This window comes from Diceros bicornis, chromosome 10 (genome assembly GCF_020826845.1).
Source record: "Diceros bicornis minor isolate mBicDic1 chromosome 10, mDicBic1.mat.cur, whole genome shotgun sequence".
Taxonomy (NCBI): Eukaryota; Metazoa; Chordata; class Mammalia; order Perissodactyla; family Rhinocerotidae; genus Diceros; species Diceros bicornis.
This window is the reverse complement of record NC_080749.1, coordinates 43,265,528-43,409,706: the sequence shown is the minus strand read 5'-3', so window position 1 is coordinate 43,409,706 and position 144,179 is coordinate 43,265,528. Positions and strand designations below refer to the sequence as shown.

The 144,179-nt window shown below is 37.5% G+C and overlaps 1 long non-coding RNA gene across 1 annotated transcript; it reads right to left on the bottom strand.

The window, feature by feature from the left end:
- Window positions 1–54,815: 54,815 nt before the first annotated feature.
- Window positions 54,816–126,388, bottom strand: LOC131410766 (uncharacterized). The gene is made up of 3 exons (XR_009221412.1): window positions 126,252–126,388; window positions 59,333–59,469; window positions 54,816–56,357 (listed from the first exon to the last, which is right to left on the bottom strand). It is a non-coding gene; the product is annotated as an uncharacterized LOC131410766 (long non-coding RNA).
- Between the last annotated feature and the right edge of the window lie 17,791 nt (window positions 126,389–144,179).

Below are 144,179 nucleotides of genomic sequence, written 5' to 3'. Positions count from 1 at the left end.
TTCAGAAATTTACCCCTTCCGCTTCTCTAACTGTCTCTTTGCTCGGCAACTTTTCAAATGAACCTGTATTATTGCTTTTTAAGCCTTTTTTAATCAATTATAACAAGTCATAATACTACTACTTTATATGAAATCTTTACTTAGAGACTCTTGAAGGCCTTTTAAGAGTATTAATAATTTCACACACACACACACACTATGCCCTCCTCCTACTGCCACTCTTGCCCACACAAAGATGAAGAAACTAAGATAGCAACTAAAAAAGGGTTCACATTTCTCTAATACTCTTTTATTGCCAATTTATCCGAGCTAGTTCTTTACTGTGCAGAATCTATTTTAGCTATCTACATTGTGTTTCTACATACAAACAATTTTTTTGCATGCCTTTTTCAGTCAGAAGATCATTTTTGTAAATAGTGTCTTTAACAGGGCACCCAGATAATACAGAACCCAAATTGGGATATTTAAGAATAACAAGGCACTATTTACAATTATTCTAGGACAGTAGCCATAAACAGGCACTGTCCTGGGCAAACCACTGTGTATGTGCTCCTTGTTCTTAAGTGATTTGTCTGAATTTGTGGAGCTGTGGTCAACAGGGTTCTCTGGATTGCAAAACTCTATTTTTCACATAGCCTCGCCTTCCCCTCCATCCTGCATCTGACATGGTTGTCCAGACCCCTTGCCCAAACCTGCAAGGTGACCATGATAAGGAGACGTCCTGGGAGTTGGGACCCGAGCCTCTGTATTTGTTTGGAGTACCCTCATGGTTTCCATGGTGCTCTGCAGAAGGTGTCCTGGACAGTCTAAAAAAAATACTGTGAGGATGACGGTAGGGAGCTTTCTTATTTTATCACCAGAAATGGGAACACTTACAACCTGAGGGGCAACAAAAGTCCTCTTTGTAATTCATCTTTTAGCCTTTCTGGAGCCTCCTCCAGGAGTCTATCGTGGATGGGAAAACTAAAGACTATGCTTCTTAGCTGTGGACTAATCTAGGCTGTCTGGTTTCCCAATTACTTACTCGAGGCCCTTAATTTCCGGTGACCTACTCTTTCTTAGGAAGTCGGTCCTGTGGAACACTCCTGACCTGCTAGCTGGCTGGCTCAGATGCCATGGCCTGGCTTCTCCCTGGACATTTGGTCCCCACCCTCCTTTTTCTTGACTTGTCAACACAAATCCTCCCTGCACCGCCAAACGTGTAATAATTTCTCTCTCAAAATCTGTTTTTTAAATACAAATAGTTATCTCTGAGACTAGTTTCATTCTCACACAAATTCAATATTTCACCAGTGTTGATTTTGCTGGAATTCAGGTTAAAATTTTTTCATGAAGTTATAATTCATATACCATGGGTTTAAAAATTGTCTTCTCCAGATATGGGATCACTTTGGATTAATCTCTGTCCCTCCTTCACACACACCAAAAATAACCTTCTATTTCAAGATTTTTTTCCCCTTTTCATGTTTGCTTAAATGAAATGGTCTTCAAGACCTTATGTCTTGATTTTCGCAGACACTTTTTACTGATGGAGTGAGAATTTCCAGTAGTCTAGCTAAAGGACAGGGGATTCATGTGCCCCTCTATATTTCTTGAGTGTTATTACAGCAATACCAGTGATAAATGAAGAATGCTGCCTCTAACTGCCTCTTGCTGACAATTTTCAGGGACTGATTAAATATTTGCATGATGTGGCTACAGTCCTGAATAATGCCTGAGAGGTCAATGAAGAGCAACCCAACTCGCTCCCTTCCTTTCTGTAGCTGATGAAATGACATTCAGCATTAAGCTCAGTAACTCTGTAATACAAAGATACAATATCTTTCCTCTAATGATTCATTGCTATCTATTTTAAAATGTGAGTACATTTATATAAAATGATAACTCCATTGTGTGCCTAGGCTTTTCACATTATTGTCGTTTCATTTTCCCTTACCCTGTAATCATGCATTCATTTCTAATGGCGATTCAAAAATCAAAATGTTATCAATTCAATTTCCACAGATAGCTCTGGATATTTGATCCAGCTCTTGCAGCAATGGTAAAGAAGGCAGACCAAGGAGATCTTCTGGAATGCTAGCAGAAGTGTGATGAAATGTGGTGGGTCCAAATCTCTTTGATGTTATGCATCATTGCTTCTTGTAACGACACATAGTTTGGTTAACATTGCTGGGGAATGAAGTTTTCCACATAAACACGTTTTCCAGATAAGTGGAGCTGACTCTTTTTCATGCCAACACTTTCACATTTTAAGCTAAGAGTGTGGATGAAAACCTATCTAAAATATACACCAGTTTCTTGCCTTCTTAAACAGAGTAGAAAAAGTACAAGGAATATTTTCTTTTTTATCCAGGGATATCTAATAGCGCTGTCAACTCTAGAGCAGGAGGGTTTATTTTTTAAGTTTGTGTTATTTGTAATTTATATCCTACTTACTCCTGAAAAGAACTTGAGACAAAATACAATAAAGTTGCACACATGAGGCAGTTAAACTCTCTGATACATGCCGAGAGTGTAGATACATTTTATATTGAAGCCAGATGCATATACTTTCAGTATCAGGCAGCAAAAGGGACATCTTGTTTTGAAAACCAAGAAGTTGGCTCCCTTGGTTGGAGTTCTATCTACATCAACATGGGAGTGGCCTAGGAGGGAAGTTTGCTAGAGCAGCTATGAGACGATCTACAGCTCATTCTCTTTGGAACACCAGTGTCAGCCAACCCCAGCACCCTCCCTAATAACAATAGGTCACATTCCCAGAATTCCCTGTCTCCTGTCACTGACTGTGCCTCCCATCTTGTTCTCCACCCTTGGCCTCCCTCATTCATCTTCCTCACAGTTTCGAAAGCCTTGTTTTCTATTAGCTCTTCCATAAGCACATCCTTTCCCCCACCTCCTCATAAAACAGACCTTAGATAAACAACTCTAATTCCTCAATCTTTTCTTCTACCCAGTAACTGTATAACTAAATCAATTCTTGCCTCTAATAAATAAGAGGACTCGAGAGAGTTATTTGAAGACGTGATTTAGTTAAGTAAATTAGTGGATTAGTTTACTAGATTTATTAAGTCAAGTTAATGGGTCAGAATACACAAGAAAAAGTGAAATATCAGTGCTGTTAATGAGTTTTAAGGTTTATTTAGTAGTCTCGTTTGGCAAGGGAAAATTAATTGCTGATTACTCTAATTACGTGAGACAGAATATGAGCGTCACAAGTATGCACAATGATAAAAGGACTTGACCATGACTATCTGCTATTAGAAACTATGTAACCCCCAAAACGACAATAATAACAACAACAAAATGGAAGATAGAGATTCATCCATGGGTAGTTGAAGCAAAAAAGGAGAATTGTTCATTTACAGTTGCTCAGCCCTCTCTCTGGATATTATAACCCATGTTTGTTCAGTTCCCTTCACGAGGGCACTCCTGTTTGTCTTAGAGTGACTCTAAAATTAAGTTTCCAGTTCGGTTATGACTATTCAATGTTTATCTCTAAGAACAACAACTTGCTTGAATTGGCCCATATGTAAAGCCACAAATACTTACAGGAAAAGTGTTTAGAAAGACTCAAATCTTGGGTCAGGAGTATTTTCAAGCTTGTGTGTATAACTTCAGGAAATTCCACGAGGATTGTGAAGGCTTTCAAAGGTCCAGCCATCTTGCTCCTGGCGCTCCCCTTCTTTTAGTGAGGGCAGAAGTAGGGAAGCAGCTCCCAGCTCTGTGCTTGGGTCCTGAATAAATGGAAACACTTTACAGAAAAAACAAAGTGTTATGCTTTAGGAGAAGACTAGAGAGTCCTGATATATGAGATATTTACATATTCAATACCTCATTATTTACTCCATCTCCACAATGGCTAGTTGAAAAGTGGGGCATTCTATAAACTAGAATAGTGTTGTGTGATAGGAGGGAATTTGGTAGTAGGGGGAAGAGTGGGAGAGGAGGTTACCCCTGACACTTCAGTACTTCTAATATTCATTAGACTACATCAATCAAACAACACGGCACTTTCCCCCAGATGATGATTTTGTATCTATTAATACAGCTGATGTAATTTCTCGAGTGATGTCTTTTTAAACCAGGTTATCATTTCATTACTGTTTTATTAGGTACTAGTGCCATTGACTGATGGATGCAAATGACATTAATTGAACATTGTGCTCTATGTTAGGCCAGGGTTTACAAAGATGAAAAGAAATAGGTCTTGCTGTCAAAGTTGGTTATAGTCTAGCAAGAAAGTATATGGCCAAGGAATAAAACATAGTAAGATAATTGCTGTGAAGGGCAGTCGGTATTTGCAAGACCCCAGATAACTTACCTCTTCTTCTTTCTGAATTTGAGGGAGATAAGTAGATAAAAGGGGTCAGATAAGAATTAAAAATATGCTTACTTGCTAGTAATGGGTTGGAGAATGTGGCTCAAACCTGAGGCCAATAGGCTTTCCTTCCCCCTGAATTGACCTCGTCTGGTAGTGGGTAGAGCAGCTGCTCTGGTTAGCGCAGACAAAGCAGCAGGAAGCAAAAAGGAGAATGTGGATTGTTTGCGAGCAGCCAGGTCCAGAGAGCATCAAAGAGGCTGAGTCTCTACTGAGGAGTATGGCCTTGTATCCAGTCTCACCAATCAGGTAAGTCGCTCCTCTTCCTGTGGAGTAGAGAGAAAGAATGGAAGCAATTCTCTAGTACTATTCCCTCCAGAGTTTTAAAATTTTCCTTTTGAAACGCTGGCCTTTTGGGTAGTATGCGTGTAGTGCTCTACTTATCGAGTGGGAAGGAAGGGCAAAGAAGCTGATGTGCAGGAAATGCAAATGCAGAGGAAGAGTTCTTGCAAGCATCTTCCTGCTGATGTTCACTGAGCCTTGGGAGAGAAGTTGTGGGATGAAGTGGGTACACAATGCATTTTCCAAATAGGAACCTATATGAATCCTAGGCCCCTACTCGTGTGGCAAATAGGAGGCATTTGTTTGTCTATACCCTCAATGGATGTTGCTCTGCATCTGTGCCCTCAAATAAAGATACCATGCATACTATTATTATAGCAATGACTCCAGTAACTGATCACACATTTGTGCACACACAGTGTGATGCCTAGCTTCTTTGTGGGGAACCCACATGATCCTTTTGTGATAACTGTGTAGAGAATTTTCTTCTAAAGAATGAAATCCTTTATATGTAATTTTAGATTGAAATGCAGTAATTTATCTGCAAAAGACTTTTGCATATGTGATAGCTGCTGCTCCAAAATAAGTAACAGATGTGTAGGGCTCCATTGAAACACAAATAAGTGCCAGGCATTCTTTAAATATGAAAATTTGCCGTTATAAGAGATGTGTCAGGAATTTAGCTTTTTATGTCTGTCTAGTTTTATTTAGTCATGAGCAAAATATGGTAGAGAAAGCCCCAATGAACGTTTCAGCTCAAGTTTGGAAGGCAGTGGTCCAGATTATCTTTTGGGAAATGCCAATGTGAACTCTGAAGCAAAGGTAGGCTAGAAATAAATGATAATGGCCAACTATTACGTGAAGTATTGCCCCAGATGCCCATGCCCCATTCTGATTCTCTATTCCTTGGCCACTGAAATTATTTAACAGTGTTAGGAACTTGGGATGCTTACATGCTGAAGTTTTCAAGTATATTCCCAACCTTAACTAACTAGTTCATTGGAACTAGTTATTAGAACAAGCATAACTGGTATTAGAATCAGACCTCAAAACACAGACTAACATTAAAAATAGGATTATTAGAGATGTTTAATGTATCAATATTCATTAATACATTATTCAATATCCTAACACATTAATATTCAATATCCAAGAAATAAAACTTAAGAACGCTGTGTCCTTATAAAACTAAGTTTCTTTAATTTGCCTATTCCAAATTGTATAATGTATTGGTAGATCCACTTTTGAACACAAGCATATTTAGGGAATATGAAAACTATACTATATTTTATTGAAGCAACTGTTCAACTTGCACAGATGTGCACTTGAATTAGTACTTTTCAAAATGAATTGAGAAAGCATAATTTTTGGAAGGAGTCAGCAAAACTTTATAGGCTCCAAATACCTGTAACAGGCACTTTACTTCCTCAATAAAATGTCTCTCCTCGGTTCTGTTTAGTGAAATGATGTGCTATACTGGCTGCCCTGAAAGACTGGATGATAAATAAGTAAATCGGATTTTTTTCCTTGTTTCTGTAGGAAAGAAACATCAATGTCATCTCCACTGAAAGTCACCCAGAAGAGTAAGAATAAGTTTGAGATGTCACAGTTGCAGAATTAATTGGGTAATGTCTTTTCACTAAATTTTCAGACTGTTCCAGCTTTCACTGCAGTTCAATTTAGCAGCAATGCTACTCAGATGATAAGGATTAATTTTCTGTGACCTATTTTCTTTAACCTTTATATGACCTTAAAGCTTTTTTTTTTCTGTCTATCTTTTTCCCTTATTCTGCCTGCCTTCTACCTTGCACAGCCATGGATAACTTCAAAGCAATCCTCTGTCTGATACTAGATTTTATTGCATGGCGATTCATTCCACTACATAAAACACCATTTGCTTATAAAGGTTCTCCCCAAACACATGGGCAAAAGGAGTCATTAAAATTTTTCCCATGTTTTTCTTAGCAAGGAAATGTTTGGAAGAGGAAAAATGTGGATTCTTTACATGCAGTGGGATATTTTCTGTTGGCTATTTATAATTCACACTTCTCCCCATGTTCTTGAGATAAAAGTCACTTTTAAAAATAGAGGCTATAACTTTTAAAACTGAAATCAATAGTCAGAAATCCCTGCAAATAAATTAGGGCAGACACTCGTTGCTTCTTGTTCGTATTCTCTCTCCATGATCCTTTTTATTTTTAATAAGTGCTCCAGGATACTTTTCACAAGTCTTTCCTTCTTTCAAAGCTTATTATTTTGAACACTATAAACACATTCACTCTAAATGCAATGATGACACACACATAATCTACACATGGATTATATGAGTAAGCCCTAAGAACATTTTTAAAGGTAACTTTAAATTAAATGCCTACATACATCCATATTTACTAAGTTGTAGGTTAGTATGTTGAAAAAAATGAAGCACTTATAAACACTGAAAATAACACAGAGCTGTAGCCAGACTGAGTTTTGGACATGGATAATCAGAACAATCTGTAGCCCGTCTGTGGCTAATGGGATGTTTCTCCCAGCTTTGTCACCATGGCAAATACTTTATAATACACAAACATTTGTAGCGCTAAAAATCCACCCACTCTTGTTGAAAGATGGCCAGGTTTTGTAAAATTACATTCCAGCTAGTGCTACCCTGCTGATTTTTAAGATAAGTTCTTTCTATTTGCCATTTATGTGCTTAACAAAGGACCAAAGGGGAAAAATATATATGGTTTGTAAACATATAGTGCACTTTCATAGTCCGAATACCTTGTAAATACATGTCAGTAGATTTTTGTGATGGCCAAATTTGGGGCAAGGGGAAGTCTATTTTGCAGCGGTGGTAGGGAAGGGAGAGCTCTAGGTCTTTAATTCTCCCCCACAAACCCCATCCTTCTCCCCGATAGACATACAATCAAAGTAAAAAACACATTTGCCAACAAATACAGATTCAAGGCAAGTCTCTTTGTCTCCTCAACAATCAGATGGATGCCCTTAAGCAGCTATGGAGAGTTTGGGGTATGTCTTTATAATGAATGCCACCCGGGCCAGTATTCCACTGAAGTGGTAGCCTATTCCAACTTTCTATTTAGCTTCTGGAAGCAGGGCCAAGAGCGCCACATGCGTGGGCAAAGAAAGTTCCTGGTTCCTTTCTGACCCTCTTCCTCTCTTGCCAGGATAACAAAGTCTAGCACATACTCCAATTCATTCCTTTACTTAAAGGGAGGGGAAAGAAAGCCTTGGTAACACTCCACTGCAGAGCCAAATTAGAGCGAACTGTCGTGCAGCAATGCCAAAAAAATTCAGAATACGTGTGACTGGGGAAAAAATGTAGGCAAAACAGTTTTTCCCACAAGTGGGTGGAAGAGGACAAGTCACAGTTTTAAAAGCATAACATAGGTGTATAGTGCCAGAAAGGGCCAGTCCAAATATTTACATGCAATAGTGATATATGAGGAAAAGCTTAACAGAATGCTTGGGGAAAAAAGAGAGAACGTGAGTGTTACTAGGAAGCTCTAGGCACAACACCGGGTTTGTTGGCGACCTGTTTGAGTTTTACAAGTTTGTTTATACTGTCTGTTACCCCAGCATCATCCTGCTATATCATATGGTCTTTCCCAGAATCTCACAGCATCAGGCAGGATGGCAGGAGAAGACAAGGGCATCAATACATCCCCATTATGAAGCCTCCTTAAGGAGAGAATCCCTCATAACAATTGTTGTTAATTTTAATGGTTATTAACCTAAATAAAACCCTGAACATTTATTTCTAAAAATCAGGCTTTGTAGAATCAAAAGAAGCCCTTAGATGTGGCAATTCAAAGTAACAACTATTTGCTTTAGTTTTACTTTGGAATGCATTTGGATGCTAATTCAGAATTTGTATTATTCAGTCATTGCTACTCTTAAGACAGTGGATGCATGAGAACATCAACCAACCTTGCAATCACGTTTCTCCTGTATAAAATGCTGCATGTAAAATATCAACCCCAAATGGTTTTGACTGGCAGCAGCTTTTTAACAAAAGAAGGAGATTACCTTATTTGATTTCACAATTATGGGTAAAGTTTTATACTAACAGTCGTTAGCATAATGAAGACTTCTTAGGAGAGATGATTCAGGAATTGTTTTTTTTCCTTTTAAGAAAAGATATTACAGTAAAACAGGAAGTAAGTGTTGGTAAATAGGAATAATTCTGCTGTGTGTTTAAACATTTATTTTATTGCCCAGTGCAAAACATCTATCTTCTTGATATTTCTAGTAAGTTAAATACATACCCAAACTGGATTCTATGCAAGCAACACCTGGCGATTTAAGTTGCCTTTTTAAATAGCAATTTTAACAACTCTCAAACACAGATACAAATACTACCTTCTATTTTGTTTAAAGTTCATTTCCTGTCTCTGGGATATTCACTGACCTTTCAATGTTGGCCATTTTGCTTTTTACTTTTTCCCGTCAGTCTTATTCCAGTTTTCATTGACTTCATTCCTTTCCTGACCTCTTTTCCCCTCAAGAAAATTAAATGCAGCCCAAAACATAGTGAACCCCAATTAGTTTTACAGCTCTTCATACTCTACTGTTTCATTCTTTAGTTTGTTGCAAGTCTACTGGCCATACACATTCAATCCCCATGAACACGTACACTCACGTATAAAACAAACCCTGTCTTATATTGGTTTTTCTACATTTGTTATTTACAAAATTTGAAACCCCTTTAAGCTTATATCAGAAATTTCTTGATAACCCTTAATTATATCAGTTTTATTCAATATCATTCAGTTCCTGGAAGCAATATCTGTTCTTATGATTATTTTTCTATCTATCATATTTTTATTAAAATGCACAATAGACTCTAATTTATCTTTTTCTTACATAAGTGCATTAAAGAAGAATAAAGCAAATAAAAGGGACATTTTTATGGAACATGTCCCGGGATCATATGCTAAGTGACTATAAATAAGCCACATATGAGTCTGTTTCACCTAAAGTGTTGAAGAGGACAGAGCATTCTTATCTGTGTGATGAAATAATTCATAATCTTCTCTTTTTCCTTAGGGCAACTAAGTGCATGTGTAAGCTTGTTTGTGCTTCTGGAAATGTCTTTAATATTTCCCTGAACTCCACCATAACATTTTCAGTGAAAAATGGCTCTGCAGTTTGTTTCATTGTGCTAATTGAAATGAATTATATCATGCAGCAAAAGCCTTCTTCTCTTCTAAATTAGACTTTGCGGATATCTCTGATTCACCCGCAATTTGATTACGAGAGCAAAATAACGCTTCAGAACTATCTAGTTAGAAAAGGAATACGCATCTTAGCAAAAACGAAATGAATGACAGAAAGGAAACCTTACAAAAATGGTATAAGTTCATTCTTACATTTAGACAAATCACTTAGGTATTAATTTGAAACAATTGTATGATTCATATTTTCAGCACTTTGTGACATTAAAGTAGTGGCTGATTAGATTAAGACACACCCCTCATCCATTCAACATTCATGAGCCTCTGGCCAAGGAATGTGCTTTTCCTTCCTCTATATTTTTCTTGTGATTTATATTACTCTGAGTAAGATGAGGCCGTAAGCTCTGTGGTTTGCATGGTACTGTTGCTCTATTATAATGCCTAACAAGTTAAATACATAAAATTGCCTCCTGGATTCCTTAGTCTGAATTTGGGGCTAAAAATCATGGCCGTTCCCCAAGTCCTGACCTCTTTATCCAAGTATTTCCCACTCGTCATGCTCCAAAGCTCCTCCACATTCCTTCCTTCCCAAACATTTCCTTCAAGTCCTCTTGGGCCCTGTGTTTAGACTGCATTACCACAAACTTTAAAAAACACATGCAAACAAAAACAAAAGCAACACTCTGGATGAGCTCCACTCTGAAAGGTTGGAAGTCTCAAGAGACAAATTTTGACAGCCATTTGATATTAGTGAGTGTTTCGTGTTTTCCCTTCACTGGCGGGCTAACCCCTAACTCTCTGTGATAAGGTCTCTGTGCCACCCTCCACACAGCAGGCCCTCAGAAAGCCTCTTCCCAGGCTCCTCCCTTCCTCTTCACATTCCACTCATACCACCGCCACCTTCGCGTCCCAGTCGAAGAGTCATCTTAGCCTCACTCACTTACAGCAGCTGCTCTGGTAAAACAACCCATCAAGGTTCATAATATCCGGGAGGAGAGTTTTCCAGACTCTAAGTCTCCATGCCTTAGTGGTCTTGAAACCAATTTTGTAGGTCCCAACCCACTTATTATCTTTTAACTTTTTGTTCTGAAATTATTATAGATTCACAGGAAGTTGCAAAGAAATGTGCTGAGAGGCCCCATGCACCCTTTCCTGCGCCCAGTGTTGATGTCTTGCATAACTGTAGTACAATATCAAGACCAGGAACTTGACTTTGGTACAATCCTCAGAGTTACGAGGATTACATTACATTACAGGTAATCACATTACAGATTTAGCAATACATGCACTTATTTGCAATTTTATCTATTGTGTAGATAATATGCAATTTTATCACATTGTGTAGATTCTCGTAAGCACCAACACAATCAAGATAATTACAGAAATAAAATTAGTCTAGAAAATATCACTGCTAGTAAAGGTGATAATTGTTTCATGAAGCTGTTGTTTCAGTTTTACATTTATTTATTTCCATATTCACACATATATTACATGTATGTATATAAAATTATGGCATAAAATGTGTAAATATAATGTATAACATAAATTGTATTTCTTACTATGGGTCACGATCAACAAATTTTAGAAGCCACTGTTCCAGACCCTTGCTTCCCAAAAGATGATCTATGCACCAACAGCATCAGCTTTTAGGGATCTTGTTAGAGATGCAGAATTTCAGGTCCACCCCAAACCTACTGAACCAGAACCTGTATTTTAAAACACGATCCCCAATTGATTTATGCATACATTGAAGTCTGAGAAGCGCCATCCTGGCAGACAGCTTCACTGAGTCTGCAAGAGGGTAAAATACAATCTCTGCATTTCATTGAGAGCTGGAATGAGGGCAATGACCTTTGCAAAGTTTGAATAGAGACCTGGCATCATGGTTGTTTTTCCTTGCCTGCTTTAATAGGAGGTGACCCTTGGGAGGGTCCATAAGGCATGGCTGCCGCGGAAACCACGACCGAGTTTACATCGGCAAGTTCTTTATTCTTTCAGGATTTTGTTTTCCATCAGTAGCCAGGGTACCAAAAAAATTTGTGGTCCTTTTTACTTTCCACAAAATAGTGATGTCTGGGGAGGGAGTTTAGCCCACAGAATTTTCTGCTTCAATAGAAGTGGTTGAAAGCTCACTGTCTCCTGCTTGCTCACTGCTACTACCACAAAGAATGTTATTTTTTCTTCTCCTTTCCAGGTAGGTGACCCAAAGAATACATACAGAGAAAAAATAAGAGAACAACATGGCCTTGCTCATTAAGATTAGAATACTGTATTACGTGTCCATAATTCCTGAGGAGCTGTTATTCTGAGCCTCATTATTCTTCATGAGGTTAATAAAATTACTGAATATTATTTTTGTGGCATCTACACTTTCATCTCAAAAATGACACACGTGATATCAATTCCAAGTGAGTAGGGCTTTCCAATATCCGGGTATTTTTGTAGTGTGAAAGCTGGGAAGGGATGAGGGGAGGGGGAAGCGAAGGGAAGGGAGGTTTTCAAATGACAGTGATCTCGCTCAGTTTCATTTCACCAGCTCCTAGCTACTGTTCTTGAAGTAAGGCTAATTAATGTAATTAACACATTTCAGGGAAAATAACCCACCCAAATATTAACAGAATGTCTTTCATAAGAAAAAACACAAAATGTGGTTCCGTCGTTTTGTTTCTGCTTGAGGAGGCAATATTATGAAGGAATGTGAAATCCTTTAATTAGACACAATTTAAAAGCCAGACAGAAAATTGAGATGCTGAGAATTCTACCTAGAGAAGCAATATTCATACTCAAGAGCATCAGACAATGCACCACACACAGATGTTTTACAGTGAGTTAAGATGATCTCATCACACCAGAATATTACTCTGTTATAACCACATTAAGATACACTTGGATCACAACAAGTCGTAGCATCATAGTGAGATTAAAAGGCTACCCAAGTAGATGCCTCACGTTAGATTTAAAGAAAAAATTCTGAATTTTTTTTCCATTCTAGGTGCTTCTTATATGCACATACATTTTACACTCAGGAGACAAAGCAGGTGTTAAGAGGAGGATGAAGCTAAAGTTGGACACTGAGTGAGTGCCATGAACATGGAATTGAGACTGCACGTGCCGCCATACCTATTATGGGTTACTGGAAAGAACACTGGCCTGGGAAACACCAATTTTGGTTTCTAGGCCTGACTTGGCAGTAATTACCAGAGTTATCCTGGGTGAGTTCGTTCCCATTCTTGGCCCTGGTCTGTTTATATTCAAAACGAAAAGGTTGGGTCCTACAGTCCTCAGATTTCTTTCTGCTTCTGATATTTTGTTATTTTAGGATTCTGCATTGTTCCAAATAATGCAAAGAATACAGAATTTTAAGATTTCAAGATCCTCCAGGGCTCCAATATCCTCTTGGGCTTGAAGACCCTCAGGCCATGTGACCCTCCAATCTTGCTTGAGGACATCCAGCACTCACCCTGATTACAGTTCCATCAATGAACTGAATCTCCTGTCCTGCAAAACCCTACCCCGCTGAGTCCAATGTTTAATGCCTGAACCCCCGGATAGTGATTCAAAAGACTTCCCATAACATTGTTAATTATAAAATAAACATCTTGGGTGTCTACCTATCCCCCCACACCCACCCACCAGCGCACAAGCTACCTGGGAGGTATTTAAACCCTAGTCCTTTCTCCCATCCCCCATCTTAAATAGATGTGTTAAATAAAATGCTTTAGGCTTTAAATCTTTAACTGCTGGCAGAATTAACTAATTTCTAACTAGTCTCAAATGAGGGTTTAATGACCTTTTAAAAGTAAATGTGAGACTTAATTCTATTCTCACCTGTGCTGATTGAGTTTTTCTTTTTCAGCAGATTTTTTTCATGTTTTCCTCACCTACATCTTTCCCTCCAAACACACATACTACATCTACAAATTAAGGTGGAATTTGTGAGATCCCACTTGACTTAAAAGTGGCATCATCATAAATTAATGATATAATTATGATACTTGGGACAATTGCTGTGGACTTATTTGGAAAGAAAAATATTTTAGGATTCTGCCTTTTCCTAAGAGATTGCAGCCTGTAAGTTGCTCTTTAAAAGCTGTCAGGATTTATTGTCTTTTGCTCAAGACCCTGTGCTAGGCTCTCTTGTACAATATTATGAACTCTGGGTGTTCAATAAATAGCTGACAACGATGAATGAGAATGAGTCCATGAAATACTTGGTGGCATCTTCAAATGCCAAATATGACTCTCTCATAATGCTGAAACCTTAACTCAAATTCAAGGACAACCTGACTGTACTGGAGGTTGGGGAAAAAAAATTAAAATGCTTCCCACCTCCCCATCCTAAACACATCCACCAAGATTTTGGGCAAGACAAGAGAAAGGGGTATCGAGAAGGAAGAAGAAAGAGAGAGGAGCAAAACAGAATAAGAAAGCAGAAGGCTGATGGCGAGAAGGTGGGAGGAGGTTTTTAATCTTAAAAAGCAGAACCACGTGTGTGTGTAAAAGAGAGAGAAAGAATGCAGTCCTCCCTCTCTCCCACTGTACCCCAATGCAGTTGTCTTAGTCTGCTCGTGCTGCTATAATAAAATACCATAGACTTGGTGGCTTACACAACACACATTTATTTCTCATAGTTCTGGAGACTGGGAAGTCTAAGAACAAGGTGCCAGCAGATTCTTTTCTTGATGAGGACCTGCTTCCTGGCTTGCAGATGGCTGCCTCCTACCTGTGTATGCACATGACCTCTTCTTTGTGCTAACATGGAAAGACAGAGAGATCCTCTTTGTACCAACATGGAAACAGAGATTCCTTTTCTTATAAGGACCCTAATCCCACTATCGGGGCCCCCACCATAATGACCTCATCTAAACCTACTTACCTCTCAAAGGTCCCACCTCTAAATACCATTACATTGGGGTTTAGGGTTTCAACATATGTATTTGGGAGGGCCACAAACATTTGGCCTATAACAAGCCTTTCCCATCCCAGGTGTACAGCTATACCCCAGGGAGCATGGAACATCTGTGGGGAAAGAGGTGCCAGTTGTATGAAACTCAAGATTAGAAACAACTATTCAGATTTTCTGATACAAGCTTTAAAAAAAGTTAAAATTGGGAAGAATATTTATTCCTTAAAAATAGCTGTGATATTGATTATAAGGGTGAATCATTTTGCTTACTCACCAATAGTTTCTACTTAGAAATGTGATCAAAACATATTTGACTGAACACTAAAATATCTATAATTATAAAATGCTCCAAGTACACAAATATATTGAAAAGTAGAGAAAATAATATAATGGACACCAATAAATCAATCAGTAAACCTAAAAGGTGTTAGCAGTTTGCCACACTTACATGCTTCAGATCACCTTCTAGTCTTTTTTTTGAAAAAAAGATCCAACTAATGTTCCACACTCTTCCATCCCTTTTTCCCATAGCTGATGGTAAACACTATCTTGAAGTTGATGTGTGTGGCGGACACTGCGATACCCAACCTGGATGTGGTACCCCACCCTGATTGCCCTTTAGGAAAGGATTGTTCACCCAGCTGTTGAGAGCACTGTGGAAGAAGGCTCTCAGTCGACCACCTTCCTTGGGGAGAGATGCAATTGCGGAGGTAGGCAGATCACATAGGGTCTTGTAGGCTATGTCAAGATGTTTGGATTTTTTTTTCTAATTGCATTAACCATATCCTGTTGTTTTTGCTAAAGGAGTTGGTTTAGTCGTGGAAGTCACCTGAAAATTTCATATTCTAGCTCTCAAAATAAAGTCTCACCTTTTAGCTTGAAATTTGGAGCCCTTTTTGAGCTGCACACTCTTAACCTTTTCTACCCTATCACCCACTGTCTCTCCCTTCCTTGCCCTACATCTACATCTTCTGTCAGACTGGCTGCTCATTGCCCTCAGAAGACAAAATTCCTCATCCTGCCTTTGCCTCCACCATTCCCATGGCTTGTAATGCCCTCCCCCTCCCTATCAACACCCTTTCCGCCTGCAAGACTCAGTTGAGGCTCCCTCTTCCATGAAGCCTTCCCTGACCTCACAAACTGTCAGCAATTTTTCTTCTTTTGGATCACCACTCTTATTTGCTATCTGTCCTATTGGTTCTTAATAATTTCTAGTCACAGTGGAATGGGGCAGGGTCCAGTTTCTCCAAAACAATCCGTGTGGAGGCAACCTGGGCTGACATGCTCCTGTAGTAGGAGACTTCTATCACTGCCGGAGAAACTGTTGGTGTAAATGCTGTAAGAATGAAGTGGCTTGAGAAAGGCAAAGGTAAGGACAGCAAGGTAAGGACAGAGGCAGATAAGTTTTACATCCCTAGAATGCAGGAGCAGTAGTCAGTGTCCCTTCTTTGAGAAGATGATCTGTTAAGAGAGGGTTTAAAGGTGGAAAACCTGGACACAAAACTCTGGTAGGAGCCGTTCAAGTTCAGGAATAACTGGATGTCGTGCTGTAGCTGGGGGCTGCCCCTCCTACAGAGGATGCCTTGTTCACAATATGTGGATGCCCTGGCTGGAGACTGAAATCACTGACGCTGCTAGGACCAAATGTCAGTGCTGGGGCCATGTTGTCAGGAACACTAAGCAAATAGAAAGAGGGAAGTCCCTTCTCCCCTCCTTCACCCCTCCTCCTGCTTTCCAATCTCCCTCTGGTGCCGTGGCTTTGACACCTGTTGGCATGTTTGAATGACCTGTGGGAGATGTTAATTGCTGATATCTAGGCTCCCTGGGATCACTTAAAAGCAGATCTCTGGGTATGATCTCAGTCATCTGTAGTTTGCAAAATGCCCCCAGGGTATTCTGATGCAGAGCAATGGCCACAATCCACTGCTTAGTGCCTCCTGTTGGCAGAACCAGGTCCCAAGTTGTCTGGAGAAAGTGCTCTTCAAAATCTTAGTCCCAGCTTCAGCTTCACGGAGCAGAATACAGAAAAATGGATTTGAATCTGAAGGAATGGAGTTAAATAGATGGTATAATATCCTTCTAGACACAGATAAGGTTGTGTTTTAGGGAAAAACTCTACTTCCAAGACATGATTCAGAAGATCTGGATTTAGGGGAATTGGGTACCCCACCAAAAGAGAAAACCCAGGTTCCTATGGGAGAAGTGGAGTGTCTAAGGAACCTTTGCCCCAGGCTTCATCGATGAGAGAATTGTGTAGCAGTTAGGAGAACACGCTCTGGAATCAGCTACATGGCTTTGAACGTCAGCCTCATCCACTTATTATTCTGAGCTCATGACATTGCTTAATCTTTTTGTCCCCTGCTTTCTTTGTCTGTAAAGGGAATCAACAAAAGAAACAACTTCATTGGGTTGTGAGACTCCAATGAGATACGGAATGTAAAGCATTTGGCGTAGCTCATGGAACCCAGGAAGCCCAGGAAAGTGCCAGCCTCTCTCTGTATGTTTCCAGAAGGATCAGGATCTGAGAAGAAAGCAACTGTCCAATGGGCATACCTTTGTGCCCCCAGTGTGGGGCAACTCTTCTACTTCCTGATAGAAGTGGGCGGACTTCTCAGCTGGGATTCTGGGATGAGGAGGATGGGTATCATGGATGGGGAAAGGTATCCTGGAAGCAGGTGGAGCATTAATAAGTTTTGGTTGGAGACAGTGCTGGGTGCGTGTAGAGGGGAAGGGCAGCATAGCCAGAGGTGCTTCAGAAGGCTGCTCCTGTCTCAGGGCCTGTGCACTAGCTGCTCCCTCTGTCTGAAATGCTCTCTCTGGCTGCCTCCTTGTCATTATTCAGGTCTCAGTCCTAATGTCACCAGCTTAAGAAGGTTTCCCTAAACACCATATTTAATGTTATTTCTTATATCTACCTTGTTATCCTCTATCCCTTTTTCATTTTCTTCATGGAATTTATCATTAAATGATATTATCTTATATTTTTTGCACACTACACTAGATTGTATACTCCTTGGAAACAGCCTAGAACAGTGGCTGGCACATAGTTGACACTCAATAAAAAACTTAAACTCGGAGAAACCAATGCCTTCAGGAAGATGAGGGAGAATATCAGAGTGGTATGCTTGCAACTCAGTGGGAATGATAGTGAGTGATAACAACAATTATGCCCCAACTACATACTCACATAGCTCTAGTGTTGGTAGTAGAAGGCAGAACTGGCTCTCCAGGGTGGTTGTGATGTCACGTTAGTCAGGTACTCATTATCCAGTGGGTCCCATTCTATCACCAAGCAGGTAAAACTACCCCTTCTGGTAGGGTGCTGTACTTACTGCTGCCAAGGCCACCGTTTTAATCTCAGAATAGACTGAATACAGCAGTAGAGGCTTAGCCAGGGTCCAGACTGTTCCTCCAGGCTTACTCCTGAGTCACTTAGTTGTGCTAACTCACCCCAACCACTTAGTCCTCCAGGACTCTCTGCAGCCTTCCTAGAACAACGCAGGATCTTTCTACCCTTGGTCTTGGGCTAGTATTGAGAAACCAATGATGGATTATTTCCTCCTGGAAAAGTAGGTGAATGGTGAAGTTTACCACATCGCTTGGAATGAGGCCTAAGAGAGGTAAGGAGTCTGGAATAATCTCTCTTGAAGAGTCAATACAAAGACTTGGGCTACCCTTGGGCCATTTGTTCAGGTTTAGTCATTCATTCATTTATTTATTCAGCTGGCATTTTTTAAGTATCTACCATATCCCAGCCACTGTACTAGGTGCTAGGGACTCAGGAGGAATGTTATTCAATGCACTTCTCCAAGCTGAAGTTTATCGCTAAAAGGGCTATGCTTTCCTCAAAGATACTGTAAATATGTCTGCACTATGCTCCTGGGACCTCTCTGTTTGAGAGACTTTGTCTTTGGCGATATCTTTTCTGCTGCTCTGAGCTTTCAGTGGTCCTGGGCAAGTTGCCTTGGTGCTCTAAACCTAAGTTAGTCCCTTTTCTCTGGCTGCCACTGTGGAAAAATCATATAAACCCTCTCCTTTTCACAGAAAAAGTAGCTTCCAATTTGGGATATAAGATGAAAAATGGACCTTCCTCTTTTCTACTGGGCAGACATGATTATCATGATACTTCTTTGTAATGCTATCAAACACCACCTGCTTGGTGAGCACATTAGCATTTTAAGTATATTTTCTGTTGTAGAAGAATATTAACTCTGAGATATGATACAGGCATTTGTGTTTCAGTTATGTGTAGCCCCTTTAGATAGCCAATAATTGTAATCATGAAGAAGAAAAACTTTCTACTTAAAAAAACCATATCCCATAAAATGAGACAATCAAAAGGATGAAATCTCACTTACAGAATTTTCTAGAAACTGATGAAAGCTAAATGAAAAAGTATTTCAATGAGAATATCAGAGAGAACAGTAATTTCATTACTTCCATTTAGGATAAGTGGAATGAGGCAGTTTCAGCCTGAAGAGAATGAATATGGGCTGTCTGATCACAAGGAAACTGCCTCCTGGGAAAAACGATTAAAGAAAAAATTTATCTTTGGCTTTCAAAATATACAGATCTGCACTGTTTAGTGTCTTGCAGAGTGGTCAAGGTTGTATACTAGTAGCAATCCACAGTGCAGATATAAGATTGTGTTGATGGGGAGAAAAAACTTAAAAACAGAGAAGTAGCAAAGTACATGCAATCCCCTGACCTCTCGATTATTCCGCAGCACATTCCTGGTATAAATATTCTGTATCCACCATACACAAGGTCTCAGCAGAAAGGCCTGACTTGGCTGGCAGTCAGAGAACACTCCAAGAACAAAGATGAGTCCCACCCCGATACCATAGTACCTATTTGTAGGTTAGCCTAGAAGGAGTTGGGAAGATCTAATTTTCCTAAATTGCAAGAAATAAGTCAAGGGACCTCTAGGTACAAGAAAAGCCTTAGGGAGTATGTATATTGGACCATGGGAACAGGCTTGCCTACCAAGGATGTTGACATTATCAACATTTTACTGTCCCTCTGCAGAATGGCTCAGTCCAGCTAAGCCAGCTCTCAGCTAAGCTATTGAAAGAAAGAAGGAGTGAACTCTAAGGCCATCTACAATTGTTGCTCATTAATGGAGAAGAGGATTACAAAAACCAACAAAAGAAAAAAATTATCTTTGTTTATGATTTTTATAAAGATCTCTGGCATCTTACAGTCGATTATTTTGACAACTGAACTGAAATCTTAATAATTAATAATCACTCTGAGGAAATCAAGAAAGATCATTGCATTTAAAGTTTGAAAGACAAATGTGCCTTGGAAGTTAGAGACAGTGTATTGCCATGGAAAAATCATAGACTTACCTCCTTTGGCATTATTTGTTTACACTCCAGGATAGTGAATAAAAGGTAGAGACCTTTCCCTCTTCTATCCAGAGAAGATTTGTTTATACTCCAGAGTAAAGGTCTCTCTCCCTCTCTTTATGGGAGGATGAGAAGATGTGTGAGCAACCTATGAAAGCTCTGAGTTTCATCATTTGAGTGTTCCTCTCCTGTGGTGCAATTTCACTGCATGTGCGAGGTGACATTGGGCCCTCACTGAATTGCTCCATGGGACTGAAGCTCATGGCTAAGATGCTCAGTGAATAATAAATGGTTTGTTCTCTGACCCAAGATCTTGTGTTTCCTGTAAAAAAAAAAAAAGTGTATTATTTATGTGTGCATATATATTATGTATCACACACACACAAGCATGTGCACATATACATGCACATATTACCTGAATAGGACATCATCATCAGCTCTTAGATTTGAAAGAATAAGAATCCTCAAAGATAAAGGGCCTCACAAATTGAAATAAAAAGATGGCCTATTCTCTGCTGTGATGGGTAATTTTATGTGTTAACTTGGCTAGTCTATAGGATACCCAGATATTTGGTCAAACATTATTCTGGGTGTTTCTGTGAGAATGTTTTTGGATGAGATTAATGTTTAAATTGGTAGACTGAGTAAAGCAGATTGCCCTTTCTAGTATGGGTGAGCTTCATCCAATCAGTGGTAGGCCCGAATAGAATATGAAGGCTGACCCCCAAGCAAGAGAGAATTCTTCCTGCCTGACTGTCTTCAAACTGGAACATCAGCTTTTTTCCTATATTTGGACTTGAACTTAAACATTTGCTCTTCCTGGGTCTCAAGTCTGCCAGCTTTTGGACTGGAACTATATTATTGGTTCTCCTGGTTCTCAGGCCTTTGGACTCAGACGGAAACCGTCAGTTCTCCTGGGTCTCCAGCTTGCAACTCACCCTGCAGATCTTGGGATTTGCCAGCCTCCATAATTATGTGACCCAATTCCTTATAATAAATCTCTTTATATATGTACATGTCCTATTGGTTCTGTTTCTCTAGAGAACCCTGCCTAATACAACTGCCTTGAAAAAAAAAAAATCCAATCAACAGCAGGCTCACTGGCTTCATGCTTATGATGACCCTGTTTCCACATACATTTAGGGATTAAGAAACACAAATACTAGAATCCTCGAGGAAGTTGCTTGTTCCCCTAAACCTGTCCACACCTCTGTGACTAGTTCTTCTTTAAAGTCTCTTTATTTGAACCATTTGGGATAAATTCTTTTGGGCCATGATACATCTCACTCTAGAATCCAATGCCACAGTTTAAAAGAATAATACATACATGAATGTTCTACCAAATTCACAGAGACAAGAGTGTTGCTTCCTTTTAGAATGTAAAAGTCACATGAAAATTTCGCTTCCATCCTAGCAATGAATAAAAGCCTAAAATGGTCAAATAATCTACACAATCGTAACTTTTCTTGAAGCTATCAGAGGGCTGAGGTCTCAGAAGCAGTGAACATGAATAACATGAATTATTGCACCTTTAGCAGAGCATATGAGGAAGAGGTAGCCACCATAGAAGTGAATAAGAAGAAATTGGCCATAATTGTTATGAATTCCTAAAGGCAAGTGTAAGCCAAGAATATCTATTTAAAATACCTGAAAGCCCCAGACACAAGGGAAGCTTACACTCAGTTTCAAGCTCTTCTCCACAGGCCTCCCCTATGAGCTCATGAGAAAGACTGGGGGTAGGGAAGACGACTGAAGAGAGCCATCCTCAGCAGCATTAGTTTGCAGAGTGTGCTTGGCTGCCACTGGGTAAAGAAGCCATGAAGCACTGCCCATTTTCCTGTACCCTTCTTTCAAGTGAACCAAAAGCCTTAAGTCACTGGGTTTAGGCAGCAATAACTCTCACCTCCAAGGCCTCTGGGGGACAGATAGAAATAAAAGCCATCTACTTCTAAGAGCAGAGAAGGATGCTCTTCTTTCCAACCTGAGTAACCAGGCAAAGATCCATTACTTCTGGGGAAAGGGTAAAAGAAAAATTCTCTTGCCTTTGACATAGTGAAGAAAAAACCCCAACCTCTTGGACCTAGGATTCCAAACCAATACAAAGCAGAAGTCTTCTACTGCTGGGGAAGGGACAGGAAACTCTCTGCTTCCCAAGACACACTACATATTCAAGGCAGAGTTTGGCTGCCATGGGGTGAGGTGGGGGAGTAGCAGGAATATTAAGAAGGTCCAACTCCCCATACCCAAAGCTGACTGGCCTTAATTCAGACCAGCAGCACCTAAAATTTCCCCACTGACCCCAATGTGAGCCTAGTATTGTGTAACAAGCAGCAGCAGCCTCTTGGGGAGAGGCAAGAACATGGGGAGGGACCCTCTTCTGTGGTGTAGGCTTGCAAAGACTGCTGAAAGCTAAGGGTAGAGCAGGAACACTGAGAGAAACCCTCCAGTACTCAAAGCCTCACGCTAAACCCAACATATCAGCAGCCCATTGTGGGAGGAATGTGGTGAACTGTGAGTAGCAATGGTCACAATAAACCCCAAACAAGCTCAACTGTTTGCTTGAATAACTCAACTCTCATATTAAAAGTCTGACAGAGGATGAGACAAAGACTTTTTCAGACACAAATACTATTTACCTTGGTCTTTACTGTCCTTTTACATACAATATCCAGCATTCAATCAACAATTACAAGACCCAGAAAAAAAGCAACAAAAAACCAGGACTCATCATTAAGAGATATAGCATCAACAGAATCATATTCAGAGATAACCCATATGTTGGAACTATTTATTAGACTGGAACTTTAAAATAGCTATAATTAATATTAAAGGTTCTAGTGGAAAAGGTGGACAATGTACATACATAGATGGGGAATTTCAGTAGACAGATGAAGCTATAAGAATTATTGAATGGAAATGCTAGAAATAAAAAACATGATATTAGAGATGAAGAATTCCTTTAACAAGCTTAGAATCAGATTGATACTGCTGTGGAAAGTATCATTGAACTTGAAGATAAGCCAATAGAAATTATCTAAAATGAAAAACACAGAGATAAAAGGTGAAAAAAAGAGATGAGATCATCCAAAAGCTCAAGTACAATATCGGCTAGTCTAACTTACATGTAATTTGAGTTCCAGAAGAAGAGAGAACTGTGCAACAGAAACATTTGAAGAGATAATAATCAAGAAATTTCCAAATTAATAAAAAGACAACAAATCACAGACCTAAGAACCCAAAGCAGGATAAATTACACACACACACACACACACACAAACACACACACGCCACTAGAAACATCACAGTCAAACTGCTGAAAATCAAAGATAAAGAAAAATCTTGTAGGCAACCAAAACAAAACAAAAAAAAAGCAAAACACAGAGGAACAAAGAATTACATCAGACTTCTTGTCCAAGACTTTGCAAGCCAGAAGACAATGGGGGAACACTTTTTAAATGCTGAGGAAAAAAATTTCCAATCCAAAATTGTATAGCCAGCAAAAATATCTTTCAAAAATGAAAGTATGATAAATATTTTTTTCAGATAAACAAAAACTAAGAAAATTCATTGTCAGCAGTCCTACACTACAAGAAATGTTACAGAAAGATCTTCAAGTAGAACTAAAATTACACCAGATAGAAAGGTGGACCTATATAAAGATGTAAAGTGTAAAAAATTTTTAGATCTACATAAAGAAGTAAAGTGTTTAAAAACAGCAAAGGATTTAAAAAAGGGTAAAAATAGGAGCAAGTATAAAAGATATTTCTTAATTTTCATCAACTTAAAAGATAATTGTGTCAAACAGGGGTTAGCAAACTTTTTCTTAAAGGACCAGATAGTAAATATTTTAGACTTGAAGGCCATAAGGTCTCTGTTGTAATTACTCAACTCTGCTGCTGTAGCATGAAAACAGATTGAGACAATATGTAAATGAATGAGTGGGCGGTGATCCAATAAAATTTAATTTACAAAAACGGGTGACAAAACTCTATATTTCTTTCTGTCCATCTATATGTATATAATATCTGCACAAACTGAACTGATAATAATAGTTAACTTTATGGAGGGATGTGGAATTTGTAGTGAAGGGGAACTTGAGTTTTACCAGTGAAATTCAAATAAAGTCTATAGTTTAGTAAATAGTATTTTACCAATGTCAATTTCTTATTTTTGACAAATGGACCATGGTTATGTAAGATGTCAACATTAAGGAAAACTGGGTGAAGGGTATATGAGAAATTTCTGTACTATTTTCGCAACTATCCTGCAAATCAAAAATTATTCCAAGCTAAAAACTCTATTTTTAAAAAAAGCTGAGCAAGTACAGTCATGAGATATTTAAAGGAATTTTTAAAAAATGAGTTTGATATGAAAGGATCATTACAATCAGGAATTATGTTCCTAGTAATTGTAAAACCTTTATCTACCAAAATGAGAAAATAACTTTTTGGAAAGCTTATAAATCAAGGCATTAAAATTATAATAATAATCAATGAAATATTAACTGTTTTTCTTAAAAGTATTATAAAAACATACTAAAATGAGAAAAATTGAGGCTGTGAGACTCAGCCCCATAGACAATATCTTTAATATTAAGAAAAATTCTCTTCTTTCTGAGACTTAATGACAATCTACTTAATGGAGAGGCCATTGGAGGAGTCTGATGAAGTTTTTTATGTCAAATCATGGCTCAGACGAGGTTGTTATTTAGCTAGTGACAGCCATGTCAAATAAATAAGCAAAACAAAAAAACTAAATGAGAAAAAAGATAACAACACTAATTTTCGAAAATCAGTAAATGATTTGGAAATCATCAAAATGACTTGGTGAATAATTTGTGCAACATCTCATGTTACTTGATTAGTAATAGTTTTACAGGGGCCAGCCCAGTGGCATAAGCGGTTAAGTGCGTGTGCTCCGCTGTGGTGGCACGAGATTTGCTGGTTCAGATCCTGGATGCGCACCGACGCACCGCTTGTCAGGCCACGCTGTGGCGTCCCATATAAAGTGGAGGAAGATGGGCATGGATGTTAGCTCAGGGCCAGTCTTCCTCAGCAAAAAGAGGAGGATTGGCAGATGTTAGCTCAGGGCCAATCTTCCTCAAAAAAAGAAAAAAAATAATAGTTTTACAATAAATATGGTTACATTTAAAAAAGGGATTATATTTTTAATTGTATTATTTGTATTATAATTTATATTATAGTACTGGTTTTTAAGTATCTTGATCAACTCCGTTTACAACCATTACATCCATTTATCTCTAAGACAGTTGGAAATAGGATTTCTAACTCTAATTATGTGACACTTTTGTTTTGTCACCAGAATCTCAAGGGCTGTGAGGAGAATTGCAAAAATATTTTTGATAACAAAATTGATGAAAAGTTAAAAAACAAACCTATATTAGACAGCAGTGTTAGCAAGGGAGATTACCAGGAAGTAAAATAGTAAGTATGAGAATCAACCTTCAAACTTTGGAAATTTGTGAGAAATTTGGGATTAAGAGAAGAAAGTGGAAGCTCTTCGGTAAGCATGGCACAGCAGGAGAAATTCTTCTGCTGTAAAACCAAAGGCAAGAAGCGTAGTGAAATAATAAAAATAGTGTGGCAAAACCAATTTAAATTTCTTTTAATAAAATTTTGTTAACAGAATCTTCAGGTCTTCAGGTTCAGGCTTCAGAAATGGCTCTGGAAGTGCCAAAATAACAAAGCAAAGCAAAAAACATATATATACATATAAAATACAATTAAGATTTTTTACAAGAACCAAATTCCAAGCATGCAATAAAAAGTAAAAGTCAAGAAATACAAATACTGAAAGAAATTATAACTATTATGCTGTGATTTGCCAGTCTTTTTGCATGGAAAGAAAGAAATGCTCTGGTTGGCTGGAGATGTCTAAACAAGACTATCTTCTTTTACATAAACCCTAGAATACTAACTTCCATTTTTGTAGTAACTCTTGGATCCTTTAGGAGATTAAGTATTTCTGTTTTTTCTATTAAAGGAAACTGATGCTGTGAGAAATCAGTAAATTGCATAAGGCAACACAGCTAACAAATACAGAGACCTGGGATTGAACCCAACTTGGTGTGACTCAAAAGCTCTTCTTTCTTCTACCCAACATTTTCAAACTGGCTTCTTGTTACAATCAGTTAGGAAGCTTTTAAAACATTTTAGGCTGATGTTCATGACTTACCTCAAGATTCTAATTAAATTGGTCTGGGAGGGGAGCCCTTTCTTGGGTTTTTGTTTTTTTTGAAGCCCTCCAGATGATGCTTCTGTGCAGCCAGGGTGAGAACCACTGCTCTATGTGTGCTGACTCAGAACCCCAAAAGTGTCGAAAAAGCAACAGTAGTATCGTGGGCAGGCAGTATTCACATTTGGACATATGTTCTTGAAGAATCAGTGAAATAGCTCATTTTGATCAATACAAATACCTTTAGTGAGTTGAAGGATTTTCTTCATTTGGAGCTCATACATTCAGTTAAACAGAGAAGCTTTGCCTTGTCAGTAATTATGAGGTTATAGCTTAAGTAATAGAAATTTTAATCATCGGACTCTAATGGCTTCTTTGACCTAATAGGTGGATAATGATTTAGGGCCAGTCTAACACTTGCTATGGACTTTTCATCAGAAATTCTCAATGAATACTATTAGGCCCACAATGGTAGGGCTTCTTGTGTAATATTCAGTTCAGATTAAGGATTTGACCTTTATAAAAGTTTATAATAACATGTTGATACTATTTACTGAGACGTCACTCCATGGCAGCCACTGTATAAATAATTTTAGAAATTACCTATTTAATCCTCCCAGCATCCGTGTGAAGTAGTAGTATTTATTACTTTTATTTTACACATGAGGAACTTGAGTTCAGGAAGTTCTCACAACTTGCTCAAAGTCTCTCAGCTAGAAGGTGGAGCCAGGATTCAAACCTAGGTCAGTTTGATTTGAAAGCCAGTGCTTTTAATCTTGATTTTATGCTGGTGAAATATCAAACATGATATGAGAATAATAATAATCCCTCGCTGAAGTTTAAAATGTGAGAACAGTTGTTATCATCCACTAGGCCTGCCTTACCTGTGTCTAGCTGCAAGACTGAAGTTTCCACCTCTATGAGAATCAGCCTGGAACGTAAGGTCTAGAATCGCTCCACGGTCCAAGGCCAGAATTCCCAGGTGAGTCCCTGCTCCTTGCTGGGCCCCGGCATCAACCCTACACAGGTCCTTGGAATGCTGTGTGAGGTCACCTACGCGAGTGTGAGCACAGAGATGGAGAAGCAGCTCCATCTTTTCTACTTTTCCTCCCTGCTTCTGCCGCCCCACCCACGCCAGTTCTACTCTCTTATGTATTGGTATCAAGTCAGATCTCACCATGGTAACTATAGCCCTTAGGTACTGTGATTCATGTTTCTCAGAGGGGCATCCAGCCCTAGTCCCCTTAACTCTGACAAACCCAGCTAACCCCTCTCTCTATTAGAAAAGGTCTATTAGAAAATCCTGGCGTGCTTAGAGTTGGCAGATAAAACACAAGATGCCCAATTAAATTTGAATTTCATATAAACAGGAATGACTTTTTAGCTTAGGTAAGTCCCAAACATTGCATACTGATGCTAAAAATTATTTGTTGTTTACCTGACATTCTAATTTAACTGAGAGTCCTGTATTTTTATTTGATAAATCTAGCAACCGTACCATGCTTAGTCATCAAGATTAGGCAGGTCTGAGCATCAATGTGGGAAAAAGGAGATGAAAAATCCAAACTCTTGTCATAGCAGAATATATAAAATAAAGGTTCTAGTAGAAAACTGTATTTTAAAAGAATTTTTTTGTTTCAGTGTCAAACTTTTATAAGCATCAGTGAAAATCAGCTTAATTATCCTAAAGTGATAAAGTATGCCAGAATTTGTCTCTCTTCTTTATACCTTGATGACATGCATAGTAAAATTGCCTTACTATATCAAAAATACGTTTCTTGTGCTTTTCTCTCTGACTGCAACCTCACATGAGTTTGTCTTTTCTTTTTTAAAAAAAACCTTATGATACCTAGAATTAGAGGGTAAAGAAGAAAAGTCCTTGACAGTGCCATTATCAAAATAAAACATAATATTTATGATAGTGTAAAATAATAGTAGTGGAATTTGTTGTCTAGAAATGCCAAGAGATTTTAGAACACTTTACTAATTCTTGTAACATTCCTTCAAAGGGATTATCATTGCCTGTATTTTCCAGATAGAAAAATGTAAGTGCATATAATTATCTTCTTTGTCCAAACAAGAAATTTGGGACACCGTGTGTTAGCCACAAGCTCACTACAACCTCCGCTGTCCCAGTCACTTAACTCATGGCTCCCCAGCATCATAATTCCTGGTCCAATTGCCTAGAGTTACTAAACAGTTAAAGGAACCAAAAATTAAAAACTAGAGAAAATGCTGGTAAATTATTTTAGAAAAGTGTCAAGGAATATCACGACTATTTAGTAACTCATCAAGTTCCCAAGGGGAGGAGGGAAAGAATGAGAAGAGCAAATTCAGCACTTCCTCAAAGCTCAGATAGAAAATGTGCCTTGCCCTCAAGTGACTCGTGAAAAATAAAATTAAATCTGATATATGTAAACTAGCTCCAGTTATTCAGGCTGGATAAATTGTGACTTGTTTTTCCTGACACTGTATTTCTCCAATTATTCCGGTGCTGCTAAGGTACACATATTCAATGAATGAGATGGTTCCTAAATGTCATTCAGATGGGCCTATTTGCTTTCGTGGGTTACGTGACTTTAATTAGTCTATATACCATCAATCTCCGAGATCGTCAAAGAATTGCTTAAACTCTGTGTGTGTGGCTTTTGCCAAGCATGAAACAGCGTCACAGCCAGAGCACCGCATGTGTGTCTGGGGTAGCAGGTTACCTCAGGAGAGGCGGCAGCTTTCATTCTGCGTGGCTAGGTGCCAAGTGGTTTGAGCATCCACACTGTGTTTGATAATGTGGTCATGTGACTATTTCTACTGTTCTAAAGTGCAAATGTCCCCAAGTCCGTAAGTGGCACATAGTGTTTCACAGTGAATTGGGGCTTTTATCAGGGAGCAAATGACCCAAATTGGCATGTTTGTGAACATATTCCATCTATAAGAGCCCTTTAATAAAGGAGGCCTTTAGAGGGCTGGGGGAGGAGGGCTGATGATGGAGGAGTATACCTCAGACAATTTACCGTGTAAGCAGGAGTCTTTGCAGCAGGATCCCTGCACGAAAATTACCCTTAGACTGAGTAAATCTAGAGATTAGTCTAGAATCTCTTTTGTGCACTAAAATGCAGCACATTTTTTCCATGCCTAAGCCCTTTCCTGAAAATGGGTTTCTAATATTATGTCTAAATTCCTTGTTCACTGAACCTACAAGAACTTATGGAGCAATGGAATTAAAGGATTAAACCTCAAGCCACTTGTGCTAAGTCTTTAAATGCCTTATGGAACACAGTTTACATAGCAACCCGGTCTACAATTGGAGTTGCACGACTCAATTGCTTTTAGAGAGTCTTAGAGACTTAGGTGTTAGGAGAATTTTTTCCTAACTGCTTTCCTACCGTAGCATAGGCCCAGAGGCGTTATAATTGCTCCTGCTGCATGCCCTTGAGTTTTCACATATGGCTATATATGTTTAAGTTGTGTATAGATTTCGTTTCAAATATCTCCAGGTGACCTTGGGTGATCTCAGCTTGGAGATTAGGCTTCTTTAGACATCATGTGCAGCTCCTTGAGTAACCTCATCTCACAGCTTGTTAGAACTGGACAGCAATTTAGAAATATATGCCAGTTCCTCTTTATAGATGAGAAAGATGAGGCTTAGAAAAGTTAATAATAATAACTATAATAAGTAGTAGCAGTAATGGCTAACATGCATTAAGTACTTTCTACATGCTGGCAACACCAGCTCTTCATGCATTATTCCTTTCACTCCTCACAGCAGGCCTGTGAGTTCTGTACTAATATTTTCTTTAATATGTACTTTTGTACCATATCCCTTCCCCTCTCTCCTGTGGGAGGACATTGATCCAGCATCTCTTCCGTCTTTCTCCTATGTCATCAATTATTAGCTGTCCATTAGATCATGCCCATTAGATGGCAAACATGGCGTTAGTTCTTCCCTTTGAAAAGACAAAACAACAAAACAAAACAGCGACAACAAAGCCTTCTCCTGACTCCACTTCTCTTACTGACTACCATCCTATTTCTTATTCCTTTTGGCAGAAAAATGCCTTGAAATAGCACTGAGCTCAGCCAATGCCTCTCATCCCATTTCTTCTTAAATTGACTCCAGCCACGTGTTTGCCGCCACTACTCTGCACAAACTGCTCCAGTGCAGGTCACCAGTAAGCTCCGTGCTACTAAATCCACTGGCCAGTTTTCAGTCCTCATCTTACCTGACACTACCAGCAGCTTTCAACAAAATTATTTCTTTCTCCCTGAATCACTTTTTCCCTGACACCGCTCTTGACTTTCCTCCTACTTCCCTGCTCACCACTGTCCCTCAGCTCCTCTTCATGTTGGAATGTCCAGGACTCAGTCTTTAGTCTTCCTGGTTCTTTATCCACATATACTTCTTTGCTGATCTCATCCAGACTCATAGCTTTAAATAATATTTTTGCTTCATATTTCTGTTGGCCTCTCTAGATTCACTCTCCACTCTTTTCCACCCTGCTTTCCTGCAGGCACAGAAACATGCTCCCTTGACCTTTAATCTTCATTTGGGTTTGGCCCGTGGGAGGCACTGGCAGGAGAGAGGAGGGTAGAAGGAAAGCCAGGTTGGAGTATTTATTCCCTGCCAGGTTGCCACAATGGCTGAATTCCTCTATTGAAAGTCATATCTCTTGTCGAGGTGCCCTTTCTGCACAGCCACCCTCTTGAGGACTGATGTGTGCTCCCTCCACTTGTCTTTTCACAGTAGGGTTGTTAACACCTTCAGGATAAGTATTCTACCATTCCTTGTTGTGTTCCCTAAATCCTGCCCACGCTTTTGTAAATACTTCTCCTCTCAATTATTCAATTTGAATATGCCTTCTATTTTTTGCCAGAACCTTGTTCATATATGGTCTATATGCTGACACTTCCAAGCCCAGACCTCTCTTGAGCGCCAGACTGCTATATCCAACTGCCTCCTCCCCACCTTTATTGTGTTCAAAACTAGACTCTGTATTTCACTTTCAAACCTGTTCTGTCTGCAGCCTTCACCATCTAATTGATGACAACTCCATCTTTTCAATTGCTCAGATTAAACACCTTGAGTCATCCTTTCCTACAACACCACATCTAATACATTAGGAAATTTTGTAGGCTCTTTCTTCTAAATATATCCATAATCCGGTCAATTCTCACCATCTTTGCTCTTATCACCCTGTCCCAAGCCACCAGCATTTCTTCCCCTCATTTATTGCAATAACCGCTTGCATTGCTGCTGGAGCTTTCTTATTGGTCTTGCTTCTTTTACCCTTATAACCTATAGTTTATTCTGGAACACAGCATGCCACTCCTCTGCTCAAAACCCTGCAATGGATCCTGTATCACTCAGAGTAAAAGCAAAAGTTCTTCCAATCGTCTGCAAGGCCATACATGAGGGGGCTACTTGATATCCCTCTGACCTTCCCTCCTCTTATTCCCCTGTCTCCCTCTGTTCCAGCCACACTGACTTGTTTGCTGTTCCTAAAACATGCCAGGCATGCTTCCACTTTAGGGCCTTTGATCTAGCTGTTCTTGCTCTTAGAATGCTCTTCCCTCTTATAACTATTTGGCTAACTCCTTCAACTCTTTGAAGTCTTTGCTCAAAAGTCTCCTTCAGAATGGAGCCTACTCTGATCATCCAATTTAAGCTGCAAGTTCTCTCCCTGCCAGCTCTCCTAATTCCCCTTACCCCGCTCCATTTTCCCCTTGTACAAAGCATGCAAAATGCACTAACACTCTATACTATTTACTTAATATGTTTATTGTTTGCAGTCTTACCCGCCCGCACTAGATTATAAACACCTAAGTGTAAGGATCTTTGAGTTTCCACTAGTATATTGCCAGTACCTGAAACAGTGCTTGGCTCATAGCATTAACTCAAAAAATGCTTGTTATATCAGCCTCCCACAAATTGTGATACGTTTTGGTTTCATTTTCATTCAGTTCAAAATAGTTTCCAATTTGCTTTGTGTCTTCTTCTTTGACCCATGAGTTATGCAGAGTGTGTAGTTTAATTTCCAAATATTTAGGAATTTCCAGATAGCTTTCTGTTATTCATCTCTAGTTAAATTCTGTTGCGGTCAGAGAACATACTTGGTATTATTTTAATTCTTTTAATTTTTTTGAGATTTGTTTTATGGCCTAGAGTATGGTCTATCTTGGTAAATGTTCCAGGTGTACTTGAAATGAATGTTCATTCTGCTGTTATTAGCTGGAGGGCCCTATAAACGGCAATTATGTTGAGCTAATTGACACTGTTGTTCTATGTCCTTACTGATTTTTCCATCTCTTTGTTCTATTGATTACTAAGAGAGGAGTGTTCAAATCTACAATTATAATTGTGGATTTATTTTTTCGTTTCTCCTTTCAAATTTATCAGTTATTGCTTCATGTATTTTGACTATCTGTTGATAATACATGAACACTTAGTAGTGTTATGGCTTCTTGATGATAGACCTCTTTATCATAATGTAATGTGTCTCTTTACCCTTGATAGAATTACTTGTTCTAAAATTGACTTTGTCTGATGTTAATATAGCCACTTCAGTTTTGTTAAAAATTGGATTTGCATAGTATATCTTTTTTCATCATTATACTTTTAACCTACCTATGTCTTCATATGTAAAGTGGGTTTCTTGTATAGCATACAGCATATAGTTAGATATTGTTTTTTAATTCAGTCTAACAATCTCTGCTTTTTAATAGGGGCATTTACACAATTTATATTTAACGTAATTATTGATATGGTTGGATTTAAATCTACCTTCTTTTCATTTATTTGTCTTATCTGTTCTCTGTTTCCTCTTTTCTTATCTTTTTTATTATTTGAATATTTTTCATAATTCCATTTTATATCTACTTTTTAATTTTTTTAGTGATTGCTTTAGGGTTTACAGTATATATCTTTAACTTATTACAGTCTGCCTTCAAACATACAACTTCTCCTGTAGTGTAAGAACCTTGACATTGTATATCCTTTTCTCACTCTTGTCTATTTCCTCCTCACATGTTATTGTTGCCACACATTTTACTCCTATGTATAACCCACTATACAAAGTTATTATTTTGCTTTATATTAGGGGGCAGCAAAGCATGATTTGCAGCCCAAATCCTGCCCACGGGCCTGTTTTTATACAGTCTGTGAACTAAGAATGATTTTTATATTTGTAATGGGTTGTGTAAACAATAACAACAGGAATGAAGAATGTGCAACAGAGAAATTACATGCCCCACAAAGCCTAAAATTCTATCTGGCCCTTTACAGAAAATGTTTTTCCACCTTTGGCTTAATCAATTACCTTTTAAAAATACTAAAATTAAGAAAACTGTCTTTTACATATACCCTTATTTTTACCATTGAAGATTCTCTTTATGTTTTTATGTAGATCTAAATTTCCATCTGGTATCATTTTCCTTCCATGTGAAGAGCTTCCTGTAACATTTCTTGTTGTGCAGATATGCTGGCAGTGAATTCTCTCAGCCTTTGTTTATCTGATAAAATGTCTTTAGCTCACTTTCATTGTCAAAAGGTATTTTCAGTGTGTGTAAAATTCTGGGTCAGCAATTTTTTTCTTTCAGCACTTGGTTCATTGTCCTTTGACTTGCAAAGTTTCTGATGAGTAGTCTCCTGTAATTCTTTGTTCTTCCGTATGTAATATTTCTCTTTGCTTTTGCTGCCTGCAAAATTTTCTCTGTTGGAATTCCCATGTGTTCATGACACTTGTTCATATTTTCCAACAAATCATTTAACATACTATTTCAAAGGCCCTGGCTAATGGTTTCAATATCTGGGTCATCTCTGAATCTGGTTCAACTGCCTGTTCTCTCTCTCTTTTTTTTTTGACTTGTTTGTATATCTTAGTGGAGACAGAAGGGCTTCTCTTTTCCTGGCCTGAATCTTGAGCAGGCTTTTATACCTTGTCTTTCGGAGTGGTGCTTTTTCAGCATTCCTGGCCCCCTTTTCTCTTGCTGACAAACTCTGCCTTGTATCTGTGGTTGGTCTTGGGTGGGATAGAGTTTTCTTCTCCACCATACTAGTAGCCAACTTCTGATTATTGTTGCAGGATCCTGCACCCAAGATGTTTTTCTGCCCCTCCCTCAGGAGCAGAGGGTTTTTGCTGCATATGTTCACTAGCAGCAATGGATCTGTGCTTGTGTTACACACCGCAGAGGGACACAGGTTTTGTTTCTACTTCTCCCCTAGAAGCAATGGTGTTTTATTTGAGCCCTGAGGATGAGAGGGTTTGCTGTCCTCCCCCAGAGGCTTAAGGCATTTTCTTCATTGGAGAAAAGAGTTCTGAGGAGCAAAGGATAAGGGTATTTATCTACCAACTCTTGTAATTTGTTGAGACCTATTCCAGAAAGCATTAATTCCCTGGTACATTTGGCCTACCCCAAATGTTAGTCAAGCATCTTCCTGTGGTTAAAGAGAAACTTCTGGAAAAGAGTTTCAGGTGCTTTCAGTAGGAGTCATCAGAGTGTAAGGAACAATGAGTTCTCAAAGGATGTGGTCACGGCACAGACACTGACTACTACACATGGCTTACCAGGTGACAAAAATGCCCATTCTGCTTGCCTCTCCCAAACACCAACTCTTGGTCTGGGCATCTGTGAATTATGTATGATCATGTTTTGCTCAAGTGGCTCAAATGAGCTGAAGTCAAAAATTCTGGGCAGAAGAAACACTTTAAGCTGAAAAGCCATCAAACACCAAAGCCTTCTTGACACACACAATGTGAAACTATGACTTTTTTTTCTTTGATCAAGTTTTAGACAGATAATAAGATTGAGAAATAGTTCAAGTTTTTCTAGAGAAGGGTTGGCGCCACTAATAGAAAATAGCAGTTTCTATGCTCATAGGAGGGAACATGTTGTTGGTTCATTGTAGGGCTATGAAACAACATCTACATGGCTATCACTGCTTTTAGCACCAGCTTCAAATACTACAAATAAATTGAAGAGCAGACAAGAGAAGGGAAAAAACGTGGCTGGAGTCAAGGAAGGTTTAACTACACTACACGAGCATTGACCCTCCTGGGACAGGTAAACCCATGGTGTATCCTGATACTCTGGTGAGTGAGTTACAGGTGGCCATGAGAAGGGCATAGAAGAAGTGGAGCTGCCTCCCTTTCTATGGAAAAGCATTGGTTATGAGCCTGGGATGGAAGCCTGGAGGAGTGGCCTAGTTCAGGGGAATACACTGTGGAGAGAGTAAATATCTGTTCATTTTGCTATCCTACATCCATTTACTCAGCTCCTTGTAACAATGCTTGCCTTTCCCTATAAGAAACAACTGTCAGCTCATGAGCTTCCAGTGGGGTTGACTCCACCCTCAACTCAGGGACAAGCCTGACAATCAAAGCATTGCATTCTCTAGTCATACTGATTTGTTTGTGGTTGGGCACATGATCTAACCAGAATCAATGACAAGGAATTAAATTTTGCTGTGATTATTGGGAACAGGTGCATACTCCCTTTTCTGGTGAACTTGAACCCAGAAGATATGAGCCTGGAATTTCAGAGGGTCGTGTTAAAGGTCTTTAAGATGAAGCCACAGAGCAGAAGACAGGGTCAAGAGATTAGGAAGAATTAGTGACATCATTCCCCTTAGGGGAATGCACAGGGAACACAGGGAGCCAGTGCAACCCTGGACTTTCAGTTATGTGAAGCAACAAATTCCCATTTTTGTTTGTTATTTTGAGTTGAAATTTTGTCACTTGCAACCAAAAGATTCCTTCCTGACTGACATATTGACTCAGGACAGACCCACTAGGGGCCACAAAGTAATGGAAAAGAAAAGTATTTACCTGGAGCTTTGTGTTGATGTCCAAAGCCTGTTACTAAGTTGCTTGACTAAAGAGCCAGGTTAGACAGGGTACCCAGGAAGCTAACTTTAGGGCAATTAAAATTTTTTTTGCTTTAAATAAATTTTTTATTTTGGAGTAATTATATACTTACCAAAAATTGCAAAGACATTACATAGACTTTCCATAAACTCCTTGCCTGGTTTCCTCTACTGTTAACATCTCACATAACCATGACACACTTGTCAAAACAGTGGTACATTAAACTACAGATTTTATTTGGATATTGCAAGTTTTTCCACTAATACCCTTTCTCTGTTCCAGGATTCCATCTAGGATACCACATTGCATTGAGTTGTCATATCTTCTAAATCTCGTTTGGTCTTTGGCAGTTTCTCCATTTTCCCTTGTTTTTCATGACCTTGACAGTTTTGAAAAGTACTGGTTTTATATTTTGTAGAATGTTCTTCAATTTGAGTTTGTCTGATATTTTTCTCATGATTAGAATGAGATGATGGGCTTTGGGGAAGAATACTTGGTGAAGTAGGGTAAAATGCTAAGAGAGTTGATTAGATGATGAGGAAATGAATGCACTGTGCATATCATTGAGTTAAGGAGGCCTCTGAGTGTGAAATATGGTGTTACTCCTAGGATTGGCTGTCATTCAGAATCATTTTGCATTGAATACTAAGCATGGAGCTCTTTGTATTTCAAGGAGATGAAGGTGCATGGTGATTTGCTGTCTTTTTATAATCATGGTAAATTTGAATGAGTTTTTACTTCCTGAAAATTCGAGACACAGACATACTTATTCATTTCACTAAGTGAAAAGCCAGACCTTCCCAAACTGAAACTGGAAGGAAGGACCCCGTTACTCCTTACTTCCATGAGACAGGCACCTTCATTTTGCAGGGATTTCTCTGCTATATGAGTCCTATGATTGGATTTATGCCTGTGCCTCCAAATGATTTTCATAAAATTCTTCAATAGTGCTATAGACTGAATGTTTGTGCCCCTTTCCCTAATTCATATGTTGAAATCCTAACCCCCAATGTGATAGGATTAGGAGGTAGGTCCTTTGGATGATTAGGTCATAAGAGTGGAGTGGAGCCCCCATGAATGGGATTATCGCCCTTCTTATAAAAGAAGCCACAGAGAAGAAGCCACAGAGAGCTCCCTCACTCCCTTCCACCACATGATGACACAAAGAGAAGACAGCCGTCTATGAATTGGAAAGCAAGTTCTCACCGGACACCAAAATCTGCCAGCACCTTGACCTTGGACTTCCCAGCCTCCAAAACCGTGAGAAATAAATTTTAGTTGTTTATAATCCACCCAGTCTATGGTAATTTGTTATAGAGCCTGAACGGACTAAGACAAATAGTCATGACCAAATTTTTTCATACACACATACATATACACACATATACACTCACACACCATTGCCAAACGGTTATACGGCTTCAAACAGAAATGCAGAACTAACTCATTCTGCCATATTACCAGGAAATAGGAACTGGATCATCCACTTCCTCTTCTCTACTAATTCATCAATTATTGGGATAGTTATCGAACTCACTGGGCAAAGCACTGGAAAAAGTCAATAGAAGAGAAACCAAGGATTTGGCCTAATCCAAATATCTTATGTCCTAACACAGATATTTATCATTTACATGTCCAAATTAGGTCCTGTATGTGAAGCATTGTAAGACATATCTAACAAGGTTGAAAATTTAACTTTTGAATGAATTCTTCTCCTGACGACTCCTTAGAAAAAAAGGAAACATTTTCTTTATCCCCTCGCCTACTACTTAGCCTTTGTTCCTAAGGTATGGTGAATTTTCCTTAACTCTAGTTAGGAGTACTTATCTTTTTTTTTTGATTCTAGGATTGGAAAGTGGAATTTTCCAGAAAGAATTTGTTTTTCCTTAACATACATTTGCATTTGGAAGATCTAGGAAAAAGGTTTAAAAACAGTGGCCCATTGATTATAGACATTTTTAGTTTGGTCTGAAGGACATTTTAAATATTTTGAAATAGTCCTCAACTTTTGACATGTGGGAGAATTCCCCTAAAAGAATGTACTCTTGGCTTCTCTTGTTGAACCAAAAGACGTTGTACTGTTGGGTAATGCTGTATCCTGTAGACAGGGCATGTAGTCTCTAACTTGTCGCTCTTACACTTAGTCAGCTTTACTCATTTCCTTTCAAGGTTCTTTCCGGTCAAAAGAAATGACAATTTGTAGTCTATGCCTATGCAGATAATTAAGGTGGATTGTCTGGAAGGGCAAAGGGAATGGAGGTTTGTGCTTTGAGGGTAATAAGGGAGGTTTAACCCCAATTGAGTTGCATCCTCCAGGAATAGAATAGGGACAAGGGAAGGGTGGTAAAGAGCCTCTGGAAGACACTTGTCTGAGACGGCCACATGCAGAAGGGACAAGAGCTTATGAGCCCTGCAAACTAATTGTTCTGTCTTGGTAAGAGTCTCCAGTAACTGAGCTTGCCACAAAAGACTAGAGCCACTACAGAGCTGTCATCTTTCTCCGGCCCTCAGCATCCTTTGCAAAGCAGAGCAACCTCCAAAACCTGAGGCCTAGGCCTGCTGCCATTTTCTAGGACCTCATATGCCCAAGAGAGAGAGGGAGTCCCAAAAAATCATTGACACTGGAACTGGACTTCTTGCCAAGTTTAATGGGCAGAGAATTGAAGTTAGATTTGATTAGACTTTGAAAAATAAAGAAAAGCTACATTACCTTCATCCTAGGGTTTGGAACAACTTATTCCTGTGAGTCACAGTATAAATGTTGCTTTTTCTGTAAGAAAACCTAGATACTTGATTTAATAAAAATCAAGGAGGCATAGTAAGATGATAGCATTTAAATCGATTAGGTTCAATTGCATACACAATTAACTTCATAGTCAAGAATAAGTGGTTGAACTAGAAGGTCTCCAAGCTCTTTCTTGGTTCTAAAATACAAAATACTGGTAACCTAAGAGAATATTCAGAATAGAGTTGGTGAATAGAGGTTGAATTATACAGGCTGGCAGGTAGAATAATTTAGCAACCAGACATACAAGGATGGAGATGCAGATATCTATCTTCATTTTGAAACCACTGTCACCTAACAGACAAATACATTGCATGGGAAAGATTTAAATTTAATGGAAATGGTCGTTCTTAAACTAAAATTGACGGTTTACTGAGTTAGAATTTACTACAGGCCTCCCTTTACAACGGTGAGTAATTTTATTTCTTTCTATCCTAATAAACAGGTTTTACTTCTGAGCTCAGGACTCATGTATACAACTGCCTCCTAGACATTTCGCCTTGCAAGTCCCATAGGCACTTTGGATTCATGTGATGAATGAAAATGTTCCCAAAGCCCCCACTCCTTCCAAAGTGCCCCTCTTCTCTATTCCTATTTGCTAAGTTACCTGAACTAGACACCGGGGAGCCACCACACATCATCATAATCCATATCTAGTTAGTGGCCAGATCCTGTGGACTCTATATCCTTAACTCTTCATGGCCATGAAACTACCCTCTATCCTCCTAGCTGCTCTTCTTTCCAGACATTAATTAACTCTGGCCAGAACCATTGCAGCAGTCTCTTAACTAAATTTAACCTCTAGCTTTTAATCCTATTGACATCTGTACACTGCCACCAGAATTACCTCTTCATGATTCATTAAAGAATGCATTGAAGTACAGACACTTTGGAAGACAGTTTAGCAGTTTCTTACAAAGCTAAACGTAGTCTTACCATACAGTCTAACAATTATGCTCTGAGGTATTTGCCCAGCTGATTTGAAAACTTCCGTCAACATAAAAACCTGTACAAGAATGTTTATAGTAGCTTTATTCACAATTACCCAAAACTGAAAGCAACCAAGATATCCCTCGACAGGTGAATGGATAAACAAACTGTGGTACATCCATACAATGGAATACCATTCAGAGATAAAAAGGAATGAGCTTTCAAACCTTGCAAAGACATGGATGAATCTTAAATGTGTTTTGCTAAGTGACAAAAGCCACTCTGAAAAGGTTTTGTATTATTTGATTTCATTTATATGACATTCTGGAAAAGGTAAAACAATAGAGATGGTAAACAAATAATGCTTGTCTGGGTTCAAGGGTTGGGAAGAAGAAAGAATTGAATAGACAAAGCATAAGAGATATTTCATGATGGGGAAACCATTGTGTTTGATAATGTAATGGTGGACACATGACACTATTCATTTGTCAAAACCCATAGAACTTTACAGTGACAGAATATTAATATACGCAAATTTTAAAATCATTTAGGAGGTCGGGGAAGTCCCAGGATGGAATGCAGACTGTGGCAAATGAATCTAATTGTATTACAAATATATGAAACAACCTCAATGAAGCAGGTGAAGGAAAAAGATGCTAACTTAAGTAATTTTGAAAATGATTGGAATCTGCAAGATTAAAGGTGAAGGGAACTGTACTTAAGCACTGTAATCTAGTTAATGAAGTTGTTTCCCATGGGTGTATGGGTTAAAAATTCTGAAACTACTATACATAATGGAATTGAACAACTTAGTAAATGGATGGCAGATGGTGGGAGCCAGGTTTCTCACTGTTGCAGTGGGAAGTTACAGATAAGCAAGGGGGAGAAGGCTAGAATGATTTTGTGGTAATGGATTAGAGTTGGAGACATGAGTATGAACTCATGTTTAGCTCTGTATAGGTACAGATAGTCACATACAGAAATATTTATGGAAATGTTTATATACAGGGGGTATTATACAAATGTATTTCCTTGCTCTGTCAGCTGATAGGACCTAGAAGGAATGAACCTCTGGCAGCAATAAGCATACCTAGTGCCCAGATCTTTTTTCTAATCTGATTCTCCAATTAAAGGAACCAGAGCTCCTTGGAAAATAGCCAGTTCTAGAACTGGGACAGGAAATAACGTGTGATGAGCTTCGAGCATCTTCTCATGCCAGAAAGTAAGGAAGTGAGGAGGAACACACACAACCACACAATGATGTGGGTGTGTCAAAGAAACACAAGAGCAAACTAAAAGAGCTCCCAATGGAACAATTTGAGCAAAAAGACAAATAAGTAAATAAAATAGTATTGGATTATAACACAAACTGTAAAATAAATAACCATGAGTTAATACTGATATAATAAATGATTGAATAAATAAATGTACAAGAAAAGACAAATGTCTCATGCAGAATAAAATCTATATAATTGATGTAGATACTCTAATCTCAAAGAAGTAGAGCATAAATCCCTACTCCTTCTGTGTGGGCGGTGCATAGTGACTTCTTTCCAAAAATATAGTACACGAAAGGTGAAAAAAAGAATAACTTCACAGTGAGGAAACCTTACAAACACTACCTTAGCAAGATGATCAAGGTTAGCATCAACACTGATAAGTCATGTTGATAGTACACTTCCTTAATATGATGTGATAAAAATGACGCTTGACTTTTATGGTCTTCCTCCCCCAGACCCAAAATCACAGTTTAATTATGAGAAAAACATCAGATAAATCCCAGTTAGAGACATTGTACAAAATACCTGACCAGTACTCCTCAAAATTCTCGAGGTTATCAAATACAAGGACAGTCTGAGAAATAGTCACAGCCAAGAGGAGCCGAAGGAGACATGATGCCTAAAGGTAATGTGATAACCTGGATGGGATCCTGGAACAGAAAAATAGCACTAGATAAAAATGGAAAATCTGAATAAAGTATAGGCTTAAGTTAATAATTATGTATTAATATTTATTCATTTATTGTGACAAATGAACTATTCTAATGTAAGATATTAATAACACGAGAAACTGGCTATGGGTATATGGTAACTCACCATTCTATCTTTGTAATTTTTCTGTGATTCTAAAGCTGTTTTAAAATGAAAAATTTATTTTAAAAAATGCAGTGTCAGGGCTGGCCCCACGGCATAGCAGTTAAGTTTGTGCACTCCACTTTGGCAGCCTGGGGTTCGCCGGATCGGATCCTAGGTGAGGACCTACACACAGCTCATCAAGCCATACTGAGGCCGCATCCTACATAGAGCAACTAGAAGGATGTACAACCATCACATACAACTATCTACTGGGGATTTGGGGAGAAAAAAGGAGGAAGACTGGCAACAGGTGTTAGCTCAGGACTAATCTTCCTCAAAAAAAAAAAATGCAGTGTCTACTATGTGCCAGGCACTGAGCTAGGCATTGGGAATACAGACAATAGCCCCTGCACTCATGGAAATTATTTTCTGGTCAGTGAGACGAGCATTAGCAAATAGTTATATAAATAACTATATAAATATTATTAATTTTGTAAAAGAAAATTACTGAATGATATGATATTCTAATGGAAGACTTACCCTAGTCTGAGAGTTATCTGAATTTTCCCAATAAAGTGACATTCAAATCAAGTCGGAGTTATCCAAGTGTGGGTGGGGAAGGGACTAAGGAGAAGGAAAACACTGAAAACAAAAGGAATGAGGCATAGACTCAAGGCAGGAGGAACTTCACATTTTGATGGAGCAGAGAAAAGGCCATTGTTCTTGGAGTTTTGAGCTCAAGATGGGAGAGGAAAGAGAGAAAGAGAGAGAGAGAACAGAATCCGGCATCCTTGAGTGGTTCGTAACCTGGGATCCATAGACTGCCAATGGGCTGATGGGTAGAACTTTTTATTTCAATAAAATTGGCTTTCTTTGTAACCCTCTGTACCTAATTCTATGTATTTAAAAATATTATTCTGAGAAGGGTTTCATAGGCTTGAATAGACTCCCAAAGGGGACCAAGATGGCACCATGTTAAAGATATTAAACTTTAACCAAAGTACCATGAGAAACCATTGAAACATTTTAAGCTGCTTAAAATCCTTCATTGGTTAAACTTGCCTATAGGATAAAGTCCAAATGCCTTAGTACATCCTACAGGACCCTCCATGTAATAGTCACCGCAGACTTTCTCAGCTTTTTTGTTGTTGTTTAGCACTTGTTCCCCAATTATCCATCCTGTTCTACACTCAAATCCTACCAAACCTCTTGAGGTCATCAGGCAAGACCTGCTGTTTCCTGTCTTCTTACTTGTGCTTATGCTGTTTCCTGTACTATAAAATTCTTTCTTTCTTATCTGTTCATGTTCCTAGACTTGGGTCAACAATAACCTTCTCTATAAACCTTTTCCTGTCTCCCCAGATTGAAATGAAGCTCCCTTCATCCATGGCCCATTGTACCCTAGGTGTGGTAGACAGAATAAATGGCCCCCTAGATGTCCACACTCTAATCCTGGGACCTTTGAAATACATTACCTTACATGGTGACAGGGACTTTGCAGATGTGATTAAGTTAAAATTCATGAGATAAAAAGATTATTATGAATTATCTAGTATGTTCAATATAAACACAAGAGGTCGTTATAAGAGGGAAGCAGGAGTGTCAGACTGAGAGAAGATGTGACAATGCAATCAGAGGAAAGTGGTGGTTGGGGAGAGAGAGAAAGAGAAGAGATTTGAAGATGCTACACTGCTAGCTTTGAAGATGGAGGAACGAGCCCCAAGCAAGGAACGTGGATGGCTTGTAGAAGCTGAAAAAGGCAAGGAAACAGATTGTCCCCTAGAGCCTCTGGAAGGAATTCCTACCAACACCTTGATTTTAGGACTTCTAAGCTCCAGAACTATAAGATAATAAATTTGTGTTTTTTAAACCACTAAATTTGTGGTAATTTGTTAATAGCAGCAATAATAAGGTAATATACTAGATATACCTTTATCTGGTTTCTCTTATAGGTACTACCTTTATTTATGCCCTCCAATTATCTATTACCTATTCATTTACCTATTAAACAACAACAATTATGTATTGAAGGCCTTCTCTGGGCTTGATACTGTTCACAGTGCTGGAAATACAATGGTGGACAAAACAGTTGAAGTCTTTGATCTCATGGAGATTACAACCCAGTGTTGGGCACATAACGGATTTTTAAAAACGTTTGTTGGAATCAATCAAGGTGGTTTTATAATTATGGACATGATTTGGAACACTTTTATTCAAGTAAAAATTCTACAGTAAATGATGTTATTGTAGTTCATCAGAGATGGTAAGACCACGCCCAAATTTCACACCAAAGTAAGTTTTGTACCACTGTTTCTGAACAAAGAGGAATTCATAGAGAGTTGGAATTCTTATCATCAGTTTTTTCAGCTCCTGTAAAACCAGACGTACACATCAGAGTGAATTCTATACATATTACACATGCAGTTGATCCAAGGTGATGATAATTTGGCTGATGAGATGAAACTTTGTGTTATTTGGTTTATCAAATTTTGTGCTATTTTGTTTACCCTGTAGACTACCCTGAGAACAAATTCCAAACAAGTAAATAATTGGGTGGGCTCTCACAGACTTTTAGAAGCATATTTAGGGGCTGACACTTTTCATAGTGACCAAGAAATACAACCAATATATCAACACTGTACAGTAAACACAAAGAATAAATATTGCTTCTTTTTACTTTTCAGTGATAAATCTAAGAATCTTCCAGAGACATTCAGAATAGGTTCTGACCTTCTAAATGACCTTCCTCTTTCTTCTCAGTGTTGTACCTACCACAAGCTAAAAATCTAACTACTGACTAATTGCTTAGTAGACATTAATCTTCTGGTTTTCCACAAGGCTCAGGCTCACAATTCTGAGACTTAAAGTTCTCTCAGATTCCATTTTAAGGTTAAGAGCAGTTCATCTGAGCTGTAGGCAGTTTATAGAAAAGCAGATTAGTAAGAGGACAAGATACCATGGAAAGAGAGGAGTGGAATAACATAGACCTGGCCGGGGAGGATATATCTGATTACTGAATGAGAACCTCTTAAAAGAGTTGGGAACCAACCCCTATCCCATGAGGACTTCTTAGATTCTCAAGCAGAAATTTCTATTGAGTAAGACTGACTCCAAACAGCATTTTGCACAAATTCTTCTGTAACCAGAACGAAGAAGAAATCATGGCTTTGGAGACAGAAAACTTTATTTGGACTCACAGGAGAGATGATTCCACTAAAGATTTTTAGGGATCAGATAAAGATATTTATTTTTCCTTCCAGCACCTCTCTAAAATGATAAGAAGGAATAAGAAAAGCACGAATCTTTTAGAACAAGAGAAAGGAAGACGTTAGTGAATATGAGTTTTTTAAAATTTACTTTGCAATATGAATGGGCTTCGTATTTGGGAGACTACATACACATCACTCTCTTTTTCTTCAAGTTCACATACACTAACTTAATCCATTATGTCTATTCATAATAGAACAAAAAAGCTGACTCCAAAGACTAAGCTATAAATAATTCTTCTTGGTCAGCCTAGGATCATAAGTCCTATTAGAGCAGCCTGTCACCTGCTGAGGCATCCAAGGCGCATGTGAGATGTAAAGCAGTCAAGGAGCAGATGGTAACTGACTGAGCAGGCTGAGGAGCCATGATTTATAGTGCTTACAGAGAGGAAGGCTGGATAAAGAGAATGGATTGGCACAGCAGAACTGGCGGGAAGCTCAGCATCTGGAGGGACCAGAGGTGGAGGTGAGGCCTCAGATGGAGCAAACGGGAGCTGAGTTAAAGACTATACAAGAAGACTCATCCCCAACACCAGCCCCTCTGCACAGAGCGCGAGATTGATGCTCATCTCCTACGCGCCCCCACTCTATGCAGGAAGAGACCAGAGCTTTATTCTCTAGAGCAGAGGCAGATTTACTGGGAAGGTTATAAAGCTTTAACTTCAAAGTCCCTCATTTTATGGGGCCCTCTAAGAGAGAGGCCTGGAAGGGGCCCTCCAATATGTTCTTATTGCTGTATATATTTTAACCACAATTATTTAAGACTGCTATCTCTTTCTAACTCAATTTCCTCTCCATCATACTCTCTCTCATTTCAGACAGCTTTGGAGTAGCTATGCGCATTTTGGGGACATATCTATGGGAAATTTGAGTTGGAGGTGCATTTAATTTGGATTTACTGGGACGTGTTTATATGTTTTGCAGTCACTTCTGTGTATAGTTAAAGTGTCATTAGCCCTCCTAAGGTACAAGGGGCTACCCATTGTATCAACTACCATCCAATGTACCAACTAAATCTGCATTATGGCCCAAAGGTGCGGAGACAAAGGTTACACAATGGTACAAATGTGTCCTATGGTGCCCAGCACAAGGAATAAGTAAATAATGGAGAATAAACAAGCTAGTCTATGGAAAATTCTTCCAATCATCAGACTTATAAATAGTAAGCAGAGGATTTGGTTCTCATCAATGTCCGGTCAAAATGGAAATTCTCTCCTGTCAGAAACATACCTGATAATGCAGTGTGTACAATTACAAAGGCACCATACATATTTTTATGAGAATTGCACAAAACAGAATAAGTCCAAATTCCTGTGTGTAGGGACATAAACACACACACACAGCAAGGGTGTATGTGTGAAGTCACATGATTTAGGTATCCTAACGGATCAGATTGCCTTCAAGGCAAAATGGCCTAAAACAACAAGTGGCTCTGATGCCAAAACTCTTATATATATTGGAGAATAAGACAAAATATTTAGTATGGGTATTTACTTAGAAACTGATCGAAAATTTAGACATTTAAAGGAATATGAAACAAAAGTGAAAACAATGACTACTAAAATTGGTAGAAATTATTCTGAGATAAAGAAGCAACTTGAAACAAGCAATTTTCAGGTTATACTAAGGCAGTAATTCATTAAGAGGGAGAGAAAAATTTTAAATAGAAATAATGGTTTTTGGATAATTTGCTAATCCAATTAATGAAGAAGTGAGAATCGTGAATGCATTGGAAAAAAATTTAATTTCTGGCTATTTTACATGAAATATAGACATTGTAAAGATAACATGAAACTCATAATATGCCACCATGATGAAGACACTGATGACAAGCTGGTTAATGAATGTCATCAATTTAAAGATTTTTTAAGACTAGTCATTACACAGGACACCTTGAAATGCCCTGAAATCTCTCAGCTTATAATGAAAGAAATGTAATAGAAAGCTCCCCAAATTTGGCAGCAATCTCAATTTACATGACATTACCAATGAATTGTGAAGCTGAAAGAAATGTCTCTAAACTAACAATATTTTTTTAAAAATTCAATCAAGCTAGAGGATTTATTTTCCCAGTCTCTGTACAGAGATTATGTTATATGATTGTTATACAAAGAGGCAGAGTCTATAGCAAAAAAAAAAAAAAAAAAAATTAAGAGAAAAAGTACTAAATAGAAAAAGTGAATTAATAAAAATTGCCATTTTCCTGGATTTTGTGACAATTGTGGAATTTGTCAGCTTCTTCAAATGTGCTATTTGTTGTAACTTTTTTTCTCATTATAAATAGTCACTTTCATACTACATTTGGATTCATGGTTTGGTACCCTTGTCATTGAAGACAGGGCCATATTGTAAAAGCTTCAGACTCCACAAATCTTGTGTCTGTCCCTACTCAAGACGTCCTGAAAGGGACAGGCTTGGGGCTCACAAAGATGTGCAGGGCTGAACAGAGGACCAGCTGACCTGTCTGCACTGACCTCTGCTCAGTAACCCAAAATGGAAGCTGCAAGTCTGCAGGCCTTATTCCACAAATGTGGAGCTCTAGCCAACACTTTAATACCATGATTTTTTTTTTTAAAGTGAAATATGTCACAGATAATTACAGAGAATACTATTAATACATGCAACCCAGACTTATCAACTATGTTAACATTTCCCCCTATTCTCTTTGAATATATTTTTTAAAGAACTAAAATATCACATATATAGTTGAAGACTCCTTTGAAATCCTCCTCTTTCCCTCAGATCCCACATGCTAATTTTAGGCGTTCTTGTTGGATTTGCTTCTTAAATATATCCCAGATCTGGTCACTGCCCAAACCTCTACTGCTATCGCCACACCCCTGGCCACTGTCACCTCTCACAAAGACTAGAGCAATAAGTAATCTCCTAACTGGTCTTTTTGCTCCTACTCTTAGAGTTGGTTTTCCACACAGCACAATGATCTTTTAAAAATTTAAATCAGATTGCTTCATTACCTTATTTTAGAACCTTCCAATGGCTTTCTGTTGTAATGTAGAAAAAAATCCACCTTCTACAAGAATCTTCATGAAGTGAGACCTGAAGGTCTCAGGCCTCCTCAGGCCTCCTCAGAGAGCTCATCACTCACCACTTCTTCACCAGGCTCCAATCACTGAGGCCACCTCAAACAAGCCAATCGGGTTCCACCTCTGACCTTCACACCTTGTGCTTCCTCTTCCTCAAAATCCACCCTGAGACCCTTCGGGCATTGTTCAGGTTTCAGCCCAAATGGAGCCTCCCTAGTACAAACTCCCCTGACCACTGTCATAAAGCAGTATTTCCCTTCCCACCACTTTATGCTGTCTTATTTTCTTCATAGGCTTTTAGTAATCTGCAATTATCTCATTAATTTATTACTTGGTGTTTTTTGTCAATTTTCAACACTGGAATGTAAGCTCCATGAAGGTGAGAGATTTGTTTCTTTTCATATCGCTGTATTTCAAGCAGTGCCTGTTACATTGCCAGCAAGCAATATATTTGTGGAATAAATTCAAATTAGACTTCTCCACAACACCACTGGATGTTGGCCAATAATGGAGCAATGACTTCAAAAATCCAAGAAGAACATGATCTTCAACTTGGAATGCAATATCCAGCCAAGTTATTAATCAAATGTGAGGGCAGAAAAGGACATTTCCTGACAAGGTAAGACTCAGAAAATTTACTTCCCATGTCCATTTCTTGAGAAGCTGGGTAGGTCCCAATTAAAATAAGTACTAAACTAAGCAAGAGGGAGACATGGTCTCCAGAAAGCAGTGTATCAAACCCATCAGCACAGGAAAGAGATGTCTCAGGATGACAGCTGAACAACTGGCCTGGGGAGCAACTGGTCCAGGATGCGCCAGAAGACAGAAGGTGCCAGGAGGAGGCCACCAGGAAGAGAACCATCTGATAAGAGAGGTCACTTGAAAAAACAAAGAAAACAAAACAAAAACAAGATAAATAGTTGGGAGGTATTATGGCGCTTTTAGAAAAAAAATTAAGAAATAATTGCATAGTCATAAAATGTAAACCAAAAATAGCTCTATAATTCTACTTAGAAAATGGGTTAAGAGAGCTAAATCCTGTATATAATAAAAAGAAGTTAATGTCTAAAATCAACAAATTGAGGAACAGCAGTATACAATTATTTTGAAATAAGAAGATAACTCTCTGATGAAATAACTGAGAGAACAAAAAGTGGCTGCCTCTGGTAAGTTGAACTGGGAACTTAGGAAGTGTGGGGACTGGAGGAGGGGATTGTTGTTTTTCTTGTCAGTCTTTTAGTATTATCTGATATATGACTTTTGTGAAAATAAAAATATCTAAAATTTTTTAAACTCTAATTTCTTCTGATAAGAATAATGGTGAGTATGGCAAAAACAAATAAACAATTCAGGCTTATACTGGCTCCATTGTCTACGAATTTGAAAAAGATATATGACTATCCTGGAGATCTTTTTATCACATTTGTGAATTACATCCATTCATTCCTTTGGGGCACAATGGTTTAGATAACCTTAAAGATTTAAAAGCCAAATTGTGCAATGTAGTTTTGAATGCTGCATGGTTTAGAAATTATATAGCTGTGCCAGGAGTGTGTGTGTGTGTGTGTGTGTGTGTGTGTATGCGTGTGATGTTTTCAAAAAATGTTGGTAGATATGGTCCAGAGAAACTTGAATTCTTCCAATAGAATTCCCAACTGGCCTGCAGTGGTAATGCTTATGGGAAGATAAAAATTGTGTGTGTGGTAATGTCTAAGACTTTGGAAAAAACCTTTTAAATATTAGCCAGACTCTTTGAAGTGAATTCAAAATACTGAAAAAATAATTTATAAAGAATGTCCTTTTGGAAGTGGGGGGTTGAACAAGGGCAGAAATGGCTTTCATTTTCATGACTGTTTTTGGAGGTAAATAAGCATACTTTAAAATAAAACATGAAAAGATTATGGCTGGATTTTTTGTGCTTCTAATGTTAATGGGGAACACAATAAAAATTTTTTAAAAGCCGCAACTTTCAACTTGAGTTTTGTCCAAACCAAACAGAATTTGAAATGTAAAAGCTTTGACATTTTAAAAATGAAAAATCTTTGTACTTTTGCATAATCCTAAATAGTCCCCCATTCCTAACTTGACAGTTGTTAGTAACACAATACTAGGTTGCATCATTTTCACTGTTATTGGGCAATGCAGCCTGAGCACATTCAACTATTTGTCGACTAGTTCTTTACCCACAGGAGTAGATTGAGCTGTCTTTCTTCTCTATGGGGGAGGGAACTTGTACCTGGGATAAAAAAGCTAGCAGCCTTCTGCCAAGACTCACTTCCTTCCTGAGTCATTTTGCATGCAAACATCCTTGGCTTCATCTGATGGGGAGAGTATGAGAAATCTATTTGGAAGATGAAAAATCACAACCACCATTTTGTAGCAAGCTGGGAAGGATGAGCATTACCTTAGTTTTCTGATTTTTGAATGAGAGAAAGAGAATGAGAAAAGACAATTCTACATAGGCAGGGAGGTGATCTCAAGGGATCTGTCAGCAGTGTTACCTACTTGATAAGGCACTTCTGGAAGAGGAAGCCATGCCTGGTGCCACAGCCAGTAAAAACAAAAGAAAGCAAAACAAGCAAACAACAGGTTTTGTATCTTACCAGAATTTGGGATCAAGGCTGGTGCTAGGCAATCTCATGAAGTAGAAAATTCGTTGTATATGGCTCTTCACTTTAACTCACTTTCCTCTTACTTTCACTTCCTCGGCTACCATTACTTCTACTTCCTCGAGTATACAGTATAGAATTTTCAAACGCTACTCTCCCAATCACAGTGAGACTGCCCACTCATCAGAACAACCCTTGGATCCAAGTTTTGTGGGAGTTTTTGAGCTGAAGCTGTCGAGAGAGCCCTCTTTCTTCTTTGGTTGTGAAGCTTTAAGAAGGTAAGCAAAAAGTGAGTAGGGTCATACTTCTGGCCTCTTGGGGACAGCCAGTTTGAGAGAATAAAGCCAAACAAGAACATTCCAGAAATTCAGAGGAAGGTCAGAAAGAGAGACTGTGAGAGTGAGAGCAATTGAGAGAGTTAGAGGAGAATGAGACAGTCAACAACTGCAAACTAGTGCAGGATGTGCTCTTGAGGCCATTTCCAAGTCTGTTCTGTCTTTGGTCTCATCAATATAATCCGTTTTTTAAGATAGTTTAAGTTAAGTTTCAAATTGGGATTGAAAGATGCAGCCAAGAATCCTGCCTTGAGAGATAGTAATGATCTCAAAGGGAATGAAAAGTCAATGGAGTTTTAGATATTGTAACTCTTGGGCAGAGGACATTTTGAGCAGGGATGCTTCAGCTTTCCCTATGACATGCTGACACTGCTACTGAAGGGAAAGGTAGTGGTGGCTGAGCACCACTCATAATAAATTTATTGAGGTATAATTGATATAAAATAAACTCCATATATTTAAATGTACAATTTGATGAGTTTTGATATAGTAATACACCCGTGAAACCATCACCAAAATCAAAGTAATGAACTTATCCATCACTCTCAGAAGTTTCCATGTGATTCTTTGTAATCTCTCCAGTCACGTCCTAACAACCCACACCCATCCAAGGAAAACAGTGATCTGCTTTTATGTAAATGGAGTTATCCTGTGTGTACTCTTTTGTTATTAATTTATTGTGAGTCTGGATTCTTTCACTCATCATAATTATTTTGTGATTTATCTATATCGTTGTGTGAATCCATAGGTCTTTTTTTTTCATTGCTGAGACTATTCCATTGTATAGATATACCACAATTTGTTTATCCTTTTACCTGTTGAAGGCTATTTGCATTGTTTCCACTTGTGGGTATTAAAAATAAAACTGCTTTGAACATTCATGTACAAGTTTTTATGTGGATGTATGTTTTCATTTCTCTTGGGTGTATACAAAGGAATGGGATAGCTAAGTTGTATAATAGATGTTATGTTTAACTTTTAAAGAAATTACTGAAATGTTGTCCGAAATGATTGAACCATTAATTCCCACTAGCAGTGTATAAAAGTGCTAGTTGCTGATCATTCTCACCAGCATTTGGCATTGTCTGTCTTTTAATTAAGACATTCAAATAGGTATGTGTGATTTTAATTTGCATTTCCCTAACAACTAAGGATGTTGAGCATTTTTCATATACTTAAATGCCATCCTTGCATCTTTTTTGATGAATTGTCTGTTCAAACCTTTTACCCATTAAAAAAATTCTAAAAAAATTTTAAAATAGCATTACTTAGGTATAATTTACATGTCATAAAATTCACCTGTTGTAAGTATACAGATAAATGATCTCTAATAACCTTATACGGTTGTGCAACCATCACCACAATCCACTTTTAGAACATTTCCATCACATTAAAAAGCTCCCTTCCACACATTTGCAGTCAATCCTCATTCTCACTCCCACTCCCAGGCAGCTATAGATCTGCTCTTTATCCCTATAGATTTGCCTTTTCTAGAAATTTCATATAAGTAAAACAATAAAATATGCAGTCTTTTGTATCTGGTTTCTTTCACTTATTATCATGTTTTTGAGGTTCATCCATGTTGCTGCATGTACCAGTAGTTTGTTCCTTTTTATTGGTGAGTAGTATTCCATTATATGGATAGACCACATTTTGTTTATCTATTCACCAGATGATGGACATATAGATTGTTTCCAGTTTTTGACTACTATGAATAATGCTACTGTGAACACTCATGTACAAGTCTTCGTGTAAACATATATTTTCATTTCTCTTGGGTAGGTACCTAGAAATAGAATTATTGGGCTGCATGATAAGTAAATATTTAACTTTTTAAGAAAATACCAAAATGTTTTTTCAAAGTGGCTCTTCCATCTTATACTCCCATCAACAAAATATGAGGGTTCCAGTTTCTCAGTTTCTTTCTATGGGATTCAAGTTAAAGAACTCCCCATGCAAGTGCAAGTGATTTTCCACTCTGGAGGGCTGAACCAGGGATGGGTCCCTGGCCAATGGGTGCTTTAACATGAAAGCTCTGCCCATGAAAACTAGGGAGACCAATTGGGGGCTCCCCTCTCTGATCAAATTTGACATAAAGAAAGGGTGAAGTGATTGCTACAAATATGCAGAGAAGGAAGCAGAGATACAGAGAGGCTGAGTCCAGTGCCAGCCAAGCACTAAAGTAGGGCTTAATGAACTGCTTCAAGTAGGCAGCCATGAGAAAACCTGGTTTGCACTGGACCTTGATGGGTCTCCTTTCTGACCCAGCTTCTCCTCCCCTCTGTCTGGAACCTTCCACTGTACCCTCTAAAGTAGACCTTCATGATCAAAAAATTCTCTCATATCCTCACAGTCTCCTTGACCTATTTCTGTCTTCTCTAAAACCTGACTGTCCCTTTGAGATTCCTCTCAGATTGAGGTGGCTTGTCCTCTCACAAACCACATCCATCAGGGTTAGGAGGCAAAGTCAGTGCTCTCTTCTCTCCTTCATTGCCTTTACTAGTTCAATGACTTTCTACCCCAGACTAGATCTTCACTCCTTGGTTAAACAAACAAACAAGCAATGCCTGTTCCCAGGAGACTCAGATCATTTGACCATAACACTCTTTCCCACACCCTTCATTCTGTCATTCTCCTATATCCTTACTCACTGAACACTCACAGTTCAGTTTTCCTCTCCCCAAAGACTCCTTTCATATAGGCAACCCACTCAACCTCCTTGTTTCTGAATCCTTTGAACTCCTCGTCTACAATGCCTGTCTCCTCCATTCCGTTCCAGCCACTTCTTCCTAAGTCACACTTTGAAACTTGTCATCACTGCTGCTCCACCTCTGAAATTACTGAACATTCTCCTTTCTGACAACAACTTCCTAAACTTCCAACTAGCTTGGTAAAGGACCCCCTCTGCAAGTATTCTCTCACCTCATCAGGACTTCCCAAGTGTTGATAACTATACTCTCTCTTAATCTATCAAACTCCTCTTGTCTTTACTTCCCTCTCTCTACAGCTCAGATTCCATGTTCTATTTAAAAACACATTTATATGTACTATAATTTCTTACACCTTGTCCCTCCATCCCACTCACCTTTAAAAAAAAAAAAAAAGCAATTTGAGGAACTCTACCATACATTCTCTTCATGTGTATGCCCAGGCAATTGAGGGTACAGATGTCACTATATATTCACGGTCTCTGACTTAAACTGGGCTCCCACGCAGCCTGATGACACATTACTACTCTCTTCAACAACCACCTCAAAGCTTTTCTACTCCTTTCAAACCTTTGACCACTCCCCAACAACACGTGCCTCCCTACTCTCAGCATATGACATTGTCTCCTGTGTCAAAGGAACAGTAGAAGACTTTAGACAATGAGTTGCTGAATTTACCATCTACCAGATCTGTTGTCCCATCTGTGAGGTTTTTGCATCCCCTTTCTTCCCTCTTATTACAATGCAGGAGGCATCCATCCCTCTGTACTTCCTTGTGTTCTCTGGACCTTACACGTGGCCACTTTCTCAGGAACTCTTAGTTTATTCTGTCTCACATGTATCTCCAATCTTTAAATTTTCCTCTTTACTGGATTCCTTCCAGTAGCATTTAAAAATACTGTAGGCTCTTCAATCTTAAAGGAAACCTTCCCTCTTTCATCCTCTTAAAAAAAAATTCTCATAGAAACCTCCCTGGACTCCATATCCTCCTCCAACTGCCGCCCTCTCTCTTCCTTTATCTTCAGAGGCAATGTTTTTAAAAAATTGTCTTTAATTATCTATTCTGATTTCTGTTCTCTACCCTGTCACTAAAACTGTGTTTTCGAAGGTCACTAGGGAAAACTGCATGGCTAAATGTAATGGATCCTTGAGGTCTTTTCTTACTTGACCATTTAACCCATCTGATATGTTGTCCATTCCCTCATTCTTGAAACAAATTAGGCTGACAAAGAGACGGAGTGCATAGCAAAGAAATGCATTACAACTGGGGAACTGAAGACCTGGGTTCTAGACATCTTTTCTCTGACCCTGGCATTTTGCTATCAGGTCACTTACATCTCTAAGCTTCAGGTGCCACATTTTTAAACTGAGGAGAAGACTTCAAGTATGAGAAAGTAAGAGCAGACCAGATGGCTTCTTGAGGTCCTTTTTAGCCCCTGGAATCCATGGTTGCTGATTTTGAGTCACACACGAGTTAGCAATCACATTTGTATGCATGGCTCGGCATTTCCATCTTCGAAGTGAGACATTTTCTCTTGCTGCGTGAATTACTTCTAGGTTATAAATTCACCTTTGGAAGCAATATTAACTCTTTCAGGTCTCCAGTCTGCTCTTTACTAATGACTGGATTTTCCAGAGAGGAATAGCTAGTCTATCGAAATATTGAGTTGGCTCCTTCAGCACGCTAAGAATCCTAAGCTATTTAAATTCATCAAAATAAAAGTTTTCTCACTGGTCAAAGTACTAAGAGGATATCATTTTCCTGCCCCACAGGCTAGAGCTATCGAGAAGACATTTACAATGTCTATACTGGCCTCAGGACTGTGACTGCTATTTCTTTAGTCTCGGGACAGAGAAACAGTCTTTTAAAAAGCCTTGACAGGAGAAAAACAGCACAAATAACAAAAAAGAAGAAACTTGTTTTTTGTATTTCTAGACCACCCAGTGTGATGTGGTAGAAAGAGAATGGACCTAGAGCTACAACTGCATTTAGACTTGGTCCAATCACCAGTTTGCTCTGTGAAACTGGGCCAGTCATCCTAAGTTGCTCATCTGTGAAATAGGGAAGTAAGATACTTATTAGGCCTCCCAGCGTGACTGTGAGAATAAAATGAGCCAAAGAATACAAAGTACTCTAAAAAGTAGATATTCACTAACCAAGAAATAACAATGTCCTAGAAGAAAAGTCTGTTGGAGCAAGGAATCTCCAAATCCGTTTGTAGCAGATATGGCATTAGATTAATATTTCAGTATACCTAGGTATCAGAATATTGGTTTGTTGGGAGGAGTTTTAGGAAGGAAGAAGCAGATGAGAATTGTTGGTTCCAATCTTTTCTCTGAATGTTGATCTTTTAGCTTGTAGAAGTTGAGCTATACACTTGAAGGAGATGGCTTATGACTTTTTAACCATAGAGATTCCATTTTGCAGAAGTTTTCCAAAAGGATTATTGCTTAAAAAAGAAAATTCAGAAGGAAATACAAGTCTTAATCGAACAAAAAAGAGATAATTTAGATTTGTTAATTCCTTTAAAATTTTAATGATTTGGAAGAATATGGGCCTGTATCTCACTGGTATGTGTCAGAGAAAAGATCTTTTTTCCTTTCTTTAAGTTTCTGTCCCTAAAAGACACTATATATAAGAGAGGTAGAAGATCCCTCAGTCTATCTGACTTAAACTCATCTGAAAGATATTAATGTGAAAGTCCACTCACATACATTAGAGTGTATGAATTTAGCTACTTCATTTTCACGTTATTGTCCCTTCTCACATAGTCCTACACATGGTATAGTTGTAATCTTATTTTTTTCCTTATAAATCTATCAAGGAACACTTAATAGTTAGACACATTATTTTAGACATAGAAATTTACCTTTCTCCCACTATTCATGATTTGAATTAGGGCCACCTAAAGAAATATTTTTTTACATATCTTTCTCCCCTCCCCCATTTTATTCCATCAACTTGCTGCTCCACAGATGGTTAAAGGTCTGCTGTTCACAAGTGGTCCTGTGAAAAATTATTAAATGATTTCATGAGTCATCCCCATCCCATCCAATAGAGGAAATAAAATTTTAGTCTCATAGATTAGTATGCTTTTTTGGCATTCTAGAGTAAGAGGAAGAAGATAAAGCTCTCTATAAATACATGGGATATTCTATTCTACTTACTTATGTCTGCAAGATTCTTTCTTGCAAATAACAGAATCCATGAGAGCTGGTTTAAGCAGAAAGGGATCTATTAAGGATTATCAGATCACTCACAGAAATCTCTGAGACAGCCAAAGAGGGATCTATTTTAGCAAAAACACCACAGAAGTCAATGTATGACATTTGGCACTATCCACACTAGAGGATAGCATGAGGGAACCCAGGTCCCATTCAAATCAATACTTTTTTTTGTCTCATGTTCTTCTTAAATTTTGGTGGAGGAGGAACACAAAATGGCTTTAAGTTTTTGAGTAGACATGGGAAATACAGTGGTTGAAATTGATAGATATGGAAACATTTGAAACTATCCTGGATGTTTTTCTCCCTGCTTTGTTTACAGCAATGTTTTTCAATATGAGACACTTTCCTCTGCCAACACCCAAGATGATTTAGGTGGTACAGGATCGTGGCATTATACAACACTGAACCCATATTGAGAAATGCATTCCTTTTAACTTCTTTAAATTCTGATTATATTAGGATAAAGTCAGATTTATATCAGTGTTTTTAACAGTTTTCTAACCCTTGCTGATATCCCCTTTTTTTTTTTTTTTTTGGTGAGGAAGATCAGCCCTGAGCTAACATCCCTTGCCAGTCTTCCTCTTTTTGCTGAGGGAGATTAGCCCTGAGCTAACATCTGTGCTGATCTTCCTCTATTCTGTATATGGGACGCCCCCACAGCATGGCTTGACGAGTGGTGCCTACATCTGCACCCAGGATCTGAACCTGTGAACCTCAGGCCACTGAAGCAGAGCACGCGAACTTAACCATTATGCCACGGGCAGGCCCCCAGATATCCCTTTTTAACAACAAAAAAAGCAGACCTTACTGAGGCTTAGAACCTTCAGCAGGCAGGCAATGGCATTTAGTTAAATTTTAATAATATTGTTTTTGTCTTATTCTATTTATTTTTACAATTTTTTTTTTTTAGAAAGATTGGCGCTGTGCTAACATCTGTTGCCAATCTTCCTCTTTTTCTTTTCTTTTCTCCCCAAAGCCCCAGTGCATAGTTGTATATCATAGTTGCAGAGTTGTAGCTCTTCTGTGTGAGACACCACCTCAGCATGGCTTGATGAGTGGTGACTAGGTGGGTGCCCAGGATCGGAACCAGCACACCCTGGGCCGCTGAAGCAGAATGCACAAACTTAACCATTAAGCCACTGGGCCGGCTCCTACAATTTATTTTTATTCATGGCACTAATGCTGGGTTTTTTGTTTCCAGGTCATAACGTTTCCTTTCAAAATAAAAAAAAATTGGTGGCAGGCCCGGTGGTGGTGCAGCGGTTAAGTTTGCATGTTCTGCTTCAGGCCCAGGGTTTGCCAGTTCAGATCCTGGGCGCCCATCTACTCACTGCTCATCAAACCGTGCTGAAGTGGCATCCCATATAGAAGAACCAGAAGGACCTACAACTAGGATATGCAACTACGTACTGGGGCTTTGGGGAGAAAAAAGAGAAAAAAAAAAAGAGGAAGATTGGCAACAGATGTTAGATCAGGGCCACTCTTCCTCAAAAAAAAAAAAAGAAGAGAAAACAAATTAGAAAAATTTCAAGTACAAAAGTGAGTGAATTTAAGGAAAATATTAGATACGTAATACATATGTAGCAAGTAGATCTAGCAAAAGTCATGAAAGGTGGAGGGGAAAAGACTGAAATCTCAGAAACACTGCCTTATAGAATGTTTCTGACACTTTATACATGCCATATTAATTTTCCTTCAATATGTCCTCAAATTTTAATAATCCCATAGGATAGCATGATGGTTTGGCATCAGATAGACCTTGTTTCAAATCCCAGTCCTTCTACTGTCTAACTTTGTACGTTGGGGAAATTTATTAAACTTCCACCTGAGTTTTCTCATATGTAAAATGGAGATAGCATTAGCTTACAGAATGGAGTGGATTGTGGAGATGATAAATGTCGACTGTCTGTGTCCAGCACAAGGCAGAAGCTCAAAAAGTGACAGCTAATATTATCAGAGAGGGTAGATATTAGGCTTCTCATTTTACAGATGAGAAAATTCAGACTCAGAGAAGTTATGTGACTAGGATAACGTTAAGTATAACCTACTTTGGGTGCAATCATTTCTTCAGCATTGATTTAAATTTCTAAAGCCACCTTTCATCACTTTCTTGATGAAAGAGTAGCTAGGAAGATATATGCAAGGACTTTGACTCCATTGCTGAATCAGTGCAGTATTTTAATAAATTGCTACTTACCTTAAGTAGACAAACATCACCACTGATGATGCTATGTGTGTAAACTTGACTCTTGAGAGATCCTTTTCAATTTGCTCTCTTCCATGACTACAAAGTATGGTTATCACTCAACTAAGTGCTGTTGGTGACAGGAGGGGCTGAATGAGAGGGCACAACAATGAAAGTTAATCTTCACTATTGGAAAGCAAAACTGAAAATAGGAGTAATTTCATTTTTTCTTCTTCTTTAGTAGTGGAGCTAGAGAAACATTGGTTTATGAGCAGTCGTGCATACAGGTATGAAGAGACTAGACATCAGGACCAGGGACCATAGCGAGAATAACCTTACCCAGAATTATTATTATCTCGTGAGTCTACCATGTCATACAGCCTCTCTGACCAGGCCAGGTTTCTGCATGAAACTGAGCTCATTTTCTCTTAACAAAGGCAGGCTGGCAATCTCTAAGTGTGAAATTATGTCATATATTTCTGGCATTTCTAGATTAAGAAATAATCTGTTTTAATTAAAAAAAGAAAGCTCAAAACAGATTTAAGATCAGACTAAGAATCAGTGGGAAAAAAATAAAATTAGGAGCTTGAAAATCCTGACAGTGCATATGCAATCTTAGGCACTGCCATCCCCTCCTTCCTGACCCACTCGTCAATGTGGTTTGGACTACGCTTACTCAATAATTACATTCACTTGCTTCCCTAAGTGACTGTGGTACCTTATTGCAGTATTTATCAGCATGTATTTAAAGTGCACTTTTCAGTTGATGAGGTTTTTTTAACCCTTAAAATGAAGTTGTGATTGTGTTTGTATCACATTTTTCTTGAGCAATTCAATAGCAGTTCACAGCATTCTTGTCACAGAGGTTTATGCAGTTGCATAAAAGTATCGACCATGACAGTTCCACACGAAAGTTCATGAGGATGAAAGTTTGAAAGTCAAAAAATGTCATCAGTATGAGTAGCTGCAATTACCTCTGAAGGTAAAAGATTAAATCTATTTTTACATGAATTTTTGACCAACATAGCTGTACTTTCTGGATTGCCTTTTATATAATTTCTTATCTGATTTCTTGACAAATTAGACATGTAAACAGGAAATGATCCTAATGAAAAACTGTGGTGATGGATTTGTTCAAAACTGCCTGAGATAGCTTAAAAAGTAAGATGTCTCTATGAAAAACACATGATTCTGGTAGAGGGCTAGAATTCCCATGAAATGGTTAATCTACTAAAGAAGCCAAGACGTTTAGCAAATGTAAGGGTTTCAATGCTAAGAGTGAGGCAAAGTGGAGAGTTGCCAAGGAGAGATGAAACAGGTTCATAGAGATGTTTGTTGCAAGCATCTTGATTTGTGGCAAACTCATTTGCCTCAGGAAGTCACTACAGTGGGGGAGGCGAGGGAGTAGATGTTGTCGTTGTGTCTAGCACTGATCCAGACAAAACAGCAATCAAAACCCAGGAGCTGACATTCAATCATTAAAGATCCCAGCCGTTTGTACAGCGCACCACCTCCCTGACACACAAACCATCTCAAAGAAAGCAGAATCTCAATTTCCCAAGCAAGGAAATAGAAAACTGCAGTGTCTGAATGGTTTTATCTAAGCTCAGATTGGAGCAGTAATAGCATTAAAATAGAATGAGTTTAATAATAAATCTTGGCAATATAATTGCGATCTACAGCGTAGTAAATTTTTCAAGTTCATTTTCTCTGCCTCCTTTTAAACAGTATACAAGTGTACTATGTATGCATATACAGTGATGCCATTATATTGTGGCAGTAATGGAAGAAATGGCTATGGCGTGATTAATTGTAGAACAGAATTACTTGACAGCAGAGCTGTCAAGTATCAAAACACTTGCCAGATTTTTAAATTGAACAAGTTGAGGAATGTATATTGTTGCTATAACAGAAATCAACCCACAATTTGAAGAAAAATTAACTCTTTATAGTGCCTTCCTCCTTATCTACACAACGTCAAAAACAAAAAAAAATTACAAAAAAACGCTCCATGGGGCCAGCCCCGTGCTGCAAGCGGTTAAGTGCGTGCTCTCTGCTGCGGTGGCCCGGGGTTCAACGGTTCGGATCCCCGGTGTGCACTGACGCACAGCTTATCAAGCCGTGCTGTGGTGGCGTCCCATATAAAGTGGAGGAAGATGGGCACGGGCGTTAGCCCAGGGCCAGTCTTCCTCAGCAAAAATGGAGGAGGATTGGCAGATGTTAGCATAGGACTGATCTTCCTCACACAAAAAAAACAAACAGAAAACCTTTCCACAAACAGGCTTACATGTAGACAGGCATTCAAGATTGATGAGTGATAAATAAATAAAGGAGTAGCATTTGTAAGGCTCTTTGAAGTTTGGTAAGAGCTTTCATGTACATTATTTTGCTTAATCCTTGTAACAACACTACGAGATTGATTGGCCAGGCATTTCAATTCAATTTTCAGTGAGCCTACTCTGGGCCAGGTTTTCTGCTAGACACTTAAGATACAAAGATAAATTAGACAAAGTCCCTGTAGCCAAGAAATTTTACAAAGAAGGAAACTGAGTCTCAGAGAAATAGAGATTGTCTAGTAAATTTTTACTCTAGAGCCCCAAAATCTATACCTTTGGGCTCAAAATCTGATGCTTTTATCCTTTTACCATGTACCTCTAAACAGAATGAGGTCAAATTAGTCAAGAGAGAAACACATTTTTGTTGAAAGCTGGTTTCCAAGGCACTCTAAATTTCATAAAGTGAAACCAGCTTAGCTGATAACTCAATTCAAAGGTTACCTGCCTATTAAAGCAAGGGTTTTAGACCACAAATTTTATTTCCTTTAAAAAGCAATGCTGCCTAAACTTGCATTAAAACAGAGTGAACTGTTCAGCTTCGACGTTTAAAGAGCTTGCAAGGAATCACTCCTAGCCTTACAACAAGAAAAAGCTGGATAAACTGAAAATCAATGACTTTTCTTGAACCCATCAGAGAACTAAGGTTGCAAGGCAAAAAGCCACCCCAAAATTTGTAGAGACAGGTGTATCCAGAAAGACACAGCCCTAATCTGCTTACCTGGAGCAGAAGCCGTGTTGGAGCCACACACTGATAGGAACACTTAATGGTAGCTTTCTGGAATTGCTGACAGCTGAATGTGGACCAGCTAGACTTAAAAACTCCTGGAGGCCCAGTTTTAGGGGGTGAGGGGAGCCACACTTTCATGGGTTTTACCTCCAGGAACCCACTAGGTTCTGCCCATGATGACTGGAGAAAGATCCTTTTGTGTTTTGGGGAGGGGGAGGGTAAATGTAACCATTTTGAAATATACCCAGGGGAAAAGTAACTATAAAAGTTATTCTGATAGTAAGTATACTTGATATGATATTATGAGAGTGGTACTTTCCCTCTGTGCTCTTCCTCTCCAAAATCCATAATCTCAGTCAAATCATGAGAAAAACATTACACAGACCCCATTTGAGAGTTATCTACAAAATACCCGACAAGTACTCCTCAAAACTGTCCGAGTCATCAAAATACAAGAGAAGTCTGAAAAACTGTCCGAGTCAAGAAAAGCCTATGGAGACATGATGACAAAATGTAATGTGGTATCCTGGATGAGATCCTGGAACAGAAAAATATATTATGCAAAAACTAAGAAAATCTGAATAAAGTATGAACTTTAATAATAATAATAATAACAATGTGTCAATATTGGTTCATTTATTGTAATAAATGTACCTTATTTATGATAGGAGAAATCAGATGTGAAGTATATGGGAACGCTCAGTACCTCTTGGTGACTTTTCGGATCATCTAAAACTATTTTAAAAACAATGAGGGAAAAAATTAAACAGAATGAACTGGGTTTTGAAACAACGTCTTAAGCTCCTTGGGAAATACCTATGTTGGAAAGTAGAATTGGTTATGACCATAGTACAGTTCTCTGTCTTGGGAGGCCTCCTCTTTGACTTCTATTTTGGGTGAGACATCTGAGGAGTTGTGAGGGAAAGAGTGGTCCTTCATTTAGTTATCCAGATGGATGAATCACCCCATGATCTTAGAGTGACAGATTTCAAAGTAGAAAACTGTTATTGGAAATACAGTCTGTCATAAAGGAAGCCAACTTCTCTCGACTTATGGAATGTGAACACTAGAAGGGACCAAAGATGTACTCAAGTCCAATTCTCTTGCTTTACAGATGAGGAAATTGAGGTCCAGGATGGCACGCACCCCTTGGTTCTGGATCCATGTTGGATCCAGAATTAGAACTCAGTTTCCTTTCGTTGCCAACATTTTAATTTAAAAAATTTCAACATACAGTTAAAATAATGATACAACGAACACTGTATACCCATCACTGGATTCAGTGATTAAAGCTTTGTCATATTTGCTTCATTTATTTGCACACCATTTAAAAGTAAAGTAATTTTTATACCTTGTGACACTTCTTCTCTAAATATTTCAGCATATATTTCCTAAGAATAAGGATATTTTCTACATATCCACGATAGCATTATAACAATAATTAAAAATAATTCCTTAATATACCTAATATCTATTCCATTTTCTAAATTTTCCATGTGTCTCCAAAATGTTTTTTATAGATTTTTTTTTTCCAAATCAAGATTGAATCAAGACAGCTCATTGCATTTGGTTTTATCTTTATAATCTCTTTTCATCTGTAACTTTCCCCAAACATTTCTTTTCATGATATTGACTTTTTGTAACATGCCTCATGTTCTGGAATTGCCTGATTATTTTCTCTTTATGTCATTTAATTTGTTTGTCTCTCCACTGCATTTTCTGTACAGGAATTTGGTTCAAAGTCTTGAATAGATTCAGATAAAACCTTTTTGGTAAAAATAGTTCACATTTGATACTGTGTCCTTCATATTGTATCATCAGGAGGCTCTTAATGTCAGGCTGCCTCCCATGCAAGTTTTGATGACTGGGTTGAGGTGGTGACCTCCAGCCCTCTCTAGTGTAAAGATGCAATGTATTCCTATGTCACTAGCAAGTAAACTGTGGTTATATAATGCTTTGAAACTAAGCACATATCCTGTTTCTCAACAACCTGACACCTAATGGTTTTAACATCCATTGATGTTCCTAGCCTGAATCAATTATTCTGTTGCAGTTTACAAAAAGGTGATTTTTCTAGTTCTCTCATTCCTTCTACATATGTTTGCTGAGATTCTTCTGTAAAGAAGAGCTTTTCCTTATCAACTGGGCATGAATGACTGTTACTCCTAAAAAAAAAGGCACGGCAAATGTTTAATTCATTTTCATTAGTTACTAATTTTCAGTGTAATGCATTAACCTAAGGCTTGATCCAAAAATGACAAAGCAGGTTATTAAAATTTTTCTTTCTTTTATTTTTTCTTTTTTTCTTCCTTTCTCCCTCCCTCCCTCCCTTCCTTCCTTTCTCTCTCTTTCTCTTTCTTTCTTTCTTTTTGAATTTTCACTGGACAGTCATAAGTTATTATTTACATTCATTATTCTTTCTGATGTAAGTAATAACCTATGACTCCCCAGTAAACAAAATTTGGCCAGTGGAATTTTATTCAAATGTCCTTATTGTCACGTTCCCATTAGTCTGTTAGGACCTCCTTATTTTCTAGCAAAAGATATCCCAGGATCACCTTTTATCCTGACTCTGACCTCTCTTTCCTGGTCCTTGGTTACTTTTCATGGGAAATGATATTTAGAAACTGAAGTCTGAACCCTGGGGTGTGCTCGTTGCTTCTGGGGTCCTTCCAGTGAATGAACAGGAAACATATTTTACAGAAGGGTTTATTTGAAGTTGAGCTGAGAATAGCTATGCAGGCTCAGAGCACAGTAGACAATGCATTGTGGTGTAGTAGGTATCATTTTCATCTTCCAGATGAGAAAATGAGGCTCAGAAAAGACTACTCGCCTCAGCTTATATAGTACATAGGTGACTAAGCTGGGTTTTAAACTTGTCTTTAACTCCAAATCCAAGGTTCTTCTGCTATATTGTCTATAGAAGAGATTTCTATCGTGTTTATGCCCAACCAGAGTCCTTATGTTTGGGAATTTTCCATATTACGATTCCCAATTCCACAAGTTAGAAGCCAGATTTGCTTTTTCATTTTCCCTTCCAGCGAGGGTGCGGGTACTGCCAATTAGATGCATGCACTAAGACTTCAATTTGACGAAGAGTATGAATCTGCAGGTACTACACAGAATCCATTTTTGGTAAAGGTGGTGGTGGAAACATCTGGTTTGGGTGGCTTCATGGGAAGAGTTTCTGGCTTCCAGTGCCCAGAATCCAGGGTACAAGCAATGTAATCCCACAGCAGCAGAAGCAGTGGGGTCTTTGCTAGAGCAATCCTCAGTGTAGTAGCTTGGCCATGGTCCCTGGTTGTATTCTCCAAGCCTGAGTGTTGTCCTCCTGGAGTTTAATGAGTTTTAATAAATTCCTTTTTTGCTTAAACCAGCTAGAGTGAGTTCTGCTGTTTACAAAAAAAAACCTTGACGGATGCACTATACCACTTTCCCAAACAGTGTACCATGGCAGACTGGTGAGCTGCAAATGAGCGACAGGTGTGTCATGAGTTTAGCTTGTTTCTGAGCCAGTTTACATCTCATGACCCAACCGCCCCCATCCTAAGTGGGCTGCTCACCGTGTTCTGAGCCTTGGAGTCTTACCTTCATACTCAAACTTACATCTGACTCTTGACCTTCCTTTAATAATAAGTGAAGGAAGAGGGATGAAGATACAGCTACAACAAGGGAGAATATGCTAGACACCATCAGGAAGTCAGCGTTGCCCTCAGCGGTGGAGACAAAGATGGCGTTGAGCCCAGATGAAGATGAGCATTGTTTACCACTTATTCCTACACATGTTGTTTCTTAATATTCCGAATAATTTTGTGAGGTAGTTTTTTAAATTACCATTTTATGGTTAGACAACCTAGGCTTCAGAGAGAATAAGTGACATTTAATCATTTAATTTTAAATATAGAAATTACATGATTTGATTTGTTGTTGAGCAAACACTGGCAGCAATGAAGATAATGTGGAGGCATCCAGTTAGAAGGCTATCGTAAGGCTCCAGGAAAGAAGTAACTAACTGTAATAAGCTCCCAGCCTGTAATTCCTCTCTTCTGGATTCAAATGCACCTTTTATAGAACCGACGATTTCTGCTACACTGCTCTCCAACTTCAGATCATTAGTTACCATGTGTTTTGGGCATGTCCCTATCTTACTGTGCTGTAGTGATCTCCAACTAGTGTTGCAATGGTTGACTTCACCACCTTCTCTTGTGTTGGTGATAGGATCACATGCACCTCTCAACCAGTGGTTGAATGGCAGGGCCCATTTTTATTCATTCAACAAATACATATTAATGCCTACACTGTTCCACGTGCTAGGAAAAGGGCAGTAAACAAAACAAGAACAGCCCCTGCCCTCAGAGAGAGAGAGAGAGAAAGAGAGAGAGAGACACACACATAGAGGGGGAGAGAGAGAGTGTTAGACGAGTAATTATAATGCAGTGCAATTGTTTCCCTGGTGATACAAATCACATGTTAGACATCAATTCCCAAGTCCCATCCTAGACTCACTGAATCTGAATCTCTAGAGGAGGTTTTTGGGAGCCTGAGTGTTTAATAGATGCCCCAGGTGAGTCTCATCATCAGGGAAGTTTCTGTGCATTAGGTGAAGTGTGAGGTGCTGTGGGAGCTCCTAGAAGGGGCATTGGACACAGTTTAGATCTGAGAAGGTTTTCTGAATAAAGTGGCAGCTAGTCTGAGACCTAAAGGTGAACAAGTATGTGTCAGTCAGGTGAAGAGGAAGGAGAAAAGGGAAAAATTTTTTGAGCCCCTGTTTCTCTCTTCTGGCCACACCCCAGAGGTCAGAGACCCAACCTGGGGAGACCATTTGGGGATCCCTCCATGAAACCAGTGGACACTAAACTACAGTGGAAAGGGACAGTATTCCTATTATCTGTTCCTATTATCCAAAGTACACTTGCGGTTAAAAATAATAAATTTCTTTTAAATGGCCGTAGTTGCAAATGAAAATCCATGAAGATCCACATGGATTGGGAGGCAGGAAATAGTCCCTTAGTCATGCTGGAATTAGGAGAGGAGACCCCTGCTTTTGTACGGAGACACAGACACTTTGCAAAGGATACTCTCTCCTCTTGGACTGTGGACTTTTTGAGAATTGGGACTGCGTCTTGTACACTGTTTTATTCTTGGTGACTTGTAGCTCAATAAATATTAGTGGAATGCACACGTGTGTTATAACGTCAATTGAATAATGTTCGCATTTCTGTATGAAATACTTTGTTGGGCATAGCTTCAATCTGTTTTCCTGAACTTTTCCCCACCAGATGTGTTCCCTGTATGCTCCATCACCAAAGATTCTCTCTGATGGGATCTCTGTAAGCTGAGAAAACAGTATACAAAGCATCCTGACACTGGTGTGGCACTGTTCTCAAACTATCAAAGCTTGTGAGAAACCTCCAAGGATATCTAGACACTGCCCTCACTTACTTGAGTCTTGAAGTGAAAAGGACATGAGTTCCCATGCAACCCAGGGCGAGTGATTCTGGACAACCTGTTAGCATTCCTGTGTACACCCAGAAAACTGTGATTTATTCAGGTCCAAATTAAATCTTTGGAGTTCTAAGTCCAGAAAATATTTGGTACCCCACCAACCCATATTTAAATCAAAATGAAATAATACCACACTGTACAATAAGTGCAAGGAAGTCCAACAAATTTCTGATTTTTCCCGCATGATAACTATTTTAACTCCTTTCTTCTTTTTTTTATTGTGGTAAAATATACATCACATAAAATTCACCATTTTAACCACTTTTAGGTGCACAGTTCTGTGACATTAAGGTCACACACATTGTTGTGCAACAGTCAACACCATTTATCTCTAGAACTTTTTCATCTTCCCCAACTGAAACTCTATACCCATTAAACACTAACTCCCTGTTCTCCCTTCCCCCCAGGCCTTAATACCCACCATTCTACTTTCTATCTGCATGATTTCACTGCTGTAGGTATCTCATATAAGTGGAATCATACAATATTTGTCATTTTGTGACTGGCTTATTTCACTTAGCATAATGTCTTCAAGGTTCATCCATATCGTAGCATGTGTCAGAATTTCCTTCCTTTTTAAGGCTGAATAATATTTTATATGTATTGGACAATTGGGTTTTTTGCAGCTTTGGGATATTAGGAATAATAAATACTACTATGAACATTGGTGTATGAATATCTGTTCAAGTTTCTGCTTTCAATACTTTTAGGTATAAACCTGGAGGTAGAATTGCTGGATAATATGGTAGTTCTATGTTCAATCTTTTGAGGAACCACCATACCGTTTTCCACAATGGCTGCACCATTTTACATTCCCACAAACAGTGTACAAGAGTTCAAATTTCTCCACATCCTCACTAACACTTGTTATTTTCTGTTTTTTCATAATAGCCATGCTAATGGGTATGAAGTAGTATCTCATTGTGTGTGTGTGTGTGTGTGTGTGTGTGCGTGTTTAATAGACTTTATTTTTAGAGCAGTTTTAGAGTCACAGTAAAATTGAGCAGAAAGCCCAGAGAGTCTCATATAACCCCTGCTCCCACACATGCATAGCCTCCCCCAATATTAACATCCCTCCCTAGGTGGTACATCTGTTACAACTGATAAACATACATTGACACATCAGTATCACCTGAAGTTTACCTTAGGTTTCACTCTTGGAATTGTACATTCTGTGGGTTTTGACAAATGTGTAATGACATGTATCCACCATTACTGTATCAAACAGAATAGTTTCACTGTCCTAAAAATTCTCTGTACTCTGCCTGTTCATCCGTCCTTCCACACTAATCCCTGGCAACCATTGATCATTTTACTTTCTCCATAGTTTTGCCTTTTTCAGAATGTCAAATAGTTGGAGTTATACAATGTGTAGCCTTTTCAGATTGGATTCTTTTGCCTAGTAATATGAATTTAAAGTTCCATGTCTTTTTATGGCTTGATAGCTCTTTCCTTTTTAGTGCTGAATAATATTCCATAATCCGGATGTACTACAGTTTATTTATCCATTCACCTACTGAAGGACATTGTGATTGCTTCCAAGTTTTGGCAATTATGAATAAAGCTGCTATAAACATTCTTGTGTAGGATTTGTGTGGACATAAGTTTTCAACTCCTTTGGGTAAATACAAAGGAGCACAATTGCTAGATTGTATGACATAAGTATGTTTAGTTTTGTAAGAAACTGCCAAACTGTCTTCCAAAGTGAATGTACCATTTTGTATTCCCACCAGCAATGAATGAGAGTTCCTGTTTTACCACATTCTCATCAGCATTTTGTGTTGTCAGTGTTTTGGATTTTGGCTTTTTTAATGAGCATGTAATGGTATCTCATTGTTTTAATTTGCAGTCCCCTAACGATATATGAGTTGAGCATCTTTTCATATGCTTATTTGCCATCTGTGTATCTTCTTTGGTGACGTTTTTGTTGAGGTATTTTTCCCTTTTTGAAAGTGAGTTGTTAGTTTTCTTATTGTTGAGTTTTAAGAGTTCTTCATATATTTTGGATAACAGTGCTTGATCAGATATATCATTTGCAAATATATTCTCCCAATCTGTGGTTTGTCTTCTCATACTCCTGACAGTGTCTTTCACAGAGCAGATGTTTTTGATTTTAATGAAGTCTAGCTTATCAATTTTTTTTCATGGATAATGCCTTCTGTGTTGTATCTAACAAGTCACCACCATACCTAAATCATCTAGATTTTCTCCTATGTTATCTTCTAGGAATTTTATTGTTTTGCATTTTACATTTAGATCTCTGATCCATTTTGAGTTACTTTTTGGGAAAGGTTTAAGGTCTGTGTTTAGATTCACTTTTGGAAGTGGATGTCTAGTTGTTTCAGCACTATTTGTCAAAAAGACTACATTTGCTCCATTGTGATGCCTTTGCTCCTTTGTCAAAGATCAGTTGACTATACTTATATGGGTCTATTTCTGGGCTCTCTATTCTGTTCCATTGATCTATTTTTCCATTCTTTTGCCAATACCACACTATATTGATTACTGTAGCTTTATAGTAAGTCTTAAAGTTAGGTACTGTCAGTCTTCCAACACTGTTCTTTCCTTCAATATTGCCTTGCATATTCTAGGTTATTTGCCTCTCCATATAAACTTTAGATTCAGTTTGTCAAAATCAACAAAACAACTTGTTGGGATTTTGATTGAGATTGCATTGAATCCATAGATCAAGTAAGGAAGAACTGACAATTTGATAACATTGAATCTTTCAATCCATGAACATGAACTATCTCTCCATTATTTAGTTGTTTTATTTCATTTATCAGATTTTTATAGTTTTCCTCACATGTATCTTGTACATATTTTGTTAGATTTATACCTAAGTATTTCATTTTTAGGTGCTAATGTAAATGATACATTTAAATGATACATGTAAATATTTTTAATTTCAAATTCCACTTGTTCATTGCTGGTTGTAGGAAAGTAATTGAATTGTGTATATTAACTTTGCAATCTGCAACCTTGCTATAATAACTTATTAGTTCCAGGAGTTTTTTGATTGATTCTTTCAGATTTTCTGCATAAACAATCATGTTATCTGTGAACAAAGACAGTTTTATTTCTTCCTTCCAAATCTGTACATTTTTTTATTTCAGTTTCTTGTCTTATTACATTAACAAGAACTTCCAGTACAATGTTGAAAAGGAATGGTGAGAGGGGACACCCTTGCTTCATACCTGATCTTAATGGTAAAGCTCAAGTTTCTCATCATTAAGAATGATGTTTGCTGTAGGTTTTTGTAGACATTCTTTATCAATTTGATGAAGTTCCATTTTATTCCTAGTTTATTGAGAGTTTTTATCATGAAAGGGTGTTGGATTTTGTCAAATGCTTTTTCTGCATCTATTGATATGATCATATGATTTTTCTTCTTTAGCCTGTTGATGTGATGGATTGATTTTTAATTGATTTTTGAATGTTAAGCCAGTCTTACATACCTAGGATAAATCCTACTTGATTGTGGTATATGATTTTTTTATACATTTTTATATTTGATTTACTAATCTTTTTCTGAGGATTTTTGCACATATGTTCATGAGAGATATAGGTCCATAGTTTTCTTGTAATGTCTTTGCCTGATTTTGGTATTAAGGTAATGTCGGCCTCATAGAATAATTTAGGAAGTATTCTTTCTGCTTCTGTCCTCTGAAAGAGATTGTACAGAATTGGTATAATTTATTCATTAAATGTTTGGTAGAATTCACTAATGAATCCATCTATGTCTGGGGATTTCCGTTTTGGAAGGCTATCAATTATTGATTCAATTTCTTTAATAGATACAGGCCTATTCATATTGTTTATTTCTTCTTGTGTGAGTTTTGGCAGATTGTGTCTTTCAAGGTATTTGTCCATTTCATTTAAGTTGTCAAATTTGAGGGCATAGAGTAGTTCATAGTATTCCTTATTATATTTTTATGTTCGTGGGATCTGTAGTGTCTCGTTGTGAATTTGATATTTGTTTCTCTAGTAATTAGTGATGTTAAGCATCTTTTTGCGTGCCTATTGGCATTTAATGCTTTTAAAAACATATCAAACACCTGAGTCTGGCTGAGAATTTTGCTCCTGCTATTGATTGCCCTTAGCACATGTTTAGTGTTCTGTTGAGGCCATCCAACACTGGCTTTACTTGTAGGGAAGGGAGAGAAACTGACACATTACCATATGGCAGGTGCTATACTTCCATAATCCAGGTACTTACCATTTCACTAGGATGACCATTCTATTGAGTTCAAATGCCTCCTTGAGAATAAATGCTTAATAATTTAAAAACAAAGCAAACATTATATTCATAATCCTGCTCTCACACTGAACAAAGACTTGGATAATGCATGAGCTCAGTCCATCACCATCTTCATTGGAACTGACCATAAATATATTCTGAGTCCATAGGATGGTTAAGAACAGTTCTTCCCTGCTAGCCTCAAGCAATCTTTTCATCACACAAATACCAGAAAACCCCCCTGCTTCTTCCTTTCAACTCCTCTCTCAGGGGATATTCAAATTTAATTTGCTCCTGTGACTTGTGGTCAAGTCAGTAAATCCCCCTTTGCCCTAATCCTTCCTCTCCTCACTTCTCTCTCTCCCTTAGTGCCCCCCTCCCCATCCCACCTGTTCCTAACGCTGTGAGCTCTTACTCTTAAAGCTAAAAGAGAATAGACAGGAAGCCCCACCCTGCCACATTTAACTTACCTTAAAATAAATGTTCTTAGAAGAGAATAATGAAGACAAATTTCTTGCCATGTTGATTCTGGGACTCAAAGAATTATTTTTCCCCCATAGAACTATATTTAAAATAAGTGGAATTATGCAATAAAAGAAAGGTACTTCCCATCCTGAATATATGCAAAGTTCAAGGAACATCATCTATGAAGTGACTGCTTTTGCAAAAATTTCATTTAAAAGATGAGATTTAGGGAGACAGCTGAATTCGTTCTCCTCCCACATCATCCACATATAGAAGAGCTTCAAGTGTTCCTAGATTCAAGTGCAAAAGAGGACAATTTCTTTCCTGTTTATTCACAAGGCAGAGAACCTGGGCTCTGTTAAGGGCTGCACCTCCTGTCACTAGTGTGTCTTTCACTTCCTTTGGAAGTCTCACAACCAAGGAGATGACTGTTTTTCTAGCACGGTCTCATATTTGAAGTACGACTTTACCTAGGGCAATTCTAACTCAGCTCTGAATCAACAAATATTTATTTTCTTTGAAACCATAATTTTCTTCACCTATTAAAGATCCTCCAACACTCTGTAATGATCTGTAAACTTCTGAAAAAATATAAGATAAAAACAAGAAGGATGGGAAGAAGCTTACCCAAGAGCTGCACATACGGTTCAGCACAGAGGTTTCTGGAAACTGCTGACATTAGCTGAGATGACAACAGAATTTTCTGTATTATGTGAAGGGTAAACCTGGTTTCAGAAGCAGCAAAGTCCCATGGAAGAAAATCTGGACAAGGGTCATAACACCTGTCTGAGTTCATACTCCATTGCTTGGCAGCTATGTGGACTAAGTCATGTTACCTCACTTCTCTGAATCGTACTTTCCTCCACTTTGAATTGGAGATAGCATGGGTTAAATGAAATGATTTACATGACAGTGATTAAGTTTTAAGTTCTATAGTGCTGCATAAGTGTAAAACAATAGCTGGGTTAATATATGTTGTCATTTTCCCCACTTTCTCCTCACTTCCTGCTCCAGTATAACTTATTAATTTATGGAGCTGGTAAGACAATTCTGCAACAACCTGTAAGAATATGCTCACTCCATACCCTCATTAGTTTGCTCATTGGCTTGCTTTTCTATTTGATAATTATGAGGTTTGTATTAGTACATATGTACCTAGTTTGTCTTCACAACACTGTCTCACATGTGTTAAATAAATAGCTAATGTTTATATGTTAGATACAGGACTCATCAAGGGAGAGAGGCCTCAGGCTTGTCTTCATTAGCGCTCTGAGTTAGCCAAGCCACATTCCTGCTAGTATACCCATCAAATCAGCTGTTATTAAGATGCTGAGGCTCACAAAAACATTGTTTTTCTTTTTGATTGCACTTTCCTTGTACTATGTAGACAATGACAATGAGAACAAGGAGTCATAATACTCAACATGTTTCTCCAACAGAAGCAGCCAAACAAAGCAGGCTTGTCCTGTAGTACCTTGGTGCTTAGACAAGACCACAATTTTAGCACAAAATAGCAAGGCATAATATTGCTCAATTCTAGGCTGCTCTGGGTCTAAGCCTTTGGGAATGTACACAATATTCTCAATTTTGTGTGAGCTCTTGAAAAGCCTACACAAAAAGATGGATCTTGTATACCCTCATGAATGGCTTGGTGTATACACCTTTCCTGGAAAGAAAAGGAAATTCTCAGCCTCTGATTCCTGGCTAAGAAAACCCTCCCTCCAGTCTGAAACTATCTGTTTGTTAAATATGACTAGAATAAAGATCCTGAATCACTTCATCAAGCATTTGGAAATCATGTATGAAAGAACCTGACCAAGTATTTCAGTACCTACAGTGGGTAATGTGTATGTGTGTGTGTGTGTGTGTGTGTGTGAGAGAGAGAGAGAATCATGACCTCTGGGAACTTACTTTGCACAAAAAGAGAGAAATTTTTTTCTCTTTTACATACTGGTAGGGAAGGAGTCCTGCCTAAGAATTTAGTTCTATTAGAATAGACTCTGGAATTTCAATGTTTCTGCTGATTCTTTGTGTTGCTGAAGGCTAGAGATAATCACTCTTTGTTTATTAGAGTTTCCCAATAGTTTTTGGAGATGCAAAAGCAGACTGAAAACATATTGGAGGTTGAGTGAGTATAGAGACAGTTAAATATGTCTGTATAAATATAAGCATATCAGAAAATTGTGAGCCAGTACCTGGAGTATCTTGATGGGAGAAATGGAGACCAGAAAAGGTGGCAAGCTCTGGCCTAAGGAATTCTGGCTAGTGAGGAATTACCCTGGAAGGGAAAGGATGCTGTTATTTTAGAACAGTGATGTCTAATATTAATTTTGAAGTTGTTTCTTGGAATATGCTACGCTATTTTCTTCAAACTTTAGTAAAACCTGATTCACACAAAAGTCTATGCTAGTGGTTCACTAGGGAAGTGAAGAACTCCAGGTCATACCAACAAGAGGAAGATTGTGTAGGGGTGGAGGAGAGAAGACAAGGGATATAGAAGGTTAGTTTCAGATCAGAGATCAAAACGCAACATAAGAAATTGGAATCAGAGGTAATCAGGAAAAATATCAGGCACTCAAGAATCCTTAGAGATATGGGGAAGAAAGAGGGGGAGTTTGAGCCACTTTATTTGAACATTAAAGACAAAAATGACTGCTGAAGTTGAAGGACTTGGGGATACCCAGTTGGTTACAGTTAGGAGATACTAGAAATACATACCTGCACAAACATTTTTCCCCTATAGGATTTTGCATCTGAAACAAAATATACGAGGTAGGAATCTGGTCATATCCAACCCTATCGGAGCTTCGTGATTTCTGATGTTAGACCCTAAGGAGAGCCAACAATCATCTGAGAGAGTATTTCCAGATCCTCTGGCCTATTCTTCAAATACTTTCTGCCCAGAATCAGATCGTTTAAGGAATGCAATGTTAAATAACGTGGTTGCTGTTGTATGTTTCTGTCAATGGGTCGTGTTTCACGTTCTGTAGCAATGGAGCCCACAGAGATAATCTCCGAAAGCCTAACGGGCATTGGAATAGGACCATTTCAGCTTCCAAGGAATTCACAGTTTAGTGGAAGAGAAAGCCAAATACACACTTCATAACAATAAAATGTGATAAGTGCTGTAATAGAGATATATACAAGACGTTGTGGGCACACAGAGAAGGTAGTTTTTTCCTCTGCCTGGGAAGAACATGCGAAGGGAAACAGAAAGAAGCATTAGTCCACAAGGTGATGTTTGAGCTGTGATTTGAGGGCATCTACCCAGAAGAAAAGGAGGAAGGGGGCATTCAAGGGTGAGGGAACAATATGCACAAGGATCCAATTTATGAAAGAGCTTGGTATATTCGGAGGACACATAGCCTGCTTGGGGTTACCCAGATGGAAAATGGAAAAATCGGCAGTAATCATATCATAAAGGACTAGGTAGGACAGGTTGAGAATTTGGACTTTAAGGGGAGTCATTTTTAGTATTCCAAAACGTCTATATGGATTGGTAGATGGGGACAATCACCACAGTCCTGTTTTGAAAGAGATGGGGAGAGGGGCCAGATCTGCAATAGCTAGAAGAGCTAGACTAAAACTCAGCTGCTGCTACCAGCCTATATATTCCTTCCAACCCTCACCTTGATTTTATCTCCTCTGACAGCTTGTTGCCCTTGACTATAACTCTTCCCTACGTCACTAATACCTACTAATTGATGTTTTATCTTGATACATAAGTTTTAACCAGATACCATATGGGTAAAAATGTTACTGCAGGTAGAGATACCCAAACAGCATGGCTTGTGCTAGAATCATCTGCTCACTCCAAACTACTTTCATTCTTACCATCATTGTTTTTAGAGCAGTCTTAGATTCACAGCAAAATTGAGCAGAAGATACAGACATTTCCCACATACCTCCTGCCTCAACACATGCATAGCCTCCCCTATTATTAACATCCTTCACCAAAAGGTACATTTGTTATAACTGATGAGCCTATATTGACACATTACAATCACCCAAAGTCCATAGTTTACATAGAGCTCATTCTTTGTGATGTACATTCCGTGTTTAGACAAATATGCAATGACATGTATTCATCTTTACGGTATCATACAGAGTATTTCACTTCCCTAAAAATCCTCTATGTTCTGCCTAATCATTCCTGCCCACTGTCTCCAATCCAGGCAACCACTGATCTTTTTATCATCTCTATAGTTTTGCCTTCTCCAGAATGTCACATAGTTAGAATCATACAGTATGTGGCCTTCTCAGATTGACTTCTTTCACTTAGTAATACGTATTTAAAGTTTCTAAATGTCTTTTTATGGAGTGGTAACTATGTCTTTTTAGTGCTAAATAATATTCCATCATCTGATGGTTCAACACATGCAAATCAATCAATGTGATATATCACATTGACAGAATGAAAGATAAAAATCCTATGACCATCTCAATAGATGCAGAGGAAGAATTTGACAAAATTCAACATAGTTTCATGATAAAAACTCTGTCCAAATTGAAGGAACTACTTCAATATAAAAAGGCCATATATGACACATCCACAGCTAACATCATACTCAATGGTGAAAAACTGAGATCTTTTCCTCTAAGATTAGGAACAAGACAAGAATTTCCACTCTCACCACTTTTGTTCAACATAGCAATGGAAGTTCTAGCCAGAGAAACTAGGCAAGAAAAAGAAATAAAAGGTACCCAAATCAGAAAGGAAAAAGTAAAACTGTCACTATTTGTAGATGACATGATATTATATATAAAAAATCCTAAAGACTCCACCAAAACCTGTTAGAACTAATCGATGAATTCAGTAAAGTTGCATGATACAAAATTAATATACAAAAATCAGTTGCCTTTCTATATATTAACAGCAAACTATTGTGAAGAGAAAGTAAGAACATGATCACATTTAAAATAGCAATTCTAAATAAATTTAAAATTTATTAGGAATAAATGTAACTAAGGAGGTAAAAGATCTTTACACTGAAAACTATAAAACATTGATGAAAGAAAATGAAGAAGACACAGATAAAAGGAAAGATATTCTGTGTTCATGGATTGGAAGAATTAACATTATTAAAATATCTGTACTACCCAAAGCAATCTACAGATTCAATGCAATCCTTATCAAAATTTCTATGTCATTTTTCACAGAAATAGACCAAACAATCCTGAAATGTGTATGGAGCCACAAAAGACTTCAAATAACCAAAGGAATCTTGAAAAGGAGGAACAAAGCTGGAGGCATCATCCTCCCTGGTTTCCAAATATGTTACAAAGCTATAGTAATCAAAACAGTATGATATTGGCACAAAAATAGACACATAGATCAATAGAATAGAATAGAGAGCCCAGAAATAAACAAGCATATGTAGTTAATTAATTCTTGAGAAAGGAGGCAGGAATATACAATGGGGAAAGGGTAATCTCTTCAATAAATGATATTGGGAAAACTGGACAGCCACATGCAAACAAATGAAACTGGACCCCTGTCTTATACCACACCCCCCAAAATCAACTCAAAATGGATTAAAGACTTGAACATTAGACCTGAAACCTTAAAACTCCTAGGAGAAGACAAGGGAATAAAGTCCCCGACGCTGGTATTGGCAATGGTTTTTTGGATTTGACACCAGAAGCACAGACAACAAAAGCAAAAACAAATGGTACTACATCAAACTAAAAAGCTTCTGCACAGCAAAAGAAACCATCAACAAAATAAAGAGGCAGGCTATGGAATGGGTGAAAATTTCATTAAATGATATATCTGATGCGAGGTTAATACAAAATATATAAAGAACTCACACCATGGGACAAAACAAACAATCTGATTTAAAAATGGTTGGAGGAACTCCATAGACATTTTTCCAAAGAAGACATACAAATGGTCAACAAGTACATAGAAAAGGTGCTCAATGTCACTAATCATCAGGGAAATGCAAATCAAACCCATAATGAGATGCCACTTAACACCTATTAGGATGTCTATTATTAAAAAAAGTCAAGAGATAACAAATGCTGGTGAGGACAGGGAGAAAAGAGAACCTTTGTACACTGTTAGTGGGAATGTAAATTGGTGCAACCACTATGGAAAACAATATGGAAGTTCCTCAGGAAATTAAAAGTAGAATACTATGGGTCAGCCTAGTGGTGTAGTGGTGTAGTTAAGTTCACGTTCTCTGTTTCTGGCAGCCCGCGGTTCATAGGTTTGGATCCCAAGTGCGTACCTACACACAGCTCATCAAGCCACACTGTGGCAGGAGTTCCACATAAAGTAGAGGAAGGTGGGCACAGATGTTAGCCCAGGGCCAACCTTCCTCAGCGAAAAAGAGGAGGATTGGCAACAGGTGTTATCTCAGGGCTGATCTTCCTCACACACACACATGCAAAATAGAATACTACACGATCCAGCAATCTCACTTCTGGGTATGTATCCAAAAGAAATAAAATAATTACCTTGAAGATATATCCCATATTCATTGCAACATTATTCACAATAGCCAAGGTATGGAAACAACCTAAGTGTCTGTTGGTGGGTGAATAGATAAGAGAAAACATGGTATAGTCGTGTGCCACATAACAATGTTTCAGTCAATGATGGACCACATGTATGATGGTGGTCTCATAAGATTAGTACCATGTAGACTAGGTATGTAGTAGGTTATACCATCTAGCTTTGTGTAAGTACATTCTATGATGTTCACATAAGGACGAAATTGCCTAGTGATGTATTTTCAGAATGCATCCTTGTTGTTAAGCCGCACATGGGTGGCTTAACACATATAATAGGATATTATACAGCCTTAAAAGAGAATGAAATCCTGCCATTTGCAACAACATAGATGAACCTGGAGGGCATTATGCTAAGTAAAATGGTAAAATAAGCCAGACAAAGACAAATACTGCATGGTATCACTTAAGTTTGAAATCTGGGATGGTGGGGGGAGGTCAAGTTTAACTCATAGAAACAAGACTAGATTGATCTTTTGCCTCTCCATGTAAACTTTAGAATCAGTTTGTTGATATCCACAAAATAACTTGCTGGAATTTTGATTGGGACAGCATTGAATTTATAGATTAATTTGGGAAGAACTGACATCTTGGTGATATTGAGTCTATCTATCCATGAACATGAAATATCTCTCCATTTATTTAGTTGTTTGATTTCATTCATCAAAGTTTTGTAGTTTTCCTCGTAAAGACCTTGTACATATTTTGTTAGATTTATACCTAAGTATTTCTCAGCTTACATTTATAAACAAATCTATGATATATACATAAGTTTACATAATTGAAGACATTGTTGCTATTGTTAGTTTGAATGAACTGTTATCTGTTAGATCAACTAAGAATAAAAAAAAAAGTTTTTACTTTACCTTTACTTACTCTTTCTTTGATGCTCTTCCTTTCTTTACATATAACCAAGTTTCTGACCTATTTTATTTTCCTTCTCCCTAAAGAACTTCTTTAGTTTTTTTTTGTAATGCAGGTCTATTGGCAATAAATTTCCTCAGTTTTTCTTTGTCTGAGAAAGTCTTCATTTCTCCTTCACTTTTGAATGATAATTTTACAGGGTATAAAATTCGAGGTTGGTGATTTTTTTTCTCTCAACTCTTTAAACATTTCACTTCACTCTCTGCTTGCCTACATGGTTTTGAGGAGAAGTTGGATGTAATTTTTATGTTTGTTCTGCTGTAGATGAGACTTTTTTTTTCTCTAGGTTCATCTCTTTTCTTTCAGGATTTTTTCTTTGTCTTTGATTTTTCTGTAGTTTGAAAATGATATGGCTATGTGAGGTTTTTTGGCATTTATCTTGCTTGGTGTTTTCTGAGCTTCCTAGATCCATGGCTTGGTGTCTGACATTAATTTGAGGGAATTTCTCAGTCATTATTGTTTCAAATATTTCTTCTGCTTCTTTCTCTCTTTCTTCTCCTTCTGGTATTCCCATTATGCATTTGTTACACCTTTTGTAGTTATCCAAAAGTACTTGGATATTCCTTTCTGGATTTTTTTTTCAGTCTTTGTTCTCTTTGTTTTTCAATTTTGGAGGTTTCTACTGAGATATCTTCAAACTCAGAGATTCTCTCCTTAGCCATGTCCTGTCTACTAAGAAGCCCATCAATGGCATTCTACACTTCTGTTAGTGTTTTTCGTCTCTAGCATTTCATTTTGATGCTTTCTTGGGATTTCCATCTCTCTGCTTACCGTGTCCATCTGCTCTTGCATGCCTTCTACTTTATCCATTAGAGTTCTTACCATGTTAATCACAAAAGTTTTAAATTCCCAGTCTGATAATTCCAACATCCCTGCCATGTGTGGTTCTGATGCTTGCTCTTTCTCTTCAAATTGTGTTCTTTTTCTTTTGATAGGCCTTGTAATTTTTTCTTGATAGCCAGACATGGTGTATCAGGTAAAAAGAGCTGCTGTAAATGTGGATTTAGTAATGTGGTGCTGAGGTGTGGGGAGAAGGAAATGTCCTATAGTCCAATTCTTAGCTCTCAATCTTCTAGTGAGACTGTGCCTCCAGATTGTGAAACTCACAAGTATTTCTCAATTTTTTCCCTCCCCCCTTAGTTGTCGGGGGATGGCTAGAGTGTGCTAGAGTGGCCTGGAGTAGGGTATTTCCCTTCCTCCAGTTCTGCTTGGCTCTGATAATACCCAACAGGTTAGGCTCTGGTTAACCAGTTTCTCATGAGGGCAGACTTAACAAAAAAGCAGGCTGTTGCATTTCAAAATGGTTCTTTTTCCCCTCCCCCTGCCAGAAGCTCAAGGGGATTTTTCTCTGGTATTTACTTTGGGAGCCCAATCAAACTCTTGGAGGTAAATCTCAATATTGTGGGCCCCTCCACGACCAGGTACCTTGGCATTTTTAACTCTCAGAGTTGTTCACACTGCATCTCCAGCAATTTATCAATTACGGTTTAGGTTTTTCTACCCTGACACTGGTTCTCACAATAGTTTCTGACGAGTCTCTGCCCTGGTAAGCTGTGACTCCCTGTATTTACCTGTCTTTCTCTTCAATATCAGGAGCAGTTTGTCCTGTGTCTTCACATCTCTTACAAATCCAAGAAGAGTTGTTGGTTTTTCAGTTTGTTCAGCTTTTTACTTGTTGTTAGGATGCAGTGGTAACTTCTATGATCCTTACATGTAGAACCAGAAACCAGACCATAATTTTTTGGATGTTTCAAAAAATAATAATACAGGCACAGAAGAATCAGACTACAAGGTTGGGGTGAGGTATTATTAGATATATAATGATCACTTGTATCAGTGTGGTCATTGTTAAATCAATAGTGATATTTCAGAAGATGGAAGAATTGATTATTTGTCAAGATTATTTTAAAGATGAAAATTCTTATACAAATACAATTGGAGTACAGAATGCACAAATTTTCTTTTTGGTGCATGAAAATAAAAAAGACTGACATTTCAAATATTTGTTGACCTTTTTACTTGCAAATTACAGTAATTGAAATATGTAATTGTAATTAACACCTTTGGGAGAAATCTTTCCAATAAAAATGAGAAATACTAAATATTTAGGGATAGGTTTCGCTGCAAGTAACAAGTCCCCAAAAAACTGTAGTTGAAACAACATAAAAGTTTATTTTTCTTCATGTAGAATTCCAGAAGTAGGCAAAGAAGGGATCAAAGAAGAGATCCTCAGGAAAACAGGTGCCATTACCAAGGTTCTTTCTTGGCTATATCAGGTCCAGCCATCACATCTGCATTCCATCCAGAAGATAGTAAGAGATAAATAAGAAAGAGCAAAAGGTGCACACTAGCTTCTATTAAGGAAGATTCTCAAATGCTGCTACGTGACACTTCCACATAACTCTCACTGGCCAGAACTTAGCCACATAGCCACATTTAGATGAAAGCAAGGCTAGCAAAAGTAATCTTTGTTCTGAGTAACCATGTTCCCAGACAAAAATCAGTGGTTGAACTACCATGGAAAAAGAGGAAAATTTGTATTGGTGGACCATTAACCACCTTTGCTGTACTGTTCTATGCTTTAGAATTTTTATTTTTTCTGCAACTCTGACCAATTTGGAGGGTTTGCTTGTTTATGTTCTTATATCAGGAGAAAGAGGGCAGGAATGGAAAGAATAAAGTCTTCAAAGGAGGATGTAGGAATAAAAAATGGTGTGATTATTAAGTTTCTAATTTGACAGTCTCTCCCTTTTTTCCTAAAAGAATTTTAACCCAAGAATGCTGTTTTATTGGGTTTTATGAAGAGTGCCGAAAGTCTGGGTTTAAGAAGGACTAACTCAAGAAAATGTATCAATGTTACAAATAAGCATTTTGGGATGCTCACCACTCTTAAGAAGATAGCATACTAAGGGAATATTACAGATTTTATTGTTAAGATACTGGTCGGTGAAGCAACTAAAAGCAAATAGTGATCAAGTCACTGCTACTATAGTGGCCTGTGCAGAAAGACCTCTCTGGCTCCCTGAAGCTTGTGGTGCACTGTAGACTAGCTAGTTCTTTCTCAGGCCTTGAGTTCTGAGCTAGCAAAATCTGTTGTGGGGGTAAGTTCTGAGGGTCCCTCCACATCAGCCTCAAACTCACTAAAACTAGATGTGGGTGTTTAAAAAATAAACTTAAGTTCTATTTTCCGACATGATCGACTGCAAGAAAACGCTGTTAGGAGCACATTCATTAAACTGCTCTGTATGCCTCACTCTTCTATGCACAGGGACCGGATTACGTTTCGGGCAGAGTGATAAGCTTTCATTTTTCAATAGCTCCATTTTTTTCTCTCTCAGAGAGAACCTAATCTCTTCAAAAGCACAGTAATATTTAATCTCTTCAATGTACAATGATTTTTAATCTATCAGAAGGCAAGTAATTATGAAGATATTCTAGAATCTAAGGGATATAAAGCTGGAACCACCTAAAAGTCTAAATCCTGTTTAAGCTAATCTGTAGTATATACATAACTGTGATTGAGATCAATCAAATCTAATGAAGTGTAAAACACCATTTTTATGTAGAATTATGCTCTTTTCATACATCAGATTTAGTGACTTTGAGGTTAACTGAATTTTATGGCACTTAAATTAAGCCATCCATCTCATTACAGTTCAGCCAACTTTTAAATACTCTAGAAAAGATTTATTTTAAAACATATTTATATCCTTTTACAAAGGCTTTTGAAATTGGCTGCCTCTTTGAAAAATTAAAATATTGAGACACAAAGCAAGTGCCCAAAGTCAAGCTGGAAAACCTAAACAGAGTGAGAGTAAAAGATTATACAGCTCTGAAGTGTGTGCAGCTAAAAATAATTCTATCTGTCTTTCACACTAAAGCCATAATCTTTATCAGAGTTTGTTCTTAAGTTAGACAGAATAGATTTAATTACAGATAAAATTCTGTGAAGCAAGCAACCATTAGAGTAGAAAAAAACCCTCAGGTTTTGGCAACGTCAGATCTGACCTGTCCCAACCAAGGATGGCAAAGGGGAATTTTTTTTTTTTTTTTTTTTATCAAGAGATGCCTTGTTGGCTTGCTGCAATGCTGGAGCATGACAGCTGTTCTCTGCACCCAGCCAAAATGTGAGTACCCTCCACTACTTCCTGGACCAAAATAGTGGATATCAGCCAAAGCTGCATGTCAATACTCAAAGCAGGGACAAGTTGCCATAACACAGTATCAGGTTGGCCCTTAGGTACAAGTGTTGTTGCAGAGTAAAGTCTAAGACTGAACATTAAATGTCAAGGATTTACTAGTAAAACACTCTAGTCAATAGGCATTGCCTAACCAATTTTTCATATATTTAGCAATACCCTCTCCCAAAATAACCATTCTCACAAAAATCTCTACAGTATACACAAACCAATTTATATCTCTAACACCCCTAGTCACACTCAAATAGATCTTAAGGGTCAGTAGCATAATCTTTAGGTTTCAGACAATATTTCATGATGGCTTCAATATGGGCTAGAATCAAGATGGAGTTCGGGTAAACCAATGTTATAAATCAATAGTGTAGCCTTTCACTCTCACACAGTAGCTAAAAGAAGCTGACTTTGGACGGCCTCACTTGTTTAGGATTCCTGTTTGGAGTTCAGGGACACCACATGAGGAGATTACCTACAAATCCTCTCTTAAACTGTCCCCCACACTTCCCAATGCTCTCTTTGTTGTTTCAAACTTTAGATAATTTATCAAAAGTTTTAAGAGAAGCAGTTTTTCATTAGGAAGGAAACTTACGGTGCCTGTGACTTCCTATTGAGACTGGAGCAAGTATGTCCCAAGCAGGCCCAGTTTTACTCCTAAAATGATTGTGAGATCTTCATTAAAGTGTCAGAATATTTTCAAGTCATCATTTAGTAGTTCATTTCACAGCACAAAATAAATCATAAAAGAGGAAATAGAGAATATTAATTATTATTGGTTTTAATGCTTATAATTGGGACTGTGTCTTCAAAGGTCTTCAAACATATATCAGAACTTCATGAAAGAAACATCTGAAAAGAAACGCAGAGATTATCTTTTCTATATTTTATTTAATATAATAAGATTTTAGGACAGAAACTCATCAGCTGTCAGCTATCTAAAGTAACATTTATATACCACCTACCATGTAGTATTGTACTACGTACAATGGTATAAAAGGGTGATTCTGCCCTCAAAGAGCTTAAAGTCAAGTTGAAGATATAAAACAAATACATGAAACAAGCATATTACAAAGTAACACTCTCTGGAGATCGGAGAAAAGAAAGAATAAAAGAAAAAGTGTAATTGGTTAAGGTTTTTTCCTACTGTCTGTCTTTTGGTGATTTTACAAGTAGTTAATATCTTTAACTATGAATTTGTCAAAGTGCATGTGACGGTAAATTTTTTGTGTCAATTTGGCTAGGCTATTATGCCCAGTTGTACAGTCTCGATTTTGCTGTGAAGGTATTTTTTTACGTGTGATTAACATTTGAATCAATAGACTCTGAGTAATGTAGCATATCCTCCATAATGTGGGAGGGACTCATCCAATTAGTTGAAGCCTTAAGAGCAAAGATTAGATTCCCTGAAGTAGAAGGAATTCTCTTCAAGGCTACACTGTTACCTGACTTTCCAGCCTGCTGGCTTGCCCTGCAAATTTTGGACTTGCCAGCCTCCACAATTGCATGAGCCAATGTCTTAACAAGTTTCTCTCTGTATATATATATCGAGAGTGGGGGAGAGAGAGAGAGAGAGAGAGAGAGAGAGAGAGAGAGACTTTGGCTGACTTTCGAGCTGCGCATGTGTGAAGCCAAAATGCAAGGATCCCTGCGGGAAGCAACAGACGGAAGATTGACAGAGCAGGGCAAAATTCAGAAACTGCCTGCCTCTGAGCAGACAGAGTTTGGAGCTCAAGGTCTGCCAAATTAGAGTGGCTTATAAAAACCTTGGGCTTTCCAATAAAATCTCAGAGAGCAGTGATTTATGAGTAAGGACCATGTTTCAGGACTAGGGGATATACACTAGAACCAAAAGCACAGCTGAAATACACCTGCTCTAACAAAGCCAAAAACCAAGATTCTACGGGAACAAGCATGCCCTCTAGGAATTTAACTACCTAGTAGAACAATTTCAGCACTATTTAGAGGAGGGTAGTGAATCCAGAATCTCTAAAACTTCACAGTGACCAGCATACAATCAGAAATTACTAAGAATGGAAAAGAGCAGGAAAATATGAATTATAGGCAAGAGAAAAGTTAATAGAAGCATATCCACAGATGACTGAGATGTTGGAATTAACATACAGGACTTTAAAATAATTATTATTAATATGTTAACAAATATATAGGAAAAGATAGGCAAGGTAGATGAAGATCTGGGATCTCAGAAGAGAGATGGAAAGTCTAAGAAAGAACCAAATGGAAATTGAACTGAAAAGTACAATACAATATCTAAACTTCCTAAAATCACTAAATGTGCTTACTGGAAGATTGGATACTAAGAAAGAAATGATCAGTGAACTTGAAGATATGTCAATAGAAATGATTCAAACTAACAAGCTGAGGGAAGAAAGACTGAAAAAACCTTAAGGTATTTCAACCTTAGGACAATATCAGGTGATATAATACACATACAAGTGGAATCCCAGAAAGAGAGGAGAAAGAATATGTAGAAAAAAATTGAGGAAATATTGGCTTTTGAATGCAATTGAAAACATCAAACCCACATTCATGAAGTTTAGCAAACCACAAAATTCAAAGAAAACTGTACCTAGGCACATCCTGGCCAAACTGCTAAAAATGAAAGCTAAAGAGAAAACTTTTAAAAGTATCAAAGAAAAGGACATCACAGATGGAGGAATCTTAATAATTATGGCTGATTTCTAATTATAAACAAGAGGCAAGTAAACACTGGACCAATCTCTTTAAGATGGTGACAGAAAAAATAATTGTTATTCTAGAATTCTATAGCCAGAGAAAATCTGAGGTGAAATCAAGATGTTTTTAAATAAACTAAAGGTGAGGAAATTCACAGCCAGCAGACCCATACTACAAGAAATTCTAAACAAAGTTCTTTAGGCTTGGGAAAATGATACCAGATAAGAATTCATATCTATGCCTTTTCTTTTATTTCTTAAATTCTTAAACAAACAATTAATTATTTTTAAATAGCAAATTAAATACAAAAAATTACAGAAATGTGTTGTGGGGTATACAATATATATAAAAATAAAATGTAGGACAATAAAAGCACAAAGGATTGTAAGGAAAGTAAATAGAGTAAACTATAAGAAGATCCTTACATTATATGTGAAGTGATACAATATTAATTCAAGGTAGATTGGAATAATGTAAAGATGTGTATTGCAATCCCTAGGAGCAGCCATTAAAACAATAACATTAAGAAGAATAACTAAAAAACCAGTGGAGAAATGGAATAAGATAATAAATACAAAAACAGACAAAAGGAACAAGGAACAGAGAGGACAAATATAAAACAAATAGCAAGATGCTAGATTTAAAGTTAACCACATCAATAATTAAATTAAATGTTAAAGGACTGAACACTCCAATTAAAAGGCAGATATTACAGACTGGATAAAAAGGCAAAACCCAGTATACTCTGTTTACAAGATATACACTTTAAGGCTAAAGACACAGACAGATTAAAAATAAAATTATGGTTCCAGTTTCCAGTCCATTATGTAAGGAGCTTAGAAGTCGTCTCTCCATCCTGGAGAGTCATTCTACATCAACTCTTCTTAGATCCATCAGAGAATTGAAGTCACAAGACAAACCACTGCCCCCAAAATTAGAGAGACAGACAGGTGGATACAGAGAATCACAACTTACTTGAGCAGAAATCCACCTCTGGAACCAGTACCAGGGTAGAAAACCTAAACCGTAATTGATGAATTGCTGGAAGCTCAGTGTGGACAAGCCTGAGAGATAAAAACTTCAGGAAGAACCACCTCAAAATTTGTGAGTCTTGCCTCTAGGAACTCTTCTATGTTCTCACAGTGAAGATAAGAGAAAATCCTCAGAGGAGTTCCACAGGGGAAGGGGAATATTAGTCATTTTGAAATACACCAGAGCATTCTGTTCTTCTTAACAAAACCTACCCTCAAGAGAAACTATTTACCAGAGCTTAACCTACTTGGTTTTATCAAAGCCTAACCTACCTGAAGGAAGAGAAATACTCATCTCCAGTCCCCTCTAGCTATCCTGTACCACCTATGGAGGCAAGAAAAAGAAAAAACTAAGAAGTAGTTATGAAGTTCACAGTCCAGGGGCACAAGATCACTAAAAGACTGAGACCTAATCATAGGAGTGTAGAAAACTTCCCTCCACTATACCTTACCACTATACCACTACAGTCTTATTACAGCCATTTTTTTACCCAGTATATAGTGTATACTTTTCAACCAAAACTTACCAGGCATATTAAAAGGTAAAAGACACAATTTGAAGAGACAGAGCAAGTATCAGAACCAGATCCAGATATGGCAGAATTATCACACTGTGAATTTAAAACAACTATGATTAATGTGCTATGGGCTCTAATGGAAAAGTAGACAATATGAAAGAACACATGGATAATGTCAGCATAGAGATAGAAATTCTAAAAAAGAATCAAGAAGAAATGCTAGAGATAAAAAACACCATAACAAAGTGAAGAATGTCTTTGATTGGCCCTAGACTGGACACGGCTGAGGAAAGAATCTCTGAGCTTGAGGATATGTCAATAAAAATTTCCAAAATTGAAAGGCAAAGGAAAAAATGACTGAAAAAAAAATGGAACATAATATCAAAGAACTGCAGGACAACTACAAAAGATGAAACACATGTGTAATGGGAATACCAGAAAGAAAAGAAAAAGAGAAAGAAACAGAAAAACATTTGAAACAATAATGATTGAGACTCTCTCCCTCTCCCCCTGGAAATTAATGTCAGACAACAAACCACAGACACAAGAAGCTCAGAGAACACCAAGCAGGATAAATGACAAAAACACTACACATAGGCATATCATATTCAAACTAAAGAACATCAAAGATAAAGAAAAGATCTTGAAGGAAGTCAGAGGAAAAAAAGAACTTACTTATAGAGGAGCAAAGACAAGAATTACATCAGAATTTTCCTCAGAGGCCCTGCAAGCAAGAATAGAGTGAAGTAAAATATTTAAAGTGTTAAGAAAGAGAAACCATCAAGCTAGAATTCTGTATATGGTGAAATTATCCTTCAAAAGAGAAGGAGAAATAAAACTTTCTCAAAGAAACAAAAATTGAGAAAATTTGTTGCCAGTAAACCTACCTTGCAAGAAATGTTAAAAGAAATTGTTCTGAGAGAAGGAAAATGATATCAAATACTTGGTTCTGTATAGAGAAAGGAAGAGCATTAGAGAAGAAATAAGTGAAGGTAAAATAAAAAATTTTATTTTTCTTATTCTTAATCTAGCAAACAGTTTGTTCAAAATAATCACAGCAACAGTGTATTCAAGGATTATAGTTTATGTGTAAGTGAAATGAATGACAGCAATGACACAGGGATAAGAGGGAGAAATTGGGATTATCTTATTATTAAAAGATACTCACACTATCCATTAAGTGGTCTAGTGTTATTTGAAAGTGGACTTGGATTAGTTATAAATATACATTGCAAACCCTAGGGCAACCACTAAAAAAAGTAAAAAAAAAAAAAGGTGTAACCAAAATGCTAAGAATGGCGAGAAAATGGAATCATAAGAAGTGCTCAATTAAAACCACAAAAGGCAGAAAAAGAGTGAAAGACAAAAATAGAAAAAAGAACAAGGGCGATGAATAGAAAAGAATAACAAAAATGATATGCATTAATATAACTATGTCAATAATCACTTTGGACATGAATGGTCAAAATACACCAATTAAAAGACAAAAATTATCATAGTGGATCAAAAAGCAAGACCCAACTAGTTGTTATCTACAAGAATACTTTAAATATAAAGACACATATAGATTAAAAATAAAGGTATGGAAAAAGATATATATGAGATATATATCATGCTAACACTAATCAAAAGAAAACTTGAGTAGCTATATTAATTTCAGACAGAACAGACTTTAGAGCAAGGAAAACTATTAGGGATAAAGAGAGGCATTATAAAACAGTAAAAGAGTCAATTTTTCGTGAAGACATAATAATCCTTAAAGTATATGCAACCAACAATAGAGCATCAAAATACATAAGGCAAAACTGATAGAACTGCGCGGAGAAATAGATGAATCCATTATCATAGTTAGAGACTTCAACACTCCTCTCAGAAATGGAGATATCCAATAGGCAGAAAATCATTAAGGATATAGATCACCTCAACAGCACCATTAATCAACTGGATAAAATTGACATCTATAGACTACTTCATCCAATGACAGCAGAATATACATATCCCTCAAGCTCACATAGAACATTCACCAAGATAGACCACATTATGGGCTATAAAACACACCTTACCAAATTTTAAAAAATAAGAATATACATTGTATGCTGTTAGACAACAGTGGAATTAAACTAGAAGTCAATAACAGAAAGATAGTTGGAAAATCCCTAAATGCTTTGAGATTAAACAACACACTTCTAAATAACACATGGGTTAAAAAAGAAATTTTAAGGTAAAGAAATACTTTGAATTAAATAAAAATAAACACACACATCAAAATTTGTGGTATGCAGTGAAAGCAGTGTTTAGAAGGAAATTTATAGTATTGAATGCATATAATGGAAAAGAAGAAAGATCTAAAATCAATAATCTAAAATTTCACTTTAAGAAACTAGAAAAAGAAAAGCAAATTAAATCTAAAGTAAGCAGAAGAAAAGAAATAATAAAAATAAGAGCAGAAGTCAATAAAATTGAAAACAGGAAATCAAGAGAAAATAAATAAAACCAAAAGCTAGTTCTCTAAAAATATCAATAAAATTAATGAGCCTCTAGTCAAGATAATTAAAAAAAAAAGAGAAGACACAAATGAATAATAACAGATATGAATGGAAAGCATACCATTACTAATCCCATGGATGCAAAAGAACAATAAATGAATACTATGAACAACTCTGTGCTCATATATTTGTTAACCTAGATGAAATGGACCAATTCTTTGAAAGGCACAATCTGCCAAAACTCACACAAGAAGAAACATATAATCTGAATAGGCCTATATCTATTGAAGAAATTGGGTCCATAATTAATAACCTTCCAAAGTAGAAATAACCAAAAATTACCAAATATTTAATAAATAAATTATACCAATTCTGTACAATCTCTTATAGATGTTACAAGCAGAGAGAATATTTCCTATGAGGTCAGCATTACCCTAATACCAACACCAGACAAAGACATTACAAGAAAAGAAAACTACAGACCAATATCTCTCATGAACATACATGCAAAAATCCTCAACAAAATATTAGCAAATTGAATCCAACAGTGTATTAAATGAATTATACAGCACAACAAAGTGGGATTTATCCCCAGTATGCAAGGTTGGTTCAACATCCAAAAATCGATTAATGTAATCCATCATATCAATAGCCTAAAGAAGAAAAATCACATGATAATATTAATAGATGCAGAAAAAGAATTTGACAAAATCCAACACATGTTCATAATAAACATTCTCAACAAACTAGGAATAAAATGGAACTTCCTGTGGCCGGCCCAGTGGCATAGTGATTAAGTTTACATGCTCTGCTTTGGTGGCCCAGGGTTTGCAGGTTCAGATCCCAGGCACAGACCTATGCACCACTCATCAAGCCATGCTGTGGTGGCAAGCCACATACAAAACAGAGGAGGCTGGGCACTGAAGTTAGCTCAGGGCTAATCTTCCTCAGCAAAAGAATTAAATAAATGAATAAAAAGGAACTTCCTCAACTAGATAAAGAACATTTACATAAAAGCTACAGCTAACATTATACTTCATGGTGAGAAACTCGAGCTTTCTCACTAAGATCAGGTACAAGGCAAGGATGTCCCCTCTCATCATCTGTTTTCAACATCATACTAGAAGTCCTAGCTAATGCACTAAGACAAGAAAAAGAAATAAAAGGTATACAGATTTGGAAGGAACAAATAAAACTGTCTTTGTTCCCAGGTGAAATAATTGTCTGTGTAGAAAATCTGAAAGAATCAATGAAAAACTTATGAACTAATAAGCAATTATAGCAAGGTTGTAAAGTACAAGATTAATATACATAAGTCAATCACTGCCCTATATACCAGCAATGATCAGATAGAATTAGAAATTAAAGACACAATACTATTTACATTAACACCTATAAAAATGAACTACTTATGTATAAGTCTAACACAATATGTACAATATCTATACGAGGAAAACTATAAAACTCTGATGAAAGAAATCAAAGAAGAACTAAATAAATGGAGAGATATTCCATGTTCATGGATAGGTTGACTCAATATCATTAGGACGTCAGTTCTTCCCAACTTAATCTATAGATTCAATACAGTCCAAATCAAAATCCCAGCAAGTTATTTTTGGGTATCAACAAATTGATTCTAAAGTTTATATGGGGAAGCAAAAAACTCAGAATAGCCAACACAATATTGAAAGAGAAGAACAAAGTTGGAGTACTGACACTACATGACGTTATGGCTTACTATAAAGCTACAGTAATAGAAATAGACCCACATAAATAGTGTCAACCAATCTTTAACAAATGAACAAAGGCAATACAATGGAGCAAAGATAATCTTTTCAACAAATGGTGCTGCAACAACTGGACAAACACTAGAAAAGAAATTGAATATAGATACAGACTTTACACACTTTGCAAAAATTAACACTAAATAGATCATAGACCAAAATGTAAAATTCCTAAAATATAACATAGGAGAAAACCTAGATGACATTGGGTATGACAATGACTTTTTAGATACAACACCAAAGGCACGATCCATGAAAGAAATAATTGATAAGCTGGACTTTATTAAAATTAAACACTTCTGCTCTTTGAGAGACTGTCAGGAGAATGAGAAGACAAGTCACAGACTAGGAGAAAATAATGGCAAAAGATATATCTGATAAAGCATTGTTATCCAAAATATATTAAGAACTCTAAAATCTCAACAATAAGAAAATTAACAATCTGATTAAAAAACAAGTACAAAATCTTAACAGATGCCTTATCAAAGAAGGTATACAGAGGGCAAAAAGCATATGAAAAGATGCTCAACATCATATGTCATTAGAGAGTTGCAAATTAAAACAACAATTAGATCCCACTACACACCTGTTAAAATGGCCAAAATCCAAAACACTGACAACACCAGGATGCGGAGCAACAGGAACTATCTTTTCTTGCTGGTGGGAATGCGAAATGGTACAGCCAGTTTGGAAGACAGTTTGGTGATTCTTACAAAACAAAACATACGTTTACCATATGATCCAGCAATAACATTCCTTGGTTTTACCCAAAGAAGTTAAAAACTTATGTCCACACAAAAACCTGCACACAGATGTTTATAGCGGCTTTATTCATAATTGCCAAAACTTGAAAGCAATGAGTATGTCCTTCAGTAGATGAACAGATAAATAAACTGTGGTACATACAGACAATGAAATATTCTTCAGAGCTAAAAAGAAATCAGCTATCGAGCCATAAAAAGATATGGAAGAAGCTTAAATGCATATTACCAAGTGAAAGAGACAAATTTGAAAATGCCACATACTGTATAATTTCACCTATTTGACATTCCATAAAAGACAAAACTATGAAGATAGTAAAAAGATCAGTAGTTGCCAGAGGTTAGGGAAAAGGGAGGGATGAATAGGTGGAACACAGAGGATTTTTAGGGCAGCGAAACTACTCTGTATAATACTATAATGGTGGACACATGTCATTATACAACTGTCCAAACCCATAGAATGAACAACACCAAGAGTGAATCCTAATGTAAACGATGGACTTTAGGTGATACTGATGTGTTAATGTAGGTTTATCAATTGTAACAAATGTACCACTTGGGTGCAGGATAGTGGTAGTGGAGGAGACTGTGCATGTAGGGGCAGGGAGTATATGGGAAATTGCTGTACCTTCTACTCAATTTTGCTGTGAACCTAAAATTGCTCAAAGAATTAAAGTATATTGAAAAAATAAAAGATGTAAAGAGATATTCCATACAGACACTAAGCATAAGAAAGCTGGTGTGGCTATATTAATATCAGACAAAAGTCGCCTTCAATATAAGGAATATTACCAGAGATAAAAAGGGATATTTCATAATGATAAAGGGATCAATTCCAAAGAAAGACATAACAATCCTAAAGGTACATGTATTTAATAATAGAACACCAAAATATATGATGCAAAAATTAACAGAATTAGTGGAGAATGTAGATACATCTATAATCATAATTAGAGATTTTACTCTACTTTATCAGTAATTGAGAGCAAAAATTGACCAAAAAAAATGTGCAAGGATGTAGAAGATTTCAACCACTACCAACCAACTTGTCCTCACTGACACAGAATACTGTACCCAATCATTGTGGAACATAGATTCTCCTCAACTGTGTATGGGATCATTACCAAAAGAGACCTCATGCTGAGTCATAAATCAACAAGAGTACAAATGGCCAACAAATACATGAAATGGTACATCAGAGAAATGCAAATAAAATTACAAGATACCACTTTACAGCCACTAAAATGGCAAAAATTAGGAAAGCTGATAATATCAGATGTTAGTGGGGAAGTAGAATGACTGACACTATATACGTTGTTGGTGGGAAGCAGTTTGGCATTCTATTTTAAGGGTAGTCATGACCTTAAGAGAAATAAAAACATTTTTGCAAAAAGTCCTGTACAAGAACGTTCATAGTAGATCTTTAAAAAATAATTTTCCCAAACTGGAAACAACACATTGACCATCAAAATGAGAATGGATAAGCAAATTGTGGTGTATTTACTCAATGGAATACCACTCAACAATAAAAAAGAATAAATTTCTGATACCTACAACAGCATGGATGAATCACAAAAAATTTACGTTGAGCAAAAACCAGACCAAAAAAAGAGTACATACAGTATGATCCCATTTATATAAAGTTCTAAATGAACAAAATAAATTTAACATCAGAACAATGGTTGCCTCTCAGAAAAGAGATTGAACCGAAAAGGAATAGGAGGGAATTTTCTGGACTGTGGATTACACAGGTGTGATTATTTCAAACATTACTGAACTATATAATGAAAAGCTGTGCTTTTCATTATATGTAAAATCGTATCTCAATAAAAAAGAGTATGGGTGGGAGGAGAAGATATTCTCACTTTATTAGCAAAGAAAAATGCAGCCCTCCATTATCCTGACAGTTTGACAAAAAGCCTAATCCATTGTCAAGTATTCTCTTGTTCTATAGAAGGGAAATCAGAACAAATGATCTGATGAGAGCAATGTTGAGAAGGTATTTGTTGATGTTGATTTCAAGTTATGATTTTGAGAACAGAAAGTCCAAACAAACTAATTTGATAATTTGGTCTCAATTCACATCAAGATATAGCTCTGAATTAAAAAAAAAAATGTGGAGCATAAATATACACCATACATATTGCAGAAGTAAAAATGGATAACTTATTATTTCATGAAAGTGCTATAATAATTTTCAGCTTGATTCTGCTCATCACTTCTTACCCCTTTGCCTTCTCTTGGAAAATCTATTAAGACAGGAATTCCAAGCTCAAATTCTCTGTCTACCCTTACCAGTGGAACGTTACGAAAATTCTTGGATTGCCATAGGCAACCTGCACCACCTAGAAAAAGAAAGCAGTATTCCTGGTACCTATTATAAATCTCTACCTCTGCCCTTAATCTTCTTCTAATACTTATTTATATATGTATATATGAATTTTAGTTCAGGAGCCTGTTATCCAAAGTCCTTTTACTAATTCATATATCAATTAATTCAGCAAACATTTTTGTTCAATATCAAGGAAAAGTATTTCTGAAACATTGTCAATGCCATTTCAATCAAATTTCTTTACCCTGGAAAATCCTGACAGTCATGTTTTAGAGAATTTGATGACTCTTTTTAAACTCTAGAAAGGAGGCTGTCAGACGTATTGCTGTGTGCACATATGTGCGTGCATGAGTGAATAAAGTGATTAAATGATCCTTAGGTAGTTTGCTAAACCCTTACAGAGACACTTTGTTAGAAAACTTGGCACCTTCACCTAAGCTACTGATCTTGCTTCCCTATTTGCACCAAAGCATTTGGTTTCTAAAAATTATGCTTAGGAATTAATTTATCTTATGCCAACTGATGAGTGAGATTTATCTTAATTTGAATAAACCATAAATGTCCATTCATCAGTTATGATCCATGTTAAGGCAGGCTGCCAAGAAACACCAGGTGTCTGGGCCAGAGTTTACTCAAATATAAGATGAACCCTTTTCCTATGTTTGAAAGCTATGAATCCTCCATTTGACTTTGGGCCAAATATTTAATGGCTCTGAGACTTGGTTTTCTTGTCTGTGAAGTAAAAAGTTTGATTATATGAGATGTAAGTTTTAGTTCGACAATTCTGTGGACATATGATTGATAGCAAAGGGAAAAATTATGTTGATACCACTAGCACAAGACCTGACTCAAAACTCTGTGTGAACACACAGAGTTAAAGCCAAAACTATGCCTTGGCGATGTATCAGATTCTGACGTCATACTATAAAAGTAGTTAAGAAAATGGTCCTTATCATCAAGAAACATGTCATCTAGTTTGGGCCATATCACAGACGTAAAGAAATAAAAACAAATGACAATACATAATGAAGTGTAAGAATAAACATTACCTAAATTCTAAGGATCAGAAGAGGGCATTCAGGTTATAACCGACAACTAACAGCTGCAATTAACAATGCCATCATGGCCCCAGCGTCTCTTTCTTTGTCCGTAAGACTGGTACCATGTGGAACAACTGATTCCCAGTAACCAAATAGAATGATGGTGAGTAGAAAATATTGCAACCCAGTATTCACTGACAGTATTCAAACTTTAAACTAACATTCTCCTAAAAGGAAAAATAATTGAAAATAAAGGAAGGATTATATTAAGTAATGCCAATATTTTCTTTTTTTCTTTAAGTTTCATACATTGAAAATGGTGACTTACAAACCCTGTTTTACTTTGTTGGTTCTGTTTTACAGCTGAGGGAAAGAGGAGTCATTGAAACATATTTAGCCTAAATGAGCATAACATGTAATATTTATTACCTGTGTGATTACATGACAGAAGTAGATGATGGCTTTTACAGGAGGTGCACAAATTCTAGTGTAGGAGGTTGCCTTGATTCTTGTTACTGGTGTCCTTTTGATCAGTAGAATGCTGCATCTATTTTTGCTAATGTAAAACAACATGCAACATTTCTTCTTTTCAGTCACTGAGAACACCCCTTTTTCCAATTTATCCTATATTTTATGCTCTTTTTGTGGGAAATCATGTTTTTTTCATGTTCTTTGACCTTTCTGCTAGCATATCTGTGCAGAAATAAATGCTTCTTCCCACACTTTAAAAAAGCATCTTATTTGACAATACTTTTAATTCATTAAATTGGAGTGCATTCTAAAATACTTCACATACATCTTCATCCACCAACAGAACCACTAACAGGAAGCAAGGAAGTCTAAAAGTATCTTTCTGATTTGTACTTGGAGTAGATTCTGCCTGTGCAACAAACGCTTTCTGAATCCTTAGCTTTCTATTTAAGATGTTTTTCTCTTCAAGTTCATTTGACTTAGTAGGCTAGTGGTCAGAAGATGAAAGAAGTCAAATTTGTCTTTTTTATCTTTTTTAAAATTTAGTGTAGCACCCAAAGTCTAGCACTATTTTTGATTCTACAGTGTTTTTAGAATTCACTTAGCTCAGAAGCATCTCTAATACAATAGATCCCAAATGCCTTCTTTTAAAATTCAGTCCAGGTTTTCTGAAATTGAAATGCACATGCAACTCATTTGTAGGATTGAACATACATCTTACAGTACATACTGGCATTAAATTGAAACCTGAACGATGAGAAGGCATTTGTGTGGGCAGGAAGCCAAATTGTTCCTGGAGTTCTACATGCAGGCAATAATTTACATTGACAGGTAGAAAACATGTTGTGTGCTTTTGGTACAGTGATGTCGAAGAGCTTGGCAATGACTCATAACTCAGCTATCATTTAAAAATGCTCAAAAACATGGGAAAATGAATGAAAATTTGTTCTTGCCTAAATGCAAAGGCAAAGGAGTCCTTGGGATTTGACGAGGTGAATCATGGAATAGGACCAAAAATAAATAGATAGATAGACAGACTGACAGACAGATGGGTAGCTAGCTAGCTAGATTAAAATACAACATAATGGTTTGAGTTTCGCCTCCCCCTTATTTCTATTACCATAAGGGACCTGAAAGAAGATTTAATGACATCTGTTTTTTCTATTCATTTTCTCATTTATTTATTTATTTTTTGTGTGTGTGAGGAAGATCAGCCCTAAGCTAACATCCATGCTAATCCTCCTCTTTTTGCTGAGGAAGACCGGCGCTGAGCTAACATCTACTGCCAATCCTCCTCCTTTTTTTTCACCAAAGCCCCAGTAGATAGTTGCATGTCACAGCTGCACATCCTTCTAGTTGCTGTATGTGGGACGCTGCCTCAGCGTGGTCGGAGATGCAGTGCCTGGGTGCACGCCCGGGATCCAAACCCGGGCCGCCAGTAGCAGAGTGCGCGCACCTAACCGCTAAGTCATGGGGCCGGCCACCATTTTCTCATTTATTTAAGATAAATTAAATGACATTTTACCCTTTCCACTTTTTATCACCATGATTGGCTCCCTCATTTTCCATGATCTCCTCCCTATTTCCCATGGAATTGTCGATTATAAACTGAAGGAATATAAGCCATTTCTCTTAAAATTAGTAACACCTATGTTTTCTGAACCAGCTGGTGGGAGCAAGATAGACAGGTTGAATAAGGAACAAACCCCAGCCTATGGCCCTTCTTATGTAGGAACAGTCAGGATTCCAAGACAATCCCACAGCATGATCACTGGAGAGTTATGGTCAACACCACTTTTCCGGGGCCAAAGGACTGGATTTTCTTGAATAATAGGCAGTAACAGTTGATGTTCTTTTTTCTTGAACTTGTCTCTCCCAGAAAATCTCTTATGTATATAATCATTTTTTGAGAAAAAAAGGATTTAACCCTCGCTCTAGTTAACCAACAGGAACTGAACAAGAGCAGTCACGGAACACATCTAGAACGGCCATATCTAACAGTGGCTTCAAATCTGACAGCTGTTTCCCGTTCAAGCACATCGCACGGGTGCTACCATTGCTCCCGAGTTCTGTACACGCCAGTCATCCTGCCATGGTTTGGGTTCCAGCGTCCACTGCAAAGTGAATTCAGGCACATTCCATCTTATTGACACGACTTTCCTCAGCTGCTGGTGTGGAGAGCTGTTTCTCTCTGAAGCTGGGCTCAGAAATGTCTGGGTTTCGGGGACAGAAGATCTTGTCGTTATTTTGTTGGCAGTGCTCACCCCAGCTCTCCTGCGACTAGAGGAAAGTTTAAATCTTGAATTCTGAAGAGTCTCAAGCAGCAACATTTCAAGTTTCAACAGGTGGTACTGTTCAAATATTCGCACAAAGTGCTTCCTTTTTCATTAAAACCTAACCTGTAATCTCTCTGGAGGAAAATGGTGTATTGTTTTTAAAATGCTGGAGTGGATGACTCTTCTAGGCAGGACAAAGAGTGCTTTTGTCTGGTCAAGCATGAGAGGGTCGTTGAATAAATTGGGTAAACAGTGACTTGTGAATAAGTAAAAACGAACAACAGATGCTACTCAATTTTCATCGCCCCGGCTGGGTTTAATTGTCCTCTACAAGGTGTCTGTGACTGTGAACATTACACAGAGAAAGTTATTTTCCTCATCTGAAGGGCATGAAAGGCATAGAACCGTATTCCTGTTTCGGCATTTCTCTCAGCGCCTAGACTATTTCCAGGTACAGAGCAGGCTCTTGGATATTTGGTGAAGGAATAAATGAAGCACAGAATGGATCCTTTTGTGCTAGAATCAGATCTCTTAGCTATTAGGTACTTTAGTAACATGTCTTTGTTATCTGAAAGTTGGGCAAGCTCTTAGTTCATTCACAAATGTTTGCAGTACACCAGGAAATAATATCTAGTTACCTCCTTAATGAAGGAGATACTACCAAATGAAATATTTCACACCATGTCAGAAACCGATCTCTAAAGCAAGGAAACCCACTTACTATTGTCTATTTATGTTGCCAAGTAGTTAAAAAGGGAGATTGATACCATATATAACAGAGTTTTAGGTAAACTTATTTCAAAGTGACGTGAAACTTTATTCTTTTGACATAACAACATATCTCCCCTTCTTTTCCCTTCTCTTCCTTTAATTCTGTGATTTCAGTTTGTTTTTCGAATTCTTTTCTGTTAACATTTCTGACAACAGTTCTATTCACATTATTGATATTTTTATAAGAAATATTTAAAAAATTTTTTGTTGTTATAAGGTAAGATAAGGCAACAGACTCACCTCAGTGCCTTTTAGATTGGTATTTCTTGCTAATTCACTTCGTAAGACACTCTACCTAGTCTCTTATCATCACTTCCTGGAGAGCTAAACCAACTATCTTGGTTCAAACCCTCCAAGTAATAAAACTCATCAACTAGGGCTGTAAGGGAAAGGGAGTGGAGAGAGGGCAAATGCTCTCTTCGTACACTGAGGTTTACACATAGCTTTTGCTTACATCTACCCTCTACCTCATCTGACATCCAAGAGCCACCAGGAGACCCGAGCAGGAAGTGTGCCGTGGAGAAGAGCAAGTAAATACACTTACTAGGTCCTCTCTGGCTCCTTTGCATGCTCTCCATTGAGGGCTGTACACTCTGAAAATGCCATTTTCTCTTCTATGTCGAGTCTCTCAAAACATATTGTCTGGGTACCTACACCTAGGACTAGAGAGGAGTTATGGGAGGCCAGGGATGACATTTGGTCTGCCTTTAAGACTCTCACAATCAACAATCAAGGTGAGGAGATAAGAGTAATGAACAAGAGATAGGAGCAAACAATTCCAAAGAATATATAATGAAGAGTAATCCAATGGTGTAAGTAGGATCAGCTAAACAATTTGTTGGGCCCAATGCAAAATGAAAATGAGGGGCCCCTTGTTCAAAAATTAAGTATTTTAAGATGGCTACAAGCAGAGCCATCTTGGCTAAACCAAGTCACTTGCTGGCGTTCAACTGGTAAATGAACTCGTCTGGAAGGTCCAAGAATCCTTCACTCACTTGTCTGGTGCCTTGGTGGGATGGTTGGAAAGCTGGGCTCAGCTGAGGCTGTGGCCTAGAGTGCCTACTCATAGCGCCTCCAGCATGGCAGCCTCAAGGTAGTCAGATTTCTACATGGTGGCTCATGACTTAAAGAGTGAGGAAACTGCATAGCCTTTAATTAGCAATGGAACCATTAGGAAGAATGGCAATAAATTCTCAGTGAAGCACTGCTTAGTTCAAGACGCATCCTGAATACTGTTTTTTTTTTTTAAAAAAAAGAGTACTTTGCATTAATAAAGTATCGCTTTGAAAAGAATGCAGAAGTTAAAACGTAACCGAGGATGGCAAATGATAAATCTATGCTTTGGCCCAAACAACGATCTTTCCATGGGTTTGCTGTGCCCTAGGCACCCAAATGCCAATGAGGCACAGCCCTACTCTTACAGAAACACAATCTATAGTGAAAATAGACTCCCCAACAGTAACTTAATACTATGTGATGGATGTATATGAGCGCTAACGAGAGGGAGTATTGCATAGTGGTAAAGGGTGAAATTACCTGGGTCCACATTGCAGCTCTGCCACTTACTGGCTGTGTGACCCTGGGCAACATATATAACCTCCTTGTGCCTCATTTTCCTCATTTGTAAAATAGGCATAACAGCAGTACCCATCTCACACAGTTTTATGAAATTAACTGACAATACTCTGTAGCACAGTCCTTGGCACATAGAAAGTGCTTGAAAACTGTGAACTATTATTGCTATCACTATTATTACAGGCACAAAGCTGGGGGAACAATTCATCCTCTTGGGTAGAGGAAAAGAAACAAAATCAGAGAAAGTGACAAAAAAGCTGAGTCTTGAAGGTTGATTAGAAGTTTGCCAAGTGGACAAGACCTTATTTAGGGAGAGGGAAGAACGCTGTTGTAACTGGAACTTTACAGACCTAACTTATTCAAAAGAACTTCACGGTGATGTCTAAATATGTTGATAAAATTTTTATGTTATTGAAAAAAACAACTTCAAATTAACTTCAAACCTGGAAAAACTGTAGAGAAAATACTTCATTTTCTCTGTAGAGAAAATACATCTTTTAAGAGCTATGGCTCTTATGATTTGTAAAAAGTGGAGCCTTTTCAAAGGCAAGGACATGTGTTGCTAATCTTTCTATTCACCTATACCTGTTGAATAAAATCAATGTGAAATTCATGTCCATATTATTTTAGCCATTTCCCCACAACATGCTTCCTGCCAGTAGTGAGCAGGAGGCACCTGCCTGTAGCTGTAGGCAAAATTCATCCTGCCGTGACTCTTTACTTCTCATCTAATAATCCAGGATGCCGTGTGTTGACACAATCATTCACTGCTGCTCAGGGAACAATCTCTACGCTATTATTTACTCCACAATCCTGATTGATGACATTTTTGACTGAGTCAGGCAAATCTGCGTATTCAAGGAAATGGACTCAGGAGGTTATTGGAGAAATTCTTCAGAGGCCAGAAATTGGCTGACTTTGTAAAGCACTGTGCAATACAGGAATTTATCATAAGCTAGAAGCATTTCTTTTGCCCAAATAGACAGAACTAGGGAATATTTTCTTATTCCAAAGGGGATTTTGGCCTTAAAAAGAAGAGTTTATAAAATCAACATTTACTTGGAGGACAGCAGACTCTAATGCAATGGAGTCCATGAAATGAAGGATTATGACAGATTCATTTGTTTCTGCTTCAGCATTTGGCACTCCCCAGCCTCCCAGCTACCCTATAACACAGGGTTTGGTGTTCTAGGATAAATGCAGAGGAGTTGCACACACTCAGCATTTAAAAACAAATTGTCTGGTATAGAAGGAAAGGTCCTATTTCTCCTTCTTGTATCTCCTTTATTGATTTTAGGTCCTTAGGAGTTTTCTTAATAACTGACCCATTTACATAGTAAAGAATCATTTGTCTAATTTCATGAGATCTCTTTGAAATGTTTTCTGAAATATTACCAATTTCATTCATCCTAACCCGCCTGGTAGCAGGTAAAGCTGAATTGGCTTGTATGGTTGTGGATATCCATATCCTGTGCAAGAGTTAATTGTAATGATTCATCTTTATACATCTCTATTTAAATTTTTTTTTTTAATTATTATGTATACAGGAGAATTTTCTGGAAGTAAGTCAACATATTGACTCCAAGGAATTAAAGTGGTTAAGAAAAATAAGGCTAAGTAGGAATCTAGTTCTTTACAAATAACTCCTTGGTGCCTACTCACTTAATAAGTATGTACCATTGGGGAGAAAATGGAAAAATAGACCTTTGTGGGATCCTAAGTAATAGATATCTAAGTAAAAGAATCTTCTCTTTTAATAATAATGAATCACTGATACACACTCTTTGCGTGTGTCCTATAAGAACATATCCTTTATAGTTCTTATCCACCCCATGACAACACTGAGACCCAAATTGAGTCTTCTTAGTTTGCTGAGATAATTCAAGGCAAAGGAAAAGAATCTGGGCAATATCTAAAGAAAAGAAACTTCCAAAGGTCAAAAACAGCTAGATTCTAGATCAAAACCAACACCTGTGTCTTTAAATTTATTTAAATTTAAAAATGCGGAGATTTCATACAGGAATCTGGATTTCTAGTGCTTCTCGGCAGTTCTGGAGGTGAAGCAACAATGATCCTGCAGTCCTGCTTTAAACCATCAGTAGGGGCTGAGCTGTGCTGCTCTTCTGGGATGGAGCTTGGATTCTCTGGTTCCTACTGTATTGAGGATGTACGAAAATTCAGTTACACCTGGTTTTGCTTCACTGGGGTACATTTTCTTCCCAGTCTCACCAGTTATTTGAGATGGCATGGGATCCAAAATAAAAGTTCCATAGTCAGTTATGCCGTACATTTACTACGTGACATTAAGCATTTTGCTGCCTGTGTCTTAGAGTTCTCATGCGAAATATCCCTGGTCTTAGAAATTCTCTCCAAGTTTCCTTCCTACTCTAACATTCTATGATTCTATGACCAACTATCTCCAGTGTGTCCTCTGATTGATAGGGTTTGCAGTTTTTATGCAAGGAAATAAAGTAGACACAATTTTCAGTCCACAGACTACAATTCTGTTTGGTTAGGCTATTTGATGATTTTCGTTCCCTGATTTCCACTATTTAGTATCGAAACAGTTATTTTCAGTCTTGAAATAATAAATAATGATGACATCTGACACAATTTTAAAACAAGTCGACTTTTAAAATTTGTGTCAAAGTGCAAAAGATAATATCCATTGCTTTTTAAAACACAGCTTTGAGATTCACATACCAGCAATTCACACATTTAAAGTATACAACTCCGTGGTTTTTACTCTATTTGTAGATATTTGCAACTATAATCATCAATTTTAGAACATTTCCATCGCCTGATAAAGAAGCATCTTACCCTTTAGCTATCTCCCACCTATCCTCCTATCCCCTGTGCCCACCACCCTAATAAACAACTAATCTACTCTCTGTCTCTCTTTGCCTATTCTGCACATTTCATAAAAATAAAATCATACAATATGTGGTCTTTTGTGACTGACTTTTTTCACTTAACATAGTATTTTGAAAATTCATCCATGTTGTAGCATGTGTCAGTACTTCATCCCTTTTTACGGCTGAATAATATTCCATTGAATGGATATACCACTTTTGATTTACCCATTTATCAGTTGATGGACATTTGGGATATTTCCACCTTGTAACTCTTATAAATAATGCTGCTATAAACATTCATGTACAAGCTTTTGTGTGGATATATATTTTCATTTCTCTTGCATGTATACCAAGGAAGAGAGTTGCTCAGTCATGTCATAATTCTGTGTTTAACCATCGGAAGAACTGTCAGACTGTTTTCCAAAGTGAATGCACCATTTTACATCTCCATCAGCAGTGTATGAAGGTTCCAATTTTTCCATATTCTCGCAAAACTGTTATTAGCTGACTTTTTAATCCTAGCTATCCTAGTGGGTGTGAAGTGGTATCTCATTGTGGTTTTGATTTGCATTTCTCTGATAATTAATGATGTTGAGCATTTTTTATGTGACTTTTGGCCTTGTATATCTTCTTTGGAGAAACGTCTATTCAGATCCTTTGTCCATTTTTTAATTGGGTTGTCTTTTTATTATTGGAATTATAAGAGTTCTCTATATATTCTAGACACTAGTCCCTTATCAAGATATATGATTAGCAAATACTTTCTCCCATTCTGTGGACAGGGGTTTCACTTTCTTGATAGCGTCTTTTGATGCACAAAAGTTTTTAATTTTGATGAAGTCCAATTTATCTATTTTTTTTCTTTTGTTGCTTATATGTTTGGTGGCATGTAAGAAGGCTTTGTCTAACCCATGCTTATGAAGATTTACTTCTAGATTTTCTCTTAAGGATTTTGTATCTTAGCTCTTAAATTTAGGTCTTTGATCTATTTTAAAGTAATTTTTTATATGGTGTGAAGAAGAGGTTCAATTTTGTTCTTTTGTAGGTGGGTATCCAGTTGTCCCAGCACCATTTGTTGAAAAGACTATTCTTTCCCCATAGAATGGTCTTGGGGACCCCTTATAGAAAATCAGTTGACCATGTACACATAATTTTATTTCTGTACACTCAACTCTATTCCATTGATCTATATGTCTATTCTTATGCCAGTACTACGTTGTCTTGATTACTATTGCTTTGTAGTATGATTTAAAATAGGGAAGTGTGAGTTCTACTACTTTATTCTTCTTTTTCAAGATTTTTTTGGCTATTCTAGGATCATTGTGATTCCATATAAATTTTAGAAATAGTTTGTCAATTTCTACAAAGATGTCAATTGGGATGGGATTGAGTTGAATCTGTAGATTAGTTTGGGGAGTATTGCCATCTTAACAATGTTCCATTTTCCAATCCATTCACATAAAATATTTTCCCATTTATTGTTTTTTAATTTTTTTTAACATTTTCTGGTTTTTAGAGTGTAAAATTTGCACTTCTTTTGTTAAATTTATTCCTATATATTCCTTTTGATGCTATTGTAAATGTAGTTGTTTTCTTAATCTCATTTTTTAATTTTTCATTGCAAGTGTATATAAATACCATTGATTTTTGTATATTGATCTTATATCCTGTAACCTTAATGAACTCATTTATTAGTTCTAATAGTTTATTAGTGGATTCTTAGGATTTTCTATATACAGGATCATGTCATCTGAGATAGTTTTGTTTCTTCCTTTTCAATCTATGATGCTTTTTATTTCTTTTTCTTGCCTAATTGCTCTGGCTAGAAACTCCAATACAATGTTGAATAGAAGTGGTTAGAGTAGTGTGTAACACACTATTTTAATTACTATAACTTTGTAATATATTTTGAAATCAAGAAGTGTGACACTTCCAGCTTTCTTCTTCCTTCTCAAGATTGCTTGTGCTATTGGAGGTCTTTTGTTATTCCATATGAATTTTAGGATTGTTTTTTCTATTTCAGTAAAATATGTCATTGAGATTTTGATAGGGATTGCATTAAATCTGTAAATCACTTTGGTTTGTATGGACATTTTAATAATATTGCCTTCTAATCTATAAACATGGGATATCTTTCCACATGTTTGTGTCTTCTTTAATTTCTTTTATCAATGATTTGTAGTTTTCAGTGTACGAATCTTTCACTTAGTTAAGTTTATTCCTAAGTATTTTATCTTTTTTGATGCTATTGTAAGTGGGATTGTTTTCTTAATTTCCTTTTCAGATGTTAGTGTACAGAAATACAACTGATTTTGTATGTTGATTTTGGGTCCTACAACTTTACTGAATTTGATTATTAGTTCTAATAGCTTTTTTGTGCAGTCTTTAGGATTTTTTACATATGTGATCATGTCATCTGTAAACAGGATAATTTTACTTCTTCCTTTGTGATTTGGATGCCTTTTATTTCTTTTTCTTGCCTAATTGCTCTGGCTAGGATTTCCAGTGCTATGTTGAATAGAAGTGGCAAGAGCGGGCATTCTTGTCTTGTTTTTGATCTTAGAGGAAAAGCTTTCAGTTTTTTACCATTGAATATAATGTTAGTTGTGGGCTTTTCATATAGAGTCTTTATTGTGTTGAGGTAAATTCCTTCTATACCTAATATGTTAAGAGTTTTTATCATGAAATGGTGTTGAATTTTGTCTACTGCTTTTTCTGCATCCATTGAAATGATCATGTGATTTTTATCTTTCATTCTGTTAATGTGGTTTATCACTTTAATTGATTTGAGTGTGTTGAACCATCCTTGCATTCCAGGGATAAATACCACTTGGTCATGGGTATGATCTTTTTAATGTGTTGTTGAATTCAGTTTACTAGTATTTTGTTGAAGATTTTTGCATCTATGTTCATCAGAGATGTTGGCCTATAGTTTTCTTTTCTTGTAGGGTCTTTGCCTGGCTTTGGAATCAGGGTAATGTTGGCCTCAAAACGAGAGTTTGGAAGTGTTCCCTCCTCTTCAATTTTTTGGAAGACTTTAAGAAAGATTGGTGTCCATTCTTCTTTTAATGTTTGGTAGAATTCACCAATGAAACCATTTCATCATGCACTTTTCTTTGTTCGGAGGTTTTTTATTACTGATTCAATCTTCTTATTTTTTATTGGTCTATTCAAGTTTTCTATTGAAAGGGTCATACTTATTGATAGGTCATATGTTTCTAGGATTTATCCATTTCTTCTAGATTATCCAATTTATTCATGTATAATTGTTTATAATAGTCTCTTATAATCTGTTATGGAGTCCATGTTTGTGTCCCCCCCAAAATTCATATGTTGAAACCCTACCCCTCAATGTGATGGTATTAGGAGGCGGGGCTTTTGGGAAGTAATTAGGATTAGATGAGATCTTGAGAATGGAACACTCATGAATGGGATTAGTGTCCTTATAAGAGTCAGGAGACAGCTTGCTCCCACACTCTGCTTTCCGCTATGTGAAGGTAAAATGAGAAGTCGGCAGTTTGCAACACAGAAGAGGATCCTTACAAGAACCCTACCGTGTGGGCACCCTGATCTTGGATTTCTAGTCTCCAGAACTGTGAGAAATATATTTCTGTTTTTGATAAGCCATCCAATCAATGATATTCTGTTATAGAAACCTGAACTGACTAAGATATGATCCATCGTATTTCTGTGGCATCAGGTGGAATGTCTCCTTTTTCATTTCTGATTTTTTTTTTTTGAGTCTCTCTCTTTTTTCTTTAGTTAGTTTAGCTAAGGGTTTGTCAGTTTTGCTTATATTTTCAGCCAACTTTTAGTTTCATTTTTTTCTATTGTTTTTCTATTCTCTGTTTCATTTATTTCTGCTCTAGTCTTTGTTATTTCCTTTCTCCTGCTAACTTTGAGCTTATTTTGTTAGTCTTTTTCTAGTTCCTTGAGATGTAAATTTAGTTTGTTTATTTGAGACCTTTTTTGTTTTTAATGCAGGCATTTATTGCTACAAACTTCCTTCCATAAGTTTTGGTTTGCTGTGTTTTTGTTTTCATTTGTGTCAAGATATTTTCTATTTTCCCTTTTGATTTCTTCTTTGACCCACTGGTTGTTCAAAAGTGTGTTTATTTATTTATTTGTTTGTTTGTTTGTTTGTTTATTTATTGCTGAGGAAGATTCACCCTGAGCTAACATCTGTTACCAGTCTTCCTCTTTTTGCCTGAGGAAGATTCATCCTGAGCCAACATCTGTGCCAATCTTCCTCTATTTTGTATGTGGGTCACCACCACAGCATGGCTGCTGGTAAGTGGTGTAGGCCCACGCCCAGGAACCAAATCCAGGCCACTGAAGTGGAGCTTGCTGAATTTAACCCCTAGATCACAGGGGCAGCCCAAAAGTATGTTATTTAATTTCCACTTATTTGTGAATTTTCTAGTTTTTCTTCTGCTATTGATTTCTAGTTTCATTCTACTGTGGTCAGAAAAGATACTTGGTATGATTTCAATCTTCTTAAATTTCTTTAGACCTACTTTGTGAGCTAACATGTGATCTATTTTGGAGAATGTTACATATGTGCTTGAAAAGAATGTATATTCTGCTGTTGTTGCCTTGAAAGTTCTGTATACATCTGTTAGGTCCATTTGGTCTATGGTGTTATTCAAATCCACTGTTTCTTTGTGGATTTTCTGCCTGGTTGATCTATCTATTATCAAAAATAGGGTATCAATGTCTTGTACTATTATTGTATTGCTTTCTATTTCTTCCTTCAGTTTTGTCAATGTTTGTTTTATATATTTAGGTGCTCTGATGTTAGGTGCATATATATATATATATATTTATAATTGTTATATCTTTCTGGTGGATTGGCCCTTTTATCATTATATAATGTTCTTCCTTCCTTCTTTTTGTCTCATATAAGTATAACCACTTATGCTCTCTTTTTGATTATCATTTGCATGGAATAACTTTTTCCATCCCTTTACTTTCAGCCTATATGTGTCCTTGAATCTAAAGTGAGCCTCTTGTAGACAGCATATAGTTGGATCTTGGTTTTTATCCATTTAGCCACTCTATATCTTTTGATTTGGGGAGTTTAATCCATTTTCATTTAAAGTAATTATTGATATGGAATTATTTACTGCTGCCATTTTGTTTAATGTTTTCTGTTTGTCTTGTAGTTCTTCTGTCCCTCTTTTTCTCTCTTGCTGTCATCCTTTGTATTTGCGGGGGGGGGGATTGATATGCTTTGGTTTCTGTCTGTTTTGTGTGTGTAACTTCTATAGGTCTTTTCTTTGCAGTTACTATGGGGCTCACATAAAATATCTCTTAGTTATAGCAGTCTATTTTAAGCTAATAACAATTTAACTTCACTTGCATACAAAAACTTTATACTTTTACTTCTGCCAGCACACATTATGTTATTGATGTCACAATTTACGTCTATTTATATTGCATGACCATTAACATATTTTTAATTATAATTATAATTATTTTTAATACTGTGAAGTAATATGAAATATATATATCTTGGTGGTATCTGCCACTGGTTCTTGACACAGATGTCCTAAAAATCTTATAAATAGAGGTGCTAGGAGAATCTTTTGTTCTAACATATTGTCTTTGACCCCAGTTCCTGATGCAGAGCTCCTAAAATACTCATAATTTCCTAAATGATAAGACCACTATGAGCATCCTTTGATTTTAATATTTAGTCTTCAACCTGGGCTCCTGACACAGAGCTCCTAAATTCCTTGAAATTTCCTGAGTGATAGGAGTGTCTTTTGTTCTAGTGAGATGACTCTTGGTGAGCTCCTGGATGGAAGCTGGTCACCAGAAAAATCAAGTCATGATTAGAAGCTTGGAATTTTAAGCCCCTCTCCCCCATTCTCCAGAGAGGAGAGAGCAACTGGTAATGGAGTTAATAATTGATCAGGTCTATGTGATGAAGCCTCCATAAAAATCCCAATATATGGGTTTTGGGGAGCTTCTGGGTTATTGAACACATCTGCATGCTGGGGGGTGGTGTACCCCAACTCCCCAGGGACAGGAGCTCCTGTACTCAGGATCCTTCTGGAGCTTGTTCTATGTATCTCTTTATCTAGCTGTCCCTTCATATTTTTTATTATATCCTTTATAATGAACGAGTGAACGTAAGTAAGTGTTTCCCTGAGCTTTGCAGGTCATTCTAGCAAATTTTTGACCCCAAGGAGAGGGTCATAGGGACCCTGATTTATAGCTGGTTCATCAGAAGTGCAGGTGACAACCTGGGACTTGCGACTGTCATCTGAAGTTGGGGGGAGGCAACATTGTGGGACTGGGCCCTTAACCTGTGCATTCTGACACTATCTCCAAGTAGAAAATGTCAGAATTGAGTTAAATTGTAGCACACCCTGCTGGCATTGCAGAGAATTACTTGATGTGTAAAAAACCCACACATCCCATGTTAGAAGTATTGTGAGTGTGTGAGTAGAGGGGAAGTAGATGAGGAGTGTGTTTTTCCTTTAAAAATACTTTTGTCTTTTAACTTTTGTACTAGAATTAAAAGTGATTTACCCACCACCATAACAGTAATTCGGTATTCCATGTTTGTTTATGTGTTTACCTTTACCAGTGAGTTTCATAGTCTCTTATGCTACCATGTTACTGTTTAATGTCTTTTTTATTCAACTTAAAGAATTCTTTTTAACATTTCTTGTAAGGCAGGTCTGATAGTGATAAATTCCCTCAGCTTTGGTTTGTCTGGGAAAATTTTTATCTCTCCATTTTGTAAGGACAGTTTTGCTGGCTATAGTATTCTTGGTTGGCAGGTTTTTTTCTTTCAACACTGAATATGTCACCCCACTCCCTTCTGGCCTGCAAGGTTTCTGCTGAAAAACCCACTGATATGAGTTGGGGGGTTTGCTTGTAGGAGACAAGTCTTTTTCTCTTGCTGCTTTCTCTTGCTCTCTCTATCTCTCTTTGTCTTTGACTTTTGACAATTTGGTTATAATGTGCCTCAGTGTGGATTTTTTTGGATTGACTTATTTGGGATTTTTGGGGCTTCCTGGATCTAGATGTTTATTTCCTTACTTAGGTTTAGGATGTTTTCAGACATTATTTCTTTAAATAAGCTTTCTGGTCCTTTATATCTCTCTTACCCTTTTGGGACATGCAAAATGTGTATATTGGTCCACTTGATTGTCTCTCTCAAGTTCCTTAAACTATCTTCACTCTTTCCTTTTGCTCCTCTGACTAGATGACTTCAAATGATGTGTCTTCAAATTTTCTGATTCTTTCTTCTGATTGATCTAGTCTGCTGTTGAAACTTTCTATTGAATTTTTCAGTTGAATTATTGTATTCTTATGCACTATAATTTCTGTTTGGTACTTTTTAATATTTTCTATCTCTTTGTTGAAATTCTCATTTAGGTTATACATTGCTGTCCTGATTGGCAAGCATCTTTATGACAATTATTTTGAATTCTCTGTCAGGAAAATTATATATCTCTATTTCATTAGGGTTATGTTCTGGAGATTTAACTTTGTCTTTTCTTGGGAACATATTTCCTTGTATCTTCATTTTCCTTGAATCTCTGTGTCTGTGTCTGCACATTAGACTAAAAAGGTGTCTAGCAATTCTCACAAACTCGTTCTCTTTGACTTGTCTCTTTTTCTCACCACCCCCAGATTTTAAGCTCCACTGATTGTTCCATTGTTTGCAAAGATTTCCTGGGGAATGATTTGCTCCAAACACTAAGTCAATAAAATTTGGGCTTCTTTGAAGAAATTGTTCCTGAGTCAGTGTTGAGATTTGTTCTGACCCCAGGCAACTCCCTCCAACTGTCTCTTCCCCCAGTTCTTTTATGCAATCCAGCTGGTCTATACTTTAACCTATATTTGCCTCATAAATATATCAATCTCCTCTTTATTTCCTTTCACCAAAACCTCCACAGTTTTTAAGAGTGTCCTGAGGCTTGAACTTCTTCATATTCTTTTGCAAATGAAGTAAATTCCTTCTGAAAGAAATTAGAAACTATCTCTTCTATGGCCTCTTCTGTCCACAGACAAAATTTCTGAGCCTCAGCTATGGCACTGAGTGGTGGGGACAATAGCATGCTTCTCTCTGAGTCACACCCCTGCTTTAGCAGATGAGAGCTCAGTGGAGGTGGTATAGTAGCCTCATATCTTCTCAGTTTACCTCTCTCAACACAAAATCACCACTTTATGACCTGGGGAGAGGGCAATTGGGGTCCTGGGCAGTATCATGCCCAAGCTAGAGCCTCTATTCCATGAGTAGGGGCTGGGCTGAAGAAGAGAGTCCCATGTCTCACCACATTCACCCTGAATTTAGCCTCAGCAACAGGTAGGCTGGGGGCAGAATGAGAAATGCTGATGTCTTGCCCTCATAGAAGATAGCCCTCTAAATGGGAACTGGGGGGATACATGAGCCCATGTACTTGGGCTCACCAGTCTAAAGTGGAGTTTCCATCTTGCTGAGTTAGGAAGTGGGAGGTAGTGAGCACGTCTTGTTTTTCAGATACCACAGACTCATTTTGTTCTTGATGAATTTTAGATTTTCTTGAATAAATGTTTTTTGATCTGCTGTATGTCCTTAGAACCATTTCCAGATATTTTAAATGGTTGTTTTTATTTATAATTTTTACCAGTTTCTCTGGAGAGCAGGTCCACTGAGCTCCTCAAGCTATCATGCCACAAGTCTCTCCTTCTTCATCATTTTTCAAAGTGATGTTTTCACCAAAGCTTGACTTAGAAGAATACCACTATGTTAAATGTGTGATGTGCATTGGGGTGATATTATTTTTGTTAATTTCAGGAAAAAGTAAACATGAAAACATTCCATGCCAACAAGATGTCACCCTTCTAACATGTTGGTATCCTTATTAATTCCAATTGCGTTCAATCAACAGTCACTACTTCTCTATAATGCCAGCTGATGGGGAATGAAAGAATAAGATTATGTATTATAAACTATATTTTTTGTAACATAAATTTAATTATACTTACAAGGAAATCATCTAATATTGCTTTCTTTTGGTCATCATAATTGGATCATCTCCACTATTCCTCCACTTACGTTTCTCTAGCTAGTATGCTAATATAATGGAAGATAGTGAAATACATCTCTTCCCACTTTTCTTGACTCTTTCTATTAGTATTTACAGATGTATGTACATGAAGAAAAATATTATTTTGAACAATTTATATGTATCTTTGTGTTTTTACTCATCTTACAGAAAAATCATTCCAATTATGAAAATACCTCCATCATTTGACCTTTTCTAGATCTCTTCTCATCCTTAAATGCAATGCTTTGCCTTTGCATAAATAGCTTTGTAGTTCAGGTCTGACATTCACATTTAATATAACCTTTCTGCTATTTCTAAATGTAACAGTGCTGTTCCAAAGAATGAGACTTAACCTACAGCATTAACAAACCATTTAATAATAAGTTATAGAAACCTCAAAGCATGGAAAATTTGTTCAACAATGTCACCCAAGTAAGCAATCAGAACATTTGCCTTTCACCAATTATGGTGATACTTAGTACAGTCAATCCCTAATTATCTAAGTATTTTGCATATCAAACTTTGAATGTCATATTCCAGGACATTATTGGATCATCCACTCCTGCCCCAATTTAAGAAATATAAATGAATTTTAATAATAATCTTAAAAATGTAAAATTATGAGAATTTATTCTCTCTTTCCTGAAATAGTCAAATAATACATTGCATATGCATATAGAAATAGTTTTTGGATTAGCCTTTATCATTCAGAAATTATGCTGCTGTACTTGTTAATCAGGGTCATTGAGAGTTTACGTGTGTCAATGGAATGTGACAAAGATGCTGGTGAAATACTTGTAGAACATGAAGATATTTTTAACAACACACAAATTAAAATTTATTGAGTTATTAGATACTATTGTAGATTTCTTCATATACCAAACTAGTTTGGGCTAAAAACATATCAAAGAAATTTGGTGAACCAATGTCTAAAATTATATACGAATCAATTAACTTTTTCAAGTGGAGTTAAGAATTTTTTAGGACAAGTGGCCCAAGGTAAGAATATATATGAACTCATGGGCCAAGGTGAATGGCTTGTTTGGTTTACTGTCTAAGCTTTGCCCATTGGGAAAAAAATTTTTCCTCCTTGCTGTCTTCCCTTCACCTTGAACAAGGGCTGTAGTTCAGCTATTGTCCAACTTTCGTTTGCATCTATATATCAAAATGATCTACCCGTGAATTAAGCTTGATATTTTTTTTCTTCTGTCTACTGGTCATAGGGAATCTCCAAAACAGCTATGGGTGTGAAGAAAGGGAGAAATGAGAATACATACCATGATCTGTCCCAACTGCTTGTGCAGCTAACATATGCCCTCTGATTCTACTTGTGCCCAATGACAATGTACTACTTTTCTCTACAGTGGATTACTATTGGACCTGCCTGATCTAATGACTTGGAAGTTCTGACAGAACCCAGCTCAGGGTGGGCAGTTCTGATTGCATAGTCACTTGATATTTCATGATCAGGTGCTCCATCTCTACCAGACCCCAAGAGAATGCAAGGAATTATTTTTGTAATGGTGTCAACTTAACCACGATAGATGGGGTGACTTTGCTCCAGACACCTACATGTCTACATCGTGATTCTCATTTGTAGTCTTGCCATAAACTCCTCATGATGTTTTTCCTGATCACAGATATCTCTAGTACTATATGATTTGCCTGCACTGTAGCCTGGACTTACTGTAAGAATCTTTTTTAGCTGTGAGCCCCACTCAAAGCTGCTAGCCTTCCAAATAACTTAGGAGATGAGTCAGATGAGTATTCCAAAGTGTGGAATATGCAGCCTCCAGAAGTTTGAGAGACTACTAGGTGTCATGCTTTCTTCTTAGTGGTGATAGGGACAAGATGCAATAGTTTGTTCACCAGTTTGGAAAGAATGTTCTGGTATGCCACAGACCACAAGAGACCTAAAAATGTCATTGATGTGGTGGTCATTTGAATCTATGTAGAGTTTACAATCAATCCTTTGTAGCACATGGGGATTACCATAGCCTCCAATATACTTGCCACTTCTTATTCATCTGGTCTAATTAATGTGATGTCATCCATATAGTTGATCACTGTGATATACTGCAGAAAGTCCAGATGGTCCAGATCCTTTAATACTATAATATGACAGATGACAGGAGAGTTAAAACAGCCCTGGAGAAAGATTGTAAAGACTACTGTTGTCCAGTCTACATGAATATCATTTTTTTTTCTGGTCTTCTTTCTGATAGGAATGGAAAAATATTTGCCAAATCAGTGGTCCCATACAATGTACATGAGTCCATATTAATTTTCTCTAGAAAATAACTGCCAGCCCTGGTCTGGTGGTTAAGATTTGGCACTCTCATCACCATGGCCTGGGTTCATTTCCTGGTCAGGGAACCACACGACCTGTTGGTTGTCATACTGTAGTGGCTGCGTGTTGCTGTGATGCTGAAAGCTATGCCACTGGTATTTCAAATACCAGCAGAGTTACCCATGGTGGACAGGTTTCATTGGAGCTTCCAGACTAAGACAGACTAAGAAGGACCTGACCATATACTTCCAAAAAATTGGTCATGAAAACCCTATGAGTAGCAGGGGAGCATTGTCTGATATAATGCTGGAACGTGAGAGGACAGCACAAAAAGACCAGAGAGGGTACAGCTTTGCTGTACACAGGGTCACTAGAGTTGGAATTGACTCAAGAACACTAGCAACAAAGAAAATACTTTCATCTGGTATAGCAACTGCTTTTGAGGCTTTTATTTGGTTAAGCTTGTCTAGTCCACTATCATCCTCCAGGATTCATCTGATCTGGGTAGGGGCCAGATTGCTGAGCTAAATGGACGTATAACAGGACTACTGCCTGCCCCTGAATTCCTTAAGTCTTTAAGATGGCACTCATGTCTGCCATTACCCCTGTAATACAAAATTATTTTTTTATTTACTATCGTGGTCAAGTGGTTTTCCACTTGGCTTCCAGCACTACTATAGCTCATACTCAACAAACCAAGGAACCAATGTGGGGGTTCAGTCAGTTACCAAATATCTTCATTTAAATTATATAGTTTGGGACTGAGGCCCGTGGACCCAGTGGATCCACCTGGGTCATGACTCCATCTATTCCTGACCCCATGTGCCTTCACTCTAACAAGAAGACTACGATGATGCTTTGGGTCCTGGGTATCATTGTCAACTTAGACCCTGTGTCTCATAATTCTCAAAATGTCAGAAATGTATGATTACTCCCTTTTCCCTAATGGACAGTTACCCGAGTAAATGGCTGTAATGTTCCTTTGGGGAAGGACTAGGTAAATCATTATGCTATACATTGTTTTGATGTTGCTGGGCCCTTCTTTCTGGAGACATACTTCTCCTATATTCAATAGATTCTGGGTCTAAAGCTGGCTAAAATTAGGAAAGGAATTGTCATTTTAAAAAATTGGAACAGCTGTCTTAGCCTCCCAATCATCCAAACTTGTCCATTAGAACTTCCTGTACTCATAAAAATGTTTTATACCTACACTGTTCAATATAGCCCTCTAGACACAGGTGGTCACTGAATACTTGAAATGTGGCTAATGAAACTGAAGAATTACATTTTTTATTTTATTTAAGTTTAATTGATTTAAATTCAAATAGCCACATATGGCTAGTGGCTATTGTATTGGATAGTGTAGGTATAGATTTGAGCAGTATCCTTGTTGCCAGGCTGTCTATCTCATGCTCTGTAGTGCCATGTTCTATTAATCATCTTTATAACTCTCTCATTACAATAATTATGGCTACCTTGTTTCTGAAGTTTAAATGCCACTACCTTGCCTTTATTATTTCTGAACCCTATCTTCCCTGCTAATATGAAGAATCCTAGTTCTTTATCATCATTTCCTACCATTAGCCCTGGCCAACAGGGAGTAGCTACCACTGACCTCCTCAATGATGCTGGTGCCTCTTTTGGTAAATGGAGCATCTTCCAGGTCCTCCAAACTAGCAGTCTGCTGGCAGCTTCAAGGCCTGAAATAGTGTATCCACTCTAGCATGCTTACTTCTCTAAGCCTTTTGATCCCTTCCTCACCATTTGCCAAGGTAGTTCTGGCATTTCTACATTATTTAATGTGCAATCTCACTTTTTTTAAGCTTGTAAGAACTGATCTTTAATAGCACTATCTCCCAGGATTCTTGCCAGGATGTCAAATACTGTACCATGAGAGATTGTTCCCATATCAATAAACTCTCCCTTTGTAAACTTTATATTCTCTCTCCCTCAATCCAGCACATTCGAGATCCAGTCCCATACACACTCTCCCGGTTCTTGCTGGCGCATGTGGGCTAAATGTTGCAGTCCTGTCAGCATATTTGATCCCTTCCTCCCTTAGTAGACTCGACACATTCTTAGCTGGGTTATGTTGTGAAGAACCCTAGTTATTAGTCTCTCAGACAAGAATGGTGATGGGAAATAACTGAAGGAAAGAGGAGGCAATGCAGCTGATCTGCAAAAGAAAGGCTTCTGCATTGCTTGGAAGCAAGTACAGAGCATTGACCTTTAATAGGAAGGAAGATCCCCTTTTGCAGGCCCAGAGGGTTCAGAGAATCTAGGATTCCAAGGTGTTTGAGTGTATTGACCTGAATGTTGTATTCCAAGTCTCAAGGTTCCACTCCTTCTCAACAATAATTCCATGAGTTTAGCAAAACAGTCCTGCCTAGGTTGAGAAGCCAATGTTCTCTATAATTCAGTCGTGGCCTTTTCCTCAGCATTTCTGACCTCTGCTATGGGAAATAAGAGTCTTTTTATATGCTCCCAAGTAGGCCTTCTGCCTTTTAAATTAGTGATTAATCACACTTAATCATTCATTCTCTTTCTCCAATGCATTAATAGCCCTCAGCAACATCCATCAAATTCTATCATCTTTATAATTACTACGTTTCCCCAACCTCTCAAATGCCTGAAATATTGTACCCCTGCCACCTCCCCAGTGCATTCCTTTCCAACAGTATCACATTGCAATTCACAACCAGTAGAAGTACAATTGCATTGCTTCAGCATGCCCAAGGACATCTGCACTTCACCTGTGATTAGTAACGGGATGTTCATGACCAGTCTGCTAGTGAGTGACCCAGCTTCAAAATTCCATTTTAGGATTTGCTTACAACTAGTGGCATTGAAACTGATCTGAGATGGAGAATTGTGTGCAGAAAGTTGTCCCCAGTGGAAACCTGGGGACTATTATACCATCACGCCATCCAGTTATTGGAATCAAGTTGCTCTCTGAGCAGGAACATAAACTTAGGTGGGGAAGCACTTTTAAACTGAATGCAATTCCTGGGGAAGAACTCAGCTCTAAGCCATCAATAGGCAACTAATAACTAATAAAATAAGTACCACAGTTTGTGTGGCTTAAGCAACAGAAACTTTTCTCACAATTCTGGAGGCTAGAAGTCTGAGGCCAAGGGGTAGGCAGAGTTGGTTTCTTCTGAAGTCTCTCTCTTTGGTTTGAGGATGGCCATCCTTGTATCTTCACGTGGTCTTCTCTCTGTGTATGTCTGTGTCCTAATTTTCTCTTCTTATAAGGACATCTGTCACATTGGATTAGGGTACATGTCAATGACCACATTTATCCTTAATTACCTCTTTAAATACTGTTTCTCCAAATACAGTCACATTCTGAGGAGGTAATGTGGGTTAGGACTTTAACATATGAATATGAGGGGAGCACAATTCAACCCACAACAGCAACACTCCCGGAATCTGTAGGAATGAGTGCCTCAGTCCTAAAGGGGAATGTGGGCTGTGTACCACAGCATCTGCTACATGTATGGTGTGAGATACCAGTCAAATTTAATCTTATGCCATATACTTATCCAGTTGCTCTAGCACTTTTTTGCCCCATGAATTGCCTTGGTGTCATTTTGGAAATCAATTGACATGTGTGTGGGACTATTCCTGGACTCTCCATCACGATCCATGAATCCTTTTGTCTAGACTTGCTCTAACACTATTGTCTTAACGGTTGTAGCTTTATACTAAGTCTTAAGATCAGATAATGTGAGCCTTTTAATATTTTCCTTTTCTTTCAAGATTGTTTTGGCAATTCTGAGCCATTTGCATTACCATATAAATTTTAGAATGAAACTTGCTGATTTCTCCAAAAAAAAAATTGAAGTCTGCTGAAATGTTTGGGTCTGCATGGAATTTATTATATGGAAGAAATTGATATCTTAACAATGTTGGACTTTTTGATCTGTAAACATAGTATATCTCTCCATTTATTAACTCTTCTTTAATTTCTCTCAGCAATATTTTGTAGCTTCCAGTACAGAGGTTTTTATTAGCTAAATTTCATGGTTTAGAGGCTGTTATCACTGGTATTTTTAAAATTTCTTTTTCTAATTCTTGGCTGCTAATATGTAAAACTACAATTAAATTTTGTGTATTGACCTTATATTCTGTGACTTTAATTTATTTATTGGCTCTATCACTGTTTTGCAAATTCTTGAGGATTTGCTAAATTAAATTTATGTTCTATGAGAATAAAAACAATTTTATTCCTTCCTCTCCAATTTGGTACCTTTACTTCTCTTTTTGCTTTTCGTTTTATTTTTTGTTTGTTTTATTCTGTTGAACATTCTACTACCTCCAGTACAATGCCAACTATAAATGGCAAGAGAAGATATTCTTACACTGTTTCTAATATTAGGGGACAAGTGTTCAATCTTACCATTGAGTGTAATGTGAAGTGTAGCTTTGTTGTACATGCTTTTTATCAGATTGATGGAGTTCTCTTCAATTCCTACTTTGCTGAGACCTTTTATTAGGAACGGATGTTGATTTTGGTAAAATTTCTTTTTCTGCATTTATTGAGATGATCATATGTTTCATAGCCATATTTTTTCTGTTAATGTGGTGAATTACATTGATTGATTTTCAACTGTTATACCAAGCTTGCATTCCTGGAATAAAGCTCGCTTGATCATGATGTACTATCCTTTTTAATTATTGCTGTATTTAATTTGCTGACCTTTTAAAAAGATTACTGAATGTGTGTTCATAACAGATATCGGTCTGTAGATTTCTTGTAGTAACATATTGGGGTTTGGTATCACTGTGATGCTGACCTCATAGAACAAACTGGGAAGTTTTGCTTCACCTCTATTTTCTGAAAGAGCATATGTAAGATTTATTAAATTAGTGGTTTGCAAACATTTTGTCTTCAAGATCTGTTTAAATTTTTGGAAATTACTGAGTCCCTAAAGAGCTTTCGTTTATGTGGGTTACATTTACCTATATATTGTGTTAAAAATTAAAAGAAAAAAATTTATGTTTTTATTTATCAACTTATTAAAAAATAGTAAATTATAATAACATTTTTATGAAAAATAAGTACACTTTCCAAAAAAACATTTTGTGAGAAGAGAGGCACTGTTTTACATTTTTACCAGTCTCTTTAATGTGTAGCTTAATAGAAGACAGCTAGTTCTCACATCTGCATCTGTATTCAGTCTATTGCAATACTACACATTATGTAGGCTATGGAAAACTCCATTTGTGAGAGACTAAAAGTAGAAAAGACAAAGAAGTTCCTAGTATTATTATAGGAATAATTTTTGTTTTGTTTTTGTTTTTTTTTTTGTGAGGAGATCAGCCCTGTGCTAACATCCGCCAATCCTCCTCTTTTTTTGCTGAGGAAGACGGCCCTGGGCTAACATCCGTGCCCATCTTCCTCCACTTTATATGGGACGCCGCCGCCACAGCATGGCTTGACAAGCAGTGCGTCGGTGCGCGCCCGGGATCCAAACCAGCGAACCCCGGGCCGCCGCAGCGGAGCGCGCGCACCCAACCGCTTGCGCCACCGGGCCGGCCCCTATAGGAATAATTTTGACTGTGCAGGCCCCTGCCATTTCAAATTACCTGTTTCTTTTTGTGTCCATCTTTGTGAGTTTTGTTATTTAAGGCATTCGTTCATTTATTTAAGTTGTCAAATGTATTAGCATAAAGTTGTTTGTAAAATTCCCTGATTATCTCTCTAACGTCAGTGGAATCTGTAAGATATCTCCTGTTTCATTCCTGCTATTGGTAATTTGAGTTTTCTCTCTTTTTCTTAATCTGCCTAGTTAGGGTTTTCTCAGGGTAATTATTATTTTCAAAACACTACTTTTTTATTGGACGTTGGACATTATGTATAATACATTGTAGAGAGTCCAGATTGTATTGTCTTCCTTTAGAGGGTGCTGAGGTTTTTTTTAGCGACTAATTAAGTTACTTTTGGATCATTTTGATCCTGTCAAGCTTAATGTTATCCTTTGTTAGTTTGGATCTATTTTGGTTTTGACTTAGTCCTAGGATGTGGCTCTTACTCTAGGGTATGGTGCATACCTGTAAGGTTTGGCCTTCCTAAGGTTTAAACTGATTATCTGAGATGTACAATGAGATCTCTCCACTGTAGCTGGAGTGGAACTCCAACATCATCCAGCACTGCATGACTTCTGGCATCCTTTAGCTGTCAGCCATGCAGGAGCTTCTCCAGGCTCTGCCTCCTCCCTATGCAGCTTCCTTCTCTCAATATCCTTTTCCTGCTAATTCCACTCACCTGAGCTCAGCGTTTTCAGTTCAGCAAAACTGCCCTCTTTGCTTTGCCTCCAGCAGCCTGTGCCAGCTGGTGTGTCTCCAGGCAGAAAGCCAGGGCAAATATGGGGCTCAACTTATGTGTTTTCCTTCTCTCAAAGTTCACAATCCTGTAGTCTCTGTGTCCAATTACTGAGAACACTTGCCTCATGTATGTTGTCTCATTGTTTATGGCAGGACAAGTCTCGTACCAGTTACTCTGGCATGGCTGTAAACAGAATTCCCTGCACTTTTCTCTAAAAAGTACTAGTTAGCAAATTGAATTTTTGTATTTAACATCATCCTTTTATCACATGAACAAAGCTTTGAAGTTCCAAGAAAATAAAATTTTCAGTGCTCAAACAATAACACCACTTGACTTCTCTGACACATAACAGAGGATTCCCAGATTTTTCCAATCCTGAATCCTCTTGTATCTGATTGAACGTATTAGAATTTTCCAGCAATTTCTATGCGTGTATTACATCTTCTCTATGTTCGGTTAGTATTATTCTTCAGCATACTATCCTATACCCTCTGCATTTTTTTCTCTGATCATCCCCTTTCTTGTGTATACCATTTCCTCCCTAAACTCACTCATATTCTCTACTCTTGTCTATGATTCTTTCAGTAAATATACATACACACATATATGTGGCAGTCACTATATGCCAAGTCCTTGCCTAGATATCGTGAATAAAGCAAAATACAAAAAGATAAGGCCCTTGGCTCTTATGGATCTTATAAGAATCTATAATAGGAAATGTCTGAATTAGGGTTTCCCTGAAAGCAGAGCATGAGACAAAGTCTTGAGTACCGATTACTGATGGTAAATTTGGAGGTGATCCCAGAAAATGGATTGAGGGAGAGGAGAGCGTGAGTTGCGAAGAGAGAAAAATAGGCAATATTAAGGTGCTGCTGTGGGAACAGGGGCTTGATTTCTGCTGGACCCTCCTGAGAAACTGCAAAAGGCCTGTCTGCCTGGTCCACTTGAAGACTGGGAGACTGGAGCATTTATTCATTGATTCCCATGTCCCACTGGCTGTGTTTGTGCTTGGGCTGAGGAGGCACACGTGCGGCCAGAGAAAGCCCTGGAGCAGAAAGTAGCAAGACAAGTGGACTATGCTGAGAAGGGATGCTGCTAGGGAGGTAAGTCTGAGCTTGCAGGGAACTGTCTATTGCAGCTACCGTTGAAACAGGGTGGGCCAAGGGGATGTGACATGTGGCCCCAGAGGCAGCTTCCCTGAGTGGAAACATTAGAGTAAACACAGACAGTCTCTGAAAAATATGAGTACCGTGATAAAAATCCAGCAGTGCAATAGAGTGAAGGTGTGCATGTGTATGTGTGCATGTGCATGCAGGGATACAAGTTCAGCTTCAGTGGTTTGGGCAGGATTCTCTGGGGAGGTGGCATCTGAGCTGATATCTAAGGAATAGGGAGGAGGCAGGATGAAGAGGAAGAGGATTCTAGACAGAGGAAGAGCAAGTGCAAATGTCCTAAGATGGTGTGGGTGTGGCATGTTTGAGGAGCAAATGGCTGAGGCCTGCTAAGAGCAGAGGAGGATGATAAGAGATGTAGGCAGGGACTAGACCACTTAGAGTCTGCGTGGTGATGGTAAGGAGTTTGAAATTTATTCTAAGTCCTTTGGAAAACCATCAGAAGATTTTATGCAGGGGAGTGATATGATCTTATTTTTGTTTTAAATGATACTATGGGCATATAATGATTCTTTGCTTCATACATGTCAAGTATTCCTGAAGGTTTCAATGTAGTTACAGCAGCTAATGCTGGAAAATATTCCTTATTTTTGTTTTATGCCCAAGTATACATAAATTGCTATCTTTCACTAAAATTCCAATCCCTTGCATTCCACCTTAATCAAATTTAATACTCATGTTTCAGAGTTTATTGAGAAAGCAGCAATAGCAATGAATGGATGTCAGAATGTCCCAGCACTCCTAGCTGGTGAAGATTCACTCATTAAAGTAAATCATGAAAAAAGTCAGTGTAAAAATTCTTCATTTGAATGGTAACTCATCAAGACTATTTAGTGCTACATTTATTTCTAGTGGAAAGATGTTGATTTTCAGATCTTAAAAAAGTTTTACTACATGTTAAGACACAAAATTCTCATATAAACTCTTCAGGTTAATACAATTTGCTTTTTCACAATCAATTTTTTTTTTTTGGTGAGGAAGATTGACCCTGAGCTAACATCCATTGTCAATCTTCCACTTTTTGCTGAAGAAGATTAGCCCTGAGCTATCATCTGTGCCCATCTTCCTCTATTTTGTAAGTGGGATACCGCCACAGCATGACTTGATGAATGGTGCGTAGGTCCACGCCCGGGATCCAAACCTGCAAACCCCAGGCCACTGGGGTGCGAAGCAGAGTGTGCGAATTTCACCACTACGCCACTGGGCCAGCCCTCAAATTGTATTTATTGGTGATCTCATTGTCTAACAGAAATTCTGAACTGGGACATGGAATTCTCAGCTCTAACATTAATTTGTTCTGTGACAACGAATGATTGATCACAAAATGATCACAAAGTATCTATGAAACTTCTATTGTGTATATGCCTCACATATTGTTCTAGGAGTGATGAGTCACAAAAATATAACATATGCTTATGCCCACAAGGATCAAAAAATATAGTCACTACCTCAAATTTCATTAGAAAAGTGTAGGAAACACTGCACTGACACATAATTAATTAGAAAAAAAATAAGACTGGGCTTGGACAAGGCTCAGAAAAATGTGTCCTACCTACAATCCAATGTAAGAGTTAAACTTGGCTTAATATTTTTTTTGAAAGCCATAAATTATATTTTCAAGGGTTAAGATTTTCCTGCTTAATGGAATTCTCTTATTGAAGATATACCGCCCTGTTCCCCAGATATTCCACCACTGATAACACTTGCTTAATGGTCCATCTGTCTGAGAACTGTTCTAATCCTAACACTTTCTCTAGAATTGCAGGTGACAGTGAAGAAATTTTCATTTCTTTGTGGCTAGTTCTTCCCTGATTGAGTGCTAAATGTGATGCTGGTCTGACACATTCTCTTCCTGGGCTTGAAAAAGCATAAACCCAAGTGGTCAGAAGCCCAGATCCACATATATCATTTTTATTCTTCTTATTTAAGTTTCAAGTGACTTTTCTTGCTCTGCAGTTTTCACTGTCTTTAAATATTCATGATCCATTTTGGGTCCTTTGATTTATAAGTCAACATTTGAGAAAGTATAACCACTAATGTGGGTGACTTTGCCAACCTCAGAAGGAAAATTACTAGAAGAAATCTGTGACTAATAGGAAGCAACACTTTTGATCTGTGAATTGAAATTGCCTCTTAGAGGAAAAGTGATATATACATTTGTGTACATCTACTGATCTTGATAAGTTTAAGAGAGGTTGTACTTCCTTTTATTTTGCTATGCATTTTGCAGGACTCAGGATAACTACATCTAAATATTGATGCTGATCGTTTAGTAAGGTCATTCTACAGTCATCCATCACTGTTTGGTAAATAACTTATTTTGCAAACTCCTTTAAAATAACCAGCTTATAGCACAGTTTATTACCTACTCTTTATGTCAAGGTCAAGCTCAAACGATTCTGTATGCAAAAAGGGAAGTAGGTCAGTGCCGTCTTTTATAGAGATAGAGCTATGGTTTGAGTTTAGGGGTAGAAAGAGAAAGGGAAAAGTTCACTTGCAGGAACTACATCAGGAAACACTTCTAAAGCAGAAAAGACATGACTTAGAAATAACTCTAAAGCATTTTAAATTGATAAATCACTCACCTCTGTAAACTCCTAGCATTGTAGAGCTTGAAAACTTTTATGGTATCAGATGAGATACAGTTCAGTGGAAGGAACTAAAATCTCTTGAGAAAAATCAAAGGAAAGAAAGTATTTTGCCCTAATCCAGATTGCAGAGATCTGTTGCCCTAGTTCGCCTCCTCTCAACGCATACCCAAGGTAGAGTGAGTCTTATGAGAAATAAAGAAGAAAGGTCACTCTTAAAACATTGCTAATTAGATCAAGAGGAGGGGAAAAATTGAGCCTCATCCAGTGACTAAAGAAAACATGATAAAAGAATTACCCCTTTCTCTGTAGCTCTGTGTAGAGCAGACTGAAATCTGAATTTCCAAGGGAGGCGTTACAATGATCAAGAAAACACAAAAGGATGAGGTCAGGAGAAAAGTAGAAGCTGATGAGCTAAGAGTTGGGAACAAATTTTAACAAGTGAGGATTGGGCCAACCTCTTTGCCAGAAATGCTGGCTGTTGACTTGAATTACCCAGATAGATTATCTGCTTTACCCATGCCATAATCAGACAACCATGAGTGCCTAAATGTATTAACAAACTGACTCTAGCTGTCACATGATTTTTTAATTTCTGGTTTGAAAATGCTTACACTTGTGATATTTATTAGATGCTCTTTTAAATTCTTTGCAGGGGGTGGGAGGAAGTAGTATTTTTCTGTTACCTCCTCCAGGAAGACACTAGCGTCAACATTCATTTGGGCTTAGCATTTCAGCACAGGGTGCCTCCCTAGGCACAGTCCCAACCATGTGACAACAATTGAATTCAGAAGCACTTTCTAAAAATCCTATTTTGTAGGATGATGAAGAGGAGAGGATATTAAGGACTACTAGCATGCAACTTTTACTTGTGCTTACAGTTTCAGGGGCCTATGGTACGTGGTCTAGTCATTGGAAAGAAGCGCTTTAATATGTGCTTAAGCAGAAAATTAGCTGCAATGCTGTTCTTTATTTGGGATGAAATTAGCAAAATTATACATATAATATGCAAAATCTGTTTCCAAGTCACGTTAAGTACTTGGATTCTTGGCAGTGTGGGTGTAATTTGTGAATGTGTAATGCCATGCATTTTCCTACATCATAAAAAAGCAATTTCCCAATATACTTTCAAAAGCAACCTTGATCATGGAATGTGTTTCTTTTGGCAGAACAGTAAATAACATTTTCAATTACGTATCAAGAGAAAATTGTGAAATCTATTAGATTTTTAAGAAGAGTTGAATGTATAGCATCATTAATACTATATATTATATACTCATGGGAAATAGTACTTAAACTCAAAATTTTTTCAAATGATCCTTCTGTTGTTAAATAATTAGTAAACAGAGCTTTTTGTTCAGACCCAACCCAAATGGACAAATTCTATGAGAAAACATATAATTTGTATTCAAACATTAAAAATATCTTTTACGATGTTTAAAAAATGACCAGAAAATAGCTTCATAATTTAAAAACTATATCATAAATCTACAAATCGTGCGAATGATACCATGGCAACTTAAAAAGTGGGTCTAGCAACATGACAGAATAAGATAAGTCAGAGCTTTGTAGTTCAGTTACAAACGTATAGAAATGATGCATAAATATAATAACATAATGTGTAATTACATACCTGGGTTCAAAAGCAGGCCAATGACAGACATAAGAGGGATACTGAAAATTAAAGTGGGAAATTCAAGACCTGGTACTGCAGCAACCAAGAGTAAAATTGCCTAAGATTGAAGTCTTTAGGTGTGCCTAAAAGTGCTTTAATGTCCATATGGGTAGAGAAGACATGTCTTTGGGTTCAGGCAAGGTGGCGGAGCTAAAGCATAACAGCCCCTATAAAGCTGGGATAATGGAAGGGCTATTCTCTCAGTGAAAGGGGGAATAGAACAATTGTACCCACTGGCACAAGAAAGCAAGAAGGAAACTTGTCTTTGTCTGGGATTCTGAGGAGAAAAAAAAAACCTCATCTATGAAAAATGAAAACTCTAAGCCTGTCCAAATTTTTATTTTCCATGGGTGCGGACATGCCCAATCTGAGAAATTAGCAATAAGACTGACCCAGGTTTGGTGAAATCCTTGGAGCATCCAGCAAAAACAAACACAAAACAATTCCAGCATACCACTTCCATAAGTACAAGGACTTGAGCAGGAAAACAAAACAAAATATACAAAGAAAAGAAAATTCTTCTGTTATAATGAGCTCTCACACACAAATAAATAACAAACCATTAGGGAACGTAAGTACACACAATATATATGAGAATTATGTAACCCTCTCTCCCCCCAATCAAACATGATATAATCAATGAAATAATCTATAAAACAAAATGATTAAAGAAAAAAAGAAAAGAAATAGAAATAAATCTCAAAGAATATGACACCATAAAAATATATGGTGGGGCTGGCCCCACGCTGTAGTGGTTACATTCAGCTCGCTCCCCTTCGGTGGCCCATGTTCATGAGTTTAGATCCCAAGCATGGACCTACATCACTTGTCAGCCATGCTGTGGCAGTGACCCACATATAAAGTGGAGGAAGATTGGCATAGATGTTAGCGCAGGACTAATCTTCCTGAGCAAAAAAAAAAAAAATATATATATATATATATATATATATATATATATATATATATATATATGGTAGATTTGAAAAATAAAAATATATCTTTAGAAATGAAGAAAAATCCTTGTAATTAAAAATTCAGTTGACATAAAGATTAGACAATTTGAGAGGGTATTAATAAACTGGAAAGCTGACCTAAGGAAATTACTCCAATTGCAGCACAGAGAGATAAAGAAAAAGTAGAAAACAGAGGTAGAAACAAAGAGGATAGAAGATTCAACATATATTAAAATAGGAGTTCCAGAAGGAGAGAAAATAGAGAATGGAGAAGATATCACATTCAAAGAGACACTCCCGAATAGTTTTTCAGAGTTGATGAAAGATATGAATCCACAGATTTCAGAACATCAAAAATGATAAGAAAATCCTAAAAGCAACCAGAGAGAAAAGACAGATGATCTACAAGGGAAGAGTTAACGTCTTGACATGGAGAAGGAGGATGGAAGTGGAATAAGCATTTAGTTATATTTGTAACATTTTATTTCTGTAAAAAATGATCTGGAGCAAATATGAAAACATTAACTATTATTAAATCTGTGTAGTAAATATAATAGTGTCTATTATATTATTTTCTTATTTATCTACATGTTTGACATATTTCAGAATTAGAAATTAAAATATGAAAAATTGAAGGGGATTACATAATATTTATTGATAAAATGTCAGTTGTTTATCACAATAACCTCTATCCCCCCCATTTCCAAGTATTAACTCCCTACCCCAAGCAGTAGTTGTAGAGGTGAGAGAGCTTATATTGGTGTTCAAGATGGAAGAGGCTTAGAAATTATCTTAATGGTGGCAATATCATTTAGATGAGGGGTAGGCAAACTATGACCCTGGAACAGCTGCCTGTTTTTATAAATAAAGTTTTATTAGGGCAGAATCATACCCATTTTTTTTTCTGTTTAGTAAATGGCTACTTTGACTCCACAACAGTGGAGTTGTATAGTTGCAAGTCTAAAATATTTATTATCTAGCCTTTTAAGGAAAAGTTTGCCAACCTCTGGCTTAAATGATGATGCTTCTTGTTATTTCCCTTTAACAAATTAGCAGTATATTTTTATTTTTGTTAATTTATTTTTTAAAACAACTTTTTTTTTTGCTGGGAAGATTCGCCTTGAATTAACATCTGTGCCAGTTTTCCTCCTTTTTTTTTCCCTTCTCCAAACTCCCAGTGCATAGTTGTATATTCTAGTTGTATGTCCTTCTAGTTCTTCTATGCGAGCCACCTTGACAGCATGGCAATTGACAGACGAGTGGCATGGTTCCACCACCAGGAAATGAACCCAGGCCACCAAAGCAGTGAGACAGACAAACTTTAACCACTAGACCATTGGGGCTGGTTCTAGCAGTATATTTTTAAAATGAAGCCACAAATTTTACATAGATTTAAAGATAACAGTTAACTAGGTTTATTGGTTTTAGATTTGTATACAGGGGAAACTTGAGGTAAAGATAAATATTGAAAAATTCCAAAATACTTTAGGGTTTATTTAGTTGAATTTTCTACCTAAGATTCTCCATAATCAAACAAAATTGGTTTGGGTAACATGAATGTTCAAATCAGTCATCTGATTCTACAATACAACTTAATTAATCTTTTGTATATAGCACATTTCTCATCCCTAGCCAAAGTTGCATTAATTTTATATTAGCTTAGAAAGCAGAGATAGAAAGCATTTGTCTGGGCCTGTATTTTTAAAATAATCCTCTTTCCATACGTACTTTAGTTTCCTATGGTAGGGTTGAAAAATACTAGCTCTTCATATATTTAAGATGCCTGAAAACCATACTATATTATTTAACATATATTATGATGTTTGAAGAGAATGACTCATCACTTAGTCACGGCTGGAAAAATGACTGGATTTCTCACCTCAGTGTTTACTTAAACCTCAGGAAATTTTTTTTTTCATTTAGAGAAAGTCAGATTTTTTTTTCATTAAAGACGAGATTTTACTGATTTAATCACTTACATCAATAAAAACTGTAATAATAGCTTCTTTGAAGACATGAGTTACTACTTGCCTCAGATACAACAAGGAAAATGACCCTGTCACTTCACTCCTTCAAGTCCCTTTGTCACCAGCTCTACCTTCCCTCTCTGATCATGTTTCATTCTTTGGACTTGCCTTTCTTAACCATAGCCTACCCTGACCCCCCGCCACCCCCCAACACACTCCTGTAGTAAACACATGTTTAGTGCCTTTTTTATGTATCTTGCTTATGCCCAGCTCCAATTCCATCATCCTCTATTAGTCATTTCATCAATGAATATTGAATTAATTAATCTTTGACAAACTCCTATAAGCTAGAACAATCTTGCCCTTCTTTGAGTTCCTGTAGTTCTTAATTTAAAAAACAAAACAAACATAAAGAGCCCTGAATTGTTTTCCATTTGTTATGTGTAAATAAAATATAATCTCTTCAATAAGACTGTAAACTCCTTTAAGGTAGGGACAATGTTGTATGTGTCTTTTTAAATGGCATTAAAGAAAAATCAAACCAGGGCCGGCCAGTGGCATAGTGATTAAGTTCACGTGCTCCACTTCGGCAGCCCAGGGTTCACGGCACGGGCACTGGGTGTGGACCTACACATTGCTCATCAAGCCATGCTGTGGCAGCCTCCCATATGCAAAATAGAGGAAGATGGGCACAGATGTTAGCTCAGGGCCGGTCTTCTTCATAAAAAGAGGAAGATTGGCAACAGATGTTAGCTCATGGCCAATCTCCCTCACCATTAAAAAAAAATCAGACAACACAGAGAGAGAAGGAAGGCAACCCTGGGCATCCTATACTACATGGTAAAGAACCTAGTATCTGCTTTAATATCCGTTAGCTTGCCTTTATATATATAAATATATTAAATATATATAAACATATAATATATTTTAAACATATATATTTCATATATTTGCTATTCAAAGAAACAACTACTGTTAAATATAGGGGTTAAAAAAATCATAGTACATTAGTGAGACATACTTTGAAATCCATTAGATGAATTTGTTAGGGTCAAATAACTCTTCTTTAAACACAAATCAAGTGTAGAAAGGAGCAAAAAGCAAACAATAAGTCCCACTCAGATTCCAAGCCCATTTTCCAAGGTGATTTATACTTGGATTTATCTTTTAAGGGCTTACAGAAGAACTGAGCCTGTAAAACAGGCAGGAGTGTATAATTGTTCTTTTTCAAGCTAGAAACTATTTTTGTTTCTCTGAAGGTTTAAGTCAGAATCACTATATTTGTGAGTTACAGCTTAAGCCTCTTTACTATTTTCCCTTCTGTACTTTTCATTTTATCCATCTGATTTTCTGAGATGTCCAAATGGGTAATTTCCTAGGAATGACACTGACAGTTCCCAAAGCCAGTAATAAATTACATTGTGAAATTATCTTTCTTTATAGAAAGCTTATAGATTTTCGCAAAGCCCTCACACTGTACTTCAAGACTGTCCCCATCCCCTTTTGCTCTCTGTTCCTCTTCCTCCAGCCCTGCGTAAAGTTCTTGACTCAATTTTGACCTGTAACTGCCTTACATTGTAATAGCCGTCAACACACATTGGCTGTGCTTTCCAAATAAATAAACCTGTGTGTTACCCAACTCCTTTTTACAAAATGTCCAGAAACTCTGCTGTTCCTTTTGGGTAGGATATCAGGAGAGGTGGATGGTTGAAAGAAAGCCTGGGGATGAGAAAGATAATAATAAATATGCTTACATTCTGGCACATACCCCTACCTTCCCAGGATAAAGATATGTGTATTCAAAAGTTTTCTTTAAAGAAGGAAGATACACTAATGGCACAGCAAGTGTGTCCTCAAAGAGCGGAACTGAATGAGACTCAGGCATTTTCCACAGGATGACTCACCAGTGGTTCACACTGAAGGAAGAGTGTTGGAGAGAAAAAAATGACCATAATTCAGACTGAGACCTCTTTGAAGACAAGAACCTTATTTTTGCATCTTTGAGTCTCCAATAACTTATAAATATTTGTTGTATAAATATTTGTTGAGTGATTAAATGAGTTTTATTCTCCTGGGCTTTCCTGAGCAGCACCAAAAGGAAATTCTGTGAGTGTTCAAGTGACTGTATTAGGAGAGCTGTGCTATATTGTCTGTGTCTGGGGGTGTGTGTGGGGGTGTGTGTGCTGATCTAGGGGTAGAATGAATGAGGAAATAAATGAATATGAATAGGTATGCTTTGAAGCTGAGGCAATTTCAACCAAAGAGCGCAGAAAATGGTTATCATTGATTAATAATTGATGTGCCTATCAAAAGATAAAAAGGTACATCTATTTATGCAGTCATTCAATAAGAATTCAGGGAGTCGTTATTGTGTGCCTTAGCCCTGAGCTAGGTATTATGAATGAAACAAATAGAAGTCAGATGTCCAGCTGTGGATATGTGACCCCCACCACTAAATAGCACTCAGCACCTCTGACCACCCGCAAATAGAATCCACTCCTAATGAGCTCCTTAGCCAGCAATTTCCAGTTTACTGAAGATCCTATCAGGGAGGCAGAGAAAGAGTTTATTTCACACCTATCACAGCCCTCAGCTTTATATACTCCATTTGACACGGTTTTTCTCCCTGGCCCTTCTAGAGTCTCAGTCCTTCAAGCTTCCTCCTCTTCCTCTCTTTCCATCATCCCAGTGCACAGCTTTGTGGCACTCTCTCACCCTTCCTATGACTTTTCTGGAGCAAACACATTGTTTTTCTTATTTCATAGAAGAGCAGCTCCATCTATTTTTCTCAGTCTTTGGCACCATCAACCCACCGTCCTGGAAGGCAGGATTCTTGTACATCTCTCGCCATGTCTGTTTTAGTCTGGGTCTTCCCAGAAGCAGATCCTGATTTTCAAGGCTTCAGTGCTGGTAGTTTATTTGGAAGGTAATCTTGGTAAACACTGGGAGGGGAGTCAAGGAAGGGGAGGCAGCTGCTGTGATCTGAATGTTTGTGTCTGCCGCAAATTTATATGCTGAAATTCTAACCCCCAAACATGATGGTATTAGGAGGTGGGGCTTTTGGGTGGTGCTTAGGTCATCAGGGTGGAGCCCTCATGAATGGGATCAGTGTTTGTATAAAAGAGACCCCACAGAGATCCTTTCCGCCATGAGGACACAGTGAGAAGGCCCTGGCTATGAACCAGAAGGAGGGCTCTCACCAGAACTTGACCATGCTGGTGCCTTGATCTTAGACTTCCCAGCCTCCAGAACTGTGAGAAATAAACTTCTGTTGTCTATAGGCCACCCATTCTGTGCTATTTTGTTATAGCAGCCTGAAAGGACTAAGACAATAGCCAATGAAGTGTGCAATATCAAGTTACCCTTTTGGTAACTGGAGCTTAATCTTCTGGGATTTCTGGCAGCTGGTGAAGAACATTCACTTTAGAATTGTCTCGTGAAGGGACGAGGTATTTATACACCAATTCCATCAGTTAGTGGTTGAGGGCTGGTCCTGGATGGTGAATATTAATCCTCTGATATTTCTGGCCTGCCATGTGCACAGGCACACTGGGATCTGGTGGACTAGGTGCTGGCTACCAAAGAAAGCCCTCAGGCAAAGAGATGAGATGCTGGGATCTGGAAGCTGGGCCTGCGTGCACACAATGGTAATGTCTGAGGATGCAGGAGCAGGGCACTGGTGGCATCTGTATAGTATCATTAGACAAAGACAAATAAACATATTTTCCTTCTCTCAAGGAGTTTCCATTCTGGCTAGAGGGATACGACATGTATGTAAAGAATTAAATTACAATACCAGATTATCTGAGGCAGTGTCTTCAGGAATATGATACGTGGGCACCATGTTCCACCAATGCCTGTTGAGAACCAACTATTTGCTGTGTGCTGAGATAGTTGCTGTGGGTAAAGGTATATCCTCTGCCTTTAAGCTACCTGGGGCCAGAGGAGCAGAGTCAAGTGTTGTGTCAAGAAGGGCTGGCTAATCAGAATGAGGGGGAGGGAACAGGGACAGCTTTGAGTGATGTTCTAAAGAGAGAGGGAGTAGGATTTAGGCATCTAAGTGGTGGAGTCAGAGAAGGAAAAGGGAGGATGCTGCTCGAGGCTGGCAGCCAGTGAGGACACATAGCTCCAGAGAGCAGCGTGCCTTTGGAAGACCCTAAACTGGCATAGTAGTGAGGTGGGTGTGGCTCAAGTCTTCTCCAAGGTAGGCTTGGTATGAATGAGCTCAGTAGCCCTTAAGATAGAGGACGGACTGTTCTCTATTATTGTTAACCCCCTTTGGTCTTAACCGCTGAGCCCACTTGCATTGTAGTAGAACTGACATATCCTTACCTCCTTGACTTCCTATTCACCATCTGGGAGTAGATACTTTGTTTCCATTGGAACTATTAATAATGATAAGAACAGCAGATAACATTTATTGAGCGTTTACTCTGTCCCAGGCACTGTGCTAGGTGCTTTACATGCATTCACTCATTTAATCCTCCTTAAACCCAGAGTGGTAGATAACGATCACTGACAATAAGGAAGCTGAGGCAGTAACTTCCCCCAGATCAAACAGGCATGAGTGTTAAAGCGGGAGCTGACCACAGGAGCCTGGTGCCCAAGCCTGCACTCACTCCCTGTTAGAGAGATTAGACCCATTCAGCCCAGGCCTCCTGACTTGCCCACACTATTTGGAGATGGTGGAGAGCAGGCATGTTTAAATGAGGATGTGTAGGGAGGTAATGCTTCCACTACCCTCTGAGAAGGATGAGGGGCTCAGGTTGATTCCAAGAGACTTTCAGAACTGAGATTCCTTACCCTACACTCACCACCTCCAATGTGTTCCCACCATCTTAGAAAGGAAAAAGAAGTTCCAAATAGTTGCTTTGTGGGAATGGATACAGAAAAGTATAGTTCTACTATCTTGTCTCATGTTAGCAAATTTTAAGATCCTCCCTCTGGTGCTTCTTCCCTGACCCAGGGCCCAAAACCTAGGGCTGAGGCTGCAATGAACTGAATGTTTGTGTCCAACTACTGTGAAATCCTAACCCCCAATGTGATGGTTTTAGGATATGGGGCCCTTATTTTAGGTAATTGGGTCATGAGAGTGGAGCCCCTCATGAGTGGGATTAGTGCCCTCACAAAAGGGACCCCAGAGAGCCCTGCTGCCCTCTTTTTCTGCTGTGTGAGGATACAACAATGTCAGCCACCTGCAACCTGAGACAGGGCTCTCACCAGAACCCGACCATGCTGGCACCCTGCTCTTGGACTTCAGCCTCCAGAACCATGAGAAATAAATTTCTGTTGTTTATAAGCCACCTAGTCTATGGTACTTTGTTATAGCAGCCTAAGATGACTAAGACAAGGGCCCTGAATGAAATTTCACCCGAGAGAGAGCTTCTTGCCCTCTCTCCTCCCTGGCCATGCTTAAGATGCGGAGGGGTGTGACATCCACATATTGCAAGAGTCTTTCTGTGACATGTCCCTCTCAACTCAAGAGCCATGACTTTGAATTGGAGAAGCATCATTCTACTCTTATTTTCCACCTTCTGTAGTATTTTTCTTCTCTTTATGCAGCAACTTCCAGAATGTGCTGTTCCCTGGCACTTATTTGATTTTCTCTCATTGGAGCCTTCTAAAAGATAGATGAAAACATTATTTCTACCCAAAATGATATCTTCCCTCTATCTTGGGAAACATATGATCCTCTCCCACCTCACATGACCCTGGAACTTGGCCTGCACTGATTGAAAAAAATAGAAATACTAGGGAGTAGAGGCTCTTCTTTGCACTGTAAATTAAGTTATAAATTCTGCCTCAACACAGTTTTGGGCATGTAGGAAGGTTATTATAAAGAGAGGAGGTAAAGAATTCTTCAGCATCTTTCTGATTATACTTAATAGAAATTATTTTCTCTGGATTGAAACAGCTCCCTTGGACACTTCCTGCACTTTCATGTGGATGCTGATTTATTTTTCTCTAAGTGAATTGGGGTAATGAGAAAGGTGCCTACTTGACATCTCCAGAGAATAAATCCTTCTAATTATCTGCTAGAGAAGAGAAGCAGAAGGGCAGTCACAAAGCAAATACCTCCTAAAATATTTTAGAAATATGTCTCAAGTCTGAACTATGCAGAAAACTACTAAAAATTAGGAAATTACTCAGGTTGAGTAACTTAGGAAAATCCTGGGTATTGTAATAGGTGGTAGTAAAATGTCAATTATCACTCATGATGGCTGCTGGATGTGGGCAGTTTTAAAAAAGTAAAGACCTGAAGCTGAACCACCGCTCCATATAGCTCGGGTCTCCAGGCAGACATCAGATAGTAACAGATAGATACATCGCATCCCCTCACCTAGAGTTTCTCTACCTCAGCATTATTGGCAACTGAATAATTCTTTTTCCTGGGAGATATTCTGTGCATTGCAGGATGCTTAGCAGTATCCCTGGTCTCTACCCACTAAATGCCAATAGCACCTCCTCCCTTCCCCCAAGTTGTGAAAATCAAAAATGTGTTTGGTCATTGTCAAATGTCTCCTGGGGGGGCCAAATCACCCCCAGATGAGAACCATGACCAACAGAAAACTTGGACTCACGACTTGAGGCCCTGGAATCCACCTATGTGCATACTCTCTGTGGTAGAATATGTTTTTAACCAAATCCATTTCAATTCTTTTTAGGGATATTGCTTTCTGAATTTCTCAGCTGTATGATATAATATAACCCATATATATATATTTTTTCACCTCTGTATATTCAGATATTATTCTTCTTAACGCCTTCATAGTACTCTGTTATATGAATACACACAGTTTATTTAACCTATACATTGTGTTATTTCCAATTTTTCATAATTACAAATAGTGTTGCAATTTATGTACTCGTTAATTCAACAAAATCTTTTTGAATGTCTACCATTACCAGCAACTGTATTAGGTACTAGTGAATAATGCAAACAAACATGGACCTTGCCCTTGTTCAGCTTACACCTCGGTGAGGAAGAAAATATGTAAATAAATAAATAAAGTGATTACAGATTGTAAATAGCTATATATTTAGCTAATGATAAATGCCATGAAGAAAATACAGGGGTGAGACAACGAAAAACTGGCGAGGCCACTTCCAATAGGGCAGTCAGGGAAGATTTCTCTGGGTAGGGGACAATTGAGCAGAGGCTTAAAGGATAAGAATGAGCCAGTTATCTGCAGAGCAAGACCATTCTGAGCAAAGGGAAAAGCAAATGCAAAGACCCAGGGGAGAGAAAGGGCTTGGGGTGCTTGAGGAACAGAAGGGAGGCCAGTGTGACTGGAGCACAGAATGCAAGAGGGAAAGTGGCTGCTAAGAGGTGCATCATGTAAGGCAGGAACTGCAGAAGGCAGCACCTCATAGGCCATTGAGGGGAACAGTCTAGATTTTAATCTAAAAGCAATGGGAAACCATTTAAGTTCCCAAGGAAGGGAGTGGCATGATCTGGTTTACGATTTAAAAGATTACTTTGGCTAGAAAATGAACTATTAAAAGGGAAGAATTGAATTAGAGAAACCAGCTAAGGGCCTATTTAAACCACCTAATTGGGATTTAATGACTCCTGTGATGGCAGTGGAGATGAAGAGAGGTGAACAAATTCAAGTACAACTATCACCTTGGTGAAGGATTGAGTGGACAGTAAAGAAAAGGGGATGTGTAATGAAGGACTCCTAGATCTGGGTACCAAACAGCTGGGAGGGTGATGATGCCGTTTATTGAGATGAGGAAGACTAGACAAATTTTCACTAAGTTAGGTATGAAGAATGCCACTTTGGATATATTAAATCTGCTATACCTAATAGAAAGCTAAATAAAAATGGCAAATTGGAAGTTGGATATATGAATCTAGAGCTTAGAGGAGAGATAGGGACTAGGGAAATAAAATTGGAAGCCACTGGCAACCAGATGGCACTTAAAGCCATTACACTGAAAGAGGTCAGATGGGGAAAGAGCTTAGACAAGAAAGGATGAGGGCACAGAGCAGAGCTGTGGGGCCCTCCTATGTTTAGAGGGGTGGAAGCGGAGGGAGAACCAGTAAAGAAGACCAAGAAGAAATACTGGAGAGGGAGGGGGGAACTAGAGGAATGTGCCGCCATGAAAGTTGGGAAATGACAGTGTGCCAATAGAAGGGAATGACCAATGGGGTGGTGAGCAAATTTCTGTGCCTTTGTTCAAGTCTATTGGTAGAGTAATTTCCTAAATGTGAAATTGCTTGATTGAAGGCTATAAATGTATTAAAATTTTAATAGAGATTGCCAAGCTTTCTTCCATAAACCTTGAATTATGTGCAGATAGGATAATGACTTTTTTAAAATGAAATTTCATTGAAATATAACATAATACAGAAATGTAAATAACTCATAAATGTACAGCATTGAATTTTCACAAAGTGAACATACCCGTGTATCCAGCACCCAGATGAAGAAACGGTATTACTAACTCTTCAGAAGTCCTTCTCATGCCCTCTCTCAGCCACTACCCCAACAAGGTGACCATCATCTAGACTTCTAACACCATCATTAGCTTTGTCACTTTTTGAGCTTTATATAATGGAATCACAGAGCGTGTAACTCTTTTGTGGCTGCCTTTGTTAAACATTATGTTTGTGATAGTCTCCATATTGCTGCATGTAGTGACAATTTTCTTATTCTGTTGTCATTATATGACTCAATTTATTTGTCCATTCAAATGTTGATGAACAGTGCATTGTTTTCACATTTACATTATTACAAATACTGCTGCTGAGAATATTCTTGTACCTGTATTTTGGTGAACATATATACAAATTTCTTTTTTGCATATATCGAGGGGTAAAAATTGCTGGTCATAGAGTATGATTATATCCACATTTATTAAATACTACTAAATTATGTGTCTACCAATTGTTTATGAGAGTTCCAGTTATCCATATCCTTGTCAACACTTGATATTATTAGTCTTTCTCATTTTAGCCATTCCAGCAGGTGTGAAGCTGTTTTAATCACTATGGTTGGTTTTTTTTTGTTTGTTTTTTGCATTTTCCTGATGACTAATGAGGTTAAAATCTTTAATATATTTATTGCCATTTGTATATTATTTTTGAGAAATGCCTGTGCAAGTCGCTTGCATATTCTTCTAATGGGTTGGTTTATTATCTTTTTCATATTGATTTATTGGGATTACCTTGTATATGAGCTCTTCAAAAGTTTTACATGTTGAAAAAAATCTTCTCCCTCTCTGTTGTTTGCCTTTTCACTCTCTTAATGATGTTTTTTGAGGAAGAGAAGTTTGTAATTTTATTGCAACCCAATTTTTCAAATTATTCCTTTATTGTTATTGTTTTCTGTGTCCTATTTAAAAAATCTTTCCCCTATGTTTTCCTCTAGAAGTTTCACAGTTTCGGGTCTTATGTTTACATAAGTCTTCAGTTCATTTTGAGATGATTTTTGTGTCTCTATTTTTGTGTTTAGTGTGATGTAGGGGTTAAGATAAACTTTTTTCCTTTATGGATAGCCAATTGACCTCTTGTCATTTATTGAAAAAAACCATCCTTTTCCCTCTGCACTGCAATGTCACTTTTGTCATGAATCAAGCAATCATATGTCAGGTGACATATAAGTTTAGTTCTGTTTCTGGAAACTCTATTCTGTTCTGTGGACCCTTTGTTTATTCTTGCTGCAATACTACACTGTCTTAATTTTGGTAGCCTTACAATAAGTCTTGATATCTGGCAGTGGAAGGCTTCCAGATTTGCTCTTTTTTTTCAAGACTGTCTTGGTAATTCTTGGTTCTTTGCGTTTCATAATTTTTAGAATCAGATTGTCATTTTCACACACATACCTGTTGAAATTTTTATTGTGTTTTCATTGAGATCAAGTTTCGGTAAAACTGACACCAAGTTTTCCAATCCACGAACATGGAGTGATGAGTATGATAATAGTTTTAAACTCAATAAAGATTTCAGACAAGGACAGCTTTTGTGAGAAAATGGTCTTGCTGACTCTCTAATCTTTTTGTTTTGTTTTAAGTGGAAAGGAATGTTTTCCAAGGCTTAACTTATCACTAGGAAGGTGCACTTGCAAAAATATCAATCAAAGTAACTCACAAAAGGCTAGTCTTTAATAAACCAGTAAAAAGTTGGGGAATTTCACCAAAATACAAATCAACAGGATCAATCTGTAGCTCTTCTTTCTGGCAATAGCTAGCCAGCAGGAAGTTGCATATGAACCTTTTTGGGAAAGAAGAGCTTTTGTTTTTTACCTGTATGCTCTTTCCTGCCTTCCAATTTAACACATGGCTATGCTGACCCGGCTTACCATTACACCGATATAGTCAGTATTCCATAGAAAACTTTGTGTTTTTCCAGATGATACTCTTTATTAATAATTAACAATAATGTTTCTTATGAATCACTTCACTCTTAAAAATGTTTCACTGACTAATAAAGTCAGCTTCTACAAAATAATTAAGTTTACACACAGTTTTAGTGTTCTTTAAATGTTCTGGAAACATTTTGTGTGTGTATATTCACTACTTAGTGGGTCATTTAACCATCAAATGTCATACTGAATGTGCGTTCCCATTTCATACACAAGAAAAGGTTTAAGGAATTTACTATAGTTTCAGTTTATAGTTTTTTCCTACTGAATCTGATTGTATATCTACCTCAAATTTCACCAATGGTAAAAATGATTGATAAAAATATTGTTCATGATTAAATATTTAAAACAGTTATGTATAAACTCTGTCATTTATGACTATATACCATCAGAGTCTTTGTATTTCTCATTTCAAAAATCAGTTCTTAGTGTGCTTCTATTCAATCTTATCTAGATAATTTACTTCAGCTATCTCAGGGTAAATGCTGTAAAAGCCTAAACATTTCACATTTCTCAATCTCAATCTTGCCAGTTTTTCCCCAGATTCTCTAGATGTGCTCTATATTTCTATTTCTTGGCTAAATCTCAAGATTTCTAACAAGCTAACAACAGAAATCCCAGAATTTGTGTACCAAACTTCATGCTTCCAAGATTTCCTAGGTGGATATAAATCTTTTCTCCACAGGGTTCACAAAACTCAATACAAATTTAATTATCCTTCGCACCATAGCCATAAGGGTAAAAGAATGAGATGAAGTTCAGATCAAAAGGAAATAAAACAAAACAATAACAACTAAGCATAACCCTCAATACAAGTATGTTCCCTAAGGTTAAAAACAAAAGCTTTTAAGTCATATTGGAATTAATCATTCATATTATTATGTAGTCTAAGAAATATTTGTAGTTCATATACATTACAAAGCTAAATACTAGCAAAGAGTACACAGGACAGTCCTTAAGAAGACACCTGGTGTTCAGAGAAACACATCCTGCTTTTAAAAGGACATTCTAAGTAGAGCCAACCAGTCAAATAAATTTTAATGCATATAATTTAAAAAGAGTAAGTATAATTTATTTATTCTCACAAATACAATTTGGGAGGCAGATAGATTTAATATCTCAAGATCTTCTAATGCTCATAGGTGGTTCTAAGTCATGTCTGCACTAGTGTGTCCAAGGCCATTGTCAACATCTGTCAAGTTGCCTCATGAATTTTCAGTTGTAAGTTTTGGGTTATTTTCCATTTGACAGTGTAAACTGAGATTTTATGCAGCTATTTGATCCAAGATTATCAGGTGGCCATGCACTGTCAGAATCTGGGAACATTGGTTTCCACGGGAACCAGAACCTTGTCTACCACATCGTAGGCCACCATTTTTTTCTCTACTACAAAGAAGCTATTTTTCTAAAAGAGTGTACTGCATATTGCACATGTTATCCTTGAAACTGTCTTCTCTTTGAGAAAAGGACATGTTTTGACTCTTCTGAAAATTAAAAAATTTTATGATCATGGTCCATAAGCCCAGAAGCAGAAAGGAAATATTGTCATTATTTATTTAGTATTGACAAAACTTAGTGCTTGAAATACAACTCAGAGCATTAATCATCTATCTAATGGGCTAAAAGCAACAAACAGTAAAAGTAGTAAAAGTAGAAAATTCTCTGTCAGAAGCAATTTGGTTCAGAAAATTTACTGAATATGAAATATAATTTTTCTTGATAACCTTCTCCAAGGCCCTACTCTTACACTTTTATTTTGTAATTTTAACAACTTTAGTTAGCAAATGTTTTGACAAAGATTCAGAAAATATAAGGGCATTAAGATAGACCTGTAGGAAAGAAATCTTCAACTTTGGGACCCTTAAGCAATGGACGTAGAGTTGAAAGGATGTTGAATCTTCAGACTCATTCTCCTTTTTCCAAAAATGAAGAAACTGAGCAGTATTAAGTGGCTAGCTCTAGGTCATGCTGTAATTTGTCGGTGTAACCAGGACTGTTCAGATCTGCTTTATACACGCCTGTGCATATGATCTTGGTGATGCTGGGCTGTTCCTAAGTCACTGTCCATAGCAGTATTGAACTCTGTTCCCTAATAACACCATCATGGTGCCTAATAAAATTGTCCCTCCATTATGCAGAAATAATGTTTTACTATTCAGATAAATAGCGTCCTCCATAAGTCAGAAACAATGAGTTCTGGAACTCATGTACACTTGTGTTCCAAATGTTTGTTTTTAAGTAGCTTGTTGTTTATATGGGAAAATGAGTTCCCTTACTCTCTCCTAACTCTAGGTCATTGAACGTGCCTATTTAAGAATGCTCATTTCTTCTTTTTACCAAACCATGCCTCTGTCTTATTTAATGCTCTGTTTAAGACTTGTCAATGACATAAAACCTCTATAGGCTAATTTTTCCTCATTCTTCACTTCTCTTCACTCCAATAATTCCTTCCTCTACCCCTCCTTCCTGTCTGCCTCTCTAAATAATATGTCCTTCTCTTAAAGCAATTTAAAATTATTATTTCATATGCTCATCATTTGGGATTTCTTTTAGCATAATTAATTAAAAGCCAAACTAACAGTCACTTAAACCATAAGGATATCTACTGTTTACCTAAACAGAAGTCTGGAAGTAGGACTGTGCCTGGGAGGCAGCAGATCAAATTAGACCCAAAGCTGTTTTATGGTTTCTGTGGTGGCAGAAACCAATCTGATTACTGTCAGACTGGGCTGAGTTAGTAACTGAAAACACCTAGCTGAAGTGGAAGACGTGTGGGCGGAAGAAACCAGCGGGCAGATCATGTCAGAATTGTGGATGACACCTACTAACCTGTTAAGATAAGCTATTAAAAGGACTTTGCAAAACTAGGTCCCACAGAAATAACAGGCAATAAATTTATTTTCTGTGAAAATCAGATGGAGTATTGCGAAAAGAGGGCTGTGACTTTAATGAGTAACTTC